General features: G+C 35.4%; 9 protein-coding genes and 1 long non-coding RNA gene across 10 annotated transcripts; 6 read left to right on the plus strand and 4 right to left on the minus strand.

The window, feature by feature from the left end:
- The first annotated feature begins 13,477 nt into the window (after positions 1–13,477).
- LOC123655597 (histidine-rich glycoprotein-like) lies at positions 13,478–14,197 on the plus strand. Its single transcript, XM_045591362.1, has one exon. It carries the CDS (start codon positions 13,478–13,480, stop codon positions 14,195–14,197), a length of 720 nt encoding a protein of 239 aa, XP_045447318.1.
- A 2,645-nt stretch (positions 14,198–16,842) lies between these two features.
- On the plus strand, positions 16,843–17,571 carry LOC123655529 (histidine-rich glycoprotein-like). The gene has a single exon (XM_045591303.1). The coding sequence runs from the start codon at positions 16,843–16,845 to the stop codon at positions 17,569–17,571; it is 729 nt and encodes a 242-aa protein (XP_045447259.1).
- Positions 17,572–23,434: 5,863 nt separating this feature from the next.
- Positions 23,435–24,160, plus strand: LOC123655521 (histidine-rich glycoprotein-like). The gene has a single exon (XM_045591294.1). It carries the CDS (start codon positions 23,435–23,437, stop codon positions 24,158–24,160), a length of 726 nt encoding a protein of 241 aa, XP_045447250.1.
- Positions 24,161–28,416: 4,256 nt separating this feature from the next.
- Positions 28,417–29,193, minus strand: LOC123655528 (histidine-rich glycoprotein-like). The gene has a single exon (XM_045591302.1). It carries the CDS (start codon positions 29,191–29,193, stop codon positions 28,417–28,419), a length of 777 nt encoding a protein of 258 aa, XP_045447258.1.
- A 7,393-nt stretch (positions 29,194–36,586) lies between these two features.
- LOC123655495 (histidine-rich glycoprotein-like) lies at positions 36,587–37,327 on the minus strand. Its single transcript, XM_045591273.1, has one exon. The coding sequence runs from the start codon at positions 37,325–37,327 to the stop codon at positions 36,587–36,589; it is 741 nt and encodes a 246-aa protein (XP_045447229.1).
- An 8,472-nt stretch (positions 37,328–45,799) lies between these two features.
- Positions 45,800–95,773, minus strand: LOC123655653 (E3 ubiquitin-protein ligase HECTD1). The gene is given in 46 exon segments (XM_045591413.1): positions 45,800–46,832; positions 47,139–47,283; positions 48,111–48,352; positions 49,168–49,381; positions 49,492–49,607; positions 49,696–49,820; positions 49,935–50,136; positions 50,371–50,494; positions 50,641–50,781; positions 51,145–51,343; positions 52,378–52,487; positions 52,644–52,670; positions 52,893–53,085; positions 53,743–53,938; positions 64,658–64,783; positions 64,911–65,046; positions 65,786–65,895; positions 66,549–66,650; positions 68,622–68,762; positions 69,497–69,666; positions 70,037–70,172; positions 70,396–70,570; positions 70,699–70,928; positions 72,918–73,115; positions 74,797–75,096; positions 75,182–75,398; positions 77,854–78,082; positions 79,083–79,223; positions 80,230–80,356; positions 83,135–83,247; positions 83,682–83,812; positions 83,930–84,062; positions 84,330–84,542; positions 84,786–84,960; positions 86,453–86,518; positions 86,674–86,857; positions 87,223–87,358; positions 87,473–87,637; positions 88,074–88,321; positions 89,366–89,499; positions 89,946–90,076; positions 90,673–90,848; positions 92,351–92,490; positions 95,237–95,355; positions 95,435–95,550; positions 95,634–95,773. Coding segments are annotated over 46 exon segments (7,230 nt in total). The 3' UTR covers positions 45,800–46,694.
- A 1,894-nt stretch (positions 95,774–97,667) lies between these two features.
- LOC123655656 lies at positions 97,668–98,820 on the plus strand. Its single transcript, XR_006743441.1, has 2 exons — positions 97,668–97,828; positions 98,633–98,820. It is a non-coding gene; the product is annotated as an uncharacterized LOC123655656 (long non-coding RNA).
- Positions 98,821–100,348: 1,528 nt separating this feature from the next.
- LOC123655654 lies at positions 100,349–101,601 on the minus strand. Its single transcript, XM_045591414.1, has one exon. The coding sequence runs from the start codon at positions 101,504–101,506 to the stop codon at positions 100,415–100,417; it is 1,092 nt and encodes a 363-aa protein (XP_045447370.1). The 5' UTR covers positions 101,507–101,601; the 3' UTR covers positions 100,349–100,414.
- Positions 101,602–112,807: 11,206 nt separating this feature from the next.
- On the plus strand, positions 112,808–114,515 carry LOC123655692 (transcription initiation factor TFIID subunit 7-like). The gene has a single exon (XM_045591448.1). The coding sequence runs from the start codon at positions 113,155–113,157 to the stop codon at positions 114,298–114,300; it is 1,146 nt and encodes a 381-aa protein (XP_045447404.1). The 5' UTR covers positions 112,808–113,154; the 3' UTR covers positions 114,301–114,515.
- Positions 114,516–119,146: 4,631 nt separating this feature from the next.
- LOC123656010 (cytoplasmic dynein 2 light intermediate chain 1) lies at positions 119,147–122,502 on the plus strand. The gene is made up of 4 exons (XM_045591733.1): positions 119,147–119,248; positions 119,341–119,692; positions 120,472–120,722; positions 122,312–122,502. The coding sequence occupies exons 1-4, from the start codon at positions 119,147–119,149 to the stop codon at positions 122,492–122,494; spliced, it is 888 nt and encodes a 295-aa protein (XP_045447689.1). The 3' UTR covers positions 122,495–122,502.
- Positions 122,503–133,784: the final 11,282 nt, after the last annotated feature.

The raw sequence follows: 133,784 nt of genomic DNA on the forward strand, positions 1-133,784 counted from the left end.
AAAATTTCTGATGTAACATACATAAAAAAAAAATAGAGTCGAATTGAGAACCTCCTCCTTTTTTGGAAGTCGGTTAAAAAGAAAACGCTTACTTCGCGCAGTCGCAATCTTCGACTTACACAGTTATCATTCGTTCTCACGTTTATACAGTTTGTATTGCTATTATATTAATATTACATTTATCGATATTTTTGTGCATATACATAATATTATAGTAAATTATATAAAAAGTATATTCAGCGCCCGAAGTATCTCCAAAGAAGAGAGTGTTTGTTAAATAGGGAGGAAATTATACCAACCTTAAGGTGGAATAAGTATTTCATGGAATTTTTAGCGCAAAAGTTTTTTTTCCCTATATATTTTGTATAATGAATTTAGTTTCTCACTACCTATCATTATTCAGCTTAATCATATTTTTGCTGTAATTGTCTAGACGAGATCGATTTAAAACGATAAGACTGTATATTGTACTTCCTTTGTATTTATTTATGTCCTCTCATTATAAGTTTCCTTGTGGTGTATATTTAAGCATAAAAATAAACTTGAAATTAAGCGCATTAATTAAAATAATTGTGTTTGCTTGCAGATACGACTTCAATTACCTCGACCAGTAATAGTGTTGGTACAGGATAATCAATAGTAATGTAAATTCGCATTTATTAAAGATAACCCAAAAATTACTAGACAGATCTAAAATCACATCTAAAATCGGTCCACCCAGGCAAAAGTTCTGAGGTTACATACATAAAAAACACAGTCGAATTGAAAACCTCCTCCTTTTTTGAAGTTAGTTAAAAGCGTATATTTCAGTTCATTTTAGTTTTATAATTTTATCCTAAAATATACAACAGTTTTTTTTTTTACCTGCGGTTAAGTGCACTGTGAATGGAAATATAAATACAAATACTCTTTATTATACACTATCAGAGAAAAAAAAATTTACAGCGAAAGAAAGAAAATATAGACATGTACAAAAGACGATCTTATCGCTAAAAGAGCGATCTTTTCCAGACAATCTCTAGCATGAAAAGAACGCGACAAAAGAATTATTATATTTCACTTTTCATTATAATATATAATGAAAAGTGAAATATATATGGAAAGTACCAGCCAGATAGCTCGAGGCTATTTTAATAAAAATTACTCTTTTAAGTTTCCTTCTTACAAGGCCGAAAGCTCTAAATATATTCTAAGTTCAAACCAGCTCACAAAATAAATTAGAATTTTTCTAACAGACGCAGGTAAGGTCCCCCAATTGTAACAACGTACACGCTAGTGTGTTAAAATAGTTTAGATTTACTTACTATGTACTACATTTTCATGCTTCATTCATTCATAAGAGACAAATTTTGTCTAAAGTATTAATCAGATTAGAAGATTTTTAATTTACAGATTAACAAGAATAAATGTGAATTTAAACAATTATTGTAAACAACAAAAGAATTTAAACAAATTATAAGAATAATAGAACTATTTATATAAAATATTTGTAATAGGTATATTGTAAAAGCTACTTCTGTTATATTCAAATATACAAATGGCTTTAAGAACAAACTAGAACATCATTTGAAAGAGCTTGAATTCCATGCAAATAAGAGTCATCAATCGAAGAGGCTTTCTATCAAAGACAAGGGACAAAGGGCCGTTCTGGATTTAAAGATTTTCGGAAGATATATTATTATGTCGAAATTTGGAAATAACATCTTCTATCTGAATAATAGTAATTAAATTACGAATTGAAATCTTAAAACAGTGATTATGGATATTTTAAATTCCCATGATATTCATATTTGTCATTAATTCCAGCAAACGATTTAACAATTGCAATATGAGGTCACATCAATTATTTGAATTTTATTTTTGAATTTTATTGTAAATTTGTATTAAACACCCAAATTATATTACTCAATACAAGAATATATAAATGATAAGGAAGTATAGGTCTCGTAGCTCAGGAATTTAAGGTTTGACATATGACTGAGTTATATTGATCTTTTTTAACGTGATGAAGCAAGTGCTCGCGATGTCTATTTGAAAAAAAAGTATTTTAATTTAAATTTAGAAAAAAAGGCGAAGTTAGGTATTTGTTATATTTTATTTTTCCGTCTCTTTTATTTTATCACTTTTAATTTTATGTACTAGACTTTTGATTAAACTGAAAAATCAACCGAATTATATAAACAAAGGTTTGAAGAAATAAGCTTTTAAATTTTATTATTTTATTATTAATGGTCTGACATTTAACTCAGTTATTTATTTAGATAACTTAAATTTATTTTTCTTTTAACAATATAATATAAAAGCAATTTTAAGAGCTATGAAAGTAAATAACACACTGAACCGAACAGAAAAGGGGTCGGTTAGATAATCTTCAATGTCTTCAAAAGTACCTGACCTAGCTTTATAAAATAAAAATGAAATTAAACAATATTCTGATACGCTTAAATGAAGATTTAAAAAATAAATGCGAGCTTTCTATTTGTAATAAATGTAGAATAAATAAAAATGCGTAGTAGAACTATCACTAGTAGATAGCTGATGTAATAAGGAGACTGATGACTTAATTTACTTTGATTTTAGAAATTTATTTATTTTATAGCTCTGCGAACCGAACAATAACTTTTTTGTTAAATTCCACGCGGATGAAGTGGCGGGCACAGCTAGTATAAGTATTATAACGATTCGTTTCGTGAATGCTCAATTTGTACGCCCTGGAAATTTTCAAAAGAGCCACAGAACTCCTGTGAATCAAGCTGAGTTTTCATTTCGAAAAAACATATATGTTCACGTTTACTTTAAAAAAAAAATAATTAAAAAGGTTGTGATTGTAGCAAATCACACTAAAGAATTATCCATTAAAAAAAATAACTAGTAGCTTGAGAATATTAACGATCATACCAACTCTTCCATTATCATATACTTGAAATCATAACCGTCAGAAAACGGAGAGCGATTTAGAAAACAAGAAAATCTCGACGGAAACTTATGTCGTATAGAATAAAAACTTTTATAAATGGAGGATAAACTAACCGATGCAGTTATTTATACACGTCATGTCTGGCAACACTTTTGACCTGAAACTTGGGCAATATTTTTTGTTTGACAAATGGCTACGGAAACGGGAGTTTGCCAAAGTTCAACCTCCATTACGTAATACGGAGTGGGTATTGCTTGATTGTTCCCGCAGTGATATATTTTGGGGTGTTTAACTAACTCAATTATGGTATTTTAATTATGACTTATTTGGTAAACTTTTACATGGCATTATTAAATTTAACATAATTATGTTTTTTAGTAAATGGAAAAAAAATAATAAAATCTTATAACTATGACAAATATTCCCAATAATCCTATGCTATGACTCCATTCAAATTTACGAATAATGGTAATTTACAAGAATTATAGTTTGCATCAGTAATTTTGTATTATAAATACAATTATAATCATATTTTAATTGTATTATTCTTAGGTGTAGCTATAGCTTCCTTATACGTCCAAACTGATTTTTACCGCGATATTGTAAGAAAAAAAAATAACTAAAATACTCGTCAATTTATCTAATACTATTAAACGAGCAATTCTTGTATATATATATATATATATATATATATATATATAATCTGAATCTCGGAAACGGTTCCAGCGTTCCAAAATCATAAGTGTACCTTCGTACACTTATGATTTTTTATTTAAATATAAGTTCATATTTTTTATTATTATTTTAAATATTATTCATATTTTATAAATATTTAATTCTTATTTAAATATGATTTCCAATAAACACGATTTACTAAAAATACCGAGCTAAGCTTGATCATCCAGGAACTTATTGCACTTGGTGTGCACGCACATCGTAAAAATTTACACTCATCATTTTTCTCTAACGCGCCAGTATAACATCAATAAAACTTAATAAAATCTTATATATAAGTGTTCTGGGTGATTGTGATTAATGTTTGTTTTTTATTTTTCAGAGACCTGACACAGTATTACATACAAGTGTTTATACCTCATCATCATCACTTCATTATATAAATACCAATAATCTGTCTGAATATAAATATTAATACAGTTCAATGAGAGCAGAATTTATTAAAGTAACAAAAACCGTACAAAGTGAAATAAACTAATTTTTTCTGTTCGAAAGTATCAATATGTTATTAGAATCTTTATTTTACAAGACTTCTCTTTTATTTTTCAAACACACAACGGAAAGAAATATAAATTAGTTCTTCTTCGTACTAAATGTCTACAGATTCTGTCTCTGAGGCTAGTATAAAAAATTGAGACTATTAAGAAAATTTTTAATCAACTGATAGTAATTTTTGCCAGCGTGGTGACTATGGGCCAAACACATGAGTTCACTCCATTTTTGGCGCGTACTTGTGGAGGCCTATGTCCAGCAGTGGACTATATTGGGCTGAAGTGATGATGATGACGAATTTTTGCCAATTCTTTATACCCTTATTTTTATAAAGATGTATTTTAATTAAACTTAAAATTACAACTACTATTTTATTAGACCTTGTTTTTCTGCACACTGATAAACGCCTGACATCATGCTTATTGCAGCTTTTTGATCTATGATGTGTTTTTTCGTGGTTTGATGGGTACTTTCTTAAAAATCAAAATTGCACTAGAATTGTAAATAGTATAGTGAAGACTGTCTGTCAAGCAAGAAAATTCACCCCATTCTTTCATTCGTTTCCTCATAAGAGCTTCTTCAATGGATGTCCATGTATGACAAATGATATTTTTGTAGAGCATTCTTAATATTTGTAAATTAATAAATATTTTATGGTACCTTAATAATAGAGATATAAATGTAATACTATTATCCACAATCAGACTATCAGGTGTATAATACAACCAAGCAATAATTACTATAATATTACTTAACTATTTAATCGTTATTAAAATCGAAGTTTCAAAACCAGTTTGAATATGCAAAATAGTATAATTACCTTAATTAATAATAAAATTAATAACATTAGTCTATACACATAACAATTTTGTTTTAATTCCATGCATTTACGGTAGCTGGACTCCATATTCCCACACTATTATCGTATCAATTTATGTGCTAATTTAATTAAGTAATGGGATTATTATTACAAGACTTATTCTAACAGTATTTTGATACCGTAAACAAAAAATGCCATTCAATTATTATTACTTAAAAATATACTTAATGTGAAGAGCCTACAGAACGTTAATTTGTCCGCCCTCTTACAAGACTGTCTCATTTGCAATTCTCAACCTATGGACAGATATTGATTTTGAAAATCCTTTTTTTTGTAAGTAATAATACTTACCAAAAAAATCTTAAAGTTCTAAGAGTTTCAGTTTCAATGTGTCATAATTAGGACGAGTATTTACTTTAATTTAGTTTTTCATCTTTTCTCCAAAGCGGTTTAGAGAGCGAGTATGTCAATGCAAAATGCGTCCTAAAAAGACCCCGTTCTCAACCCAAGAAATCGGCCCCAATCCCTGATGGATTGGGTCACTTGTAATTATCGCTACTAATATCAGTAGGCTCAATACGGACAGGGATTGTATTTTACGCGCATTTGCATTTTTAACATTACGAGCACTTTTAATTACTTAAATTGTAATTAATATTTTATATGAAATCCTTTGTTTTAGGAGTTTACTCCTTAACAATCGTTTTCATATAAAGCCTTCATATAATATAACTATTATTACTATCGTAAGTAATAGTAGTTTAGTTAGTTATCGGAACCAATAGGGTTCCAATTGATGGCGTAAAGACGATATTAGATAGATAGATGACGTTATTTGGTTCGTTTATTTACAATGTAATATGGTATTAATCTTTTTCATAGACTAGTAAGCCTTTTTTGTACTAGTAGTAAACACTAGTCGTGTCGTAACTTAGTCGGAGCTTATACACACTCTTTGTTTTTCTATTTTCACGTTTTTTGATTGACTTGTAATAATTTAATAAATAAATGACATCAATAAGTCTTTATCGTACGGTGGTCGGCCAAGAAAGTGGTGTACCAGTTTTGATTTAGTTTCGTGGTCATTAAAAATTACAACAAGGTTCGTTATTAAAAGATATTACTGAAAGAGACATATAATAATGACGGAAACCTAATTGATAAAAGTATTCATACGTCATTATTATACATAACATTTTAAACTCTATTAGGTAAAAATAATATCGTTATCAATAATAAGATAAAGACGGCAATAGAAGTTGTCACGTCGATCTGCAAGCGAAACTAATCCTTATCACCTATGAATCTGCAAACGGCATTCGACCTTATTATGGTGGTACACCACTTTTACAACAGTAATATGCATTGTAAAAATATAAAATAAAAAATATTAACTGAAAAGTACTTAATTAAACTTTTAAATATATTATTAGAAAAGATGCAAAGATTAATAATAAAAATTTAAACCACGTGCACATTAAAAGTAAATAACAACTAAATAATAATCACAAAAAAAATAAATAAAAATTATAATTAATAAAAAAAAAGCAAATAATTGTGTTTGCAGACAAACGAAAAAAAACCGACTTCAATTACATCGACAAGTAATACAACGTAAATCGACGAAAAAATAGTCAAGTAACTACGCGTTATCAAAGATTACTCAAAAAGTAGTTATCAGATCTTGATATACATGATGACCACATGATATATGAATATCAGCTTTTCATTAAATTAAAAATTATCAAAATCGAAACACCCAGTAAAAAGTTATTGTGGATTTTCGAGAGTTTCCCTCGATTTCTCTAGGATCCCATCATCAGATCCTGGTTTCCTTATCATGGTACTAAACTAGAGATATCCCCTTTCTAACAAAAAAAGAATTATCCAAATCGGTATATCCAGTCGAAAGTTATGCGGTATAATACAACGTAGGTCGACGAAAAAAGCGTCAAGTAAAAACGCATTATTAGATATAACTCGAAAAGTAGTTGTTAGATCTCAGATAAATTTAAATGGGACCAATTGGCACACACCACCTTTCGATTAAAACAAAATTTGTCGAAATCGGTCCACCCGGTCAAAAGTTCTGATGTAACATACATAAAAAAAAAAAAAAAAAAAAAATATAGTCGAATTGAGAACCTCCTCCTTTTTTGGAAGTCGGTTAAAAACATATCGATTCTCGAAAATTTTAATTTACATTAAATAAGTCGTGACACAATAATCGTAGTATTAATTTGTAAAAATCAAATTCACAGAATAGACACAGTAACAAAAATATTCAATGGCAAGTAACAACAGTAGTATTCATGTTTATTCATAGTAGTGATCATGTTTCAACTGATTATAGATACAATAAAAAAGTATGTATTTCGAAAGTACAAAAAGCTATAATAAAAATATATTACAATATATTTTGTTTCTATTTCACATGTTACATAATTCATATTGTTAAATATCTTTCCCATGAAAGATCAAACTTTTTCTTAGTTGAATTCATTCGAATCAATTACATGTAACTTCCGAATCAGCGAACTGGCAAATGCATGGTTCATGATCCACTCGGTCTTTCGAGCGCTGTTTGAAGGAAACCCACTTCAAAATTTCAGATAAATTATTCAGCATTAATAGACAGACATATATCCGAATAACGTCGGATAAGCACATCAGTTTGCAACGGAGGTAGATTTTAACATGTTATATTTAAGTAGGGTAGTGTACTAAAACTGAGGCTAAAAAATTATATCGTATTTTGTTTATAATAATTTACGCTTATACATATATTTATTTTTATAATTTAAACAATTTTAACGTATAAATTAAATAAACTGTACGCAGTCGCTACTAAATGACGAGTACCTTATTTATTTTCAACTTATTTTGGGATGCAAAATAAAACTGTGATTTTTTTTTTAAATAAGGCACGTCTAAAGATCCAACGGGGAAATTGGAGAGATAATTTAACCTTCGAGCTTCTCGGTGCCGAGAATGAGATGATAACAAGATATTTAGTATTCCAGACACGAGAGATCGATCCACCTGCTTTTCATATCACGACTATTGTCGACCCAAAGGATTCGAGTGCGCCTCCAGCCGGAATGACAATTCCTGTCTATGGAAATCAATTGAGGAGGGCAGCAAAGCATCTCTGCATTTCTCTTCAAATTTTATTAATCGTTTCCGCCGCGTTCAACCGTCTATCGTTTCGAAATTCCTTGCATTGATCGTTAGATTGCTCTGAATATACAGCCTCTAAGTACAAAAGGGACAACTGATATCCAATCCGTATTAATATTAATCTCTGTAGTTGTTCTATTAATAAAATTGCGGATAAAATAATATCAATAAACCATCACATTAAGGTTTTGACCTTATGGTCTTGGTCAAGGTGTATTTATTCTCATAAGAATTAACACAATTCACTTATATGAAAAAGACACTAGAAATAATACATTTTTAAATAGGTATGCGTATTACATAATTTCTAGCCGAGCGTGTCAGTAACTCACTAATACACAATAGTTCAACACATTATACGATATCGTTACAAAAAGTAAAAAGGCGGGGGGTAGAAAAGTGCTAGGTATATTGATGGTAAAACCAGTCACTATGCAGAAAAAAGGAACAAATCGATAAGCGACGAAATACAAATACACATGTTTTCTATTAGTATATCTATTATAATATTTCTAGTATTGAAAAGGTATATTTTTAATATCATAATACCAACTAAGAAAGAAGTTGAAAGAAAATTTAAACAATCAAGTACAGTCCAAAAATTCATAATCCTAGATAGTGCAAAGGTAAAAGCTTCTTCGCAAGTATTCTGGTAATAGTCATCTATACTTTTTTGTAATTGATTACTTAAAATAAAATGTCAAGTAAATGGCTCCTTTTTGTTTAGAAATTTGATATAGTGATGAGCAGATAGATTTTGTGTAAAAACATTATTAACAGGATGTTGACATCAAATTCCTTTTACCACTAACCGACAAAAGACCCTATATTAGCACCCTTCGTTCGTGGTAAAATCAATTTAATACAATCTAACTTCAAATGTAATAACTTCATAAGCTATAAGCGCTTAGTTTACATAGCTTGTATAAAAGCTGAGTTAACCAATACCAAAAACCAATAGTCCAAAAATAACATCGCTTATTTGATTGATTTGATTGAACTTTAAAAATATTAAGCGACTTTAATTTACAATTGCAAGATGATGAGTTGAATTAAATAAAAATAAAAAAACATCAAAGCTGCTTTTGTGGGAAAACTTCTTATATTCAAGCGAAATCTACGAAGAGGTGAATACAACCACTTTCCAACATTATCAGCATTATCGGTAAAACAGAAAGATTTACTTACTGCCAACACCTGGACGTTCTTCATGCTAATTGTACAGACAGATTCCGGTATATTTTAAATATGAATATACCAAGCTGGGTTTTTTTTCTTCACTTTTTTTAAATAAACGTTATAATTTGCTTTCCTTGTTGATTTTACATTTATGGTAACGTAATATAAAAAAACTTCGATAAAAGAATCGACATTTATAGTTGTGGTCGTCATGAACATTTATCAGATATCATTTTTCATTCATAACTGCCAAATCCTAATCTTTTTAATACAATAAAAAATTGTATCATTGATATCTAAATTTATTGTTTAATTTTGATTTACAAAACAAAGTTCTTGTTGAAAAACCCTATAATTAATTAAAAAAAATCAAACCGTTCATAAATAATAGCTTCACAGCTTATTTAGGTATATTTGAATCCATTAAAGAATAAACTTATTCACATATGGCACTTAATCATTCATATGTATGTTTATTCGTGTATATACACATATCGGATTTTGACACGATTAATATCATTTAGAGAATTTATATCTATAATTTACTAGCTGACACGGCCACGCGTTGCTGTGGCTAAAGTTTTTGTTATATTACATTATAGTAAACAATCTAAGAGGAACAATAAGAGAACATCAGTCATTGAATTATACGGTATTTCGTTCACTACAAAATAAATTTAATTAATTTTATAGCGTCAACAACACGTGGTAATTATGCTGTTAAAATGTAGCTTATATGACACGTTCGTAGATTTACCATAGCAGCGCCATCTATTGATTACTTACTCAACCCAGTCGAAAGGTATCGACATCTGTTAGAATCATTTGGAGTTAACAGATAGTTGTGACTGTCAAATAATAACAGACAAATAATTAGCAATAAATTAAAATTGGGACTATAATTTGAGATTTAAACTATCCTATCTCTCAAGTTGGATCGAACTGCACATGGTGTGCGAATTTTATTATAATCGGTTAAGTGGTTTAGGAGTCCATTGAGGACAAACATTGTGACACGAGATTTATATATTAAGATTATGTTCGATACAAAATAAAAACTAGCGGGAGAGATAGGAGAGGTAAATATAAAACTTTACTTGATAAGATCTTCAATTAAAAATCTTAAAAATAATAGGGTCACCAAAATTAATTTGTATGCACACGGACGATCACTAAAGGACAACTACGTACGCAGCGCGACAATACATATGGTGACCATACAATCGCTTATAGTGTGCCTCGACTTATTAACAACTACCTTCAGATTTGTATCAAAAATATTTCAAATAGAAATATTAAAACTAAATTAACACAACATTACTTAAATATTTTGGATTAAAAAGTAGATACTTTAATTGTATAAACATTATAAATATTATTTTTGTTAACCTTTTAAGTATTATAAAGAAAACCGGCCAAGTGCGAGTCGGACTCACACACTGAGGGTTCCGTAAAAACAAAATTATTAAAAATATTTTTATTATATGATGCAACTAAAAATTTATGACTTTTCGCAATTTTTCAAGGATTTCTCCAAGGGACAGTAGACCCGAGTGTTTGAATTAATTTATTTTAATTTCAGCTTGATACCTCCATGCGTTCCTGAGATAAAGGGTCTTGACAGACAGACAGGCAACAAAGTGATTCTATAAGGGTTCTGTTTCTTTCCTTTTGAGGCACGAAACCCGAAAAAGTAGTCGTACCGTCTGTTACGGTTAATAAATAAGTTATATGTATAATTAGATTACGATAGCACAAGTTGAAGTTCCTAATTGGTTTTTGTTGCTATTATTTTGTTACTTTATGTATTGTAAATTGTATAAACGATAATAAATAAATATAAAGTAACGGAAACAGGTTTTAAGAAATGAAAGATGACGTTGACGATAATAGTTTACTTTTTTTGGTATCGCAGAAGAACCCGTTTATGGGTGATATCCAGGACGCCCGGGTAGGCAGTCCTAGACCGTATGTCGGCTTCAGCACTTGGGGGCGCAGTACCGACCAAAACCCTGTGGGAGCCTTCAGCCACTTTAATTGGAGGGTCGCGGATCTGCAGGCAACAGGATCCCTCCAGCGACCGGCTGGCCTCGGCGAAAAGGCCGGACTTCTCCTCCATGGGGACTATCCGGCTCAGCTCTGAATAATCCCGACGACGCCGTGTCTAGCAGAACCGGGTTCCCATCCCGGCCCGACACGAGCACAGGGGCGTTACTGGAGGCGCATTAAGTAGCGCTTCCTTCGCACCCCCGTTCGTCGCCTGCGGACGGAGGCCTCGTCGGTGGTCTCCTCTCTCATCCGCTCGTCGTTCTCCTTCTGGGACCATCGCCGTCCAGGACTCGTCGTCGCCGAGCATCATGGTGATGACGCTAGGCAGTGACAAGTCCCCTCCGAGGAACGTAATAGTTTACTTATAACTAATAATATGAATAAAGCAACCTTTTAAAAATTAAAAAAGATGACAAAATATAAATTAACAGGTTGACACAGTGTAAATTACTTTCGTCGGCAGTATTTTAATAATAAAAAAGCTAAATATGTTAACCTAAAAATCCAACTATTAATAATAATTGGATAACCATCCAACTGCTGGCTTTGAAATACACAGGCCGAAGACAGGCAGCAGCGTCTTTGGTGCGACAAAGCCAGCCCTGCGGTCACCAACCTGGGCAGGCGCCAGCGTGGTGACTATGGCCAACACACATAAGTTCACGCCATATTCGATGCGAACTTGTGAAGGCCTATGTCCAGCAGTGGACTGTGATAGGCTGAAGTGATGATGAGTGTAGAGTTACACAAATAAAATTACTCTACACAAAAATTAAGTAAGTTGAGTTCAATTTTGGTGATTATTTAATAAATAAAAGCAATAAAGTTTTCAATTATTTGGGACATCTTGAAAACGGGAATGTAATTAAAGAAAGAGACGTAAAACCCGCTGTCCCGAAAATATTAAGCAGAATATTAGGGTTGAAGCAGAAACGAATAAAAAAATTTGATGTGGATACCATATGACTACCTTATAGAGCTATAAAAAGGAAGTATCTGTATGACTATATACGTCAACACATATAAATATACTGTCAATATTATTTTACGTGGCCTGTGAATCAATGAAAAATACAAATTGTGCTTACAGTCAGACCGCGGTGCAGTGTCCGATTCAATTAGGACAGATCGTGTGCGCTCTAGCGGAAACAGTGGCGCAAGATTTCTATAAAAAGAATTTATCTTAAATAAAAAATAGAAAACAACGAGGGCGACGCCTTCACAACTTCACCTTGACATGATGTGGCCTTGACTTGGGTGAAAACGCTTCGTATCATCCCTTTAGGCTACGATATTAATAATAGTGATATTACAATTTGTCTATGTTTTGTTACTTTATATAAACATCTTTCTTGTTTTCTTGTCATAATAGAATTGAATGATAATGTGAATACACATAAAAATGTTCTAATCAATTTAATTAATGCTCAGTTACTTTAAGACAACTGTCCTTAGATGTCTTGTGTTATAAAATAATATCCTAGGTTTCGATAGTGAAGTCTGACTAGACTAGTCTTAGAGATATAGCTTAAACTAACATAAGTACTCATTTTTAGACTATACATATGCTATAATATCTTACATAAAGGTAAATCATTTCGAAAAAATTGTATCTATTGAAATGTAGCTGTTTATTATTCTAAGTGATAAAAGTTAAATTACGGGAAAAAGAGATGAACTTACACGAGATTGTGAGATTTACGTAAACTATTTGTTTGTGACATATTAAATTTTTATATTTATATTCTTAATTGAATTTGTATTAAATACAATTATTATTAAACCGAGAACATCGTCCAGCAATATTCCTTTTGACTATAAAATTTGCATTGATTTTATTTGTAATAAATTGAAAGCTTATTTAATATAACCAAACAGTAGAATGTAGAAATGTAACCTAATTGAGATGAATATTAAAAACGGTAACAAACAATGAATATCATTTATAAATAATTTAGGTCACTTGCTTTTTTGTGGCCGTCGTTATTGAGTTACCCTGACATTAAATTCTACACAGTGTGGTATTGGCAATACTATATAAACTCTGAGAAATAAACAACATGCATCATTTGGTAACAGCTTACCGAATCCAGGACAACAGGAACATGAGAGGAACTACCTTGTTTGGTTTCTTGGTTGTGGCTGCAACCGCTTGTGCTAGAGATGTTCGTCATAAGCGAGAAGCAGATCTCGAGGAAGCAGCGTCACATCTTTGGGAAAAGGGTGAAGGTGTTGAACACCATGGTAATCATCACGCTGAAAATGGAGGATTTGCTGAAAAAGGTTACAAAGGCCATCACAGTTATGACTCTGGCAAGAAAGGATACTCCCATCATGAGGGAAATAAAGGTGAGTTCGGAGAAAGCGGAGGACATAAAAAGCACCATCACCATGACGATGGCTACTTTGATGAACACCAGCACGGAGAAAAGGGTGAAAAGGGCAACAGTTTTGAGGAAAAAGGACATTATCATAAAGGACGTTCTACAAAAGGTCATCATGGAATACATAAATTAGACGAGTTTAAGAAGGACAAACATTTCCATGACAAGCATGGCGAATCAGGTTTTGAAGAAAATTACGGTGGAGATCATCACGAAGGTGGTTACAAAAAGGGTGGTGATTTCCATAAAGGACACAAAGAAGGCGGTTTTTACGAAAATGAACATGGAGAAAAGGGACATCATGAAAAGGGCGGTCATCATCACGAAACAAAAGGTCATCATGACGAAGGTGGTAACGACGAATACTGGGGACAGCACGCAGAACACGGTAACAAAGGAGCCCACGAAGAACACAAAGATTGGGGCTGGAAGGGACATTAATATATCAAATGATAGTCAGTTTTCGAAACGAAATCGATAAAATTATGCATTTTGTTATTGTTGATTATTTTGTCGTATGTAAATAAAGAGTTTGATAATTTATTACAATTGTAACAATGTTTTTCTGTTACAAATGTAACTCTATGTTAGTCAATTTTAGCGCAAAGACTGAACGACGAAAACACTATAATTTTATAGCTCAGTAAATTAAAATTAAATAGAGGAAGATATACACTGAAAACCTTAATTTAACCTAAGTACAATAACAAGTGGCTGTATATTTTATTATCGTTAAGCCTGAATTATTGAAACATACAAAATAAACTCATGAATATTAACTAATAGGGCTATTTTAAAATGTATACGCCTACTAAGGAATTCTTTCACAATGTATATTAGTTTTGGTCATTAGGGGAGCTAAATATTTGATTAAAAAGATACATGAAATTCAGTTATTTTTAGCGTATACTTCTGATAAAAGAGCTTATTTTTGGGCTTGTTATTCATAACAAATGAACACATTTAATTAATTTGAGATAGATATAGATTATTTTATGATAGATATATCGTAAAAAATTGAATATTGTATAATATTATATGTTAACAAGCATTAATTCCGCCGATATACTGTCACGCAGTTTGGCAGATTATAAAATTTTACAGTATTTGGTCAAATAATTTATTATTATTTTCTCTCTTTATATATATTTGACTGCTTTCTGCTCCGGGGTTGTGGATTCGATTCCCACCTTGAATCTGGGGATAATATAATCGGCTGTTACCTATAACACAAGCATTAAGTTGCTTACTTTCTGTACTAGTACCTATTTAAATGTGAAATCAAAATAAATTTTGAAAATGTTAATTATAAAGTCGAGAAATAATTATTAAGTAAGCGAGTACTTATCCTATTACTCAAAATTAATTTTATGAAATATAATCTCATTGTAGTAATTATGTTTATTAAGATCTACGTACTTTATATCGTGTATCACCAACTTGTATATTGTACATGTACATAAACTTCTGATGTATCCGAAAATTTCATCAGCATACTCCAAAAATCGAAGTTATACTATATCTTCGGATTCGGTTTAAGAAATTAATTACTTGAATCAAACTAAAGTGATATCGTCTTCCAAAAGTTCTTTAAGAAGACCACTTATATTTTACTCAAAGAATTATATTATTCTTTTGTTTATGAATACAGAACACACGGTTTTAAAGACGTCAGTTATCATGCATGCTCTGCAGATTTTTTTTTTTCAGTGTCATTACTTACTCCTTCAAAAAATTGTGCGTTTTAAACGTGATGAAAAATTCAAGAGTAGTTCCTGCAGTAGAAAAACAATAGTAAAGTAAGTGTGACTCAAGTATGCTAGCGAAATACTGAAAAAAAAACAATGTCTCGAAAAAACAAAAAAGAAAAACATGGAAATATACTTACTTTACTTACTTTTATACGTGATTACATCTTTATGTTTTTCTAAAACTACGTTTTGGAAAAAAACTTCAATATTACAAATATATTGATCAACTACGCTATGTTCCATACATATTTATTTTAAGAACTTAATTTTTGATAACGCAGTGAGCAATTTATTACTAAGGAGTGTCAAAAATTTATAACTTAAATACCAATTATATTAAATTCAAATTATAACAAATTTTATTAATAAAATTTTCTAAAAATTAACCAGTATTACAAGGGTATAGAAACTATTATAACTTGTATTCCTCGTAGCAAATATACACCTATATTATTATTTTTTTAATTTCTTTATTAAGAAAACCAACAGCTTTACAAACAATGTACCTTACAGCTATGTATATGCCACGGGTGTATAGTATTGCCAATAACAGGTTTCCCTTAAATTAACAATAACACTGTAACAATCAAACTTACAATGCTAAAATGAAATAACAAAATAATAAACTTAGAAATTCAGGATGCTATCAACTTAAGCCTCTCTATACGAATAAATAAAATTAATAAAAAAAATTGAATTTGAGTATCCGCTTGTAATATCAAAATAAACCGTTTTTCACTAAATGCGTATAGATAGTCTGTCTGTCTGTTAGTTCCGGTCAATCTCTGAAACGGCTGGACCGATCCTGACGAGACTTTCACTGGCAAACATCCGATGTACGGATAAAGGGGTTTACATAAGGAGGCTAGGCTACTTTTATTTTGGATTTAAATAGTATATATAAAAATATATACTAGAACAATGAACCTAAAACTAAAAACCATATATATATAACTAGAATATATTTTTAAAAGGAGTCCCTTTAGGCGAGGTTCCGAAGATACTGGCAGCGTTTGCGTTATTAATAAAATGTATTTAAAACAACAAATCCTGCAACAATTTCGAATTTTAAATTAATATAGCTATTTTAATAGCTAAATAATAACTTTGGTACTTTACTTACTAACACTGAAATGTCTTCAGTCTTCTAACCGTCATTAATATTAACTATTATGAACATTCAGCTCGGTGCCTGAAACTAGAAATCTTTAGTATCGTTGATTATTATAACAACCTTGACACTACCGGGCAACAATAAATTTCTTAACCGTTGCTTTTAACTAGTATAAAATATCTTCGGAACCACAGCAGATATCATTCAACATCTAACCAACAATGAGAAGTCTTCTGGTGTTGTGTGGGCTTGTGGCTCTTGTAGCTGCGGTCTCCGCTCGGGAGATCCGAGAAAAGAGAGCGGCGGATCTCGAAGCCGCAGCATCAGGGCACAAATGGGACAAAGGTGGTGGTCACGAACATCACGGACATCATCATCATGAGCATGGCGAGCATGGACACAAGGGACATAAGGGACACCACGAACATCATCACGGAAAGAAAGGTCACCACCACCATGAAGGACATAAAGGACACCACGGTGAACATGGTGGACATAAGAAACACCACCATCACGACGATGGCTACCATCACCACCATGAACATGGAGAAAAGGGTGAACATGGTCACGGACACGAGGAACACGGTCACTTCCACAAGGGCCATGACACCAAGGGTCATCACGGCGTCGAAAAACATGACGAATTCAAAAAGCATAAGCACTTCCATGACCACCACGGAGAAAAGGGCCACCATTCTCACCACGGCGGTCATCATCATGAGGGTGGTTACAAGAAAGGTGGTCACTTCCACAAAGGACATAAGCACGGTGGCCACCACGAACACCACCACGGCAAGAAAGGTCACCATGAAAAGGGAGGACACCATCACCATCATAAGGGACACCACGGAGAAGGCGGACACCATGAGCACTGGGACCACCATCATGACCACGGCAAGAAAGGTGGTCACGAAGAACACAAGCACTGGGGACACAAGTCTGGTCATTAAAATGAACAAACTCCTTCCATACAAGTTGTTGATTGTTGACTTATTACATATGTATTTTGTTATGTTTTTTCTAGATAAAATAAAAATAGTTTATACTTAAACTTTAAAACGAGGTTTATTTATTTTCTCTGTATAAATAACTAAAAGCGGGTTAAACATTGTACTGACGAAATATGAAAAAAAAACTTATTCGATTGTAAAAATTACTCTTGGTATTGTTTTGTTGACAGTGTAACATATTTCCGGTTGTAAGATTTCTCAAGATAAGTCTGATAAGTGTTTGCTCACAAACGAAAAAAAAACGACTTCATTTGACATCGACAAGTATCTAATACAACGTAAGCAGTCGAAAAAATTATCAATTAAATACGCATTATTATAAATAACTCAAATAATACTTGTCAGATCTCGATCAAGCCTAAATAGCCTAAATGACAATTACAAGATCTCCTTTAAAAAAATATTCATCAAAATCGGTACACCAGTAAAAAGTTATGAGGCACAATAAATACAGTCGATTTGAGAACCTCTTCCTTATTTGATGTCTTTTAAAAATAGTACTTTTTAAAAAAGCTACGAACGCAATTGTAATAGTCAAAGATTATAATGAAACTTGAAAAATTCGCATTTAAGACTAAACGATAATGAGGCTCTAGAAAACTAAAAATTGTTTTTAATTTTGAAGTAATTATTTAATTTTTAACTGGAAAGTTTCGTATGTCTTGTATACTTAAAATGTACAATGTCAACACTTATTGTGTACTTATTATCGAAGTTTCTTATATTACTATAGTTGCAAAGAAGCATCGATCCGCTTGATGATAAGCAGCTACCGTTGCATATGAATCCTGCGAGACCAGGAGCATGCTGGATACCTTAAGCGCTTTGACTACCTTACACGAACACAACACTACGTAAGTGCATTATTATCTTCTGTTATTGTTTATTGGTATTATGTGTCATAATACATATTACGATTAATGTTATATAGTTTTTAAGTCATGTTCTAAGACCTATTTGGATATACCGGTAGTCTCGCCCTGTGGCACACCGCTGTGCCGAGTAAATAAATTCAAATACCTGGGCCACTAGGTTACCGATAATTTAAAGTATGACTGTGATATTGAAAGGAAACGTAGGTCGCTGTCTGTCCGATGCAACATGTTAGCTCGGAAAATGCAAGGTCTACGAAACCAGTCAAATTAACGCTTTTTAAAGCATACTGTCAGTCATTTTACGGTTCCGGTATAACAACGCATTCATGGTTCTGATGGGGCTGCCACAGCGGTGCAGTGCCTCAGGCATGTTTGCGGCGGAGGCGCATAGGGATAACTTTTATGCCGTTATGAGCAAACGATACGCCTCCATGTTAACACGCCTCCGTGGCTCCTCCAGCGGAATGCTGAATGTGTCTGTTGACCCGTGGGATTTGCCAATGATGTATCGATGGGTGCAGATTCATAGAAAACCAAATTGTGTTACAGTTTCGTACTAACATTAGTTTCTAAGTTTTCATATGTTATAACATTTCGATGGATGTAAATCTGAAATAAATAAATATTATTATTATAATATTCTAAAGGTATTCTAAATTGTCTACATATTCTGCTAAGCAGGATCTTAAAAGAAAAGTGGCATTTGTTTCCGCGAAAAATGTTCTTATTTTTTGTTATTGGAGACAATAAAAGCAATATTTTCTTTTACTTTCAAGATGCCTTCTAATGATTTCTTTGAAGCCGCAATATGAAAATAGTAACCTTTGTGAGACAGAATATCGGATTTCGTAGTATTTCTGACGTCTTCTTGTATCTTCATTTCAATAAAGTTATAAATGACTCACAATAAAGGTAGCCGACCGATGGCGGGATAACCATCCAACTGCTGGCTTTGAAATATACAGGCCGAAGACGGGCAGCAGCGTCTTCGGTGCGACAAAGCCAGCCCTGCGGTCACCAACCCGCCTGCCCAGTGTGGTGACTATGGGCAAAACACATGAGTTCACGTTATTTTTGGCGTAAACTTGTGGAGGCCTATGTCCAGTAGTGGACTGTAAAGGCTGTAATGATGTAATAAAGGTCAATACTGATGCTCTGTTACTTTAAAGTGATATTCAATGACTTTCTGAATAGTGCAAAAGTAACAATATGCAATTATGTGTTAAAAATGCTTTATAATAGTACAGTATAGTTATAATAATACTGTTATTTTTCTTTAAATTATTACACAACAATATTTATTGCTCTGAACTACTATCAAAATTTAATATCAATCCCCCGCAAATTTACTAGAAAATCAATTATGTTTTTACATCCTTACATCCTTTTCAAAAATCAGTTTTGAGCACAAACTCGCCTCGTTTTGCAGCTAAGTAAGATATACTATTACTACAGCAAATAGATCGACAGATATATTTGGCACAATATTTCAACATTTCAGGAGCCAAGTCCTAATAGTAAGTAATTTTACTATCGATTTACCATCTGCTAGTCGCTGTTCTTTTTAGAGATGTGCTTGGTGTAAGTTTTGTAGCATTTGTTGAAACGCAATTTGGATAACTGACTTATTGTTTACCTATCTACTGAATTGTGTTAAATTATATGTATGTGGTGTTGTATTGAGTTGTGCGCTTAGATTAAACATAATATATGTTTCGTTTTGTAATTAATGTTTTAGTGTAATTAATGAATCAGTAAATAAATAAATAAGACATATTTTCTTAGTTATCTCCTAAATAATTATTTTATCCTACATACAAGACATTTATTTTTCTTCATGTAAGTTTACAGCTTTCAAGATTATTAGTATAATTTGTTGATAATATGGTCCAACATAAGTCATTAACAGTAACTAATCACTCATACCTACCATGACTTTATACCGAACGAGTATAACTATGACTTTGCGTAAAGGACCCATTAATTACAACTAAGGCAGAAATGAAGTTATGAATGTTGACTGTAATAAGATATCATTACTTTAGCAGTTAACTCTAACGCATAAGACATCTCATCAGTCTTACTTTATATACATTTATATTAGTTGTAAATATTACTTTAAATAAAATCAAATCACTGTAATATTATATTCATTACTTTTAACAAAGACAATATTAAAATCAAGACAGTTATAGCTAAATCATTTGGTACTGATAAATAATAATTACAATAATTTTCATTTTCTTACCTAACTAGTATATTTTTTTACATATCTGCAATTGTTCAATAAATAGACATTATTAGCACCTTTAATTAACCGTCTAGTTTAATCACAAGTTTGTATTCTATCAACAATAGGTAGTTGAATCAAGAAGTTGCGACTAAACTGTTGGCGCAGTTTGAGGTGGCCCTGCTTCCTGTTCTGCAGGTTGCTGGTTTGATTCCCGCCTAAGTCTGAGTGTAATATTTGTATTATATAGGTATTTCTATGTATATTTATCAAAAAAATAGTTGTCGGCTGCTACCTATAACATAAGCATTATACCTTAGGAACAGAGGACCGTGTATGAATGTTAGAATGTAAAAAAAGAAGATACGAGCAATCATTGGTAGAACTTTCTTACAAATCTAGCGAAGCTGTAACTGATACAGTATTTTTTTATTACTAGCTACCCGGACAGACTTCGTTCTGTCAAAAGTTAATAGACTTTTATTTATATAGATTTTTTTTTATATATTTTTTCAGTATTAAAACCTTCCGCGGGCCTTAAGGATAGCAAATGCAAATTATGCGCTTAGCAACATTCATTTTTACCACGCTTTTATTAGCTTGGGTTGTATGCATGTAATATCTAGTATATATTTTTATGTATATATGTATGTATATATAGTATATTTGAGCATAATTTTCACCAACTTCCAGAAGTTTGATTAATTTGAAACTTTGCACACGTATCAAGGACCGATGACAATGCAATAATTTAGTAACAGTTTCCCAATATCCTTATTAGGACCGCCAAAATTAACAAATTAATAATAATGACGCCGCGTTGGCGCAACAGTCACAACCATGGATTGTACCTGTTGCGCGTTGGCGGTTGGCAGTTGCGAGCTCGATCCCCGCACATGACAAACATTTGTATTGGCCATACAGGTGTTTGCCGTGGTCTGGGTCCTTGTGGGTCTCCCCATTGTGCCTCGGAAAGCACGTTAAGCCGCCGGTCCTGGTTGTTATCATGTACACCTGATAGCGATCGTTACTCATAGTAGGGAATATATCCGCCAACCCGTGTTATAGCAACGTGGTGGATTAAGCTCTGATCCTTATCCTACATGGGGATAGAGGCCTATGCCCAGTATTGGGATATAACAGGCTGAAGCATGATTAATAAATTAAAAAGTAAAAAAAAGTAGAAAATACTTTTTAATTACATTAAGAAAAAATTATTTTCTACTTTATATAATTTATTATTTATATAGACTAGCTGCCCGGACAGACTTCGTTCTGTCAAAAGTTAATATTACAATTATTTTATCTTATTTTTTGTTATAAAAACCTTCCGTGGACCTGAAAATTTAAAATTTAAACTTTATGTTACTTTTTATAATATAGCGACTGTAGTAATACATAGTACATATTGTAGTTTCAAGTGTCTATTCATTGTAGCTCTAGAGATATAGCTCTGTGTCAGACGTGCCGACGTTGGCAATCATAGAAGATAGTCCTGTTAGGTGATTTCTGATTAGGGAACCATAAAAAGATAAATCTAAATAAAATTTAAATAAATCATCCAATAAAAATTAAAAAAAAAGACAATTGATAAATTCGTATAAACACTGTACTTAGTATGATAGTATTGTCTTGTAATTGGATTAAGAGAGCCGAGCGCATACGACACGTGAATCAAAACCGTGATCATAGGATTAAAAACTTAGGAAGTGACGCTACATTTTCATTTTATTTTCAGATGAAAATTCGGTGCTACTCAGATCAAATGCTAATTTCATGAGCCAAATTTATCATTATAATTTATTTTGCTCATTACTATGAAAAGAAACTTCTTGAGTAAACTTGCAAGTGTTGCCATTACGTTCGGTTGATTGTTTCGAAATTTGAATTGATTGTTCTGTATTGAGGTGTTTTTAGGTACAATTATATCTATATATCTATAAGTCGTCATATTATCATAAACGCTTGATAATGATCATTAATCAGAATAGGTAATTATTCTAGTTTACAGGGGTTGCCCTCAAAGGTAGCGCAGGTCAGATAGTAATCTCTCAGTGTATAAATCAGTAACCTATCACGTCGAGACTGGAATATTAAGTGGACCTAGTGAACAACCGGAAAATGCTTGTTGGAATTTTATTCCATACATACTTTTGTATGTTATATGTACAAAATTTTTATTCATGTACGTCAAGTATTTGTTCTATGAAAGAAAACACTCGAGGACTTATAAATAGCCATACAAGTTTATTTTAGTAGAAATTTTATTTCATGAGTATTTAATATAAACATTTTTAAGTAACGTAATCAGTAATGGTAATTTATATTCTTGCGCTATCGAATAAAAGCCTATTCTATTACTTTTCTAACAAAATATCCTTTATATGTTTCTTTTTTTACTCTTCATCCATTTAATTACTATTACAAATATTTGTTGATAATTTAAGTTACTGAAATAGTACAAAATATCGAAACGTAACAACCACTAGACAATAAAAATATAGTCAAATATACTTAATAACCATTACAATAATTCCAATTAAACATCTAACCTTGAAGGTTAGATGCAAGTTGTCGCCCGCCATTGCAAACATTGCCTAATTTTGATGCTGAGAAAACTATTGGTAGTATTTATAAAACCTTGATGTCGATAAAAATTTTCATAGACAACCAGACTGTAGCAAAGGAAACTACAACAATGAAGGTTGTTCTTTTACTGGGCTGCTTTGTGGCACTTGTTTTGCTTACAAGTGCTCGAACCCTAGGCGAGAACAGCGAAGCTGATCTTGAATCTGCCGCCTCTCATCATCATGAAAAAGGCGGTGGTAAAGAACACCACGCCCATCATCACCACGATCATGGTGAAAAGGGCCACAAGGGCTATAAAGGACACCATCATCATGAACACGGCAAAAAAGGCCATCATCACCATGAAGGACATAAAGGTCACCACGAAGAACATGGAGGACATAAAAAACACAACCACCATGACGACGGCCACCATCACGAACACCATCACGGTGAGAAGGGTGAAAAAGGACACGGATTTGAAGAGAAGGGGCATTATCACAAAGGACATTCTACTAAAGGACATCATGGTATACACAAAATAGATGAGTTTAAGAAAGATAAACATTTCCATGACAAACACGGAGAGTCCGGATACCATGAAGGTCATGGTGGGCACCATCATGAACATGGTCATAAAAAAGGTGGTCACTTTCACAAGGGTCATAAGCATCATGGCCATCATGAGCACCACCACGGTAAAAAAGGCCACCATGAGAAAGGCGGCCACCATCATGAACACAAAGGTCACCACGATGAAGGCGGCCACCACGAGCATCATCACCATCATAGCGGCCATGGCAAGAAAGGAGGTCACGAAGATCACAAGCACTGGGGTTACAAAAAAGGACATTAATCTTCCGATATTGAACTGTTACAAATTTTTGTTATTGACATTTTTATACGCTGTTGTATCAATCTATATTTCTAAGGAAGCACTTGTAAATAAAAACAAACACATAATAGATCTAATAACTTGTCAAATAAAGTAATATTAGAGAAGTTATCTTTTATTAAAGAAAACAAATTATTTAAACAAAATACGTTTATATATTGTGAAAAGCAATCATTTTTTAAACTTTTTGACAATTCTATTTTAAAAAGTATCTCTTAAACCTATTACATCAAATTAATAAACACCAATAATCTTATTTTGATAACAGATACTAGTAAAAAATGTAGTACTCTTGTTGTCTACTTAAATTAAATTAACAAGTAAAAACATATTTAACATGAAGTAATGCTCTTCTTAAATCCTAAGCTTTAATAATTATTTATTCAAGATATAGCTACTAATTGGAGAAAAGTGGGTCTGCACACGTAGTTTTGCTCTATAAGGGAGCAAAATACGTCCATCAAAGTGTACAGGTATTTCATAAAGTAAGAAAAAATTATTAAATATTAATGCGATTAACGTAAATAATTATTCTTCCATTCCTTTGTCCCACTGTAGACGTGTATTGGCATTGGAAGGTTCTAACTGTCTACCAGCTCTTTGTTTTGGTGGTGGTGCTTCGTAAACATTCTATGCTCCCATATAATCCACAATTAACTTAATAAGTAAACGAAGAAAGCACGTTGTTTGTACCGGCAGGCAATTCAGGACTAAATTTGCCCATAGGTCCTTTTGTTATCTAGGTGACTATCTTTATAACAGAAATAACGCTTTGCTAGACATATACCCGCTTACAAAGCAACAAAGTAGTAAATTGAAGGTTACAAAATTGTTGTTGGATCTTAATTATAATCAAACTGAGGAATTATATTCAATGATAAACTAAACGATCCACAATTATGATGTTCAGTTGCGCTGTTGGTTGACATGGGATGGGAACAAATATTCACCCACCCACACACGCCGCACACGCGCACGCAAACACACATACACACACACAGACACACAAACTCACACAGACACACAAACTCACAGAGATAGAGAAACTCACATACATGCGTATATACACACACGCACACATACTAAAATACAATGCAATCAAATGGGTTATAAGATTAGAAGTATTACTATTTCTTTTTTGAGAAGCCTTGCATAAATACTTCATAATCATCATAAGCCTTTTTGTCACGGTGCGATCAATATGCTAAGTGGTCCGGGGTGGTGCGAGACTGATGACCTGTAATACAGGTATTTTATAACTAGCATAGGCATCAGACTCGCATCAACATTGATGAGGTTCAATTTTGGGTAAACGATAGCTATTTTTGACGAACGTATTAAAATTACTTTAATGAACGTATCTAAAATTACTTTAATTATTAATGTAAATGAATAAAGAACTTGTACAATAAAAATGTAAGCCTGTGATTTGCTATAACTGTAAAATTGTTTTTTTTTTCTGTGTAATGTACGTTGTATGTTGTAATGTATGTTGTTTTCTGTGTAGTGCTTTGTAAAGTGTTAAATAAATAAATGAATAAATAAAAATTAAAAAATTAACAATTATTACATATGTATGTCTTGATGACATCTACATACTTTAAGCTAATTCGTACTTAGACAAATAATACTTATACAAAGGTCGTCCTTAAATATTATTTAGTCACCAACCGTAGCTCCAAACTCCGACATAATGCGGTGTCAAGCGCCTGGAGTCGTTCTGTATTGAAATATTTACTGAGATTTTAAGTACTTCAAAATTTATATTTCATAATGAACCAAATAACTTGAAACAGAGTATTAAATACTTAAGGCACTTTTAGCTTTAATACACTTCAACAAGGTATTGCTTTAAATCTTGTCAGTATCATTATTACAATAATCAATTATGAAGATAACATATGAAATTCTCATTAGAAATAATGCTTTATTGAAAATAACAATAATTTTCTTGGTTTTTTTTTTAATTAATCTTATTACGTAGGAATAGGTTTGTAAATGACGTACGAATACCCTATTATATTCACCTAAAACTATGTAACACGACTTAGACATAGTAAACGAAAAGGTAATTAGTAAATATATCCTTCAGCTTTATATTACATTAGCTTCAAAAGACGAAGGATTTAATGTGACGCCGAATGAACCCATAAATCTAGTGCGAGGTGTGACATCGCTAAGCCTCATACTCGCACATTAATTAGTGCAAAACGTTTATCAACAGATTTAATCTAACCAATACGTGAACGTTCGGGAAAAACCTGTCGCCGACCGATTAGAGACGTTAATTACGCATTCGATAATTCTTTTTGAACCGACAGTAATCAAGAAGGCAGTTAAAGTTTTTGTTTATTTTTTTCATTTATTAATTATTTTTTATTTCTTAGGCCGATCTACAGTTTTTCTAACTAATCAAGAATACGCATACGAACAACTACGTAGTCAATCACAGATTCATACTGTAGTAATTAATTTATCAGTTGAGCTCACAATAGCAACAAAATGAACTCACATAGATTAACTTGAATAATATTAAACCAATGTAAATAGTGCTATAATTTGTCAACAAATTATTTTATGCTTATCTATCTACACTTCTACAGTGACTCAAGCTATTTCTAAAATTCTTTATATTTGTTATTCTACCTTTAGAATTATTTCTTGATAGAAACCAATGAAAATTTCCACCTATATCGAAAATATAATTAAATAAAATACGAGAGTAAGACGATTGGGAATGATGCACTTGTAGTAACAACACTACAGTCGTTGAAATCAAGTATATTTTTGTAAGAACTATGTAATTATACACGTAGCGTAGATTTCTCAAGAATACATTCTTGGTTTTTAACATCCCATTAGATTGAAAAACAATAATCTATACCAATATTATAAAAAATGGTGTTTATTGGTTTGTTTGTATATAATAAATTCTGGCACAAAGATGAAATTGATTTAAAAAGTTTGATAACATATAATTATATAAACATACACAACAATACATATTGAACAGGGTCTAAACTAATCACGTAATAGATTGCTATATTTCCAACCAGCTTCCATAATTTTTCTTCTATTTTAAAACAAAACTAAATATACTATATTAAATTTCATAAAACTATTTTACATCATATATATGTATAGATAAATATAAGCGAAAATATAAATACAAGATATTAAGTATTTACTTTAAGAATGAAAAGTAACCTATTTTATCGTGTTGCAAAACTGGTTAAGAGCTTTTAATTAGTATTTGCTTTTCAGAAATAATTTATGACACAACTAACTATTTCAGTAATTACGTATCAAATTGCAATAAACGAATACAATATAACAATTGAAATAAAACATTTAGACGTCGAAATCAATTAAATTAATGTCAGGGACTTTTTTTTTATCATGAACAAATTTTTGACCGCAACTTTGTACGCGCTAAATTTTAAATGAGGTCAATCCAAAGTATGTGTACAATAATAATTTATTATACACCAGGTTAAAATTAGTCTAACTTACTGCATCTAAATTCGTGCCTTATTTTGACGTAATAATTTCATTTTGTTTACTTTTATCGTCTCTCAAAGATACCCGTTTTAAGTTTATTACAAAACTATTTTAAACCTAAAAAGAAACAATTTTTAGTAATAAAATATTACAGACATACAATGTACAGTCGCGGGATCGATTCCCGCTCGGAATGAATATTTGTGTTTATACAAATATTTATTTACGGTCTGGTCGTTAGTCTTTGTGGGTCTCTCTACCGTCCCTCGGAGAGCACGTTAAGCTGTCGGTACCGGTTGTTGTCATGTACATCTGATAGCGTTCCTCATAGAAGGGAATATATCCGCCAACCCGCATTGAAGCAGTGTGGTGAATTAAGCTCTGATCCTTCTCCTACGTGGGGAAAGAGGACTATGCCCAGAAGTGGGATATTACAGGCTAAAGGTATACAATGTACATAATATAATTGATAAGGACATTACGAATAAAAAACTTTTTTTAATTTAAATTCTTTTTGGTATGTTTATTAAATATTTAATATTAAAGTAAAAATCATTCCGAACACATTTTCAAGAACACGATTTAAAAAACATTTAATGTTTTTTTTATCTACCTATTAATAATAAATAAATAGATGACCAGACAATGGATATGTAAAGCCATGTCATTAGCCATGTCATTTGAAGAAGATTAAACTCTAAAATACTAATACCTATTTAGTGACCTTTTTTATAGCCGAATTTTTTATGATGTTCATGTCCTTCCTTTTTAGCGTGATCGTGGTGGTGGTGATGATGCTCATCGTGACCAGCGGCTTCTTTATGACCTTTGTGCTCATGATGATGTCCTCCCTTTTCATGATGGCCCTTTTCACCATGCTCATGCTCGTGATGCCCACCATGATGATGACCCTTCTTGAAATGACCACCCTTCTTGTGACCATGTTCCTCATGAAAACCTCCGTGCTTCTCTTCATGACCGGAATCTCCTTCCTCGTCGAAGAAATGTTTATCCTTCTTGAATTCATCGAGTTTGTGTATTTCATGGTGTCCTTTTGTCGAGTGACCTTTATTATAATGTCCTTTTTCTTCGTATTTGTGCCCCTTTTCTCCCTTTTCACCTTTGTGGTGCTCATCGTAATGACCATCTGCATGATGATGCTCTTTTTTGTGACCACCATGATCGTCATATTCACCTTTATGATGTTCTTTATCATGATGACCCTTCTTTCCTTCTTCATGATGATGATGGCCCTTATAACCTTTATGACCTTTCTCTCCATGTTCGTCGTGATGATGAGCATGATGCTCTTTTCCGCCACCCTTTTTGAATTCCTGATCTTTACTATGCTCTTTTTTATGATCAGAAGCCGCGTCTTCTTGATCAACTAATTTTTCCTTGCCCCGTAATGACTCATTTTTTTTAGATGGAATCCGACGTGCGTATGCTACGGCTAATATTGTAATTAAACATAACACTAACAATAGCCTCATGCTTCGATCTTATTCGGAGGGCCTTTTACTGTTTCACTTATAATTTAAAATTGGCGATATTATTGATGGCGCAGCAGTTTTATATAAGAAATTGTGCAACCTTTGTCAAATGGCGCGTCGCGAACAATCTTAGCCGTTTATTGTTGCGAGAAATGCTGGCCAATTCCTTATGTTGAGACCATACACAACGAAATAATGCTTAAGAGTAGTTTATATTGAAAAATATATTGACAAAACGATATTTCTGTTTGTACTAGAGAGTATACTAGAAAGTGATTGAAAAAACGGAAACTACCTAAATGTTATCTTATTTACGTACTCTAAACATTTTAAATGTATACTACAGGCACCTAATTATGTTTACCTCCTCAAAAATAAACTTCCTAGTCTTTGAACGTAACATGGAAAATTTATTTTTCTACTTCTTTAATACTAATATTTAAATAGTACACCATAGTTTTCTATTTCTCTTAGTGTGATTCGATTAAAAACTTTCTTCGCCATTCAAAAATTTGTACTACTCAAAGTATCAATAAAATTTATCGTTTTACATTACTATTAACAATATTAATATAAAATTAATTATATTAAACTTCTATCGATACATGTACGTACTTTTTTATATACTAGCGACCCGCTCCGGCTTCGCACGGTTGCGTTGCTGATACTAAATATAAAATAAATATTTGCAATGTAAGCGCAAAAAATGTGTTTATTTACGATATCACATTAGGAACCTCTAAAACTATCAGTGTTTCTCTACTATGTTATACGTGTATTTTACATATAAACCTCCCTCTGGAATTACTCTATTTACCAAAGAAAACCGCATCAAAATCCGTTGGGTAGTTTCAAAGATCTCAGCATACAGATAGCGGGAAGCGCCTTGTTTTATACTATGTAATAATAAGAACTGACGGAACGGTATGAAAACAAGAAATAGTTAATAAATTATAAAGTTATTCACCAAAAATGGTATATATTTGAATCCACTGTAGTTACAACACAGATATTACATTTTTAATGAGGTCACCCTAAGCCCTAAATTCAGATATTCCACATAAGAAAAGTTTACAAACTGATGCAACTAGGCAGTAAGCGAAGATTTGAAGTGTGTTAATACCAATTTCTTTCAAGTCTTCGCCATTTTTTTAATGACGTGTACATTGACGAAGTAAATAATGCTATTTCACACAGTTGAAACAATTTATTTGAAATAAGTAAATTTATTATATAAGTGTTAATACATAATAACCGAAAACCTACTTATTCACTAGCAGCTGACTCTAGGTATATAATTGTTTGTATTTTATTATTATTATTATTATTATTATTATTTTTCTCTCTAATTCCCTCAATTTTCTTGTTGACCTTTTGGGTCTTTGTTGGCAATTACTATAAATTGGTAAAACAAGTTTACATATACCTTCATCTACGAGGCTTGTCTCCATTTGGACAAGTTGAGCACATGATCCTGTATTCTTAACTTTGGGGGGGGGACCTCGTAACTTATAGTACAGGTATTTTATACCTTTTTTGAGCACCAGTCCTTCGCTAATCGTGTTGTCAAATTTGTGTAAAAAAACTTTGTGTAAAAATTACTTATAACTTATTTTCCTCATAATGTAATCTTCATCTAAATAAATAAATATTATTATTATTATTATTATAACTCACTTTATTGCAACTAAAGATAGCATACATAGCAAACCTTAATATTAGATACATGTAGTGCAATGGGCGATCTTATCACTAAATAGCGATCTCTTCCAGATAACCCAACAGAAAGGAGCTAGCAGTGTAACGGGCTTGCGCAATGGTAATAAAGTTTAATCAAAATACATATACAAATTCATACATACATATTAATACTATAATACAATAAATAAATAAATTACATATATATATATATATATATATATATATATCTATAATCTATAATATATATAAACGCGAAAGGTCATTCATCACGAAATCTCCGAAACTATAATACCTACAAACTTGAAATTTGGCAGGTAGGCTCCTTATAAAAAGTTTTTACGAAACTCAATCCCTAAGGGGGTAAAATAGGGGTTGGAAGTTTGTATGAGAGTCCCATGTTTTTGACGTAAGAGACTTGAAATTTAAAATGTATGCTCTATAGATGGTAACAAGGTGCCCAAATAATGTTTCTTAGAAATCAACCCCCTTTTGGGGTTAAAACGGGGGATGTTACGTTGACCCACTCATCACGAAATCTTCGAAACTATAACAGTTATAAACTTAAAATTTATCAGGTAGGTTTCTTATAAGGCGTAAGCATCCACTAAGAACGGACTTTTACGGAACTTGACCCCTAAGGGGATAAAACGGGGGTTGGAAGTTTGTATGAAAGTCCTATGTTTTTGAAGTAAGAGACTTGAAATTTAAAATGTATGCTCTGTAGATGATGAGAAGGTGTCCAAATAATGTATCTTAGAAATCAACTCTCTTTTTGAGTTAAAACGGGAGATGGTAGGTTGACTCACTTATCACGAAATCTCCGAAACTATAACAGCTACAAGCTTGAAATTTGGCAGGTAGGTTCCTTATTGGGCGGAGACATTTTTTAAGAACTGATTTTATGAAATTCGACCCTTAAGGGGGCAAAACGGGGGTTGGAAGTTTGTGTGAAAGTCCCATGTTTTTGAAGTAAGAGACTTGAGATTTAAAATGTATACCTTATAGATGATGAGAAGGTGTCCAAATAATGTATCTTAGAAATCAACTCTCTTTTTGAGTTAAAACGGGAGATGGTAGGTTGACTCACTTATCACGAAACCTCCAAAACTATAAGAGCTATAAACTTGAAATTTGGCAGGTACGTTCCTTATAGAACGTAGACATCCGTTAATCTAAAGGGATAAAACGGGGGTCGGAAGTTTGTATGAAAGTCTTATGTTTTTGAAGTAAGAGACTTGAAATTTAAAATATATGCTCTATAGATGGTGAGGAGGTGTCCAAATAATGCATCGTAATCTATAAATATAAAAGAGAAAGGTCACTAACTCACTCATCACGAGAACTCAAAAACCGCTGGATGGTCTATCCATCCAGGTTGGACAAAGATAAAATTTGGCACGGAGGTAGATTATAGTTAGCAGACGTCCGCTAAGAACGGATTTTACGATATTCCACCGCTAAGGGGTTTAAATGGGGTTGATAGTTTGTATGAAACATATATAACCTGAAAATAAAACTAAAAATGTGGTGTATAGAGAGGTTTTATAAAAATAACTATTAAATTATACTAAATTGTGCCTTTTAAAAAGTTACTCAGTTTGATAAGCATTTCAAGTGACTGAAATAAAAAAATAATTTGCGTTAAACAACTTAATGGTAATGCATATCTTCATAACCACGCGGACGTAATCGCGGGCAACAGTTAGTGTATTATAAAACAAAGTCCCCAAAAGTGTATATGACCGATTTGCTCAAAATCTACTGAACGGATTTTCATGCGGTTTCACCATTCGAAAGAGGGCTAATAGGAAGGTTTACGGAACCGCTAAGCCGATTTTGATGAGAGTTTAACTATAATCTTGCCGGGAAAACTTTGTGACACACTAATTTCAACGCGGGCGAAGCCGCGGGCACAGCTAGTATATATATATACACACATACATAAGCAAATGAATAAACGTACGCAATAGAGAGATGGGTACAAACAGTGAAAATAAGCATGCTTAGTCATGTTATTTAAGCAAGGGTAGAAATGCTTTACACGGTTTTCAAAGACAAGGATAGAAGGAGATTAGATACCGATGGTAGTGTATTCCACAATCCAACAGCTTTTAATGTAAAAGATTTAGAATACGAACTCGAGTTATGAATTAGCACACTCAATTTGTTGTCGTTTTGAGAGCGAAGGTATAGGTGAAGAGAAGGGTTGCCAAGGAATGAAAAACGTTCTTTATGGTATAGCGGTGAAGTAGGATAGAAAAGAGTTGCGTAGACGAGAGACAGAATATGTAAGTTACGTCGATCGTGTTTTTTTTTTTAATTTAAATTTTAACATCCATAGGCTCTTGAGTGCCCATGCTTTTATTTATTTAAATTTTAATTTTCAAGCGTTGAGGCGTATTATTTTCAACATTGCATTCGAATTACGAACTAAAGCTTATTTTCTCTATTTCGATGGTGAGTCCAAAACTGACCGTGAGAGATATACATATATAATTACATAATAATAATAATTAGAATAATTATTAGAATTAAATTAAATAATAATAACTAGAATAATCATTTACGACTATGGTTTTTTTTTTAGATTTTTTTTTTTCTACATGCTCCATTAATTTTATAACGCACTACATGCTTTATAATTTACATTGTGTGACTTACATTGTTAATTTACCGCATTGTCGACGGCCACTCTCATTTTTCTAAAACAGCGCCCGCCGCCAGTTTCGCGAGCACATCCTCAATAACATTCGCATCCCTATTATGGATCGCCATTTTGAGGCTGTGCTCGAGAATTTGCCTACGGTTAGCCTCCACCGCCCTTCTGACGAAGTGGCCAATTGCGTCGTCCTTGTCGTCGGTGTAATAGACACAGGTGTTAGTGTGTCTAGTCACCGCGACCACCGCATGCGAGACACTATCATGGATTCGAAGCCTCTCCGCCCTCGTCTGGACAACAATGACGTTTTCACTCGTCTGTCCCTGCGCCTCATGAATGGTCAGGATTCTCGACCCCTCCCCAGCTCCGTATCCCCGACCTATCAACGCCTTCTTCTCCTCTTGCGTGAAAGTCAGGTACAGGGTCCGGTCCTGTTCTGCTGGTATTCGTGAGTCGGTGAATCCTTCCATGCGCAACGAGTGGATGATCAGGCTCGAGCTGTAGATCCTGTCGTACACCTCACTGATGGCGAAAGCAACGTCTTTTGGGTTTCGATGCGTGCAGGACAGCTCGCATGAGATACCTACTGACAGGTAAGGTCTGCTGTACCGCATCTCGAACAGGTTTTCCCTGTCGATGTACGGCAGCTGGTTTACGTCTCCGATGAGGACCACCTCTTCTGCTGCCGATAACCGGGCAGCCATGACTATGGCTCCGAAATGGTTCATAAGGGCTTCGTCCACCGTTAATCGGCTTATCTTAACGCCCTCACGAAAATCGTCGATCGTGTTAATACATACTACTTTTGGGAGAGCTTTAAAATGTGTGTTATCGCCTAGCTGTGCTCCGCGGTTTCAGACGCGTTAATTTGAGGGGAAATAGCCTATATCTTTCCTCGGTAGACAGGCTCTCCTACACAAAAATAATTTTTCAATTCGAGCCGGTAGTTCCTGAGATTAGAGCGCTTAAACAGACCAACCAACAATCTAAGTAACAAACTATTCAGCTTTATAATATTAATACAGATAATGTGGCTACACTGATTGCCTAAGTTTAATCCTAAATTATTAATTAATCAACCATATTTTATTCGTTTTATACAGTCGGATACTATTTATAACAAACTATTGTACTGAATAATAGTTTAAAAATGCTAATTTATTTCCTTCATACTGTTGAAATTAATATAAATATTTTGTTATTAAATAATTTTTACTTGTGTTTAATAATTAAAAGACATTTACAAAAACGGAAACATTCATTAAAGTTTGTAAATACACTTTGATCAGTTTCAGCGTGACATCGGTACATATGAATACCACAAAGTCGTGTCACGTATACCTCGAAAACGATGAGAAACGTAGAATATTAAAACTACGTTTAGAGCTTATACGTATACGTAACAATTCGACCCCTACTCAATAGGATAATACGTACCTTCCTATCTATATATATTAATTAAAATACATATATGAAAACATCATACATATTATTTATTTTATTTACGCCGAGACTTTTTTTTTCCATTTGCCCTAAAATGTGATTAGGAGAAAAAAAAAGCACCAAACATTATATTCGTCTTTTGTTGCAAATGCATCAATTTTTCGTCTTCTTAGTTTTTAAATGAATAGATTTTACATTATAATTGCTATTCCGTTAAATTAAAATTGTTCGGTAAAAACGTAAATGTTAAACAGTGTTAGGAAACAGACTTAAAAAGAAAGTAAATTAATATTTCATTTAGAGTAGCACATTTTTATCAAAATATTTATAAAAAATACATATTTTAACAAAAACCATTAACAATATCTATAAAAGAGCTGTATTTAATCCAGTCTGGTTAAGGTCTGTGTCGTGATAAAATTAATCTAACTAACCGCAATAATGTTAGAAAATATCATATCTACGTTTCGTTGCAAATGTCCAGCAGCAGAACAATAACTTTCTCTTATAGTTTTAGTTTCTTGTTCACTTAAAAAACTTTGACTTTTACGTTTTCTTAATACAGAACTTTAACCATCAAATGAACCTGTGTGAAATGCGAGTTCAAAAATTATGAAAGAAATGCGTTGCAATATATTTAAAAACAACACTGCAATATTTTTAAAAATGAGTAATATTCATTTTTTTTTTAAATATAATTTAAAAAGTTTTTATAACAAAATTACCTATCAAACAAAATAAATATGTTTAATAAAATCCATTTTAATAAAATATTGTTAAACTTATTTATTCTTAAACGTAAGACAAAAGTAGTTACAAATTTGAAATTAAAGGCGGAAAAGTTCAATTGCTTACTTAACTTTATCAAAGTGGATGGAGTGAAGTGAAACTTTACTTATTTGTTACATCTGTTGTTTAATACTAAACAGAAAATTAGATTTGTATAAATGCCTACTTGGTAAATATTTCTCCATTTCATGGTTAATGTTTTTAAATACTGTACGTCAATAGACGCATGTTTACCGAATTGCCTATATCTATTTTTGAATTAAGATAGATTTTGTTGTTAAAGATTTGCCGAATGGATATTCCTAAATAATACCCTTTTTTTAATATACTTAACAAGAAATAATAATTTCTTAATAAATCTACTATTGAGACGAATTATTAATTTTAAATCTTAATATTTTTTATAGGTAACGTATGATTGCCATTGCTAACAAGTAGGCCGTTCACGGGCACTGTTCTACTTTCTCAATATTTTGGTTTACAGCCTCCGTCGGGAAATGCTGCAAGTGAACTACGGTCAATAGTTTTATGTAACTTAGTGTCGAAACAGAACGAGCTGTGAAATTATTTAGTTTAGACATCTTATTGCAAAAAATATTAAGTTCTTACAGTTCTATCGAAATTAAATTGGTTGGGATTGCAAACGAAACAGAAAGTACAAGAAAACATTTATTAATAACAAAACATCACAGTCAACAACATAAATTGCAATAAAACTAACAGGTAAGCTTAACTAGATAAATCTATCTAATGGCTTTATTGATTTTTTTACAAGTAGGGTTAATTTGTTCATTTAGATGATTATTTGTGTCCCTTCTTGTAACCCCAGTGCTTGTGATCTTCATGGCCTCCCTTCTTACCATGATCATGGTGATGATGATGATGCTCATGGTGACCACCTTCATCGTGATGATCCTTGTGCTCATGATGATGTCCTCCTTTTTCATGATGACCCTTCTTGCCGTGCTCATGATGATGGTGTCCACCGTGCTTGTGTCCCTTGTGGAAACCGCCGCCCTTCTTGTGACCATGCTCTCCATGATGACCTCCATGGTGTTCATGATGACCACCTTCATGATGGTGATCGTGGAAGTGTTTCTCTTTTTTGAATTCATCATGCTTGTGTACCCCATGATGTCCCTTAGTTGAGTGTCCCTTTTTATAATGGCCTTCTTCATGATGACCGTGTCCCTTGTGGCCCTTCTCACCGTGGTGGTGTTCGTGGTGATGTCCATCATCATGGTGATGGTGTTTCTTATGTCCGCCATGTTCATCATGATGGCCTTTGTGGCCTTCATGGTGATGATGCCCCTTTTTGCCATGTTCATGGTGATGATGGCCCTTGTAGCCTTTGTGGCCTTTTTCGCCATGGTCATGATGATGATGCTCATGATGCTCATGACCACCACCCTTATCCCATTTTTTACCGTGATGACTGGCAGCTTCCTCTAAATCTGCCTCTCGCTTTTCACGGGATACCTCTCGACAGCTGACATAGGCCAGCGCCGCTAAAAGGACGCAACATAAAATAAGGCTTCTCATGTTTCCACTATACCGGTAGAACGGAAGCAGGTAACTGATAATTTGACCGAAATCAAATAGCGTTTTATACTAAAATAATTCTTTTAGTTAATACTTGTGTAATGGAAGTATCAAGGTTGCAGCTTTATCAGTGTACCGGTGGTTGCGTCGCCACTGCAGCTCTCTCGTGATTACTATAGTAGTTGGTAAAAACTATAATTTCTTTCTAGTGAATGTAACAATTAGAGCTGAGATGTTCCAGTGAATACGTAATTAAAACTGTAAGTTTTGGGATCAAATCCAACTAAGCACCAGTAAATATTTAAGGCACGATTTGTGTTACTAATTTCATATTCGTTGGTATAGATAAATGTCAACTTTTTAGGTATTTTCAGGGATATTTTCGTTATATTTTGGTATACGGAATTACTTTAAAGTACATGTACATTTACATAGATTTTGAACTTCATAATATTTTTTTTTTAATGTATAACTTATTAACATTTGAACTTTTTGAAACTAGATAAATATGAAATCCTTATTATTTTTAATATAGAATATTATTTGTTCTAGAAAGCGTTTGTTTAATGAAATCGTATATTTAACCGCTCTTTATTTAACCTCTACTTATATTTAATGTAAACAATGTATTCCTAAATTATATTATAACGCATCCATATTGAATTAGTAATATATCTTTTATGTAAGAAGAATTATAATATATGTTTACTTAATCATATGTTCTGGCTTATTCGTTAATACCAAGTAAACTACTGAAATTTTACAGGTCGGGCTATATTTTAGCCGCAGCACTCACCATGAATGGTTTCCTGACATAGAACTTTTAAATTAAATCAATATACGTGTATATCTATTTATATAAATTTCGCGTCACGATATATGTTCCAGATACACTCTGACTCTACCAGTGGCGTAGCTATCATAGGGCCAGGTGGTGCAGTGCACCAGGGCCCCGGAGCTCAGGGGGCCCTCTAACCTCAGCTTTGAAAAAAAAAAAATAATAAAATAAAATAAATTAAAAAAAAAAGGCCAATACAAGTTCAAACAACGCGGAAAGAGGGGAGGAGGGCCCGATTCTTTCCCTATGCACCAGGGCCCTTGTCCCCCTAGCTACGCCACTGGACTCTACTGAACCAATTTTTTTTAAATTTTGTAAGCATCTGTAATTTGGTCCTACTCGGGAGATGGGTGGTTTTTATTCCGATTGGACCCGGTAGGTGGCGCTGCTATCGGTACGTAAACAATCAAATTAACAATCAAATTCGGTAGCTGTTTTCCGGGCAGAACAACGTCTGCCAGCTCCGCTATTCAGGTATAAATCTTAATGAATCTTAACTCAAAATATAAAATTTTATATTTAATATAGATATAGAATAAAAATAAAAAAGTGAAATTTATTTATAAATGTTGATTTTATGGCAAATAATAATACAGGCAATATTTATTTTTTATGCGTTTATGTCGTGGTCGCAAACACGTGTATAGGAGTCAATGCAATTGCATTCTTGTTTTGTCACACTGAATTGGCAGCGGACGTGATACTAATGCAAATCTGAAATACAGCTTTTATAGAAGAAATCTATACAAATAAATAAAATTGGAATGTGGATATATATATATATATATATATAATATATATATCTATCTATCTATAATATATATAAACGCGAAAGGTCATTCATCACGAAATCTCCGAAACTATAACACCTACAAACTTGAAATTTGGCAGGTAGGCTCCTTATAGGAAGTAGACATCCGCTAAGAACGGATTTTACGAAACTCAACCCCTAAGGGGGTAAAATGGGGGTTGGAAGTTTGTATGAGAGTCCCATGTTTTTGACGTAAGAGACTTGAAATTTAAAATGTAAGCTCTATAGATAGATGGTGAAAAGGTGTCCAAATAATGTATCTTTAGAAATCAACCCCTTTTTGGGTTAAAACTGGGGATAGTAGGTCGTCTCACTGATCACGAAATCTCTGAAACTATAACAGTTACAATCTTGAAATTTGGCAGAAAGGCTCCTTATAGGGCGTAGACATCCGCTAAGAACGAATTTTACAAAATTTGACCCTTAAGGGGGTAAAAAGGGGGTTGGAAGTTTGTATGAAAGTCCCATGTTTTTGAAGTAAGAGACTTGAAATTTAAAATGTATACCTTATAGATGATGAGAAGGTGTTCAAATAATGAATCTTTAGAAATAAACTCCTTTTTGGGGTTAAAACGGGGGATGGTAGGTTTACTCACTCAACACGAAATCTCCGAAACTATAACACCTACAAACTTGAAATTTGGCAGATAGGCTTCTTATAAGGCGTAGACATTCGCTAAGAACCGGTTTTACAAAACTCGACCCCTAAGGGGGTAAAACGGGGTTTGGAAGTTTGTATGAAAGTCCTATGTTTTTGAAGTAAGAGACTTGAAATTTAAAATGTATGCTCTATAGATGGTGAGAAGGTGTTCAAATAATGTATCTTTAGAAATCGACTCCCTTTTGGGGTTAAAACGGGGGATGGTAGATTGACTTACTCATCACGAAATCTCCGAAACTATAATAGCTACAAATTTGAAAATTGGCAAGTAGGTTCCTTATAGGGCATATACATTTGCTAAGAACGAATTTTATGAAACTCGACCCCTAAGGTGATAAAACGGGGGTTGGAAATTTGTATGAAAGTCCTATGTTTTTGAAGTAAGAGACTTGAAATTTAAAATGTATGCTCTATAGATGTTGAGAAGGTGTTCAAATAATGTATCTTTAGAAATCAACTCCCTTTTGGGGTTAAAATGGGGTATGGTAGGTTGACTCACTCATCACGAAATCTCTGAAACTATAACAGCTACAAACTTGAAATTTTGCAGATAGGTTCCTTATAGGGCGTAAACATCCGCTGAGAACGGATTTTACGAAACTCGATCCATAAGGGGATAAAACGGGGGTTGGAAGTTTATATGAAAGTCATATGTTATTAAGGTAAGAGACTTGAAATTTAAAATGTATGCTCTATAGATGGCGAGGAAGTGTCCAAATAATGCATCGTAATCTATATATATAAAAAAGCAAGGTCACTGACTCACTCATCACAAGAACTCAAAAACCGCTGGATGGTCCATCCATCCAGGATGGACAAAGATTAAATTTGAAATTAGATTATAGTTAGTAGACGTCCGCTAAGAACGGATTTTGCGATATTCCATCGCTAAGAGGGTTTAATTGGGGTTGATAGTTTGTATGAAACATATACAGTAGCAACAAATTCGCCTGATAGGTTATTCATACTGCAGCCTGAAAATAAAACTAAAAATGTGGTGTATAGAGAGATTTTATAAAAATAACTATTAAATTATACTAAATTGTGCCTTTGAAAAAGTTACTCAGAGTCATAAGCATTTCAAGTGACTGAAATAAAAAAATAATTTGCGTTAAGCAACTTAATAGTAATGCATATCTTCATAACCACGCGGACGTAGTCGCGGGCAACAGTTAGTGTATTATAAAACAAAGTTCCCAAAAGCGTATGTGACCGATTCCCTCAAAATCTACTTAACGGATTTTCATGCGGTTTCACAAATGAAGAGAGGGCTTCAAGAGGAAGGTTTACGGAACGGCAAAGCCGATTTTGATGAGAGTTTCACTGGAAGTTTGCCGGGAAAACTTTGTTACAAACTGATTTCAACGCGGGCGAAGCCGCGGGCACAGCTAGTAATATATATAAACGCGAAAGGTCATTCATCACGGAATCTCCGAAACTATAACACCTACAAACTTGAAATTTGGCAGGTAGGCTCCTTATAGAAAGTAGACATCCGCTAAGAACGGATTTTACGAAACTCAACCCCTAAGGGGATAAAACGGGGGTTGGAAGTTTGTATGAAAGTCCCATGTTTTTGAAGTAAGAGATTTGAAATTTAAAATGTATGCTCTATAGATGGTGAGGAGGCGTTCAAATAATGTATCGTTAGAAATCAACCCCCTTTTGGGGTTAAAACGGGGGATGGTAGGTTGACTTACTCATCACGAAATCTCCGAAACTATAACACCTACAAACTTAAAATTTGGCAGGTAGGTTCCTTATAGGACGTAGACATCCGCTAAGAACGGATGTTACGAAATTCGACCCCTAAGGGGATAAAACGGGGGTTGGAAGTTTGTATGAAAGTCCTATGTTTTTGAAGTAAGACACTTGAAATTTAAAATGTATGCTCTATAGATGATGAGAAGGTATCTAAATTATGTGCCTTTAGAAATCAACCCCTTCTTGGGGTCAAAACGGGGGATGGTAGTTTGACTAGCTCATCACGAAGTCTTCGAAACTGTAACAGATACAAACTTGAAATTTGACAGGTAGATTTTTTATAGGGTGTAGACATCTGTAAAGAACGGATTTTACGAAACTCCACCCCTAAGGGGGTAAAACGGGGGTTGGTAGTTTGTATGAAAGTCCTATGTTTTTGAAGTAAGATACTTGAAATTTAAAATGTATGCTCTACAGATGGTGAGAAGGTGTCTAAATAATGTATCTTTAGAAATCAACTCCCTTTTGGGGTTAAAACGGGGGATGGTAGGTTGACTCACTCATCATGAAATCTCCGCAACTAAAACAGCCACAAACTTGAAATCTGGCAGGTAGGTTCCTTATAGGGCGTAGACATCCGTTAATACCGAGTTTTATGAAACTCGGCCCCTAAGGGGGTAAAACGGGAGTTGGAAGTTTGTATGAAAGTGCTATGTTTTTGAAGTAAGAGACTTTAAATTTAAAATGCATGCTCTATAAATGGTGAGAAGGTGTCCAAATAATCTATCTTTAGAAATCCACTCCCTTTTGGGGTTAAAACGGGTGATGGTAGGTTGACTCACTCATTACGGAATCTCCGAAACTATAACAGCCACAAACTTAAAGTTTGCAGGTAGGTTCCTTATAGGGCGTAGACATCTACTAAGAACTGATTTTATGAAAGTCGACCCCTAAGGGGTTAAAAGTGGGGTTGAAAGTTTGTATGAAAGTCCTATGTTTTTGAAGTAAGAGACTTGAAATTTAAAAGGTATGCTTTATATATGGTGAGGAGGTGTCTAAATAATGTATCTTTAGAAATAACGTTCCTTTTGGGGTTAAAATGGGGAATGGTAAGTTAACGCACTCATCACGAAATCTACGAAACTATAACACCTACAAACTTGAAATTTGGCAGGTACGTTTCTTATAGGGCGTATACATTTGCTAAGAACGAATTTTATGAAACTCGACCTCTAAGGGGATAAAACGGGAGTTGGAAGTTTGTATGAAAGTCCTATGTTTTTGAAGTAAATAACTTGAAATATAAAATGTATATACGTATATATAGATAGTGAGGTGTCCAAATAATGCATCGTAATCTATATATATAAAAAAGCAAGGTCACTGACTCACTCATCACAAGAACTCAAAAACCGCTGGATGGTCCATCCATCCAGGATGGACAAAGATTAAATTTGAAATTAGATTATAGTTAGTAGACGCCCGCTAAGAACGGATTTTGCGATATTCCACCGCTAAGGGGCTTTGATTGGGGTTGATAGTTTGTATGAAACATATACAGCAGCTATAAGTTCGCCTGATAGGTTATTTAAAAAAATAATTTGCGTTAAAAATCTTAATAGTACATATCTTCATAACTATGCGAACGTAGTCGCGGGTAACAGTTGTAGTAACAGGTATTATAAAACAAAGTCGCCAAAAGTGTATGTGATCGATTCCCTCAAAATCTACTGAACGGATTTTTATGCGGTTTCACCAATGGAGAGAGGGCTTCAAGAGGAAGGTTTACGGAACGGCTAAGCCGATTTTGATGATAGTTTCACTGGAGGTTTACCGGGAAAACTTTGTGACACACTGATTTCAACGCGAGCGAAGCCGCGGGCACAGCTAGTACTTATATATATATATATATATATATATATATATATATATATATATATATATATATATAGATTTTGACAATTCTTTTTTTTGGAAAGGAGATATCCTAGGTGTGGTACCATAATAAGAAAACCAGGATCTGATGATGGGATCCCAGAGAAATCGAGGGAAACCCTCGAAAATCCGCATAACTTTTTACTGGATGTACCAACTTTGATGATTTTTAATTTAACATTTAAATTTCATCGAGATCTGATTACAACTTTTGGAGTAATCTTTGATAATGCGTATTTACTTGACTATTTTTTTGTCTACCTACGTTATATTACTTGTTGATATAATTGAAGTTTGTTTTTCTTTTTTCGTTTGCCTGCAAACACAATTATGTTAAAAAAGTTCTGTTATTTGTTCTGTTCAATTATTTTCTTAAAGTTCATTCAGGGCAATTTTATATAAATTAATTTCTTAAAGAACTTTAAATTCCCAAGATTATTTTTTATAATTACTAGGTAGGTAGTTACTAGTCTACTATTATTGAGCATGGGCAGCTAACAGTCAGAGACAAAAAGGACCGCAAAGCAGAGAGGCGCTCATACACCTACATAATTCCATTTCAGACGAACCGTTGGCGCAACGGTTAACGCACTGGCTGTTGCGCCAGCGGTCGCGGGTCGATTCCCGCTCACGACAGCCATATATATCAACCATATAGATGTTAGTCGTGGTCTGGGCGTTGTTTTTGTGTATTGTATGTGTTTCCGGACCCCCAGCACAGGAGAAAATCCTACTGGGGATCCGTTGCGTGTGAAGCGTTTATTATTATTATTATTAATTTCATGAACACAATAAACTTGTCAAAAGTACATAGGTACCACCTACCTACGATAAATCTGATTTTCTGTAGGTACGGATAATTGTATAACATGTGTTGCAACGTGTTGAGAGCAAGTATGACAGGTAAAAAGGATATATTTTCAACTAGCTGCTACCTCGACTACGTTCGCATAGAAGTTTGATGTTTTACTATTTTAAACTATCCGATAAGAATTATAAAGAAGAATATCTTTAATAATAAAAATATCAGAGTATAGCCTAGCCTATGCCTTATATATTATATATATAGATATGGTTCCTTATTTTTGATTTTTATTATTTTAGTTATGATGATGATATTGTCACTTTTTTTTTAATATTATAAATGTTGAATTCAGTGGCGTAGCCACATAAAGGCAAAGCAGGGCAGTGCCCCGGGCCCCTTCATTTTCTTCTTTTCAAAACAGTAAAGATATATATACAAAAAAATAAAATTGGAGTGTATTTTTGTAATATTAAAATAACCGCTCTTAACTAAATTCATATGTCTGTATACACGGTACATATACCCAAATAACATTTTATGGTTGCCCGGTGCGATCCGGCGTTGGAGGTCAGGCCTGCCTGGCTTGGAGGGGGAACGCTCCTGGACATGTGCCCATTCTGCAGATGCTAGACTGGTCCGGTTGAGCGTCCCTTAAGTGGGGTGGCCCGCTGGAGGTCGGGAGATCTTTGGCTGGCTTGAGACCCCACGCGTCGTCGGGAGGGGTGGTCTTGTAGGTGCCGCCCCTCTATGTTCCGGGGCCCGGATGTCCTCATTCGGGCCAACCGCCGGGGCGGGGATGGTGCACGCTAGCGCGACCTCATCTCGCCCCACTTAGGCGGAGGTCTGCTCCCACGTAGGTGGTTTTTAGGCAGTAAGTCTGTCACACCGGTCCGGTGCCCCCGAGCCGGAGGGTGACCATGAGGATTTTCCCCACAATATTAGTTACAAATATTGTGAACAAGTGGCATGCGGTGGTTTCGGCACACACGATTGACTGTCTCGTGTTTGTCCTGATCATTTCATGGTCATACTGTTGCGTTTTTGTCTTATATAATTATGACTATTGATTTTAAATGTTTAAGAGTACCAAGGGTTTTTTCCTTGGACTTTTTTCTCTCGGCCTACACTAGGGACATTATCTTATTTATTGTAATGCCGAGGATATAATAGGAATGTAATGTCTACAGAGACATTACAAATTTTGACTAACTTTTTTGACTATTTTGACTATATTAAGCATGCTTATAACACTGGGTATATTACCTAAGTTTTGTAATGTACCTAATGTTAAGATGTAAATTTTTATTTTATTGTTTGATAGTTTGCTACCTTAACTTTCTTTTATTGACTTTTTTTTGTAAATGATATTATTTTTTAACTTCCGTTAAGTGTATGTATCAACCTTATGCCGAAATAAATGTGTTCACTTCATTTTATTTCATTTCATAATATGTCATATATTTTTAATATTAAGGATAACAAAAAAAAATTGCATACCTACTTACTTTGCTATTAATAACTTTAAATCTATTGTAATTTTTCTAAGAGTTGCCGAGTTATAAATGAAAGACTGTGTAATTTTCCCTTACTTTATTAATTCAATTCTCAACAAAATAATGATTACATTTTACAATATTTGTTAATTACTCTAAGCCCTATTAAATTCAAATTAAATATATTTATTCCATATATTTTATTTCATAAATCACAATACCAACTTTAAGTTGACAAAAAAATATTTAATTAAAGGAACGACATACAGCTAATCATTTCACACAATTAACAAGTGTTACACACCATCGAAATAATATTCACCAATTAATTTTTCAGTCCAAAAATTGCGACGTTTTATATATAAGAGCTCATATAATAGTTTCACATTTTTTTTAATAATATTGAGTGTTGGTATTGAAAATTGAATTTTTATGTAATAAACAAAACACAAGAATACAACCGTTTCTTTATATAAAATGGACAAAACAGTTATTGTTACAACTAAATGAACAAGTTGTGATCAATTAAGAAGTCATAAAGTAAATTTCTGTTTATAAATTTTATATAACTCCAAATATATAAAAGCATGTCCTTTAAATATACCGTGATGTTATTTTTGCTTTCCTAATGATATCAAATTAAATAAATTTTAGAGTAAAATCAAGAACTATTTAAACTTATAGCCTAAACACTTTTTATATTTTTATTTTACAGAAATTATTTAAGTAGTATAAAAATCATTCAAAAAATTGTGAATATACTTTTGTAATTAAACGATGGCGAGATCACATCTGGTTGCTTGATTATGGAAAGCCTCTATCATATTTTCACAACTTTCAGCAAAGTACACGAGAGAAAAAGACATGTTTAAGTTAAACACGCACTGAACACGCATTACCTTATATATAATATAGAATCTATAAAATAAACGACAAATCATCAATAATAATCATTCATAAATTGTTAATAGTTACAATTAATTACCTATTATGTATGAAATAAGCATTGCAACGTGCACAATATCAGTGAATTTCAATTAGTGCCGATATGGTTACAAAAGCGGCATTTCGTGTATTATATTTATTAATTTATGAAAATAGAGTCGAATCATAACAGAATTTAATTGAGATGAAAACCTCTCTCGTTGGTTGCAGCAAGCAATCTTTCGCGTAATACCTCCTTACACGAATATTCCGGCAGTTTTAAATAATGAACGCACGTATTCACCGAAGGATAGGAGCCATCTCCTGCGTCGACCTACAAAAAATATAGGAATTAAATCGTTTCGATACAAAAATAATAATAATTTATTAAGTGGGAAAATTGTCTACTTTTTTTATCTGAAATTGAGTGCGTCAATAACATTTATTTATTTACGATTACAGTTACTGTAATAATTATAGGGATATTCGATGTCGTCTATTTCATATTAACATTTTACAGCAGAAAAGTGTTTGTCAACACTTTTAATGTGTCAATATTTTTAGGTTACAGCTTAGGAAAATTTATATTAAAATAAATAAATAAAAAGTATAAAATCAAAGTGTCAAAAGAGGTGCGTACCTTCCTGACGACGGTGAGGCGCGGGTGCAGGTTGGCGAGCCCGCCGGGCGGCAGGCTGCTGCAGCCCGTGGCGAACTGCAGGAAGGCCTTGCGCTCGCGCCACGACATCTCCACCAGCACGTCCACCAGCCGCAGGAACCCGGGGCTGCGGGCGCCGCGATACATATACCACCGCTCTCAAAACGACAAACGTACTATTTCGCTTCAGCCTGTAATATCCCACTACTGGGCATAGGTCTCTTTCCCCACGTAAGAGAAGGATCAGAGCTTGATCCACCACGCTGCTCCAATGCGGGTTGGCGGATATATTCCTTACTATGAGTAACGATCGCTATCAGGTATACATGATAACAACCGGGACTAACGGCTTAATGTGCTCTCCGAGGCACGGTGGGGAGACCTACAACGACTGCACAAATACCCAGACCACGGCAAACACCTGTATGACCAATACAAATGTTTGTCATGTGCGGTGATCGAACCCGTAACCGCAAGCGCAACAGGTACAATCCATGGCTGTGACCGTTGCGCCAACGCGGCGCCACATACTATTTATATTATATTTATTATTATATATTTGATGGAAAACTACAGCCACGTCGAAAATACTAAAAGTATGGATCCATCGCCGTCACATTGAATGAAGTGCTGTGAAATAGGTAAGGTAACATAACATAACAATACACTTTATTGTACACCAGAACAGAAATAATACATATCAGACTGATTTTAACAGAGTATCATCATAAGGTATAAAGAGCGGCCTCATCGCTGAAAACCGATCTCTTTCAGGCAACCTACGGGCAGAGGAGATGGTAGGTGTTGTGTCGGGTAGGTGTCCAAATTGAGACATAAATGTGTGAATATATTTACTTAAACACATACATACATATAAGGTAATTATTTAGATGCAGCGGGTATAAAATGATTTATCACGTCGACTATAAGTAATATAATAAGACGCGGCGGTACCTGTCGCGCGTGTAGCCCAGCTTGGGCTCGGTGTACTGCAGCAGGTGGTCGCGCGTCCAGGCGGGCCCGCGCTCGCCGCACAGCAGCAGGCGCAGCTCGGGCGGCGAGAAGGCGCGCAGGCGGCGCGGCGGGAACACGGCCGCGAAGCCGCGCCGGAACGCGCGCGTCTGCCGCGCCACGCCGCCCGCCACCATCCAGCGCGCGCCGGCCTCGGCGTACGCGCGCGCGTTGCCCGGCCCCACCTGCGGAACGCAACGGTTCTAGAGCCATGCACTGACATTGAGATGTAGCATTTTTTTATAATCCCAGACGAAGTTTAAAAAGATGGCTCGAATTCCTCACATTTTTTCCCAACCGCATTCATCTCAGGGATGTCTAGCCTAAATATATTCAATTCTTTGACTTTTTCATGATCTTTGAATAATCATTCGACTGGAAAATTTTACGATGGTCAGAATTTAAAGTAAAAAAAAGTATGAAACATGAGAAAATTGTAATAGTAGGAGTCAAAAATTAAAATCAAAACAAAGACAAATTTATTCAAATAGGCGTCAAAAACTCTTTCAAATCGTCATTTTGCAAATTCAATTTTAAAGTGATTATTATTTTTAAAAGTAAAGCAAGTAAGTAGTAGTAACAATATTTATTTTAGTTATTTATTTTATTATACTTGCCTAATTTTATTATACTTGTCTGCCGTGGCGGCGGCTCCTAAGCACTGGCGGTTGCGGGTTCATTTGCCGCTCGAAATAGATATTTGTGTTTATAAAAATATTTATTTCCAGTCTGGTTGTCTGTCCTTGACAACGGATTACCATTGGAGCTCCCCACCATGCCTCAGATAGCAAGTTAAGCTGTCTGTTCCGGTTGTTATCATATACCTACACATGATAGGGATCGTCACTTGTAGTTGGGAATATTGCTCGCCAACCCGCAGTGGAACCGCTTGGTGAAAAAGCTCAAGCTATAAGCTCTAATACTTCTACTACATGGGAAAAGAGGCCTATGCCCAGCATAGGGATGTTAAAGACTGAATCGTATCGTAACGGCAACTTGCCTCAATGTGCTCCCCGCCATCGCAAAGCGGATGTAACGCGAGCTCGGGTGCAGTGTTGGACGCCACGTGCGTCATGGTGAGAGACAGCTGGTCGAACGTGGCGCCTTCCACCGTCAGCTCAGCGATGCGTCTCTCTCGTTCACTCTCCGTGAGTGAAGCGTCGCGTAGTAAGGAATCGTACTGGTCAGCTGCTTCTAATACGCTCGCAAGGAACCTTAAAATTAATAAGACTAAATAATTCTCTCCGACAAGATAGCGTACTGTTTAATAGAAATAGATACTAAAACCGACAATCAATCATCATATCATCAAAAATAAACTTACTTATGTCTAATAGGATCAATGTCTTTCAAGTCATCATTTGTCAATTCCTCGCCACACATTATACGTAAGAAAGGCTCGGATAAAGGAAGATCGACTAAACGCCCGTCTTGTAACACCTACAAATAATAATAATAATAATATAGTAACTCTTCTTCTCTTTGATTCTGATTCTATTTTGATTAAAATTTACGTTTAATATTTTACCTTAGCTAAAAATACCCCTAGGAACCAGAAATATTTGCAAACTTTATCACAGATAGGAGACTCCTGCGGCAACGGTGCCGGAAACAGTCCACCCGCTCGCATCACATAGTAACCGGCAGGTTTTTCTATAAATGAAAAAAAAAAAACGATCTCATTATAACAGCAGCACTGTATGCGTGTTCTAGTAAATATGCAATTCGACAATGACGCAATCGTCATAACTAAGAGCAGGTACGCACCGTCGGGTAGCGTGAGAGGCAGCGGCGCCGAGTCGGGCGCGTCAGTGGCGGGCGCGTCGCACAGCCACATGCACAGGTCGGCGCGCTGCAGCTCGGCCGCCACGAGCGCGTAGAACTCGAGCGTGGGCCCCAGCCCCGTGCCCTCCTCGTCCGCGAACTCCACCTCCAGCACGGACTTGCGACCCGCGTGCACTTGCATCACCTGGCGCCACCACACACGAGTATAATTTTTTTATAACTTTCCTATAATATTCTCCGCCCCCGACCGTCGACCGAGATACGTAGGCCGTCGACGGAGGCTAGGTGAGAATCGCAAACTTGCATGAAGTATTTATTTCAGCTTCATCAATAAGATAATTCACATTGGAGCAATATGGACGATTACATTAGGGTTTAGTCCAGCAGTCGGATGTTAAGGGTTGTCAGCGTTACTCACCTGCATAGCGGAGCGTAGCAGATTGGGACTTCGGGGTATGCGCACTCGCTCGTGCCTCAGACGACCCATACGAAATTCGGTCGCCTCTAAATCGGCACGTCTCGGTGACACCGTATTACCCGTTCTGTAATTATATTAAAAATAGTTGTTGATATTTGTATATATACTATGATTTAAATTAGTTGTGTAAACCTAAGTTGACAGCAATGACAACTATTTTCTTAACGCAAACTACAGTTACACATTACTTATATAAAAAAGATAAATGACCTCTGCCTGTCCAACGCGCGGTCCCTTTGCGCTTGTAGCCACACGATCGTGCGCGAGGTCCCGAAGGCGGTGCACGCGAAGAACATCTGCCGCGTCTCGAGCGGAAACAGGAATGGACACCAATCGATCAATTGCTGGCACCTGTAGGAGAAAACGTAATATATCATTTTACAGTTTATGATAAATACTTCAGAAAAAGACTATTATACTATAATAATCTACTATCAGTATTGACAGTCTATGTGTACTAACTGCACTTTACTATAACACTACTAACTGTACAGAATTAACTGTAGTATAATAAGTCTCCACTAACTTAATAATTGTTCTTATCTATCATACTATACAATTTAAAAAAAAAAGGCAAACAAAGCAATGAACGAAACCGAAAGGAATAAATGAGCCTGGCAAGGCTCAGTGGACACACACTAGTGGTCCGGTCAAGAAGCAGTGGTGTAGAGCTAAAGAGTTTATAAGAAGGCATAGACGGTAGCGGTAGCCGACCAGGGCGGAGTAGCGGCCGCGGCCAGCGTGAGCGGGTCCTGCAGCTGGTGGTGCAGCTTGTTGGTGAGCTTGGTGGACAGGAAGGCGTGCGCGGGCAGGCCGGGCGCCGCCGCGCGCAGGCGCCGCAGCACGCGCACGCAGCACGACAGCGTGGCGCCCTCCGCGCCGCCCGCGCCCGCCACGCCCACCGAGCTGCGCTCTACGACGACAACGATCACGTCACTTTTTATTTTAAAAAACTAATCAAGTATCAATCAGAAGCAGAATACCAGTTATTTGTCTACTTTATGTAATACAAAATGTCACCGTGGCTGGTGGGCCGTACGGAGGTGAGTCTGTTAACTTATGTCTATTTTTTGCTGTGTTCTGTGTATTCGCAATGTGTGTTGTGATACAAACAGATTACGTGTTTCATTTTGTGTGCTTCTTGTTTACAATCGTATTGTATGTACTGAGGCATTATTATTATTATTCTTATAATTTATAATTCTAATAAATGTTCAAGAACATCCAGATTAATAAAATATCATGTAAATTTTCAGTCTGATACCCTGACCGTACAAAAGTCAATTTTTGGATACATATTTCATGGTTGATTTTGATAAAAATAAAAACTGCAACTTTACGTTTTCACAAATTAATTTTCTTATCAGGAAATCGAGGAATCAAATGAAGCGCTATATTATAATTATTAATATACAATAAAATAATTGTGTTTGCTCGCAAACGAAAAAAAATCGACTTCAATTACATCGACGAGTAATACAACGTAGATCGACGAAAAAATTGTCAGTAGTTTCCCTCGATTTCTCTATGATTCCATCATCAGATCCTAGTTTCCTTATCATGGTACTAAACTAGGGATATCTCCTTTCCAACAAAAAAAAAATATATCAAAATCGGTACATCCAGTAGAAAGTTAAGCGGTATAATACAACGTAGGTCGACGAAAAAAGCGTCAAGTAAAAACGCATTATTAGATATAACTCGAAAAGTAGTTGTTAGATCTCAAATAAATTTAAATGGGACCAATTGACACACACCACCTTTCGATTGAAACAAAATTTGTCGAAATCGGTCTACTCGGTCAAAAGTTCTGATGTAACATACATTAAAAAAAATACAGTCGAATTGAGAACCTCCTCCTTTTTTGGAAGTCGGTTAAAAAAATTACTTTGACATACGTGAAGACAACAAAAGACATGTAGTTAATTAAAAATGAATTAAACAAACCTGGATCTCCAGGTTCATCATCTTCACTATCACTTGAACACGCGAAAGCTTCTGTACCTTCGACTTCTTTGTATGAGAGCCTGTAACATATCAAATACTATAAAATAAATCTTACAAGAAATGAAAAATCACCGACTATTATTAGTTTCAGGAGAAATGTTGCGTCAAATCCGAGTTATCCTAAGGTACAAGTAAAATATACTGGCTTAGTCGTATTATCGCCTCAGTCAGATAATACGAGTATAATTAAAAAGAAAGAAAGTTACATCTTTACTTGCATTAGAATTTTTCCACTTATCAAAATTCTTTTATTGATCGTAAAAATCCAAAGTCAATTTAAAATTAAAAGGAGTATTAAAACAGTTAAATAGAAACGATTGGTAGTATTAGTAATTCGTGTAAGCCGCGATACGTGACAGCGATTCGTCGACGGCGCCACGACTCACGTGTAGGTGGTGTCGCGGTGCACGTCGTGCGCGGGCAGGCGCGCGTTGAGCGCCAGCACGGCGCGGTACAGCGTCCAGGCCGGCCGCTCCAGCGCCAGCGTGGCGCCGGCCGCGCTCAGCGCCAGGCGCAGCGCGGGCGCCGCGCAGCCGCGCCGCTCGCCCGCGCCGCTCGTCGTCGCCTCCGCGCCGCCCGCCGCCGCCTCCGCGCCGCCCGCCGCGCCCTCCTCCGAGTCGGACTCGTCGTTCAGGGGTATGTTTAGATCTGTGCTCGATATTCAAAATCAAAATCAAACACAACTTCATCCAAATAGGCCCCGAGAGCACTCTCGAATCCTCATTTTACAAATTAAAATTTCAAAATAAAGATATCACCGATTGGTAATGTGGATTCTGCAGAGATGAATCGGCAAGAAACTCCGCAGTTACTCTTTTGAAAATAATATATAAACTGTGTTGTAGTAAAAAATTAGTAATATCATATGCATGAAATACAGCGTCACTAAGTCCACACGTCACACAGATACAGAAGACTTCGTTCCGTTTATTGGATACGTATTATTATTTATCTTCACACAGTTACGATTGAATTCTATTAGATATGAAGCAATGAGATTAAGAGCTTTACCATTAACACCGTAAATATTCACATCTACACTATATGCTAATATTACAAAGTGGAATATTATATATGTTTGTTTCTACGCAGTCTGCTTAGATTTTTTCGTAGGTATACCAATAAAAAAAATCGGATCACCTACTAATTGAGGAAGACGCTAGCTATAAAACATTATCCTAACTGAGGATAAAAAGAGTAGAATCAAATAGTATTTGACGATTAGCAATATATTAATGAGCAAATGGAGCTATAAACGGCTAAAAGACGTATGTTTAGTAATCGATCGCTTCGCTGACAACTCACCGACGGTCTGGTTGAGGTTGGCGCGGCCGGGGCGCGGGTCGAAGGCGGGAATGAGCGCGGAGAACTGCCGCTTGAGCACGAAGTCGTCCTCCCAGGGCTTGCGCGAGCGCGCTCCTCCCGCGCCTCCCACGCCGCCCGCGCCGCGCACCGCCTCCAGCGCCTCTTCTTCCATCAGAGACAGCAGGTTGCGCGAAACCTGAGGTACACACCATCCCTGTATATGAAGCCGTATTGGATGCATCGTTACTTTATAATCGTGGCCAATTGCCGACAAATATTTGAAGAAACTAGCCTAAAAAACAAAGGACACACTTTCATTTTTAACCGTCTTCAAAAAAAAGGAGGAGGTTACTCAATTTGACCATATCATTTCAGCCTATCACAGTCTACTGCTGGACATAGGCCTCCACAAGTTTGCGCCAAAAATGGCGTGAACTCATGTGTATTGCCCATAGTCACCACGCTGGGTGACCGCAGGGCTGGCTTTGTCGCACCGAAGACGCTGCTGCCCGTCTTCGGCCTGTGTATTTCAAAACCAGCAGTTTTTAAGTTCAAAGATGATAGTGGAACTGCGTTAACTGCAATTCGACCTAATACCTACCTATATATATATATATATATATATATATATATATATATATATATATATATATATATATATACATCCTGCTAATAATTAGGCGTCCCACATGGGCCGAAATGCATCTAAACTGGCGTCCACCTCCTTTAGACGTCCGCATATCGGACGCCACTTTTTTAATCGATGTCCCATTAGTCCTTTTGGCTCTAGCTACCTGTACAACAAAAATCGCCGGAAGCCAAAAAATCGTTGAGACATTTGCATTTGTATAACTAAAACTTCCGCGAAATTCCGTACCAACGGTGCAGCGCTAGTCTAGCGCGTATATCGACAGAGCGTATACTCTGCTAAAACTCTTCCGATACAACCGATTATTTGACGTCCTATTGCGACGTTGCCAAACTGACTGTATTTGAAGGTTTTGAAATATTCAATTAAGTCAAAACAAATCATTTAAAAACAGTTGCTACGCACGTGTCGCTGCTTATTTGACGCTCGGTTGCAAAATACTGCTTAAGTAGTAAAATAAAATAAAAGTACACTTAAAAGGAAAAAGTGAGGCTTTAACGAATTTACGAATTGAATTTACATATTAAACGGAAAAGTGACACTATTTTGTCATAAAAATAAAAATATTTCTATAAGTTAACTAGCTGACCCGGCAAACGTTGTCTTGCCGCTAAACGCTATTTTAAAATAGGGGTTGGTGGTAGAAGGGTGAAAACATAGGGTTGTATGTATTTTTCAACGCCAAATCATAATAAAATAAAAAATAAAATAATTTATCTAAAAATTAAAAATTAAATTTAGGGGTGGACTACCCTTAACATTTAGGGGGATGAAAAATAGATGTTGTTCGATTCTCATACCTACCCAATATGCACAAAAAATTTCATGAGAATCGGTCAAGCCGTTTCGGAGGAGTTTAACTACAAACACCGCGACACGAGAATTTTATATATTAGATATACATTATCTATACTTTTTTGCATGAATATGGAAGCCAGGCTGGGTAGCAGTCTTTGAATCTGAAAAAACAAAGGTTCTGTTACATTTAATACATTTTTGCAATGATTTTTTATTTGGTTATTGAGCGCCCCTACTGAAAATTTGTGTTTTTTGTTTAGTGACGGTTTGGTCATGGACGTCGAATATGTAGTGGTTCGAATAGTAGGTATACAGATTTACGACGTCCGTATATAAGGTAAGGGCTACGCAATACGTAACACATATACGGACGTTAGTTTGACGCATACTGTTATTAAGGATACGAAGTTTTTTTGCAGCTGTTCTGGCTTTTGACCCAATCCAGGCTACACGCAATGCCGTCAAAAAACTTTGGGACACTTTTAGAAAATGAAAGTTTTAGAATTGCTCTCGGTCTCCGGTTGGGAGCTCCACTGTGCTTTGAACACAGATCTCCGTGCGGAAAAGAGGTCGATTCTTTCGGACTACACGGCCTTTCCTGTAACAAGAGTTCGGGTAGGTTTTTCCGCCACGGTTCCCTAAACGATACCATAAAAAAGCTCTTGCCACCATCGATGTTCCTGCTCTTATCGAGCCTACTGGAATTAGTCGCAATGATGGAAAGAGACCTGATGGATTGACGTTGGTTCCCTGGGAAAGGGGACGGGCGCTTTTGTGGGACGCAACCTGCGTTGACACACTTGCTCCTTCTCATGTCAGGGAAACAGCCTTAAAAGCGGGAGCCACAGCGGAAAAAGCTGAAACGATTAAACGGCACAAGTATTAATTTCAAATTACATCTTTGTGCCATTTGCAGTCGAAACACTTGGACCTTGGAGTAGCAGTGCTAAATTTTTTTTTAAATGAGATAACTCTTCGCCTTATTGCCTCCACTGGTGACAAGAGGGCTAGTGCATTTTTTTGCCCAGAGAATCGGCATAGCGATTCAACGAGAAAATGCTGTCAGCATTCTTGACACGATTCCACGCGGACATGATTTATACCAAAACTATCTGTAAATATTTAGTTCTTAAGTTGTGAATTGTAAATATGTATAATGTTTAATAAACTATTGTTATCCACTTAAAAAAAATTAGAAACCTACTTAAAAGATATACTTTATATTTTATAAGTAAATGACGACGTTTAAATTTGCTAGACGACGACTTAGGTAAATCATTCTAGTGAAATAGAGTTAAGTAGTTAGACTATTTAGTCTGTATAAAAATATTTTAGCCTTGAGACATTTTTATATTGAAAATGATAATAATATGTTGTTTGTAAAAGCAGGCAGCACAACTATTTGTGGCTATAAAACTTAATTAACCTATAAGATTCGTCAGCGAAGAAGAAAAAATAATATCCTCGTATTCTTGGATGCCCAGTTACCCATGTTCTAAAATTACTTGAAATCCGTTTAGCTGTTTTGGCGTGATGAAGACACAACGACACATACAAACATATAAAAAAAATGTTCGATTCAGTAACCTGTATTCATAGACCGTATCACTTTTTTTAAATATCTTCAATGTACAGAAAGTATCCGTGGCAGGATAAGGGAACATTATTTATTATTATTCTTTGACGGTTCGCAGGAAAGTGGACATAACCTGCGAACCGGTAAAGAATACTTATAACAAATGGACATAACGATAAATAATTATTTATTATATTATTATTCTGATGATGTGCTACGTCGTCAATAATTAAAATGTTAAAAGCCTAAATAAAATATATGTTGCAACTCATTAAGAGAGCTATTATAAGATGAAAAATTGGAGGTGTTCCTATGACCGTTACATGTAAAAACTTCAACGAGCGTAATAGAATTATTTCTTAAGTTAACGATAGATGATCACACCTACTAGAAAACTGGCAACGTCGCATTTCAGCTTACTTCTCACTCATTTCATCATTACTTATATAGGACGCTAAATAATCGGTGCATTAAGTGAGGCTATATGGATATATGGAGGAAGCAATAACATAAGTATCATGAAAGGAGTTCATAAATGGTTGGGCACAACTGTAAGCAGAATATTCTCAAAAAAGAAATTTAAAGAAATTGATATAACCCACGGAATTTAAAATGAAAAAAATAAGCAACATTCGCAGAAAAAACATATAAAATGTAAGCATAACTGAGGGACGTCGTAATAACGCAGTTTGTGCTTGACGCCAAAAATGTATCTGGATGTATATATATATATATATATATATATATATATATATTTATTTATTTATTTATTTATATATATATATATATATATATTTATTTATTTATATATATATATATATTTTTTTATTTATGTTCGGGGATAACTTCGTCGTTTATGAACCGATATTGATAATTCTTTTTTTGTTGGAAAGCAGATATCCCTAGTGTACAATTTGAAAATCATTATATTATTTAGTTATAATTATTAGAATAGTTCTATAAGGTAAAACTAGATGGCGCTGCCCTGTGTTTAAACATGCTAACGTTTCGTTTTCTGAATTACATATAGTTTAAGAATATTTTTAATAAATTGCTATGCGTTTTCCGGGTATACGGTAGTTTTACTGGCCCTGGCTCTATCGACTGAGAAACAAAGGTCCTTCGAGCCGGATCGCTTTTTGAAAAGTATATTGGTACACCTAAATATTAGTTCTAATCGAGTAAAAAAAAATAGTTCAGTGTTAGTTGACGAATTAAAAAGATCGCCGTGATTGTGCAAAGTTTACAAATTAAGAAGTCGGTGCAGCAGTGGCGCCACCTGGTGGAGAAATTTGGAACTAACTGGAGGAGGCAAATTTACGATCTGGTGAAGTGGTAAAGTGCAACAAACTGTGAGTACGCTATAATTTGAATCTTACTAACAGTGATAAAATAACTTAGAAAATATATTATTAAAAGTGGACTTGTAAAATTTTAAAGTGTTAGTTAGGACTTAGAATAATTCGCGAAAAAACGACAAGACGAGGAATCTATGCCCGATTTTATTTTGACCGTGCTAAGTCCAAAACACTTAGAATAATTCGGCTTAAACTAGACTTAGAAAATTTTTGAATAAGTTGGACTTGTAAAAGTTTTTAATACATATATAAATTCAAACGAAAATGGAAGCCGACTTTAGACTAATGGACGATTTTATAAACCAAATGGAAAGAGGAAGAAACAATTTTAAAAAATCACCTAAAGATAGAATAACTGAAACATATATCAGTGCGAGATTGGAAAGCTTGGAAGGCACAATGCTTAAGTTCAATCAGAAGCACGAAGAGATTATATGTGCATACAAAAAGGAGAAATTAGACGAAAGTTATTATGTCAAAAATGATATATTTAATACTGGTTATGAAATTTACTTAACTTACAAGAGTGAGCTTAAGACAGTGTTAAACTCCATGGAGAAATCGTCGTCTATAAGCCGGGAACCTTCTACATCTCACGGAAATAAAGACTCTATCGTTCGATTACCGAAAATATCTATTCCAGTGTTTGGGGGTAGCTATGCAGAATGGACTTCATTTAAGGATCTCTTTACGTCGTTAGTACATAACAATGCTGCTTTAGATGACGTTCAGAGGTTACATTACTTAAAAACACAAGTAAAAGGAGAAGCAGAACAATTAATAAAGCACATTCCAGTTACACGTGACAATTACCAGAAATGTTGGGAGCTATTAAAAAATAGATATAGTAATAAGCGGTTTATGTCAAATTGTATTTTAAAGCGTTTGTTTGCTCAACGTACTATGTCTTTTGAATCGCCTAATGCTCTCAAGGATTTACTTGATACCACAACGGATTGTATACATGAATTGTCTAATTTAGGTATTCAGGTAGAGTCTTGGGACGTTATTATCATTTATATTGTTAGTATGAAATTGGACGATGAAACGAGGAAGCAGTGGGAATTGTATGTTAATAGCTTATCAGTAGAGTTACCTAAATTTAATAATTTTAAACAATTTTTAGAAGAACGCTTCCGTGCGTTAGAATTTGTAGAGTCTTCAAAAAATAAATTTAAGCCAGTAAAACAAACTACTTATCAGCCTAAATCTTTGCACGTCGCTTCCAAAACAATTTGTCCTCATTGCGCTGAAAATCATAAACTGTTTTCCTGTAATAAGTTTGCCAAGCAGGATCTTGATAGCCGTCAGTCTATAGTTAAGACATTAGGTCTTTGCTATAATTGTTTGGGAACCAATCATACAGGTAAGATGTGTCGTGTACCAATAACGTGTTGTATATGCAGAAGGAAGCATCACACGCTTCTTCACGGTAGAGCCAGTTCGAAGACTGATGACTCAGAAGAGCCAAAACCGGAATCGTCTTTAAAGACGAATGAAGCCACTAATAATAATATTGTTAGTCATTTTGTGACAGATCGAATACAGAGCCAAACCTTATTAGCAACAGCTTTGATAAAAGCTGAGTCCAACAACGGTTCGTCTCAGATATTGAGAGCGTTGTTAGACCAGGGATCGCAAGCGTCTTTTATTTCGGAAGCAGCTGTTCAATACTTATGTTTAAATAAAACAGCATCAAAGATTTGCATTTCAGGTTTAGGTGGCGGTCAGAGTGACTTAACCTCAAAATATGTGGTTATGGTAAACATGCAGTCCCTTCATGACCCCACGTTTACATTACAGGTAAAAGCTCATGTATTACGGAAGGTAACTTCAGTGTTGCCGGAGAGAAAATTTCACTTACCTAATTGGGAAGACATAGGTCGAATTAGGTTGGCAGATCCTCAATACAATTCACCTAATAGGATTGATATTTTATTAGGGGCCGAGGTATATTGTAAGATCCTGAAAAATGGGGTACTGAAACACCCTACTGGTTCTATGATTGCGCAGGATACTTACCTTGGATGGGTATTGTCAGGATTAGTAAATGAAGGCAACATTAGTGACCCCAAATGTCATAATGTTATTATAAATATGCATATTCAACTCGACGATCACGATCTCTTTAAACGTTTTTGGGAAATAGAATCAGAACCTAACTTGGAACGCGGAAAAGTCTTGACACCTGAGGAGCAAGAATGCGAAAACCATTTTGCCGCTACTAAAAGTAGAGACGAAAATGGTCGCTATGTAGTCGAATTGCCTTTCCGACCCAAGATGAATGTCGAAAATATTTATGGAGATACAAAAACAATTGCAGTAAAGAGATTGTTTAGTCTGGAAAAGAGATTGTCAAAAAATTTAGAAGTAAAGAAGAATTATGCAGAAGTATTAAAGGAATACATTACTCTTGGTCATATGGAAGAAATAATAGAAAAGGTAGAAGAAACGGGGGAAAAAGTATGGTTACCGCATCATGCAGTTTTGAGACCGGATAAAAGTACGACCAAAACTAGAGTTGTATTTAACGCTTCAGATCGAAGTGCCAATGGCGTGTCTTTAAATGACACTTTAATGGTCGGGCCGACTTTGCAGCCGGAATTGCGACATATCATAATGCGATGGCGAATGCATCCTATCTGTCTTACTGCTGATATCATAAAAATGTACAGACAGGTAAAGATAGCTAGAAAACATGTTGACTATCAGAGAATAGTTTGGCGTGAAGAGACTGACTCAGAAATTAAGGATTACAGATTGTTGAGGGTAACCTTTGGTACATCTTGCGCACCATACTTAGCAGTAAAGGCCATGCATCAACTTAGCATTGATGAAGGTCATAATTTTCCCTTAGCTGCAAATAGAGTCAGAACAGACTTCTACATGGATGATCTCATGACAGGTTGTCAAACTGAAATAGAAGCGATTAAAGTATACAAAGAAATGAATGAATTAATGAAGAAGGGAGGATTCAATTTACAGAAATGGTCTAGTAACAGAAAGTTGTGGCAAGAAGATAACGGAAAGGATATGGAGATCAGAGAAGACGATACTATAAAAATTTTGGGTCTTACTTGGAATCGTTTTACAGATGAATTTGAATACACAGTTATGTTATCTTCTGAAATTGCAGTTGAAACTAAACGAGAAATTATATCGGAAATCAGTCGTTTATATGATCCTCTTGGGTGGCTTGCTCCATGTATTGTTACCGCGAAGATATTTATTCAAAAAATGTGGTTAACGGGATTTGATTGGGACGACCGATTACCGATTGCACTCGTAAATGAATGGGAACTCTATCGACAAGAATTAAGTAAGTTGGTAAATTTTCATTTACCTAGATGGGTTCAGACGTCGGATGATGACGCTATTGTGGAGCTGCATGGCTTTAGCGACGCCTCTAGTGTAGCTTATGCTGCAGTAGTGTATATCAGATGTATTAAGTTAGACGGTAGTGTCGAATCCCGCCTCGTCACAGCAAAAACTAAGGTTGCTCCTATCAAACAAATCTCGATACCAAGGCTCGAGTTGTGTGGAGCTGTTTTAGTCACAAAGCTGCTGGTTGAAGTGGCAAAAGCCTTAAACATCCATAAAGCTAGATTACATGCTTGGACAGATTCGACAATTGTTTTGGCTTGGCTAAGCGATCATCCCAGTCGATGGAAAACTTTCGTTGCTAATCGGACTTCGGAAATCCTTATGCATCTAGATTCGTCACAGTGGTCCTATGTAAGTACTAAGGATAATCCCGCTGATTATGCGTCGAGGGGTATCAAACCAGCTGCATTGTTGGATAATCAAGTGTGGAAGTGCGGTCCAAGCTGGTTGTTTGATAATGTTATTAAATATGAAAAACCTGCTTCCATATACACTAAAACTGAACTAGAATTAAGACCTACTAAAGTACATGCAGCTGCGATGACAGACCCAGGTACGGACTTGTCTACTCGATTCTCATCATTAACAAAATATATACGCGTAATCGCTTTCTGTCGAAGATTTCTTCAACTCAAATCTCCCAAAACGAGTGTAAAGAATTCGCCTTACCTGACAGCGAAAGAAATCCAGGACGCACTTGACTGTTGCATTCGACATCACCAATCCGAGGCATTCGCGGTAGAAATGGCAAGTCTTACTAAAACTAAAAATATAAGTAAAAAGAGCAGACTGTCAATGCTCAATCCATTTCTGGACAATTTTGGAATTATGAGAGTCGGGGGTCGCATGGAGAAGTCGAACTTATCATATAAAAGTAAGCATCCCATTATAATAGATGGCGCATCTCATTTAGCAAGGCTTATAGTAGCTGATGCCCATAATAAAACGATGCATGGTGGACAACAATTAACTTGTAATTATATAAGAAGTAGCTATTGGGTGACCAAATTAAAAAATATAGTCAAAAGTCACATTCATCATTGTGTCCCATGCATTAGACATGCAGCTACTTTTCGGACTCCTTTGATGGGTCAAATGCCCTCCTGTCGAGTCACCCCTAGCAAACCGTTTTCAAATGCAGGTGTTGATTATGCAGGCCCTATAAACATACGTGTTTCCATGGGTAGAGGCCAAAGGTCTTACAAAGGCTATATTTGCCTTTTCATTTGTATGTCCACACGAGCCGTTCATATCGAAGCTGTTTCAGATCTAACCACTGAAGGCTTTTTAGCTGCGTTTAAACGTTTTATAGCACGCAGGGGTCGATGTAACCATTTATGGAGTGACAACGGAACAAATTTTGTAGGGGCTTCGCGAGAACTGAAAAAACTATTTGCAAATGAAAAATCTACCCTGGCCTCTGAGATTGCATCGGCACTGGCAACTAATAACACCGAATGGCATTTTATTCCTCCACATGCTCCAAACTTTGGTGGATTATGGGAGGCAGGAATAAAAAGTGTAAAGTATCATCTGCGTAGAGTAATAGGTGACTCTACTCTTACATATGAAGAACTGTCAACGGTACTGGCTCAAATTGAGGCGTGTCTCAATTCGAGGCCACTGTCAAATGGTAGTTCTGACCCTGATGATTGTGTTCCTTTGACGCCAGGTCACTTTTTAGTGGGCGAACCCTTAGTATTAGCACCTGATCATAATTTAGAACCTAGCTTGGTAAGTAATTTAAGACGTTGGCAACTAACACAGCGCATGGTTCAGATTTTTTGGAAGCGATGGTCGCAAGAGTATTTAACTCAGTTTTTTCAAAGATATAAATGGAAAACGAAAACCCCTGAATTAAAAAAAGGTGACATGGTTTTAGTCAAGGATGAGAATTTACCCCCAGCTAAGTGGCTTTACGGTATAGTTGTAGATGTTCATCCGGGTAGCGATGACATCACTCGTGTAGTTACTCTTCGTTACAAAAATTCAACGATTCAACGTCCAACCTCTAAGCTATGTCTCTTGCCTATTGATGTGAATGAAACCTAAATTGTTATTTTAAAATAGGTTTAAGATTACTGGTGGTCATATTAACGTAAATTTAAGAGTTATTGTTCAGTATTCAATTTAAGTGTTAAGTTTGTTAATGTTACTAATAAGGATTTTACTTTTATTTCTTATCTTAAACTTGTAAAACTCGTTGTTAAGAATGTTAATTATTTAGAAATTATTTAACAGTGTTTTTTTTTTTTATCTTACTAGTTTTTATCCTATGAGGGGTATTGTATTATTTTCTTTAATTTTACCTACAGTCCACATTTGCAATACATTTTAGCAATAAGTATTAATGGCAAGTGTTTCATAGAAAACCATTTACTATAAGTTTTTTTTATTCTTCATAGAGGTGTATAAATGTAATGTAATAATAAATGTGTGTTACGAAGGACTAGTTAGTCCTTGGCGGGCGGTATGTACAATTTGAAAATCATTGTATTATTTAGTTATAATTGTTAGAATAGTTCTATAAGGTAAAACTAGATGGCGCTGCCCTGTGTTTAAACATGCTAACGTTTCGTTTTCTGAATTACATATAATTTAAGAATATTTTTAATAAATTGCTATGCGTTTTCCGGGTATACGGTAGTTTTACTGGCCCTGGCTCTATCGACTGAGAAACACCTAGTGTGGTACCATGATAAGGAAACCAAGATCTGATGATGGAATCCCAGAGAAATCGAGGGAAGCTCAAATATCCGCAATAACTTTTTACTGGGTGTACCGATTTTGATAATTTTTAATTTAACCGAAAGACAATGTTTATCATGTGGTCACATTTAAATTTCATCGAGATGTGATCACAACTTTTGGAGTAATTTTTGATAACGCGTATTTACTTGACTAAATTTTCATCTTATGATAAGCGGTTACCGTTGGCCATAGAAGCCTGCAAAAACAGAAGTATCCATCCCAGGAGCTCTGGTTACTTTACTCACCACAGGAACACAACATTACTTGATAGCAGTATTATTGAGCTGTGGTTTGGTGTTTGGTTGAGGTACTTCTACATTTCGATCAGGATATTTCCTTCTGTGCTCTACTCAGTAAACATAAATTTTAAATAACAATTCAGCTACACTAAGTACTCACCACCTCCTGATAAGTAGGCTCGTTTTCTTTATCGCTATCGAGTGCATCATCTCCCTCGTCGTCATCTTCTAGCTCCGTTAATAACGCAGGCGCTCGACAAGACTCTAAGAAATCTTCTAATGACACCTAAGAACAAAATTATCCAGCCCACTTTAGCATTTTATTGAATTGAAAAAAAAATCTATTAAAATATTTCTATTTTATTAAGTATAAAAATAACAGTAATTGGCACGTACAAAATTATGATTCATACCTGTTCACTTTCACTCGAAGTAGAAGTCAGGGAAAGAGTTAATGCGTTTTGTGCATTTGGCGCCAAAGACGGATAACTTTGAGCTGCGGACAGTAGCCCGCCGGGGAAGTTACTGGACAGCGCCAGGCGCACCAAGCTGGAAATTACACTATATGATAACCGGATAGGGCCCATATTATCTTTTGACGAACCTTATGGTTTGAAGAGCGCTTCTTGTTCTGTTGAGTAATAGTCTGAAAATGTCCGACTACAGATTATCGTCAGTTGTAACTTAGATTAGGGGTATTTAAATTAGTTTCCCCCTGTTTTATGCTTCAAGCTATCTTGGGCATGGGGTTATCTGTCCTACTCGAAGACGACAACTTCAATAATGGCATAAGAATATTATAAGATACTTTTTTCATTTTAAACAAAAACTGTTACCGTGATATATATTTTTTGTTTTACTACAAGTGATATACATCCACGGGCTTATGAACCCATGTCCTTTTTTATACTAAAAACATGAACCGTACCGTGATATATTAAAAATATATTTATCTCGTATATATTCTCGCAAGAAACGTTACGCGGTAAATGGTCACTCTTAAGGCAGGTCGCGTCTCTGCTCAGCGTTTTTATTTTACTTCCCGTATTTATTTCATACCACCGGCCTTTAATAGTTTGTTAAGGAGTAAACTCAAAGAGTTTTTTCCAACCACCACGTACAGGACTTTAACTCAGTATTGAGATACAGTAAAGTACAGATCTGGTTTTTAGTGGAATCCTCAATAAGATGAAAGGGAATACTGAATTAAGGAGCAATGAATTTTCAAAAATGAAGTCTTCGAATTCAGGTGACGTATTTTAGCATTAGAGTGTCGCCACAAGCTTACCTCGGGAACAGTCCGGCGGAGTGGTTGGAACGCGTCGAACGCTGCGCCGAGCCACGGCCCGCGCCCGCGCCGCGACCCACGCCCAAAGACTCCAACAGCCGTGCCGCGCCCTGCGAACACGCATTTCTCTCAGGGTCATCCATTTTCACGTTATGTTTATAGCACCTCAACCCCCTTTGGTGATATACATATCATGAGAGCTATTAGTATACGTGAGCTATTGGTACAAAGTATATTGAAAATTTCAGAATATCATCTTGAAATACAGATAAAATTTTGAAGAATTAAGCGTCATGAGAAAAATCTCCAGACGGACATTAAGGTTCCATTGTGTTAGTTGGTTGTTTGTTTGGTTTAGAAATCGCACAGTGAATAAAACGGCTACTTCATAAATTGACCAAGATTATTTATTAATATTTGGCGGACGAGCCCATGACAACGCCCCTCCTCACATGATTAATGTACGACCCAAACTAATTACAAAATACTATATACACTTCTTACGCTTTTTATACGAGAAAAATTATTTTAGTATTTCGTTCCGATAACCATTGATTTTGCAATGGTCTCATCTTCAACATCGAAAAATGCAACGTCATTACATTTTCTCGTAACCGTCATATAGCGGAGTACAATTACTGCTTTAACAAGGAACCAATAAAGAGGGTAACTGAGGTGAGGGGCCTGGTAGTGTATCCTGTGGAGTGTAATTTTTACATATTTCAAAAGGATATAAGCATATTGCCAGTCTCATGTAATTTACCTGTTGTGTTAAATCAGGTTCGCTGGCGCTCATCGTACCGGAACCCTGTCCATCTTTTTTGTGCTCAACAAACTGACCCTCGCCGCTCTCATTTTCTTCACACTGGTAAAAAAGTTAAGATTTTATAATCAGTTTTAAAAGTCTTTCGACACGACGTTTACAAGCAGATCGAGCAGGTATTACAAAATCGCTATTGCAATACAACTCTATATTCTATTTTTTTTTTTTTTGGAACAGTGTTGTTTAGTAAACAAATACTTCCGACCACATTAGAGTAGTATTGTAAGTTTAGTAAAGTGACACAAAGAGCAAATTAATGAACAATATTAATAAGCCATAGACGAAAATAAAATTCATTTTATGTTCAAACATTTAACGCTACCATATTGCTAAAATTATTTCAAAACCTGATAATATATTGATATTTTTGCTATGAATTAGTAGAGGTACAGAATTACGAAAAAAAAAAAAATATCGAGTATCTTTATAAAAGACAACAAATTTAATTTCGTTTATTTAAATGATCGGTAAAAAAGGACGGTCACAAATAAAATTTACAATACAATAGGGCCGTCTGTGTCTAGAAAAAAAGTCGACCCATAGTATTATTGTCACATTATTTGTATTTACTCTGAATAAAAAACCCTTCCGTCGGCGACGTACTCTCTCTAACATCTTAACAAAAGGACTAATAACATTATTTTTCACGAAGCTCTCATTGGGTAATCCTAAGTCACATCCTAAAGTCTCACAAAATTTTCCTCTGAACTACAGTAAACTTTTATGCCAGGCCTATGTTATACTTTTATATTAAATTGGATAGCGTTAAAAATGTTCAGGGTGAAATTGATATTCAGAAATATTTATAATATAAAATAAAACCTTTACAATGAACACTACCATAAAAGATTGACATTTGCAGCGTTTTTTGCGCTCAACATAAAAAATAAAAATAAAAAAAATAAAAATTAAAAAATAATAATATATAAAACTTAATAATAAATCGCTTGACGGTAACAATATTTTATAACTTATTAACAAATTATAATTCGTGAAAATTTAAAATATAGGTAAAGAACACGGTCTATTTTATCGCTCATGCTGTTCATTCACTTATACTCATTCACCTCTAAAAATATTATGACCACATCCCTATTTGCCTTTTAAAAAAAGATATTGAAATGTCATATTCAAACATATTAATTTTCTGTGCTCTCGAAATTCGTTTAGATCACAGCAAAATAATACTGTTTTCAAGCAGTATTGTGTTCCTGTTGGTGAGTAAGGTGACCAGAGCTCCTGGGGGGATTGGGGATTGGGTCGGCAACGCGCTTGCGATGCTTCTGGTGTTGCAGGCGTCTATAAGCTACGGTAATCGCTTACCATCAGGTGAGCCGTACGCTTGTTTGCCGACCTAGTGACATAAAAAAAAAAAAAAAAAAAATCGTATTTTAATTGTTTTTATGTGTTTAAAATGATAAGTTGATATTTCTTCTTAGTGAAATAAACAGTAAATGGAGTTTTACAAATGTCTATAAGTAATGTTTAGTGAAAGTAATATAATGCGAAAAAACGTGAATTACGTATTGACAAAAGTTTATTTACTAAATAAGACAGTTCCAAAAAAAAATAGACTTTACAAATTGCTGTTTTCTATTTAAGAAATAAAATTATCGAATGTTATATTTTACCAACTTAATTACCTTAATTACTCAGAATATGGTAAAAAATACAGCTCAGCATAAAAAATAAATAAAAGCAAATTAAAAAAACATGCAGTATCATGTGTTTCTACAGACGGTTAGTATTTTTACGCAGCGTGTGTATGTGTGATCTTTCTTAGCACAATATGTATAAATACTACACCACACAACATACTACAAGGCACAAGACTAGTCACTACCCGTACGTGAAGTCAGGTTGGCGGTGTTTAGTAACTCGCACATAATGCGCGAGACCAGTCGCTACCTAAATGAGCAGGCGGGTGGCGGGTGGCGGGTGGCGGGTGGCGTGGTGGCGTGGTGGCGTTGTGGCGTACCATACGTATAGTGCGTATAGTAGACTCAGCGCTACCTGTATGTGCAGGCGGTTGGCGTTGTTGCGCAGCGTGTGCAGCAGGCCGGGCGGCAGCGACGGCAGCGACAGCAGCTCGCTGGACAGCAGCGCGTTGGCGCTGTTGCGCATCGCGTCGCCGTCGCAGCAGCGCGCCTCGGCCTGTTTGCACACCACACCGCTACTTACAATTTATGCCCCTCTGGCGCCACTGCCGACAGGCTCGAATAGTGTTATTCGTTTATTATTTTGTCCCGCAAACAGTCCTCAGTAGATATTCAGATCACTTGATCTTAAGTGATCACTGCCATTCCTAAGCACTTGTGCATACGAAACAGCTACAGTAGAAAAATATGAATATCCTTTTGAAATGAGTCAAGTCAAATTATATGCGACTTGAACACAATTATTTTCAGCTAGCTTTACTGCTATTATTTTTTAAATTTGTCATTTTGTATGGTCGTCGAGGCGCCATTGGTGAATTTACACTCACACGGTAGGAATGGTGAGGTAGTTTAATCATGACAGATTTTAATAACAATGTTTTATGTTTATGTCTAAAAACACTGTTAATAATAAATCTTCCAGAAGTCTTGTAACAAATTCATTATTTACTAAAAACTATTTACATTAGGTAAAAATTTTAGAGCAGTTATGAAATAAATAAAACAAAAAGTTCAAGTTGTTAAAAAAGTAATAATTAATTATGCGTCTACAGAATTATGGCTAGTTTAATAAAATTAAATAGATATTACTAAAATTTTGTATAAATAAAATGTATAAAATTTTTACCTTATTTAAAGGATTATAGAAACAACCCAAATAACACAAGGACAACAAATCCAAATTAATAACACTACAAACATCTAAAAATAAAATATATTAATTTAAATTACCTCTTGAGAGGCAGAGTCCGGCAGCGGTTCTTTGGCTGGATAAGGTTTGGTTATGTCTGTTATACTCGTGGGTCCCATTTCCATGTTTGTGAAGGAGGTATTTCCCAAATCAGTCATACAATTATTGCCCTCAGCACCCAATGTGAGTGACTCAACAATAGTAGCTAAATCTGGAATCATACCATAATAAATTTAAAGTAAAAATTGATAGACACAACACAGACAAAACAGCTTAAAGATTTAAGAGAATTTTATTTTTTGTCCTTTTTAAAAAATATTTTTCATTGCTTTGTAAATAAATCTACAATCATACATTAAAGTTACATAAAAATTTTGTATATATGTATAATAAACCAAAGTTTATCCTTAATTTTTTAACTTGATTAACGCATGATGTACTAGATTTGATCTGAAGATTTTTTTTTCGTGAGAAAGTCAGTGTGTATATATATATAGATAGATAACTATTTACGCGGACACTGACTTAATGGATAGCAACCATACATATGAGATTTACATGGTAATGGCAACTCAAAGTACCCGTATTAATGTGGTGCGTGGACGTGTTGATGGCGGACAGGTCAGTCGCGTGTGTTCGCGGACGCGTCATGTTGCCGCCCACCTCTTCTGAGATGTTGTCCGCTGACGATGCCTGCTCCGTCGACGCTACTGACACCTGATCGAAAAATAGGTTTTTAATTTTAACTCCATCCGTATGCAAATTCCGTTTATTTTATTAAAGTGAAACTGTATACAATTGAAGTTAAAATTACAAGAAAATGGGATATGATTCAGTAGGCATCTGAAGGTAAAGCAGCACTGTCAATTAAGTTTTAAGCTTCAATTTCATTTTAATATTCTTATTTCAATGCTCTTTAGACAATAATATGAGCAATAACCTGTTGGTCGGTGGCAGTGGCGTCCGGCAGACTGGGCGTGGAGTGGCTCTTGCGCGAGCTACGAGCCTCACCCGCGCCGCCCGCCCCGCCCGCACTCGAGCCGCCGCTCACCACCTTCAAGTCGAACTTGCCCTCGGCGCCCATGCGGTACGAGTTTCGTCCGCCGTGATCCCACCTAAAATTTCTTACGATTAAATACGAGACATTTTTATTTTTACCTCTTTACTTTTTTCGATGTGAGCTAAGTTATGCAAGCCGTGAGAGTAACAAATATATCCGCTCCCGTGCGAGCTACTCGCTCACCTGACGTCCACCCATCCGTTGTGCAGGTCGGAGGTGACGGTGCCGAGCGCGGGCTGCGCTCCGTCCTGGTCGCGCCACTTCCAGTCGGGGCCGCGCATGACGCGCGCGCCCGCGCCCAGGCCGCGCGCGCCGCGCGACCAGCGCCGCGCGCGCGCGCCGCCCGCGCCCGCGCTGGCCGCCGCGCCCGGCGCGCCCAGCTGCCGCGGGGGCGCCTCCACCACGCTCACCACCTGAACAGTTCCACTCCTTAGGGCCCGTCTGTCAATCGCTGATCGCTTCGTGATCGTGAGGCTTTTCGGATAAATATCACGAAACATCACAAACAGGTGCAACAACTTGCTATTTTCAGAAAAAATAACAAACAATAAACAACCGTTAATTAATGATAAACATTTATGCCAGTAACATCTGGTGTTCCCCATGGCTCTCATCTCGTCCCGCTTCTTTTTAATTTATATATAAATGACGTAGGTTCTATCCTCAAATATTCTGACTTACTGATATATGCTGACGATATGAAAATATATAAGAAAATTAAAACACCTCTTGATTGTCAATTATTACAAATCGATCTGAACGAATTAAGTATTTATTGTACAAACAATCACCTGACTTGAATCCCAAAAAGTGTAGCATTATCTCATTTTCTAGAATATGATTATTTTTTAAACAATGTTATGCTTAACAGGGTATCTGAAGTGAGAGACCTGGGCGTCTTCTTGACTGCAAACTATCCTTTAATTCTCACATCGAGCATATAACTACAAAGGCGTACCGAATGCTTGGTTTTGTATTTCGATGTAGTAGAGATTTTAGGTATAGATCTACTCTATTATTATAGTACAACTCATATGTTAGATCCATATTACAGTATGCATCGACAATCTGCAACCCTCAATACAAAACTTATATTGAAACTATAGAAAAAATTCAAAGAAAATTTGAAAGGCACTTTAATTTAAAAGCTTTAAGTCGCAATGATGTTACCGCACCGTTACCCCTCCCATCGTTGTTTGATCGGCGCTTAGAGAGAGACCAAGTCTTTTTGTATAAGATATTGAAATCTCATATTGATTCGGCGTTTTTTTTTTACAAAATATTAATTTGAGGTGCCCTCGGACGAGTTCGCGTTCAAAAAGGTCCCTGTAACTGTAACCAGGACCAAATATGCTGGAAACATCTTTGTTCTCAGGTCCTGTAAAAACTATGACGACATATTTTACTCCATTGACATTTATAATTGTACCCTAACCTCATTTAAGCAGCATGTTAGGGACGTAAAAAAATGTATTTCTTTGATTAAAAAAAATATAATGTATTTCTTGATATAATAATGCATCTCTTTGATTTATTACAGTAATTTTTGTATTAATCTTAATTTTAATTCTAATCTTTGACTTATTTTTAAATTATAATCCTTTCATTTGACATAATTGACACGTTCTACTCTTTTTATGACTTTTTTTTATATATCACATACATATTTATATCTAAGTGATTTTTTTTGTCTCCTTTGATAGTTAATTTAATTTATATTATGTTAATTGATTTAAAATTACGACTTTTCAAATGACATGTCTGTATATTATTGTTAGTGGAAACTTTAGTGATTAAATGTGTTTTTGTAAGAAAATTAATTGTATGTGATTTTTATATTGTATGTTTCCCAAATAAATAAAATAAATAAATAAACATACACCTCGTAACCTTTGCCTGTCTAGAAATTTGGAAAACGACGCTTAATTTATTAAAATTAATTTTTATTAAGCCTGTATTTAATGATAATGTTCTGGAAAATTTAATTTACTTTGCAAAAAAAAATACAATTGATTTTTGGGTACGGGGGTAGTCTAAAACGTCACCACATATCAAAAGGGGGGTAGGGTAGGGGGTTAAAAGTTGCTGAAAAACATCACGAGATTTGTGGACGACGCCTTTAGCTTATGACGCGGAACATTGCGAAATATATAGTCGTTAGACCTTAATTTATTTAATTTTTTAATTTTTTACTATTTTTAAGTGACTTCAAAACAAGGAGTATCTTTCCTTTGTCGTTGTATTGAGGTACACCTAATATATAGACACGATGTCGCATGCACTGTTGAGTGCCTGGGCCTTAGTAAAATACGTCGTAATGTTAAAATGTTAAATTAGTAAGCAATATGGCTCGACGGCACGCGTGCGATATTGTTTAGTGCGTGTGCGACGCGGGCGCGCACCTTGCCGTATATCTCGAGGCCGGACAGCGACAGGTAGTGGCTCTGCCCGCTGGCGTTCTTGCCGTTCTGCTGCACGCGCAGGTAGCGGTAGGGCGCGTCGGCGCGCACGCGCCACGTGGCCGTGCTGCCGGGCTCCTGCAGCGCCTGCTCGTCGCTGTGCGCCACCAGCGTGCTCCAGCTCACGCCGTCCGTCGACATCTGCGGGCGGTCAGGAGTCATCTATGTTGGTATACTGTCAATATTACCTACATCGTGTGAAGTGCACCGAGTTTTGTTGCTAATTTAACCGAGAAAATCACTTCATACCAAAAAACTATACAGTTAAAGTATATTCCATTTTAACTACATAGATTTAAAATATTAAACAAAACAGGTGATTTAATTATTTCAACTAGATATTTACAACTTTCTAGAATAAATGATAAATTAAAAAAAAAAACAAAAAACCCGCCTGCGTGAAGAACAACTATTGGAAAATCAACTGAAAAAGCTGGAACAAGATAAAAATTCAATATGCACACAAAGTCAGCGAAATAAATAGAAACAATATCAAACATTTTGTGCTGTACATTTAAAATATATTAATACGGTAGTCCTTCGAAACTATGTGCAACGTCGTACATAACATGCAGTCGGAGACATGCACAAAGAGAGAATGATTTGACTTATCCTTCAATTTCATGCCTCCGACTGCATATTATCTACGACGTTGCATAAAGTTTCGAAGGACTACCGTATTAATATATTTTAAATGTACAGCACAAAATGTTTGATATTGTTTCTATTTATTTCGCTGACTTTGTGTGCATATTGAATTTTTATCTTGTTCCAGCTTTTTCAGTTGATTTTCTAATAGTTGTTCTTCACGCAGGCCGGTTTTTTTGTTTTTTTTTTAATTATTATTTTATTTATGTCTTTTTAGTCAGACAAATTACGTAATCGGTTCAATTCATTAAAACAGTTTACATCATGTGGTTGATTAAGTAATTTTTTAGGGCCAAGAGAACTGATAGCAAGCCCGGAGAAAGATCTCACTCTGCTCAAAGCAACGTAAGCCTGACCTTTAGCAAATAGGTGACTGCTTAAGTCAACAACTATTAGTTTTAATATAATGTAATTATTTTTTAAATTATTTGTTTGTATTTGGTATTATGTATTTGTTATTGATTTTATTAATGTAATTGTAAATTGGTGTGACATTTATTAATTTTTATTTGTAATTTTAATTGCATGTTTTTTTTAAGCATTGTATTTTATTAGAAAGGCTACACCCCGAAGTTGATCGTCGCCTAGGAGGCGAGTTTGACATGGCATAGACGTGGGAAAGAACAAAATCCGCATTTTTTAAACTTTAATATTGTATTTCTTTATTAGTATTACGGTAATAATAATCATGATATATCTTTTTAAAATTCTTGTATTGTGTCCTTCAATTTGATACCCATATTGTACTATTCGAGAAAAAAATTTTTTTTTCATTAACTACAATGGCTTCGCGCAGCCGCCATGTTTGATTTTTTTTAATGTCACCTATCTAAGAACACTTGGGCAGCTAAGACGAACCTAACGATACCTCAATTATGTAAATCCGTTCAGTGGTTCTGGAAATATGAGGTAGTAAAGAATATTACATACAAATATACATACATACAAGATACACGCGAAAAACATAACCCTTCCTTGGCAGTCGGGTAATAAGGAACTAAATAGGAGAGAACACCTAAATAGTACCTTATTTATATCTTCGTTTCCATCTACGATACGTTTACTTTGAAATGTATTTGACGAATATGCATGTTGTATACACATTGGAAAACAAATTTTGAAGCTTTATATTTTGTCTTTAAACGTAGAAAATTTTCAAATAGTATTCACTTACTTGGAACAACCAATTCCTGAGCGCAGAGCGCCCGTATCCACGCGAGTGTCGTAAAGTGTACGCAGTTGGAACAATATGCAGTCCAAGATCGACGGCTATGAAGGCTCGCCTATCATCGTTAGTGTGTACGTTAAGGGGTTCCGGCGACCGAGACAGGGCATCTTCGGCGCGACCGTACGGCAGCTGGCGACCATCAGACGACCACACGCTTACAAGACCGTGTGCACCAGGATTAACCCATTCGCTTGTACCGCCGTTACTCCCGATGAAGTAGAGAACGCCATTTTCATCAAAATCGTGCTAAAAATACATATATTAAGATATAAAAGTTGTAAAATTGTTATTGTTACACTTTTATAAACGAAAAATACAAGATAATGCTTACGTCATACGTAAAGTTTAGAGGTGCTTCAGATTTAATCTTCTGAACAAAATGGAAGGTCGATCGCTCCATGTCGTACCACTGCCGCGCAACAGATTTAGCGAGAAACCTCTCAAGCTGTCGCACCGTGGTCAGAGCTTCGACCTTCAGATTTCGACCAGCATTATTATTTGTAACGGATTCTTCTGTATTTTCATCTGCAGCCCTCTCAACGCGAAGCCTAATATAAGACATTAATATGTTATTAAAACATGCCTTTAACATTTGAGAAATGTTTGTTTTTGTATCGTCTATAGGTTTAAAAATAAAATACAAATAACTTCAAAATGAAACCTTCAGAAGAAATATTTACTTATATACTGATCAAAATTTGTGTCCCATTAGCGACACTACAGGATTTTGCAATAACAAAAGTAATGTACTTTTTCGGGACTAAGTCGCCCTCGTCCGTCGCTGTATACCCCGTTGCGAAACCCTACACGTGTTCCCCGGGTGGTGCTAATCTGGTGACAAACTGGTGTTAGGCTCCGGCCGACGGCTCGCGACCACCCACTGAACAAAGTCGTACCGTCAAGCGTTTCGGTACGTTGATCGGTGTAGCGCCCACCACCAAAAGTGGCTATTCCCATACTAGCACACTGACCACGCTGGTAGAGAGATTCGCAACCTCGCTTCAACGCTCAATCTCACCCAGCTGGTCCGGGAAGCAACTAGGGTATACGTATACCCGATTTTGAGTCGCATATTGCCAACTGTTTGGACCCTCTGCTAACAACAGATCCTGACCGCTATTCGGTATCGGTCTCATCGCCTTTAGGCAGCTCCGACGTGAAGTCTGTATCCGTCCATTCACCGCCCTTTCCCTGCCCTAAAGGCACCCGGCGAATATGGTGATACAATACAGCAGACTGGGATAAGATGCGTTCTTTCTTTGCATCGTACCCGTAGCGACAGATTTGCTTATCCTCTGATGAACCCCATTTTGTGCGAATGCTATGGCTGATGTGCTGCATCAGGGAATGGAGTATTACATTCCATTCACTGACGCATCAGCCTCCGTGGCAGCTCGACCCTGGTTTAATTCTAACTGTTCTCGTGCTGAAGCGGAAAAGAACATGCCTACCTGTTCTGGGTCGACGCTCGTATCCACAAGACAACAGACGTGGGTCAGAGGAAGAAAGCCTATAAACAGAGCCGCCAAGTCCTGCACGAAGGCTCTGCGGAAGGCTCGTTTTGACCACATTGGCAGAATTGGGACTAGACTTGCGTCATACCCACCTGGTAGTAAAGCCTTTTGGTCCCTGGCTAAGTCGGTTGAATCGAACTTCTGTCGCCCCTCACTACCTCCACTGCTAAATCCCGATAAATCACTAGCCCACACCGCTGAGGAGAAGGCAAACCTGTTTGCAAATCTCTTTGCAGAATCCTCACGTTTAGATTCAGGCAGCGCCACACCTCCAACTTCTTCGATTCGATGCGAGACGTCTATGTCTGAAGTCCGAATTCGTCAAAAAGAGGTCCTTAAAACCTTGCGCAATCTAGACGTGAATAAAACTAGTGGTCCTAACGGAATATATCTGAGTTGTCTCCAATCCAGACACGTCTGTTTCGTCTCTCTCTAGCGACAGGACATGTGCCGAAAGCCTGGAAGCAAGCTAACGTGCAGCCTGTGTCCAAAAAAGGCAGTCGAGCTGACCCTGTCAATTATAGACCCATCTCCATAACGTCCATACTCTATAAGAGTATGGAACTTATACTGAATGACCGGCTCCTGGCATACCTTTAGGAGAACAATCTTAGCGACTGACAGTTCGGTTTTCACCGCAATCGGTCCACGAGTGATCTTCTCGCGTATGCCACACACATTTGGAGTAAGGCTATCGAGAAACACGGGGAGGCCATAGCGGTCTGGCTCGATATCTCGAAGGCATTTGACAGGGTCTGGCATGACGGCCTTATTAGCAAACTTCCTTCATACGGCCTACCCGCTTCTGTGTTTGGATATCTGACTTCTTGAGGGATCGATCGATCCGCGTAGTCATAGACGGTTGCGAGTCCCATCGTTTGGCCATCAATGCCGGGGTCCCTCAGGGGTCTGTACTCTCGGCAACGCTATTCTTGCTGCACATCAACGACCTGCTCAAACCCAGCAGATAACAGCGCCGTTGTCGAGCGTTACATGTCCGACGCACGAGCGAGTGGGTCTGAGATCCAGTCGCTGGGGGAAGCCATGATTCAAGCGTCTGTACTTGTCCCTTAAAGCTGTCTCTGATTGGGGTGACGCAAACCTGGTCGAATTCAACGCCTCTAAGACCCAGGCGTGTCTCTTTTCGGCAAAACGGAGTCCTTTCCATCTGAGTCCCTCTTTCCAAGGTGTGCCTGGTGTGAGTAGGTTATTTCTAGGTAAGCGTGCTCCATCTTAGATCGCATTTTCACTTATCATCAGGTGAAATAGCGGTCAAAAGCAAGCCTATCTAGGTATAATAAAAAAACTTTTAAGGAAAAAATCGTAATTGTAATGTTTCTTTGTAGTGTATAATAAAGAGCATTTATTATTATCGTATACAAATTTTAAACAAAAACTCAGTCACTAAGCTGTTTTAGTTATTTATCGAAACCGAGTTATTTTGCTATTTAGTGTAATTCTGGAGTTACAGTGGAGATGACGTCGGTACCGTATCCTCTTGGTGAGGTGGTGCAGCGCGGCGGGCTGGTGCGGCGGCGCGTCCGGCGCGGGCGCCAGCACCGGCAGCCGCTCCACGCTCTCCAGCACCGCCACCAGCCGCGCCGCCAGCGCCGCCCCCGCGCTCGCCTCCACGCCGCCCTCCGCCCCGCCCTCACCCGCGCCCGCGAACGCCCACGACCTCACGATACGCTCGCGTTCGCGTAGTTGACCGGGTTTGTCTGGATTTAGAAAATACCATAATCGGTAACATTCTTAACCTATGTAAAAAAGATCAGAAAAAAATCGGCAACAGCAACACAGTTAAAGCTACTTTTTCATAACATATAAACTTTTTGACGTTTTGTTGAGCATATGATAAATTTTAATAACAACTTTAAGATACGACCATCTTTAAATTTTAAAAATGAATTTTAAATAAACAAAAATCGTGTGCCATCGCCTTCTCGACTCAAGTCGAGCGTTTTAAAAAATTTATTAGTACATATAAATTTAATAGTACATTGTAGTATTTTTTTTTAATAAAATGTAAATACATCCACGGGCTTTTGACACCCATTTCCTTTTTATTCTTAAAATATGCTATATATTAAAGTAGGCGTTTTCCAACAACATCATTACTTAACTTGCATAATAGTAGTATTACAGTTGTAAATACAACAAACATTATATCGCTGGCCCCGGGCAATAAAGCGGTATACGCCGGTTACACCCTTTTTAATGTTATTTAATTTTTGGCTTCTCTGAGTATCAATCTATCACTCTTATTTTTTTCAGTTTTTTTTATTAATATTTCGTTAGAATAAATGACAATAACCGTTTTATTGCATGGATAATTCTCTTACGACTAAGCTATGTATTATTGCATTATTCTTAAGAAAAATAACACAAAAAACCGGTGAACATCTTTACAGTAATTGTTAATGATCTTGCAATTAAAATAGTATCATCTATGAATTGTATTATACATTTTTTTAATTATTTCATTAAAAAAATATACGATTTGTTTTTAAAAAAATATTTTTAAAAGCTTAAATTGGTAAAAAAAATAGCTTTCATTTGACATATTGAACGTCTGTTTTGGATCACTGTACACTGCACTATAAACAAATTAGCTTCTTTTATTTCTCCTGTAAAATTTGATTTTTGATATTACCGCTTTATTGCCCGGGGACAGCGATATATTGCTCAAGCGGTTCTACAATTGCAAGACAAACTAACCGTTCGGTTGAGGTGACAAAACTTGGAGTAGAGCCGGCGCAAGACCAGAGGATTGCAGCTCATAAGCAGACAAAAGTTCTTCTTGGCACAGGAGCTCTGTCAGCTGATCCAACGACTCTCGGAGTTCACGCTGCCAGTCACCTATTTACATTGAATACAAAATAACATTTCATATTAAGAATATTTTGTAGAAAAATATACTCTCTTTATAGCATCCACACATGAAAGCAGAACCTGAAGAAGTGTGAGAAATCATTTTAAACTTCGTATGGCATAACCACAAATATTAAATCGCTACTACTATCATGCTGTGTGGCTACGACACCAAAGAATATAGCCCCCCCCTCTCTTCCCGTAGGTGTCGTAAGAGGCGACTAAGGGATAACAAGGTTCGACAACAACCTTGGAACTAATAAGCCGACCGATGGCGGGATAACCATCTAACCGGTGGCTTTGAAACACACAGGCCGAAGACGGGTAGCAGCGTCTTCGGTGCGACAAAGCCAGTCCTGCGGTCACCAACCCGCCTGCCCAGCGTGGTGACAATGGGCAACACACATGAGTTCACGCATTTTTGGCGCGAACTTGTGGAGGGCTATGTCGAGCAGTGGACTGCAATAGGCTGGAATGATGATGATACTGATGATGATGATGATGATGATGATGATGATGATGATGATGATGATGATGATGATGATGATGATGATGATGATGATGATGATGATGATGATGGTGGTGATGATGATGATGATGATGGTGATGATGGTGATGGTGATGATGATGATGATGATGATGATGATGATGATGATGATGATGATGATGATGATGATGATGATGACTACTATCATCTTAGTTTGATTCTTCAAAGTAATGGAAAATTAATATAATTTATTCTCGAAATTTCCTACCTTGAACTTGTGTATGTAATAAGGGTGAGTCTACATAAAATTAAAATATATGCATATATATATTTCTCATGTTGCATTTAAAAAATAACTCTTCCCCATATGGCGAAAGAAGCCTTCGCCTAGCAGCATGATACTTCAGGCTAAATTAGTCAAACATATTGTAAGTATGGTAAGGTGTTGCGGTAACGAGATCAGTCGTATGTAAGGTTCGAGGCGCAACGTACAGTGGTGCTCGTCGCCGGGTCGCTCGGCGAGGCGCGTGAGGCGCGCCAGCAGCGCGCGCAGGCGGGCCACGGGCGCGCGCGGCTGGCGGCCCGCGGCGCCGGCCAGGTGGCGCGCGAACAGCGCCCGCGCGCGCTCGCCCACCTGCACGGGCACGGACACTGCTGAGCTGACCTTGCTACACGTTACGTTTTACGGTAACGCGATGCTTTTCAATCTAACAGCTTACGTATTGTAATTTATCTATAAATGACCTTCTGGCAAATTTACGAAAACTAGAAAACGTACGTTTGTGATTCTAAATGCTCTTTTACGAGGCAACAATGTGCGGCATTGTGGCATACTACATATTGTGGCAGACGCCATCTTGTGGCATGCTACAAATTGCGGCAATTGAGGCATGTAGCAGCGAATTTTTACACCGAGGCAACAGTTTTTAAGCGTTGTGCTGTAAAATGTTAGTCTGCCTACTTGATTGATTGAGATAAGGTAGAATTCTACAGCCACCGCAGAATATAGCTGATCCAGAAAATAAATCTATACATGAAAAAAATTCGTGTCACGATGTATGTTAGCGATAAACTCCCGTAACTACTGAACTAATTTTTATCAAATTTTGTAAGCATCTGTAATTTGTTACTAAAACTATTCAAAAACGGATCTTGTTCACGAGACTTCATTTCGACATTCCCAGTTAAGGTCGAAATATCGAGCTCCGCAAAATGAAAATAAAAACATAGTAAATATCCCGTTTTTAAATAGTTTTAGTAACAGAAGTAACCATGTTAATCTAAAATCTGTAATTTTGTCCAACTTGATAGATATGGTAGTTTTTATCTCAATTATATATATATATATATATATATATATATATATATATACAGGGTTACTTGTAAAACACCAGTATCCTTGCAGGACAAGATAGCTAACATCATAAGTAACAACATTTGTTCTACGACTTTTGATAATTTATTAGATTTTATTTTCATACAAAAAAAAAATATTAATTTAATTTTCCGTTTGAATGTTATAAACTCTACGCGCATCCCAAATATTAGGTAAACAGTTACTACTTGCGGGTGTCAATGTGAGGGTGGGGGGGAAGGGCCGGAGCGGCGCTAGCGCCCTTGAACTTGAACTATTTCGCTAGCCGAAGCAGTCGGCGCGGCGACTTTGATGCGCCCGCGTCATATGATTTTGTGTGCCACTCGAATTTATTTTACTCGTATCGATCGATGTATTTATCTGTACTAAAGTAATTTTATAACCATGGCGTACCGCTATTCTAATATCGAATACACGGAAATGGTGAGGATGCTGGCTAGGTGTGATGACAATGTATCGGAAGCCTGTCGGCAATATGTAGCTAGGTATCTGAACTTACCTACACCGAGCCGTGAGACAATGTTACCGGTCGATGGATTGGATATTACACCAATGGACTTTTATTTATGGGGACACATTAAAACAATGGTGTGGTCGCGAAATTACGAGCGGTGACATGCTCATTAACAAAATAATTTGTGCGTTCAATCAAATTAAAACAAATTCGGAAGTGTTAGCACGTGTTAGTGAACAACTGATTTTTAGGTGTGGTCTGTGTGTTGGTTGTGATGGTGACTATTTTGAACGCTATCTACGCGATGTAGAGGTAATAGGAATTTAGTTTGTAAATATTATTTTATTGTCAATTATTTTTTATATTTTAATTATTGTAAACACGCTAATTCCACTTTTTAAATACGCCTGCATTACACAATGAAAAGTGAATTATACCTAGCTACCAATATTGAATATTAAATTGGATTAATTAAACTTAGTAAACGTTAAAGAATAATAATTAGCTACGTTAATAATTTTCACATATTTTGGATTTTCAGAATTCAGATAGCTAATCTACATACACATCCGTGTTGCTCTTTGTACATACACATTTACCTAAGTCACTGCGACATACATACTGTGATACTGCCTCCAAACCCACCAAGCAATTAATATTATTAACTAGAATTATTTTATTAACTAGAATTATCGGGCAGAGTAAGTGTTATTTATTATTATTATTAGCAGTGCAAGCGCGCGCGAGCGTCGCGTCGTCCTTTCGACAATGAATGAATCAATGAAACATAGACTTACAAATTTCAGGACAGTACAATAAAAACTTAAAAAATCATTTTAAATTAATGTATTGAGTTATGTCAAAAGTCGTAGAACAAATGTTGTTGTACATAATATAAGCTATCTTGTCCTGCGAGGTTGCTGGTGTTTTACAAGTAACCCTGTATATATCATACACGGTCGAATTGAGTAACCTCCATTATTTGAAGTCGATTAAAAATAATAATAAATATAATACAAATATAATAATACTAGCGACCCGCCCCGGCTTCACATGGTTGCAAAAACTATCAATGTTCCTCTATATTACGCATGTATTATACATATAAACCTTCCTCTTCAATCACTCTATCTATCAAAAAAACCGCATCAAAATCCGTTGCGTAGTTTTAAAGATTTAAGCATACATAGGAACATAGGGATATAGGGACAGAGAAAGCGACTTTGTTTTATACTATGTAGTGATAAACATATTTCATTACACCACTCCATGCCCCATTTATCATTTTGTAAATTTAAAATAAATAAGTACAACCAAGACTGCCTAGAAACTGATTTAACGCATCAAAAATGTCGCACGGAATCCATTGTGTTTAGATACAAGCTGCGACAGTCTGACACATGACGCAAGGTGTTGCCATGCCGCAAGGTTCTTGTCGCAATGTGCGACATTGTTTATGCGACAAAGCCGCAAGCACAATGACGCATTGTGGCACATTGTTGCCTCGGCGTAAAACAGGCTTAATAGAGATTTTTTAATGTAAATTTCAATATAAAGAATCAAAGAGTAAAATAAAATAATACCTGAGCCTTCTGTGCTTCAGTTTTTGCTGAGAGACGACTACGATTTTGATTTGAATTTCCATTACTCGGTGCCGTCGGTCTACGATCCGCCCAGCCACTGGCTAGCTCTGGTCCTAAGAAAAAATAAACGTTACAAAAAAAAACGCAAGCAATTTATTGCATTTTAATCATCATTCATCATCACCATTTCAGCTTACCACAGTCCACTGCTGGACATAGGCCTCCACAAGTTCACGCCAAAAATGGCGTAAACTCATGTGTTTTTGTCCATAGTCACCACGCTAGACAGTCGGGTTGGTGACTGCAGTGCTGGCTTTGTCGCACCTAAGATGCTGCTGCCCCACTTCGGCCTGTGTATTTCAAAGCCTGCAGTTGGATAGTGATCCCGCTATCGGTCGGCTTTTAAGTTCAAAGGTGGTAGTGAAACTGTGTTATCCCTTAGTCGCTTCTTACGACATCCACGGGAAGAGAGGGTGTGGCTATATTCTTTACTACCGTAGCCACAAGCGAACGTATTTTAATACGTAACTTATACGATGTAAATTACCTAAAAATGTCTCGGCGGTGAATGAATGCTTAGTGCCTCGATTAGATTCAAAAATGAATCCTGGCAAATCTTCTCGCAAGATAGTTGTTTGCTGTTGCCCATCAGTATTGTGTATATGAAGCTCTTTTTCTCTGAAAAAGTAAAGTATTACACATAATATCAGCCGCACATATAAATTTGTATTGAATGGTCTTTAATAAATTTTTGTAAGCGGACATAAGATATAAGACAATTTTTGGTGTACTCACTTTTTACACACTAGTACCCAGTTACCAAGAATCAGTTTGGTTGGGCCCGGTTTCGATAAAATACTTTGAGGTACAGAATTCTTTACCGATGCTCGTGCTCTTTGCAGTTTGTCGATGAATTCACCACGATTTTCTAAAAAAAAAATTAATTTAGGTCTAGTAGCCAACAAACTTACTATATCAAATAAATATTTATAAAAATAGTGCGATTTTGGGTTTCATGTTTGTTTATGATCTGTAAATGGCCCACTACATGAATAGGATTAAGAAAAAAGAACACTGCTGCTACGCTAAATGTCTCTAAAATATACTGGTCTCGGAGTTTCTTACACACAGTTTTCCTAAGTAAAATAATAAAAAATAGTCGTTATTTATAGAGGAAAGAGGCGGCGGTGCTCACCCGTGTTGTCGGTCTGGTGCTCGGGGCTGCCGCTGGAGTACATGGTGGCCAGCTTGCCGTCCAGCAGGAAGCGGAACCAGCCGTTGGAGCCCGTGCTGAGCTCGAGCGCGGCCGCGTCGCTCCAGGCGTACAGCGCGTCGCGGCCGCGGCACAGCGACCAGTCGCCCCAGCAGTACGCGCAGCCGCTGCTCAGGCTCGTGGCGTCCTCGCCGCCTGCCGCCGTGGAGTCGTTTACGATCAACCGATCAATTATATAACGGTTAATGACGAGTCAAAAGCCACTCACTCTTGTAGGTTTTTTTTTTTTTAAATGTACAAAAATGTCGATTTCAAGCGTGCAACCCAGCTTCGTCGTTAATAATATTAGTATTCTTACTGATTAATAATGAGCCTTAAGTTGATTCATGATTATTAATGTAGAGATAGGAGAATCATTACATGGAGTGTTTAAATTACCTGCAGTTATGACGGTCTCCCCGTCGGCTGAAAGTTGTTCTGCCGGAGTGGCGGCTAGGGCTTCCACTTTACTAAAAACGCCGAGTCGCGCAAATTGCTCCAAATAAATATCGGCAGCTTTTACCATAAGCTCCTCTGCGATTCCGAGGACTGTTAAGTGTCCATCATCATCATCCTGTCAAATTAATATATATTATATTTTCAATTTAAACCTGCATTATAACATTTCAAATGCGTTATGTGAAATGAGATAACTTTAGCATGCAATTTAATTTAAAGTGTGTCTGTAAAAGATTTGGATACGATAAAGAAAAAGCTAGACAAAAGAGACTATAGATCGTCAATATAAAATTCCATGTCCTATATATATAATGTATGTGTGTCAATTAAAACGTACCTTGATAAAAAAATTAAATCGAAATAAAGTATGGTTATACAGATATAAAATTGTTCAAATCTGTACTACATATACTGAAATAAAAATATGAGCTAACCCTCATATAATTATGAGCATTGACGTATATTATTTGTGTAAAATGCATTATTTCAGAGAATCTTATATTGACAGGAACAATGAACAGAATAGTTAAATGCAGGTAAATTTCGATGGTGTGATTTTATACAAGATAATTATGCTTTCGAATTTATATATGATAAGTTAACATATAATGTCTGTATTGAAATACTTACATTGAGATAATTATATTATTAGTTGAAATGAACACACGGCAAACACATTCAAATTAGTAATAAAATATCTTAAACATAGTTTGCTCGAAGGATTATTATTATTATTATTATTTGTAATATTTGACATCACATGAATTATTTCAAAATACGAGTGTGCTTTAGACCATACGACTGAAGTAAAACTTCTTTAGTTGCCCCTACAGTATCAAACGAAACGCAACTCTTTCTCTTTCTATCTTCACTAACTTCTATCTCCTTCTCAACTTCCGTTCGCCTCGCCCGATCACATTTTCCTAACGCTCTCGTCACGCATTCAGCAGATTACTCCTTAAGTCAAGCATGCATAAAGAATTTTTAGTTCAATATTATTTTAAAAAGCATTTTTTAAGTTGGTCTTACAAATATTACATTTTAACTGAGGTAGGGCACGGCAGGAATTTCCTGCTCAAAATATGGAGCAGCCCGACTGGGGTAATACCTCGACCTTGCAGAAGACCACAGCTAAATAATACTGTTTTTAAGCAGTATTGTGTTCCTGTTGGTAAGTAAGGTGATCAGAGCTCAGGGAGGGGATTGGGTCGGCAACGCGCTTGCTATGCTTATGACGTCTATAAGCTACGGTAATCGCTTACCATCAGATGAGCCGTACGCTTATTTACCGACCTAGTTATTACAAAAAAAAAAAAAAAAAAAAAAAAAACCATACTAGAGGTGTCACATGAACTCATCCGAACAAACTATATCTACTTTATTATTATTCATCACAACAATTAGATTAGACGTAAATTATTGCAGAACGTGAACACAATACGTAGCAAAGAAAACGGTTCTAAAATGCGGATACTGCACAATCTCAGGTAGCACGCGAACTAGACTCATAACTCAAGAATAGTCGCATCCAGCGAATTAGAGCCCTTTGGGGGTATCCGATCGGGGTGCGGGACGGTGGCACGAACATCACACCATCGGAACGTTACCGGCGGCGGGCGGATATAGCGGCTGCGGAGCACGCGCGCCGGCGCCCGCGGCGCCTCGGCCGCGCCCTGCGCACACCGCGCCTTCAGACCTCTCGCACCACACCCACTACCGGGGCCCGGCCGCGTACGTGCGAACGTGTCGAATGCGTGCGTGTGTTCGTCGTTCACTGATAGTGCGCTCGCACGTCCGCACGCGCGCGGCGGCGGCGACGGCGGCTCACCTGCGCGTCCAGCACCTGCGCCACGAGGCGCGCCAGCAGCGCGGCGGCGCGCGGCGAGGACAGCGCGCGCAGGCGCGGCGCGGGCGCGTAGTGCACCATCTTGCGCACCAGCGACAGGCACGCGCGCCGCACGCCCGCGCCGCCCGCGCCCACGTAGCGCGCGCAGAACACCGGCACCAGCCGCCTGCCGGACGACGACACGTCTTACGCCGATCGCTCAAATCCTCGACCGCGCTTTCCACACAACTTCGTCACAAAACTGAGACTCATAGAACACTGGACCGACTTCTATCATTCGTCAGTCGGTCGTGGATTTTATATCCATCACCTTATTATCTTTATCGTTATAGTCGAAGCGGTCGATCTCGAGCTCGTTGTAGAATCTTAATTGTTTTTCCAAAAATGTTATGATAACGAAATGTAGATACAAGTTTTAATTTTAAAAAATACAGACGAATTCTTTCAAATGGAGTAAACTAACTACTACTCTACTACTCGTCTGCCTTACCACAATATACATTTTTTAAGATATAGGTGTTATTTACTCACTCCAAATATATAGCCGCCATCTCTTTGTCGCCCGAGTCTGGAAAATCTTCATCGTTACTCGATACTGGTGAATCTTGATTACTGACGACCAGCCACTCCCCGGGACATTGTAAAATAGCAGCTACTTCCCTATGACCTATAAAAAACAACATATAAAACCTTAAACATAATTACGAAAAAAAAAAAATTTGACATTAACAAAACAAAAAAAAATCGTATTTAATTTTCATTTTATTTTTTAACTTCTTACCTTGATCGTGTCTCTCTCTAGCTTTATCCAATGGTGTTTTTCCATCCTCATCACGGAGATCAGCGTTTGCACCATAGCGAAGCAAAACTTTAGCAATTGCTGGTCTTCCAAAACATGCTGCATAATGCAACGACGAACTACGCTGACCACGATTAACATCAGCACCTAAACAAACAATATACCTTTTTAATGAGCGTTATTTTAAAGAAATAAAGATTCAATTAAATTGATTGATTCAGTCTGTAATATTACGGATATCCGTCCCAGTCTTCATATAAATCCTACTATGAGTAATAGTGTTGTATGATGACAACCGGGACCGACAGTTTTACGCTTTACGTTTTCAGAGTTACAGAGGGAAGAATCACAAGAACAATCAGATCGGCTACAAATATTTGTACAAATACAAATTGCCATCCCATGCAGGACTTGAACCCGCTATCGCCGGTATGTGAGCGCCTATACAGTACACGCACCACTACACCAAAGCAATGTCAATTAAATAAGCATTCGATAAATTAAATCAATATTCGATAATCCAATCATAGTAACCACACATCAACAAATAGCTTAGATAATAAAAACAATATTCGATTAAAACCTTTTTCACAGAGGAACTCGACCATCTCGCGCGTGCCGAAAGCCGCGGCCCAGTTGAGCAGCGTCTGCCCGACGTCGTCCGTGAAGTTGACGTCGACGGCGCCGCTGGTTACGGCCGACACGAGCGCGTCCGTGTCCTTGCCTCGGATGCAGTCGATCAGTTGGCGATGAGACTTATCACGACCTGGAGCCGACGACGATGAGCCCTCGCCGCTCGAACTGGACGCTGCGCCGTTCCGGTTAGTTCCGCTGATGGCAGTGGAACATATTATTACATTTTAAAAATATTTTCATTTGTAATATAATCAAACGTTATTTTTGAAATCTTTGCATTTGAGTGCAAAGAAAATATATATATGATATATAACTGATACACATACAATGTTAAACACTTACATAGATACGTATACACTTGTGAGTGTAAGACACACTCAAACATACATACACAAACTAAATCACAATTATTACAAATTTACATTACATATACAGCATCTTATATGCTTTTTGGTTTGGTTATTTGGTATTTAATCAACTTCAAAAAAAGTGGAGGTTTCTCAATTCGACCGTATATTTTTTAGGGTTCCGTATCCCAAAAGGCAAAATGGAATCCTTATAGGATTACTTTGTTGTCCGTCTGTTTGTCATTTTTCTTCAAGAACGCATTCGTATCAAACACTCAAATCTACTGTCCCTTGGAGCTGTGCAAAAGTCAAACCTCTAAGTCAACAAAAATAGAAAGGTCCCGTGAACTCAGAATATTGAAATTTGGTACAAAGCAATGTCTTATACACAAATAAAGGAAAAATCGCAAAAAGCATAAACTTTTAGTTACATCATATAATAAAAATATTTTAATAGTTTTGTTTGTACGGAACCCTCGGCGGGTCCAACTCGCACCTAGCTAGTTTTTTATACGTGTTCGCGGATAAATTCGTCGTTTATGGACCGATTTTGATGATTCTTTTTGTGTTGGAAAGAAGATATCTCTGCACATTGGATTTAGAGTTACGTCACTATATTTCGAGCTATTCTCAGCAAGCCCTATGATTTGATACCCATATTGTAGGAGTGCATTAAAAATAACTCCACTAACGTTTTAGAATTACGTCACATAACTAAACAGCATTGTTATTCAAACTAAACGTGTATACAAAATTACAGCTCAATCATAAACCCTAAAACAAACATACATACTTACATACCTATACTTATATACCTACTTTGAAACCTTTCAGTTTACACAAATTCAGTTTTTTTTTTTTTTTAATAACGAAAAAAATATATAATAATTACGTTTGTATAGCATGTCGTCCTTCACACAATAGGACGAGTAGCAAGTCAACCAGTCGCATGCACTCAAGACACCAACGCTCATCTGCTTGCACCGCTGCCTCGATTGCCGAACAGAGGTCTAATCGTACTAGATCCTAAAATACAATACATATAATAAAAATGTAATGGATCGCTGTACATGGAAGATATATGAGAAAAAAATATTATTGAGACCTTTATCAACGCAAATAACAATGATTGTTAGAATTTCTGTCCATCTGTCTGTGCATTTATGAACGCTAATCACAGAAACGGCTTATCCGATTTAGATGTGGTTTTTTAATATATTGTGGTAAGCTTAACTTAACATTTAGTGTTTGTTTCATGTCAATCGGTTGATGAATAAAAAAGTTATGCTAATTTAAAGAATCACTAAAACATGTAATACCCAGAATGCGAACGAAGTCGCAGGTACAGCTAGCATAAAACAAATATATACAATTTAGATATATACGTACAAATCAATAACTCAACACATCAATTAACAATAGGAAGTAGTAATAAAAAAATTAACACATAATATTAACAAAATAAAACTTACGTGTGTAATCTGAGCTGAGCCTCTACAGAGAGTAGACAATAAACTAACAGTGGTAGACACTGATGGCATGAGGCATTTTTCATCTGAGCTTTCTGTAGATCCTAGTCTACGAACTAACTCCTCAATAAGACCTGAAAACAAAAACTCAATATTATAAAGTGATACACAAAATAAAAATGTTATTTCTCGTAAACAAATACTAAAATAACAAATGCCATCTTCATTCCTTGAATTCGGAAGGGGCTAATTTATTTAGGTATGATTTCGTTTGTTGTTTTTTAGCTTCAAAGCTATCATCAAACACTTGAATTGAAACTTTATATCACCCAATAGAAATTTAAGACTTTACATTAATCTAATATATAAAATTCTCGTGTCGCGGTGTTTGTAGTTAAACTCCTCCAAAACGGCTTGACCGATTCTCGTGAAATTTTGTGTGCATATTGGGTAGGTCTGAGAATCAAACAACATCTATTTTTCATCCCCCTAAATGTTACTACCCTCAGGTAGTGCACCCCTAAATTTGTTTTTTGAATTTTTTGATAAATTATTTATTTTTTATTATGATTTGGCGTTGAAAAATACATACAACCCTGAATTTTCACCCTTCTACCACCAACCCCTATTTTTAAATAGCGTTTAGCGGCAAGACAACGTTTGGCGAGTCAGCTAGTACTTATATATTTTTAATAAACTAAAAATCAAGAATAATAAATAAATAACGAACCGTGTTCGGCTAATGGTGCGGGGTCGGTGTGTGCTCGGGCGAAACGATCAGCGAGCGACGCGAAGCAGCGAAGCGCCGCATCCGCGACGCGCACGTCATTGTGGCGCAGCAGAGCCGATAACGACGACACTGCGTCCCCGACCCGAGCGTCGCCCGGTTCCATTTTACCGCATACTCTACAACAAAATATTCAATAAACACATCGTTAAAACACAACTTACTAAAATAAATAACATTTTTATAATATGTATAACAAATACATTACTAGAAAAAAGAACAAAGGTCTCGCAATACATTATCAAAGTAATCAATTAATATTTGAGAAAGTTCTTTTAAAATATTACTTATATAAAAAGTCTACTTTTTTATATTATTGCAGAAAACTGAAAGTTTTAATTAATAATTGTGTTTGTACGCAAACGAAAAAAAACCAACTTGGTAGCCTTAGCTAAAACTGTGCTATAAGACTAAAACTTTTACATTTGATCTGAAAACTTATGTATAAGAATTTTATGTATAATAGGAATTTCTTTTAAAACTATATTTAAAAAACCTTACACAAAATTAAAACTTGTATCCTTCACTATAAAAATAATATTTTAACCTGTTGTGCCTTAAAATTTTACTAGTAACAGAAATTATGCCTAATTTTTGTTCTCACAAGAATTTAGCAGTGAGTGTCATATTCATGACCTCCAGTTTATTATATATCAAATTTCAATGCATTTCAGTAACCTTGCATGAATAAAAAATAATCCACTAAGTAGTACGAAGTGAAATGTGTAAAATAATGATTAGAACGAAGACATTTTATACCGTCTGTTAAGAAATGTTTTATTTTTTCCAATAAGTAGTAGCATTTTAATTCTTCAAATGGAAAATTACATTTGTCGCGGCATCTATTTCGCGACATACAAACTAGATAAAACTGACGTATCCTAACATCGCGATATCAAAGTTCCGACCTGACCGATTAAACAATAATTATATACAAGAACCCGACAACAACCGTCGGAACCGTCCAGACTTAACACCCGTCTGGTTGTAGGATCCTCCCTTTTCTATGGTGTATGAGGAACTATACACCCTGTTCCTCAAACCCCCAAACATTTTTATATATAGAGATATAATCCTAGCAATACTAAAAATATTTGTTTTAAAAATTCTCCTCATAGAAAACACTGAAAAAAACTTGCAGTGTGGTAGATGAAGATGCTCCTCTCAATTCTCGAAAAGATTAAGCCTATATTTCGCCTCAGAATGCGTTCATGTTTCACATACCAGTAACAATACATTATATAGCCCAAAATTATAGATATTTTAATATATTTAATACATTTGTACTTAAAACATTTTATAAGATAAATTCTATCAAAACTGAAATGAACTAAAATGCAAGTGTGGACTAACACTACTCATTGCATTTTGCTTTGGTAGATTCAACCACCACAAAGAACTCACATCACTGTAAACAAAGAACTTTAGTTCACAAATTTAAATCTTACAAAATCGTAAGTCTTACAAAATAGTAGTTTAAAATACTTAATCTATGAATCTCAGGAGGAGCAATAAACAAAAACATATCCAAAATCAGATACATAGGCAGATATTAAAGATTAAAATGTAAAAGAAAACTGTTAGGGATGTCCGATGATCTATAAATATAAAAATATCTTACCGAGATACAACTGCCATCGCAGAGTGAAGGGTGTCCTTGTGTACAGATGTGCCATGGTGGGTGATGAAGTGCAAAACAGATGGTAAGCCACCTCCCTCCCACACAGCCCCAGCTTCACGGGTACATACTAACTCTAACACCTAAAAATATTATAAATATTAACTCCTCTCCATTTTTTTTTTTTTTTTTTTTTAATTAGTCAGCAAACAAACTTACGATTCACTTGATGGTAATAGATGCCTGTAACACAGGAGCTTCGAAAACGCGATATTGACCCTATCCCTGACCCTATCCCTGACCCTCTCCAGGAGCTCTGGCTACCTTACTCAACACAGGAACACGACATTGCTTGAGAGCTGTATTATTTAGTTGTGATCTCGATACTTATAAATTACAGTATAATAACAGCAAAAGTTCTATAAACACATGTTAGTGCAAACATTTCACACCTTCTCAAAGACCTCTTCTTAGCTTTATCATATCTTTTTTTCATAATCTATGTATTTACGTAAAGCAAAAACTTTGTTGTATCCCTTATTACGAAACTTGCACAGATGGAGGAGAATGTTCGCACACTTATAGTTTTTATAGAAAAGGATTGCAAAATGCTAATATTTTTTTTTAATTATGCATAAAAAATACATTAAATCAATAAAAAAAGATTACTCACACTACCATGTATTTGACACTCACGCGTATAAATATACTCTTTTGCTTATTATTATAGAAGTACAGTCTGACAACAGAACCATAATAATATTCAAACTAAATTATTTATGACCGATTTTCGGCCTCAGGCGGTCAATAAGTAAGATGCGCTTCGGCATAGGCCTCTTTCCCCCATGTAGGAGAAGGATCAGAGCTTAATCCACCACACTGCTCCAATGTGGGTTGGCGGATATATTCCCTACTACGAGTAACGATTGCTATCAGGTGTACATGATAACAACCCGGATCGACGGCTTAACATGCTCTCCGAGGCGCGGTGGGATGACCCACAAGAACTGCACAAACACCCAGACCACGGCAAACACCTCTATGGCCAATACAAATGTTTGTCATGTGCGGAGATCGAACCCGCAACTGCCAGTGCAACAGGCACAATCCATGGCTGTGACCGTTGCGCCAACTCGGCGTCTATATAACTAGTTAACATAATTGTGTATTTATGCAAAAAAAAAACTGACTTCAATTTATATCAAACAGTAAAACAATGAAGACAATGAAGGTAGTCGCAAAATAGTCAATTAAATACGCATTATTAGCGATAACTCGAAAAGTACTCATCAATTTTTGGTCAAATTTAAATGAGACTATATAACAAGTGCCAGGTTTCAGTTAAAAAAAAAAAGAATCATCAAAATCAGAAAAGCCAATAAAAAGTTAGTTAAACTTAAACCATTTTCCTTTTTTGAAGTTGGTTAAAAAGAATTTGAAATAATAAAAAATGCAAGTTAAGGGGATCTCAGAAAAATTCGGCCGTTTTCATGTGCTATAAGGTATATGTTAAAGTTACATTAAAAATATCAAATAAATATATGTTGTAACTCGGATTCAGTTCATTTATGTGACTAAGATAATTGTATAAAACTCTCTAAATAAAGAGAAATAATTGTTTACCTGGACCTCCTTTCGCGTTCAAAAATCGTATAGGATTTCTAACTCTTTCTGGATATTTTACTACTTACAATAGTAAATATTTTTTTTTTTTTTTTTGTTAATTAAAAATCCTGTACTTAATAATTCTACAGGAGACTTTTTTATTAAGTGCAGTATTTTATTAGAAAATCGTTAAAATATAATTTCTGGTTAGGGGGTATGAGTTGCCAGGCAACGGGCGGCCCGCGGCAGACGACCAGAGGCCTTTGTACGGTGAACTTGTGTCGCTCGCCATCGCTTGCTGCTCTTGCTTACACGCAAATCTATTTACTTTTTTAATCCAAGATAGGCATAAAAATGTAACAGACAGACAGACTTACTTTTGAATTTTTATTTACTTTAAATAAAAAAATAATTTAAATTATTAATTTTGAGCTGTGTATGAATGTAAAGTTTGTCATTAAGTGCTGCTTAGTTTAAACTGATGGTCTAAGATCTGAACCTAAAGTCGATCTTCACTGAGCCGATAATAGAATAAAACATAAATGTAGTATATCTATACAAATAAAATTGGAGTGTCTGTTTGTAATATTAAAATAACCACTTTTTACTAAATGCATATGGATGTATACACGATACATATACAAAAATAGCATTTCTACAATTTTTGTCTGTCTGTCTGTCTGTCTGTCTGTTTGTTTGTTTGTTCTGGCTAATCTCTGAACCGATTCTGACGAGACTTTCACTGGCAGATAGCTGATATAGCAAGGAGTAACTTAGGCTACTTTTATTTTAGAAATTTATTTATCTTATAACTGCGAACTGAACAATCGCTTTTTTGTTAAATTTCACGCGGACGAAGTTGCGGGCACAGCTAGTAATTAATTAATTTTAGAGCCTAAATGATCGACACGACAAGAAGAAGAATTAAATAATAATTATGGATGATCACAACTTGTACGCAAGCTCTTGGTCTTAGAAACGGATCAATCGCATGTCCTAGTAGTACAAGCTAGAGCCGGTAGATGGCAGAGTTTAATAACCTTTACGTAACACTGATCAGGTGAAGTGCGGGTAGGTGGGGTGTGGAAAAGTCTAAATGCTCAAGGTCATTAAGAAAGGGGAGCCTCTTAAAATTTATAAATTACACATGATTAGACAATCATAGTGACTCACAAATTTGTAAGCTATTTGACATTATTTTAATTATATTACTCATATCAACAACATACACATATTTGTGATATTATTGATAAATTAATCAGGGTTTTTATCACGGTTACTTACTTTAATACATTGTTCAGCTAAATCTTTGCTAGTCCTATTGTTAGGATCAACTGTAAGTAATCTACTGCATATCGCTTTTACAGCACCTTCAATTGCAACTATCCTCCTTGTACATTCCGCTAAAAACAATAAAATAAATATTTCACAACACATAATCATAAATGTGGCAACACAAAAAAAAAATAGTTGGCTACAAACCTGATACATCCAGATAGTAAGTAATAGCTCTTGCTGTCACCTCTAACACATTGTCAGGAGCACATTCGTCAAGAAATATTTTACACAAAGCTGGCAAAAAAGTCCTTGGAGGACAACTGTAAAAATTCATATTTCATTATTTGACACCATTCCCGGAAACCCAATTAAAATATTTTCATGTATCGAAAATATTTCTCACCTCTCAAAGCATCTGTCCACATTATCTGACATGAGCAGTAGCATACAAAGTTGCTCAAGGGCAATGAGCTGCATATCACGCTCATCGCCCTGTCCAGTGAGCAGCCATTCTAGTAATGTTTCAGGGTCCACTTCAGCCATCTACATATAAAACAATAATTTAAGATATTTTGCATTTGCATTAATATAAAGCATAAAACAAATGAGCAAAATATTTTTCTTTACCTTGAGGCTTTAGTGATTTACGCAGTCCTAAAAGAAAACGTAATATAATGTTAGCACAATTTTGACCATTGCTATTTGTGTACATGAAATAACTTTATTATTATTCTTTTTATCAAATTATTTAATTAAATTTCACAATCAAAATTCATTGTTACATATACAGTTACTGTCCTACTAAACAATATGTATTATTTTGAGGAAAAAACACAGACAAGTGAAAACAATCACAATTGTTATGTAGGTTACTGCTCCCATATATATTGAGTATTATGCCTTTCTCTTTTAAAGTTTCCGTTCAAGTACCACCAAATTTCGGAAATCAAACATGTATCTAAATTTAATAAATTCAATAAAAATCCTAATTAAAAATATATTGGTAAAATAAGTACAAAGTAATATTTTAAACAAATTAATAAGCTTGACAATGTCTCCCACTTACACTCAATGAGCCATGACGGTAAATGGTTATTTTTTACTTGCACTGTATATCTTTAATATTAAAGAAATATATAGCAGTTTAAAATCACTCTATATTATTGTTTTAACGCCATCTAAAGACAGTTATATCAATTTTTACTTTCGTACTACCTAGCTCAATTTCACACAATATTTTATCATTTTATGTCGCACAACCAATCCACAGATACACAGAGAACAAAAATAATTGTTGCAACTTTTTTTTTTTTTTTTTTTTTAATTTATTGAGAGCTGGATTCGAGTCCTTCGCTCTAAGCTGTACAAATTTTTACTATTTTATTATGTATATATGTAATTATAAACAAAAACTTCTACACTTCAGTTTTTTTTTTCCTTATTATATCTTCTCTATTGTCGAACATATAAACTTGAATAATGGTTTAAAAAATCTTGGGTTGGCTAATATTTCTTCTGGGCGGCGGGGAGTATTTATTTTATTTTCTGAGCAAATTTTATCTATATCCGAAGCCAGGATTAATCTATGCAACTTCAATGACTCGCATTTAAAAATAATGTGGTTTATATCGGCGTATGGCTCACTGCATTTAGTACATTTAGGATCTTGAATAATTTTTAATTTGAAAAGATGAGAGGGAATTAGACAATGTCCAAATCTCATTCTATTAATTATGGAGATAAATTTTCTTGATTCACAGCTGACGATGTTATACCAGGGCTTAGTATTGAAGTCTTTTTGAATTTTAGCGTACCATTGTCCTTTATTCTGTTTTGTTATGGTCCAATAATCTCTCCAAAGTATATTAATTCCGTCTTTAATGATTGGAAAGTAATCTGAGAAAGGTGTTTTAACAACATCTCTATGGTCCTCATCATATCCACTTTTTGCAGCTTGATCAGCTTTTTCATTACCAGATATTCCTCTGTGGGAGGGTACCCAGGCTAGCTCAACGTAAACATTTCTCGCATTTAAATTGTACAGTAAATTTCTAATCTTAAATACTAAATAATTTGTTTTAAATGTTAATTTACAACTGTCTATAGCTAATAAAGCGCTTTTGCTATCGCTAATAATAATAACATTTCTAACATTACTACTGGAATTTACATATAATAATGCCATATAAATTGCGTAACATTCTGCAGTAAAAATTGAACAATTGTTGTTTAGTAAAATACATTTTGTACAGCCTAAATTACTGTCGAAATAAGCTGCTTTAACTTCTTGGGTGCTTTTGGATCCATCCGTATAAATTTTATAAAAATCTTTTTTATGATCTAATATTCTAAGCAGTTCTGTTTTACTATTGATATCGAGAATAATTGTAAATTTTTTTTCCCAAATGCTTTCAAATTTATATCCATAAATAGGCCATAGAGAGCTAGAATAGACAGATTTTGAGATATTTATCGTTAAATGTAAAATAGCTGACATTTGCGGAAGCATTGCAGAATTTATTGATTGAGCGTTAATAATATTTGTAGAAGACATTATACAACTCGATAATTCTTCTACTAACGTTAACTTCCTAACAGGTAAAGAAGAGTTTATTGCAAGCATTTTTAGACAAAATTTCTGAGCTAACATCAAGCGTCTTAATATTAGAGGAGGAATACCTGTTTCAATTTCCATTGAGTTAATTGGTGTAGATTTCATAGCTCCCGTAATTATTCTTAATGCCCTATTTTGAATAATATCTAGTTTCTTTAGCAGAGATGGTCTAGCATTTATATAGGCAATACAACTATAGTCAAAGTGGCTTCTTACTATGCTTTTATATAAAATACTTAGAATCTTTGCATCAGCACCCCAAAAAACTCCTGCTAAATATCTTAATATATTGATTCTTTTATAAGCTCTTTTACATATACAATCAATATGGCTATTAAACTTAAGTTTATTATCTATAATTACACCAAGGAATTTTTGTTCCTTTACAATAGGGATGTTTTCATTGTTATATGTAACTTGAACATTACAATTTGATTTTCCGAATAACATAACAGAACTTTTGGTAGAATTAATATTTAATTTAAGTTTATTATGGTAAAAAGTTTGCAATTGACTAAGACCTTGGTTTATACTACATTTAGCTATATTTATATTTTGATTAATAGAATACACGACTAAATCATCTGCATATTGTAGGATATTTACATTATTTTCTCTTACATTATTTTGGATCTGAGACGTGTAGAGATTGTATAAAATTGGTGATAAGATAGCACCTTGCATTAATCCTTTATGTGCATACTTAGGCCCATGTATAATATTATTAAATTTAACATATACTGTGCGATTATAAAAAAAGTTGAATATCCATTTTAATAACTTTCCAGGTATTTTTAATTCACTCAAAACTCTGATCAATTGAAACAGGTTCACATTATCATATGCACCCTCAACATCCAGAAATACACATATTGCATTAGAGTGAGCAAAGATAGAATTTTTGATGTCAGCAATGAATGAAACGAAGCCTTCAACTGCACTTTTACCTTTTCTGAAACCTAGTTGATAATCAGGTAATAAAGAATTTGTTTCTACAAAATAATCCAACCTTACTTTAATCATGTGTTCAAATATTTTCCCTACGCAAGAAGTGAGAGAGATAGGACGATAAGAGTTATGATCTTGAATTGGTTTATTATTTTTTAAAATTGGAAGAATACATTGTGTTTTCCACGATTCAGGAACAATTTGAAAAGACCATAAAAGATTGTATATATTTAGAAGAACTAATTGTGCTACTTTATGTAACTTTTTAATCATTAAATATGGAAAATCATCCAAACCAGGTGTCGAATCTTTCCTTGACTGTAAAGCACTATTAAATTCATCCCAACTAAACTGTTTTAGAAGAAATTCATTATTTTTATCTTCTTTTGTTTTATCAAATAAATTATCTAAACAAGTATCATTTTCAACTCCAGTCTTTGTATATTTATCAAAAAAGTCTGGTATAAAACTATCATTTCTACTGTTAGAACCTATTTTTATGCGATTAAATCTTTTTATAAAATTCCATATATTGCTAATGGGAGTGTATCTATTAAATGAAGTGCATAAATTTTTCCAACTTTTCCTTTTTTCTTCTTTAATAATCCTCTTTTTCGTAGCTTCCATTTTTTTATAGTTAAGATAATTTTCCATATTTAAATTCCGTCGGTAATTACATAAAGCTGATTTACAATCATTTACAGCCTTTGCACAAATGTCGTTCCACCAAGGGGAAGGGGCTTTATTATCTCTCTTTTTTGTGTAATATTTCAATTTGGGAACACATTCCTCTTTTAAATTATTTAGGATATTACAAAATTTGTTGTAAGATCCTACAGGATCTTCATTGGTTATCTTAAAATTAATGAAATGACTTTCTGAGAGAAAATAGTATTTTTCCCAATTAGCCTTATTATACATATATTTATTTACATTTTTATTAAAGTCATAAGTATTTGGAGATGCAATTATATTAGTAAATGTAGGGTAATGATAGCTACCTAATGGATCCTCACCCACATACCAGTCGCATATGGGTGCTAACTCTGGACTAACTAAAGTAACATCAATGGCAGATATGTTGTCATTTGGCCTACGTACAGTAGTGGCACTACCAGTATTAAGAATACACAAATTTAGATCATCTATTAAATCATATAGATTTTTACCTCTAGTTTTAGTTAAAGTGCATCCAAATGCTACATGATGCGCATTGAAATCACCTGATATTATGTATGGTTTAGGGAGACTGGTTATAATATTTTTTAATTTAGAAATATTAATTTTATTTTTAGGTGGACAATATACACATAGAATAGTTAGAGGACCGACTTTTGTATCAACAGAAATGGCAATCGTTTGAACATCTTGGAAATTTGGAGTTGAAAGTTGGACATATTTTATAGAACTTTTAATTAAAAAGGCTACACCGCCATGTTCATTTTCAGCATTTTTAAAAATAAAATCATATCCAGGCATGTAAAAGTGTGAATGGGAACTTTTTAACCATGTTTCATTTAATAAACATATATCTATTTCATTATCAAATAAAAGTGTTTGTAACAAAGGTTTTTTATTATTAATACTTTGTATATTATGTTGTACTAGTTTTAAACTATCCATTATTCAGATAAGTTTTTAATAAAAATTTCCTTAATATGAGATGTGGTCTTAATTGATTCCGAATTTCCTAATGCTACTAATGTTTTTATTATCGAGTTCATGACTTTTGTATTATTTACAATATCTGAGATATTAAAGTTATCTGTTTTTGTTGGTACATGAGGTAATTCTATATTTTTATTACTGTCAACTTTTCCTGTGTATTTCTGTATGCTACTCTTAGGAAGAGCTGGAAAGTTTACAAAATCTTTATTTATAGTAGCCATTGCATAAGATTGCCTATGTTTTAATATTCTAGCTGCTTTTATTGGACAATCTTTTGAAATAGCTAGATGATTTCCAGAGCAATTAGTACACTTTAACGTTTCAGAACTACAATCTTTATATGAATGATTTTCAGAGCATTTAGAACAAACTTGTTCACTACGACATATTTTAGCTGAGTGATTGAACTTTAAGCATTTAAAACATTGTAATAACGGAGGGATATAAGTATGTACTTTATATCTCCATCCGTCTAATAAAATATATTCAGGTAGAGAAGTACCTGAAAATGTTATTGATATGGTTGATAATGGGATTAAATTACCTTTTTCGCGTTTCATGAATCTACGTATTCCAACAACGTCTCTATCACAGCAAATTTTTTCAAATAATTCCTTGTTTCCTATTTCTTTCGGAATATATCTAATAAGCCCTACCCTTTCCACAGAGGATGCAGGTATGTATGCTCTTAAATTATGCTCTAATAAGCATCGGGATTTCAAAAAATCGTTCGCTAAAGCTGCCTGTTTGAAAGATATTTTAATTTTATTTGAATTAATCCTTGCTCTCTCATGAACCCCCTTGATATTTTTGAAATATTTGGAGAGGTTTAAAGGATTCATATTGCCAAGTTTAATTTCTCTATCTAAATGTTCTAAATAAACCACAAAGTCGCCATTTGAGCTGTTGTCTGGATATTGTCTTGTATATCCATTTTTAGTGTATGTCTTATACTTATCTATTGTTGGAGTTGTAATTCTTCTTTTTTTTCCTGATATTGACTTCACTGATCGCTCCTCCTCATCTCCATCGCTTTCTCCTTGCATTTTTATTTATTTTTTAATATTAAATACTATTAAAATTAATTTTAATTATAGGACGATTTTAAAAAAGGCGCGTTTCTCTTCCCGCCAAAAAAGAGAATCCTGTTGCAACTTGCAAGTCCAGTGTTGCCGTTAGGACAATCTAGTTTGTGGCTACATCAAAGAAAAAAGTTGCCAGTTTTGTAAATAAATCACTTACGAAATTCCGCTAGAAGTGGCTAATGTGTGCGTTTTCCAATTACAGAGCATAATGTGACTTAGTGGAGCACAATGCTAAATTGTGCTGATGCTTAATTGGAACTTGAATTAGTTTTGAAATACACCTAAAAAAACTACGACGATTACTTTATTATTACTTTACTTTGAATTACTAACTATAATATACTAGCTGTGCCCCGCGGTTTCACACGCCTTAATTGAAAAAAATGCGTATTGCGTATGCGTAAACATTAACAATATTGCGCTCCATTTGACATTTTGACATAAGTAGTATTGACGTTATGCAAAACAAACTAAGCACTACAGCAATAGCAATACGGTCTATTTTCATTCGATCGAACCTAAATTACGGTAAAGATAAACATTCATTCGGGAATCCTCCTGCCATAATGCGGACATTATTGGTGCTGCCTAAAATTAACTATGTATTTTAGTTTGGTAGTATTGGTACCGTATGGTGGTATGTATTAGCCGGTAGACTTTTTATAGTAATAAAAATATGTATGTAGTAAAAATCTAAAAAGCAGTCAGAAGTAGCTAGATTTATTTTGGTGGCTAAAATGGATTGTTTTTTGGCTAAAACCGTTGAAAATCCGCTAGATCTAGCCACAAAATGGCTAAAACGGCAACACTGTGCAAGTCTCTAACTAGTGACAAGTTGACAACTACTATAAGCCATTACTAAGCTTTTTAGTTTTTACCCAAGAAGCTGATATAAAATTTTTACCTCAATAAAAGCCCATTGCCCACGATAAAAATAATAAATGATTTTCTAAAAACACATAATTAACTTAAAAATTCTAGTCTCTATAATTATATACTTTATTGCACTCAAAAGAGTGCAGTGAGTTAAGTATACAATAAAAGTATACATATAAAATAAAATAATAGTAAGATTTATGGCATATGTGGACTTATTTCTGAAAGAGAGTTCTTCCAGTCAACCTATGGTCATGAGTAAGTGTTTCATATAGCGAGGCAAACAGTGCAAGAAGAAGAAGTATTAAGAAGAAAAACACCAAAAAAATTAAAATAAAGATAATAACATTTATATATATTTAAAAATGTAACATACTGCATAGATACATAACAAACACATATAAAGATACGTACCAAAATACAAATACATTTATACATATAAATAAACATATACATGCTCACTATAATATATAAGTAAATACATACAAATTATATACAGATGATTACACATTAGCTAGTGAAAGCAAGTATTTCTTTAATTTATACCTACTTAAGGGAAACAAGGGAAGGACTAGTTTGAAATGACTCTTGGGAGTTTGTTTCATATGCCATGCATGGCGAGTATCGAATATGAATTTAACTTAAATTTTGTATTACATTTTGGTATATCTAGCATAACTGTAATGCCAGGGCGCCTAGAACGAGTAAAAGAGGACAGTAGTAGGTAAAATCGGGATCGATCTATCGTAATAGAGTATTTGGATCATGAAGAATATTAAAGAGAGTGGAGAGGGTGTGCATATCACGCCGGAGCCGAATAGGGAGCCATTTTAACTGAGCACGAAAGTGAGTGATGTGATCAAAATTTCGCAGGTCAAAAATGAATCTTATGGCAAGATTTTAGAGTCGAACTTTCGAAGTACTAACAGCAGAAGAAGGGTTTGCACAAGCATAATTTTGGTTTGGAAAGGAAGAAAATATTGAAGACGTGGAGAAGTATTGAGAGAGTGAAATGTGTAGTGTATTCTTATGCTGACTTCATTGACATAAGCTGCCCAAGACAAATTCTTGTCAATAATGAGCCCCAATTTCCTAACTTTATCACAATAAGGAATTGGGACCCCAGAAAACGAGATTTTAGGAACCAATTTTCTTTCAAGTCTACTTTTCAATGGACTACTTCCAATAATGATAGCTTGTGATTTAGCAGGAATGACTACCAGCGCAAAAAACCTAGCCCAGGCGTGAAGTGCAGCAAAGTCGTTATTTAAATTTTCGACAGGCTCATGCAACTCAGTCAACCCGAAGTGTCCCTATTCGTAAGTTATCTGCATACAAATGGAAGGGAGAAGTGATAACACGAGAAACATAATTAATGAACACAGAAAGTAGCAATGGAGATAAGGATTATGGCAGTAAGTTTGAGTTTATCCATTGTACACCACACATCCTTCGCCACATTCAGCAGTGCTCCAACAGTGCTGTGGCAGGAACGAAAACCGCATTGATAAGGATATATAAAGTTATAAGAGAAGAAATACGTATAAATTTGACTATGAACAACGGATTCTAAGACTTTGGTTAGGGAAGAACTGATATAGGTTGAAATTGAGGATGGATAGTAGAATTAGAGGTTTTAGGTAAGGGTATTATGACAAGAGCTTTCTTCCATAGTAATGGAAAGACATTGCAGAAAAATTTATTGTGTGAGTAATTACAGGTGCAATGTCCTCCAACACCGGAAGAATCATGTCGAGGCTACCGTTACGTTAAAGTAATTACTTTAATCGATATATAACGGACATGCTTCTTAATAGCTTCTTGCGATACCGATTCAAATGAAAAGCTAGGCTGGTCAGACGAGAGTAGATAAAAAAGCAAGCGTTGCAGGTCTACTATTAGATTCCACAGTTACAGGTGGAGGAATAAAGCATATATTTAGAGAATTTAGATTCACGTTTGGGTGGTTGCGAGGAACGAGGTGTTCAGTTCCTCGTTTGCCATCGCAAAGGGAGGATACTCCGACCAGAAGGGACCTGTGTCTGGTGGCTACTGGCCCGATGGTTGTTGTCGGGTTCTTGTATATGTACTCAATCACTCTGATAACTTTGATAGCACGATGTAGGATACGTCAGGTTTCTCTAGTTTTTTATATGTCAACATGGTGTTGAATTCCTCATCAACCATTGCAAAGGGAGGATCCTCCGACCAGATTTTGTGTCTGGTGGACTAACTCCCCGATGGTTGTTGTTGGGGTCTTATATATGTACTCAATCACTCTGATAACTTTGATAGCGCGATGTAGGATACGTCAGTTTTCTCTAGTCTTTTATATGTCGCGAGATAGATGTCGCTATACACGGAACTTTGACAGGGTACTGTGGATTTGCTCAACCCCTAACGACCTTAGGAATCTCCAAACTTGGGATTGGCAGAGACTCTGAATTGACGAGTGGATGTAACGGCGCTTAGCATCCCTACAATTCTATTGCAGATGTTACATAGCTTTTTATATAATTATGTTTGTTTTCTTGGGTTGCATTTTGTTTTTTATAATTTATCGATATTAATTAATACTTCCGTTAATATTGATTTTATTGCAACATCAATTTTCGGAATGAAATGATTTATTTAAAACTAGCTGTGCCCGCGACTTCGATCGCGTGGAATTTAACAAAAAAGTTATTGTTAAGTTTGCAGAATTGTTATAAAATAAATACATCTCTAAAATAAAAGTAGCCTAAGTTACTCTTTATTACATCAGCTCTACCAATGAAAGTCCCGTTAAAATCGGTGCAGCCGTTTTAGAGATTTGCCGGAACAAACAGAAGCCTGCCAAACGCCACGCCACCCAACCGAATCCTCCTATCAGCCTTCTTCTCGAAGTTGTTGCGGCCTAGTTAGATGGTATTGCCTAGGACCTAGGTAAACATACTACTCCTGAACCACTTTTCGGTATGACTTATTTGTTAAACATAACTTTCGTTTTGTCAAAGTTCATACCGAGACGGGCTCGTCGGGAGGACGAATCGTCAAAATTAGCATTTTTTATTGCTTTAGAGTCAAGTTTAAGAATTAGCAACACTTACTTTTGTCGATTGTTTTGTAGCGAGTAGTTTTTATCGCAGTGGAATTATCTTTAATAAAATCCTTTTTTTAGATAAGCATAGTTTTCTTTATTTTAACTTGCATTTTTAATTGTTACGACCTGCTACAATTTTTTTATTTCTCTCCGACATCTATCAAAAAAATATTCTTCTAAATTTTATCGCAAGACAGCGTTCTCTATGATACCCTCCTCACGAAGATCTTGGGGTGTAACGTCGGGTCTGAATGACGTCTATCATCTTCAGCAGTTTCATTAACCTTGCCTGGGTTAAAGCCTTTGTTAAAAGATCTGCTTCCAAATTATCTGTGTCCTTGTAACGGATCGTTATCAGTTTCTTTTGGACACAGTCTCTTATAAAATGTTCCCTTGTTGCTTATATGCTTTGACCTTTATCCAGTTATTAAATTGTTGGCTAACTTCTGTGCAGCTAAATTATCATTATAGATTGGTACAGCTTGTTTAGCCACTTCGATATCTTCTAAAGGCTGTTTTAAGTGTAGCACTTCCTTTGCGGCTTCCGTCATTGCCATATATTCAGCCTCAGCAGTTGACAGTGCTACAACTTGTTGCTTTTTAACCGACTTCCAAAAAAGGAGGAGGTTCTCAATTCGACTGTATTTTTTTTTAATGTATGTTACATCAGAACTTTAGACCGGGAGGACCGATTTCGACAAATTTTGTTTTAATCGAAAGGTGGTGTGTGCCGATTGGTCCCATTTAAATTTATTTGAGATCTAACAACTACTTTTCGAGTTATATCTAATAATGCGTTTTTACTTGACGCTTTTTTCGTCAACCTACGTTGTATTATACCGCATAACTTTTTACTGGGTGTACCGATTTTAATAATTTTTAATTTAATAGAAAGCTGATGTTTATCATGTGGTCGCATTCAAATTCCATCGAGATCTGATAACAAATTTTTGAGTAACCTTTGATAACGCATATATATTACGTATATTGTATTACTTGGCGATGTAACTGAAGTCAGTTTTTTTTTTTTCGTTTGCGAGCAAATACAATTATTGTAGATAATGATGTGTTGTACAAAGTATTACTACATTATATATTTCTATTATCATTAGTTTTTGCAGCGCACGCAATGTAAGGAATTTTTTAGGTTATTTTTTTATCCCTTGGGTTACATTATTGGAGTTTTAGTAAGGATCCCTAATATTTTTGAAAATATAGTATAACCTATATCGCTCAAGGATAGTGTAGCTTCTCAACGATGAAATAATTTTTTGAATCGGTCCAGTAGTTTCGAAGCCTATTCATAGCTAACAAACAAACTATCAAATCTTTACTCTTTATAATCGTTTATTTTACATGAATATGTTTGATTTGTAGTATATAATAAATTAAGTCTATTTTTATAATAACATGTTACCTTTGTATCACTTTAAAAACCTTATTTCCCTAACCGAATACTTGAATTTATCGATAATGCATATCGACAGTTGTTACAACCACGGCTGTAAGCAACTTGTTAGTGTAGTTGCGGCGTGTCATTATACTGTAATGACACAGAATGTATCTATGTGTGTGTGAAAAATGTAAGTGTGATTTTAATTTAGTATGTGTGAGTTTCGTAGTGACAGACGATTATTTTTGTGTGGGAATTAGATAAAGTGTGCATGTGTGTAATTTCCCCCCGCAAAAAATGACAGACAATTTTGTATCGGTAACAAACGCAATGGCTACTCCCCTCCGTGTTGCTCTATGAGCATAACTTAATAGATCACCTCCATACTTGAATATGTAACCCGTATATGAACGACGGTCAATGGTACATGCTGCCCAATCAGCATCAGCCATTCCTACTAATGCGCTTCCTGTTTTTTTATATCTGATGCTAACATTCTTTGTGCCTTTTGAATAACGCAAAACCCTTTGTGCAGCTTGCCAATGCGTTTTTCCAAACAAGTATTATATTGGCTCAAATAACTTACTGTAAACATAATATCTGGTCGCGTAGCTATAGCCAGATACATCAAAGAACCAAACAGTACCTGGTATAGTATGTTCTCTATTTCTTCTTCTTTTTGTGCTTTTTCAAATTTTAAACCTATTTCCATCGGCGTTGAAACCGGCTTACATTCGCCCATGTTAAATTTTTCTATTAATTTTTCAATATAATTTATCTGTGATAACCTCATTTCTCCCCCTACATGGGTGAATTGTATGCCAAGACAATGGTGTAGCGAACCCATATCTCTTAATTAAAAAGCTTTTTGTAATTTCATTTTTACCTCTTTTAACAGTTTGTCTGAATTATGCCAGTATTAAATCATCCACATAAAAGGTTGCAAATAGCTTTTTACCTCCTTTTTCTAAAATATATAAGGAAGGATCTGCTGTAGAGTTCTTAAATTCGATATCCATCAATTTAGTAACTTCAAGAAACATTGTCGTCCTGCTTGTTTCAACCCATAAATAGCATTATTTAGTTGAAATATCCCATTATTTTTATATCTATTTATGTCTAATAGCATTTCTTTTGCTTTTCTTATTAATTCTTTATCTTTTCCGTTTGTCATTATAATTTTTAAGTATTTATACAATTTTTTTGGCATCTTCATGTAAATTTGTTCGTCTATATCGCCGTTTAAAAATGCTGTATACACATCTAGTTAGGATAATTTCATGTATCGTCTTTCGTCTATGTATTTCTCCTAGTGCATTATACTTATATTTCAATATCATTTTATTATCTATCAAATATTTGCTTTCGTTTTTATCTACAATTGTCCAAGTATTTTTTTTAAGATGAGATTCAATCTCGTTTATTATTGCATCTTCCCATTCACCACTGTTCTCATCTATTTCACAAAAGAATGATTGCTCAGCATCCATCTTATAATCTTGATGCGTTGCTGGTGGTTTTCTGTCTTTTTGTACTGTTAGTCATTGCTTCGACTTCATTATCTGTACACATATCATTATCTATTTCGTTTATTTCTATAGTTGCATTTAGTAATAATTCATCATTGTTCAATTCATGTTTTGACTCATTTCCTTCCTTTTCTATTAACTCATCATCGTTTTCTTTATTTTGTTTTTCTGGATAAAATATAACTTCTATTTCCTTTTTATCAATTTCTTTTTGTTTTTGTTCTTCCTTCGTCTCGTTCTCATATAACATTTTATTTAGCACTTCAACGTCTGATTATCACCTTGTATGTTTTCGGGTTATATATCCGGTACGCCTTATAGTTTTCGAAATATCCGATAAAAATTCCAGTTGTTGCTCTGGCTGCAAATTTTCCATTTTTATTTCCTTTATTTAGTACAAATGCTTTAGCCCCAAATTTGTAAAAATGTCTCACAGATGTACTTAGAGCAATTTAAATTTTGGTATATGTTACGCACAAAGATCGAAAACGCTCATTGAGCGGAAAAATAGCTCACAACGCGATGTGGTCACAGTAAAACATCCACATAGCGAAATTCGTGTTATGGCTCTAATGAAAACGCGCACGACGCGTTGTGGCAATCAAAGAAAGACCAAATAGCAAAATTCGTGTCGTGACTTACATGCTATTCGATCTCAACGCGTTGTGGCAATGAAGAAAAGCCATGACGCGTATGGAATACTATTTGATTGCCTAGGCTGGAAACGTTTTGGTAGATGTCCTTAAGAAATATTTTTCATTTTATAAAATCACGGCATAACGTGTTTCTCATTATCAAATATATTAAGTATATAATTATATAAATTAAAATGAAACGATATTTATTATTTATTGAGATTACTTTATATTTAAAAAAATCAATGTATTAAGTAATAAATCACTGAACACAAAATATTCATATCATTTGTAAATTACTCATAATTCACATAAAATGATAAGGGTTTTAATTTTTTCATGACAATTAAAATTCTTCCAAGAAATAAAAATATTTAACACAAATGTTTATTGATCACCAATAAACAACAACACCAACACCATATTAGAAATAACTACAATTGTGAAAAATAAGTATTTGATTGCTATTTATTTTTACATGAACTATTACTGTGGCATTTTGAGTTGCATTTTATATTCTTGGAGCGACACTTGCACTTTTTATCAATACAGTATCTTTTGCAGTGACACATTATAAACCCTTGCTTACTTCCAGACGATAAGATAGATGCCGAGCGAAGTGTTAACGATGAAGTTGAGGGCACATCACAAATGTTAATAAAGTTGGTTTCAGAAAGTGTAAATTCACGTGCATAAAGTCTATCGAGTGTACCTTCCTTGTTTCCTAACTAGTAGAGACCTGATGGATTAATGCTCATAACAACACATATAACATTCCTGGGTGCTGCACGTCCTCTATCAACTTCAGGAACTCTAACTAAAACGTTAGTACCAATTTCAACACAGGGAAATTTCAAATTAGACAATGAAACCAGTTTGCCTGTTCCTGTAGACCTAATTTAGCACATTCTCTTTCAACGTTTATGCTATTCTTTCTGAAACAGAGCTTACAAGTTACATTTGCTCTCTTTACTTTTTCTGTAGTCATAATAAAACTGCGATCAGTGCTTGTTTCCACAAACTCACGTAATTTATCGTAAAACAATTCTTTTTTATTCGTCATAATTAGCGCTGACATTAAAATTCACTCTCATAAACAGGAAGAAATGAATAAAACTGAGGTTTCAATGCGTCTTTGCACCCGAGTCGACACCGAAAAGTTACAACCTGTCCGTCGTGATATGGTTAACACAATGAATGCTCAGAACGCGTCATGGCTTTTCTTCATTGCCACAACGCGTTGAGATCGAATAGCATGCAAGCCACGACACGAATTTCGCTATTTGGTCTTTCTTTGATTGCCACAACCCGTCGTTCGCGTTTTCATTAGAGCCATAACACGAATTTCGCTATGTGGATGTTTTACTGTGACCACATCGCGTTGTGAGCTATTTTTCTGCTCAATGAACGTTTTCGATCTTTGAGCGTAACATATACTTTAAAAGATATAGGAGTTTGAAATTATTGATAAATGAATATTTTTCAACGACTTTTTTATATTTTTAATTAAATAATTTAAGGTGAGCAATTTAAAAGGACAACGTAGTTGAATTGAGCTATTGAAAATCTATCGATTAGTATTTTTTTATTACAAATATCATGATTTTGCAGGTTGGGGTGGGGTAGGCCGGAAAGTCTCCTTTTGATACCTTTGACTTTTAAGTAATTATCAAATTTATTGTTTATATACTCTGTCCCATTCTCACTGTAAATATACTATTTTATTTTTCGTAAATCGTTCAGCCTTGTTTTTAAATTCTATAAATTTTGATAGGGCTTCATCTTTAGTTTTCATTGTGTATACTCTTGTATATCTCGAATGCCCATACATCAGTATGTACAATTTCCAATTTCTCATTTGTCCGTTGCTCATTTTTACGTGTATTAAACGGCAGTTTTGTTGCCTTACCCTTAGCACAGACTACACAATCTCTTATTGTGTCAGTTTTATTAAATTCTAAGCCTTCCATACTTTTCTTATCAAGAGCTATTCTCATCTGCCTCGAATGATCGTCTGTGAATGTGATGAAGTATTTTGAACCTCCCTTAGATGGATGTCTCATGGGGCCAGATACATCAGTATGTACAATTTTCAATTTCTCATTTGTCCGTTGCTCATTTTTACGTGTATTAAACGGCAGTTTTGTTGTCTTACCCATAGCACAGACCACACAATCTCTTATTGTGTCAGTTTTATTAAATTCTAAGCCTTCCATACTTTTCTTATCGAGAGCTATTCTCATTTGCCCTTCATTAAGGTGTGCTAGTTTTCTATGCCATAGTTGCATTTTATTTGTTGCACAATAGTTGGATTTCTCTTCTAAATTTTCTTTAACGTAGTATAAACCATCTTCATTTCTTTCTGCTTTTAACAGTATTTGACCATTTCGCATTACGGTTGCAGGCTGCTGCTTAAATAAAACTATTGCATCTTTATCTGTCATTTTTCCTACTGACATTAGATTTTGTAGTCAGTGACGGTACACATATGTGTGGCTACGGCACTAAAGAATTTAGCCACCCCCTCTCTTCCCGTGGGTGTCGTAAGAGGCGACTAAGGGATAACAAGGTTCCACAACCACCTTGGAACTTAAGAAGCCGACCGATGGCGGGATAACCATCCAACTGCTGGCTTTAAAATACACAGGCCGAAGACGGGCAGCAGCGTCTTCGGTACGACAAAGCCAGTACTGCGGTCACCAACCCGCCTGCCCAGCGTGGTGACTATGGGCAAAACACATGAGTTCACGTTATTTTTGGCGTAAACTTGTGGAGGCCTATGTCCAGCAGTGGACTGTATAGGCTGTAATGATGATGGTAATGATGACGGTACATACAACGCTTCGATCAGTTGTAGACCAGGGAATTTCCTTTATGTTTAGTTTCACTGAACCTCGACATCCAATTTGTGCTGTACAGTTCTCTGAAGCTAACCTTAGAGTTTTATAGTCATCTTTTTCTACATTATACAATCTTTCCAATTCATGAGTCAAGTTTGACGTGCGTCCACTATCAAGACACCATTTTCTGACTTTTTCTTTATTATGATTAGCATTTAGACATGTTTCTAAGCAATAATTCGCTTTGTTTTTAGTTTTGCTCATTTTCGACCAGCATTCATTTGCTTTATACCCCTTTTTATGACATTTGTAGCATTCAATAATATATTTCTTATTATTTCTTTGTTGCTCGCTGTACAGTACTTCTTGTTCTGAGTTCTCATTAGTTGTATTAACCATACTTTTTCGCTCCAACTATGCTGTCATCGTCTTTAATTTTTCTTAAAATTAACTCTTTTAACAGAGTTGCTCTTCTAGCGGGACCTTTACTATAATGAATATTTTCAAGCGTATACCAGACTTCTTTACTGGTTTGACAATTTTTTTACTTGTTTTAGTTCGCTTGGAGATATTATAAAAAATAACTCAGCTAATGCTAACCCATCTTTTTCTATATATTTACTTAGTTCGTCGCATTCGCTTGTTGGCTTCTCAATTTTATTAGTAACATAGTTCCAAAGACCAAGTTTCAACAACAAAGCTTTTGCATGAATTCCCCATGTATCGTAATTTTCTCTTTTTAGTGGCTCTATATGCACATGATATGCACATGATTATTCGTATCCAAGCGCTGCCCATAACCTTTTATAGAGAGTAATTTTTATCGCAGTGGAATTATCTTTAATAAAATCCTTTTTTTTAGATAAGCATAGTTTCATTTATTTCAACTTGCATTTTCAATTGTTACAACCTGACACAATTTTTTATTTCTCTCCAACATCTATCAAAAAAATATTCTTCTTATCGCAAGCTACATTTATAGGATGAAGTAGACCATACTTGATCCTAGATGGCAATGCGCAAGACAGTGTTCTCTATGACAGTTGTCACTTGTCAATAAAAATTGTCATTTTCTTTTTGAAAATTTAAATAGAGCAAATAAATATATGGTAATATGTATCGTATAAAATAAATCGTGTAATTCATTATTTCCTAATCCTAAAACAGTACGGTTCACGGTTTTTTATTGTAATCGGTATAGATATTTTCAGTTCGTCTCATTTACTGTAAAACAATAAATCTTTTTTATTTAAAATGAGTCGAGAAAAAAGAGAATCTGAGTATCCAACACAATTAGAATCTCAATTTATAATTAGGCTGCCTCAAGAGCCTGCAAAAGTGTTAAGTGAATTAATAAAGTCTGGTGAAAATTTTAAAAACAGACTAAGAATTCAAATAAATGATGATTCGAGACACGGTGAATTAAGACTTGATCACTGGTTATTACATGCGAAAATCGTAGATTTACCAACAATTGTGGAGTCATGGAAAACCATTGATAGAAAAAGTTTATATAAATCAGCAGATATTTGTCAGATGATGATTTGTAAAGAAGAACTAGACGAAACGACAGAAGAAGAAACGCCTATAAAAAATAAAAAGAGGGATCCATTAAAAGTTGATAAAAAATATCTGTGGCCCCATGGAATCACTCCGCCTACGAAAAATGTGAGAAGACGACGTTTTCGCAAAACACTAAGAAAAAAATGTGCCGAGTCACCTGAAATTGAGAAAGAGGTAAAAAGACTATTGAGGGCGGATAATGATGCTCTCAGTTTTACATGGGAAGTAATTAAAGAGGAAGATGAGCAAGTAAATAAACATCAACCAACCGACTTAATAACCCTTAAAGAAAAGAATTTTAAGATAGACTCGCAGAAAGGTGCTAATGATTCAAAGGAAACATCAAAAGTGGAGGATATATTTGGAGATGCTCTGAGTGATAGTGATATTGATGATGATAATGTGAATGTTGGCCTAAAGGATAGACAACCTCCCTGTGAGAGCTCTTTGACTGAAGCAAATTCTCCTCATGGTTTAGTACCAATAAAAGGAGGAGATTTGTCCCAAGAGCTTAAGGCTGATATATTTTTACCTCATAAGAAAAAGGCAACTACACACCAAGGTAACTGCATAAACATACCTAGTTCTTCCTACACATCAGATGATAACAAACAGCAACAATCAACATCAAGTAGTAATGATAATTTAACATTACTACAAGAACTTACTACAGACTTAGAAGAATTAAAACAAAGGAGACAAAGAACACAACTTGAAATATCCAAATTAGAAAACTTGACATTAAGACAAAGATTTCAAGATATCTTAAAAACGATAAACAGGGAAATTATAATGAAGGAAATGGAGTATCATAAATTGAAGACACAAACAAAATAACTATTTTGTTATAAGTGCTTTCTGTTATATGAATAATACATTAATTACCTAAATATATATTAACTAAATGTATAATGTTAAATAAGATAAACATTTTTAATTAAATCTAGGTTAGTTTGCACAATGTCACTATATGATGATCTCATGACAAGTTTACTATTGTATATTTAACCGTAATATTAGAATTACTGAATATTTAAGTTTTTCCTAGGATATTGCTATAATTTTTCTTAATATTATTACAATTTTTTAACTTTAAAGTTGAAAAATTGTTTACTTATTAAAAATATATTTGTTAAAAATATGTGGTGTAACATAAATTATAAAAAAAGCCTAATTATTCTTACTGTATACAATAATTGAATTTGATGAGACCCTAAGAACACACCAAAAGTGCTGTGGTTGTACAGTGGTTGAGAAAATAAAAAAAGAGGGATCCATTAAAAGTTGATAAAAAATAAGAAAGATCAATATAATAAGATCCAAACACTTGTTTAACACGTTGAATGCCATGGCGTGGCAGGGGCACTAGTTCGGGCCTCACTTATTTAGTCCATGAAGCTAGCTTAAAAGTGCTTATTTACAAAATTTTAATGGTAAGTTTTTATTGTACTACCATGCCCATGCTGTTGGTTATGGCAGTAAAGAATATAGTCAGCCCTGTCTTCTCGTGGGTGCCGTAAGAGGCGACTAAGGAATAACAGTTCCACTACCACCTTGGAACTTAAAACGCCGACTGATGGTGGGATAATCATCCAACTACTGGCTTTAAAATACACAGGCCGAAGACAGGCTGCAGCATCTTCGGTGCGACAAAGCAACCCTGCGGTCACCAACCCGCCTGCATGGTGACTATGGGCAACATACATCAGTTCACGCCATTTTTGGCGCGAACTTATGGAAGCATATGTAATGATGATGATGACCCATTCTTAAAGAACTTATTTTTTCTTTCACTATCTGACATTTTTTTGCTAAGTCATATTTGTATTTGTATGTGGTATCCGCCGCCGCAACTGGTTGTTTACCTCATGGCCTAACAGAAGCCCTATAAAATCAATGTGGCATTTAATGTGTTAAATAATAGTTATTATTTATATACTTAAATGGCTGTTAAATGTCTCCAAATATTGTATTACTAATTCGCTTTCAGCCTGTAACACCCCACTGTTGGGCATAGGTTTCTTTCTTCATGTAGGAGAAGGATTGGATTTTAATCCACCAATCTGCTCTACTGAGGATTGGTGGGTATTACTACTTAATATTCCTAAAATTATTCGTATTTCGTTTTACTGTGATTTTTCAATAAATCAATTATTTATTTATGAGTTCTTTTTTTTAGTAAACCTAAATCAAACTTTTCCATATCAAAAATGTTTCTTTATTGCGACGCTAAAAATTTTAGAAATAAAAGTACATTTCGACTTAAAGAGACGATTTCTATTAACTTCTGTACTCCACATTAGGGCATTGAAACCTGACAGTTTTTCTCAGAATACAGTCTGTATTCTGAGCAGTTTTTACAAAACAAACTACTAGATCGTTCAATAAGTCCCGAGACTAACCTGGAAATGGCGCATATATTAAAAACTCTTTTGATTTTTAAAAAGTACTGGCTATCAATACAAGAATATGTGTCAAATTTTTAAAAATGGAACAATAAAATTATTGATTTTGAAACATTTAAGTGACGCTACGGTTGTAATTTCGATACAATGGAAAAAAACGAGTTTAGCGTGTTGATAAAACATTATTTTTAATGGGTAAAAATACCGTTGAAGCACAGCAATGGCTTATAAAATGTTATGCAGGATCAGCTCCCTCTAAAGCAACCATTTGTCGGTGATATGCCGACTTCAAACGCGGTCGCATGGACACCAATGATAGGGAATGCTCAGGTCGTCCAAATGAAGCAGTGACTCAACAAAATATTAACCAAGTCCTCAAAATCGTATTGGAAGATCGGAAGGTAAAAGTGCGAGAGATAGCCGAGATAGTGAAGATTTCAGCTGGTAGTGTTTTCACTATTTTACATAAAAATTTGGCCATGAAAAAGCTTTTTTCTAAGTGGGTGCCGCGTTTGCTTACAACTAATCAAAAGGAACAACGTATCAATGATTCAGAGCGATGTTTGGCGCTGATGAATCATAATAAAAAGGATTTTTTACGTCGGTATGTGTCGGTATGGTCGGTTTTCGTGCTCAGCCCAACGAATAATTAAATATAATAAAGTTCTAAACCGATTTGAGTAAAAACAAGAGTACGGTAAGCAGCTTATTAGCTGAATGTCTGTATTATTTTAACCGTATTCATTCGATATATACCGATAACAGCAGCGTTTGTTCACTTTGTGTATCGGTTCGTATTAGTATTTTTATGCTGTTTTTGTTACTTATTGTTGATCAACGACCACTAAAATAATTTCGCTTCGCTACTGTCTTATTACAGCCCACCGCTTCACATAGGCTTTCCTAAGTGCGTTCCAAATCTTCCAGTTGTCTGCAATTATCATTAGTTCCTCATCAACTATCTCAATAAGATAATAAGGCGATGTGTCTGCTCTAACGGTTACCGGTAGTGCGTCACGTGTCACCGGCACTCGGACACTTCAACTTGCGGATTCTACGGGCTATGTTGGTTACTTCTGCTCTCTTGCGGGTAATCTCACTTCTGATCCTATCTTTAAGAGAGACTCCAAGCATAGCCCGTTCTATAGTACGTTGAGTGACTTTGAACTTGTGGACTAGTCATCAACATCCACGTCTTAAAACCGTCACCACAGATCAGAGATGATGGATCCTAATGAGTGACTATGACAACAAGAGGGCCGAAGCTAGGTTGGCTTCGGCCCTCTTTTACGGACAGCAGTAGTAACGTTTGGGCAGTGTATACTAGAAATTACCAGGAAACGAGAGGCTGCCAATCAACCATACACCTGACTACGAACAATGGACGCACTCTTCGTCTGGATTACTTTACTGTACTCGTTGTAGAGGTAAGTCATATTAACTAAAACATATGACTTTGCTCAACCTCGAGCTCGATGTGTTTATTTGAAATCTGAAGATAGATCGAGGACACAATGATTTTAAACTCCTGTCATGGTAAAGCATGGCTTTCCCAAGGATTCGTCTTCGGCTTTCTTCAATATTATTTTGGGAGACTTCTACCGTGGCAACCACCAGCGCTCTTTAGGATGAGCCGCTTCCGCCTCTCCTTGACAGAAAGTTCCACGCAAATTTAGATACAAGACCGCGACAGACTGGACCGAAGGAATTGCAGGGGGCAGAGGCTAGTTAATATGTCGTTAAATCGAAGGAGCTTTTTTATGACCTCCTTTCTTAAAAAGGAGCCTTAATTGAGATTGGCATGGCAGATCCTAACACTGACGTAGATATATAACATAGTAACCACAATTGGCTAACAGGCTTATCACCGGAAGAAATCATCGCTGCTGCCAGGCACTCTGAATATATGTATTAGAATCAAGTGATTTCGCTGGTGAAATCTACCCTCCGAGCAACGCTATTACAAACATAATTTAGTTATGAGTAGTTTCAACAGGAACTGCAATATTAATTCAATTAACCGGCAATAACTAGAAAAATGAACGAGGTGATTAACTACACGGTGAAGATGGTGACACGGTGAGGATGTAAATGTACGAAAAATTTCACCGAAATTAATCGATTATTTATTAACACATCCCTAATATTATGTAAGTTGCTTATACATTTTCCCTTAATTTATGGAGTGCCAAATTAAATAGCCCGAGCGTTGAATCATAAAATACGCCACTTGCAAGATTTGATGGTTTTACTGTTATACGGTACCGGTATCGATAGATGGTCCATACAATCGAACTAGGTCGCCGATAGGAGGAGTTATTAGTTGGGCTGGGTGGTACATGGTTGGCGAACCGAGACTTCAAAAATTCCGCAATAAGTACTTAAAGACAAAAAAAGACTTCGGGCAATTTGTCCTGCTTCTGTGTATTTAAAAGTCAGTAGTTCGATGGTTATCCCACCTTCCGTAGATCCAAGTTGATAGTGAAACTTTGTTATCCTTTAAGAGAAGACCTCTTAGGACACCCACGGGACGGCCTTAGCCATAACACCATAATATTATGTACCAAATACGAGTACGGACCGGCCCTTGCGCTATTACGCTTCAGCCTGTAATATCCCAGTACTGGGCATAGGCCTCTTTCCCCATGTAGGAGAAGGATCAGAGCTTAATCCACCACGCTGCTCCAATGCGGGTTGGCGGATATATTTCCTACTACAAATAACGATCGCTATCAGGTGTACCTACATGATAACAACCGGGACCGACGGCTTACGGTGCTCTCCGAGGCACGGTGGGGAGACCCACAAGGACTGCACAAACACCCAGACCATGGCAAACACCTGCATGGCCAATACAAATGTTTGTAATGTGCGGGGATCAAATCCGTAACCACCAGCGCAATAGGCACAATCCATGGCTGTGACCGTTGCGCCAACGCGGCGTCGTCCTTGCGCTATAAATACTATATATATTATTTTTTATATATAATATAAAATATGCGGTCCTTGGCTAAAAAAGTGTGACGACCGCTGTACTAGACTTACGATTTGTAATGTAGGTATTCGAAAAATTAAGCTGTATGATATAGTATCTTTGCCTTTGCCATCGAAGAGAGAACCAAAAACCAAACAAAAATATTGATTTTTTCCATAGAGTAACTTAATTGTTGCCTAGCTACAAAAGACAATAATATTGTAAACTCGAAAGAAATTTTTAATCAAGCAAAGTATAATAATAAAAACTGTCGTTAAAATTTGATTTTCCGTATTTTTATAAAATGTCAATTATAGATATAGCTGCACAAATTGTTAAAAACGAATCATCTGAATCATCTGACGATAACGCACGTACAATCATCTTGGCCGGTAGTAAATCGGTGGTTAGTTTAATTTATGCAAATAAAATATTAAAACTAATTTTTCCTTTAACCACATAAAACTCTCTACATTAAAAAAATTTGAATTGTTTTAGGGGAAATCCCATTTATTATATAGCTTTCTTGAAAAAAGTGATACTCCCAGAGAAACATTAGTACTGGAGTACTCATTTGGTAGAAAATCCTCTCAAAAGCAAAGTATAGATAAAATTATATGTCACGTATGGGAATACGGCGGAAGATTGGAAATGCTAAAAAGTGTATTAACATCTATACCTTTAAGTAAAAAATTCTATTATTGTGTTATGGTCGATTTAAGCAAAATTAAAACAATTTGGGATACGTTGGAAACCAGCCTACAAGCTGTTAAAGAAAATTATACAGACACATCAAATTTTCCCGAAATTATTATAATTGGAGGAAAATATGATATTTTTAAAAACTATGGTAAGTTGTTTTTAGCAATGTTATTTTTTGTATTGAACATGAATAATTTAATAATATATGTTATATAAAAAATAAATGTTATATAATAAATTAATTGCCAATCGTTGTACGCGAGCAGTCTATGGGTGAGTTATACCCGTCGGGCCGCCAGAGTCCTGCGTGTTCAATATAACAACATCTTTAGGATGCTACTGCGGCTGCCTCCACATTGCTCCGCGTCGCTTATGTTTGCCGAAGCCCATACGGATGGATACGATGCACTAATTCGTAAAAAGGTTGGGTCATTATTAAGACGGTTGAGAGACAGCAGCAATGGCATCCTCAGGATGATTGCTTCACGCACGGATTGTCCGATCCAACATAGGTTGATGTGCGTAGTAATAGGAAAAGGGTGACTTCTTGTTCTTTTATGTACTTGACATTGTATTGTGTTTTAAATAATTTCTGAATGTATTAAAAATTATTATTATTTTTCTTTTTTTTTTTTTTTTTGTTTGTTAATTAATTATTTAATTTAATAGGTTGACTTTGCTTATTATTGACATTAATAAATTATTGACATGAATTCTATTTAATCGATTACTAAATATTGTATATTTGTGTGTATTTTGATATAATTATCCTATGTTTTATTATTTTCCTATGTTTAATTTTGGTTTTTTCTCTGTTTCTTAATTATGTTTGTATTCTGCTGTTTAATTGTATGGACTTTGTCTGAAATAAAATTATTATTATTATTATTATTATTATTATTAATAAGTGCATGGTCTTAATTACAGATAGCGAAATAAAGAAATTTATATGTACAACAATCAGAAGTGTTGCATTGATTTTTAATACGTATTTGTTATTTTATTCATACAAAGAATCTCATCTGTTAAGAAAGGCCAAAGAAATGTTTTATACGATTGGATTTGGTACTGGTGTACCTCTCAAAGAAAAGAATACAAACTATGCAAAACCTTTGATAATACCTAAAGGATCAGATTCCTGGGACAGTATCGGTGTATCAGCTTCTACTTTAGAACAAGTAAGTTTTGAATTAATAAGAGCCTGGCTGTAAAAATACCTTTTTTGTTGCACGCCGACTTGAGTAGCTCTATTTCGGATACATAGTCATTATTCATACTTGTACAAATCTGCTTCCTATGATAATTTGTTTGTTATATAAATATGAACACGGGCATGACTGTGGTTGTTTGTCTAATGTTTTTTTCTGCAATCTCAATATATTATGTATCTTAACTCAAAATAATTCTTGTTTGTTCCAATAAATATAAAAAAGGACCAATAATCGACCACTGTGGAACGCTCAATTACGGTTTAAAAAGACTACTTCGTGTGTAAAAAATTTAAATAACAAGCTATTTTTTAAAACTATTAAGTATGTTTACTATTAAGTTTGCTGTGTGGCTACGGCACTAAAGAATTTAGCCACCCCCTCTCTTCCCGTGGGTGTCGTAAGAGGCGACTAAGGGATAACAAGGTTCCACAACCACCTTGGAACTTATGAAGCCGACCGATGGCGGGATAACCATCCAACTGCTGGCTTTGAAATACACAGGCCGAAGACGGGCAGCAGCGTCTTCGGTGCGACAAAGCCAGTACTGCGGTCACCAACCCGCCTGCCCAGCGTGGTGACTATGGGCAAAACACACGAGTTCACGTTATTTTTGGCGTAAACTTGTAGAGGCCTATGTCCAGCAGTGGACTGTATAGGCTGTAATGAAGTATGTTAATAGATGTTAATTATACGTTACTTATTATGCAATTATATAACGACCTGGCGAACTTCGTACCGCCTTATTTTTCTTTCTTGGTTATAATAATTATATATATCGAAATAAAATATAGCCTATCTTTCAAGTTGGATCACACTGTACACGATGTGCAAACATTAAAATCGGTTAAGTCCTTTAGGAGTCCATCGCGGGCAAACAACGTGACGCGTAATTTACCTACCTATAGGTATAGGTAATTTTTGAGAGTGAAAAGAATATGCCTACGAGTACAATGTCAAACATTTTGAAATAAAAAATGAGTATTCAATAAATATATTTACCACTGGGCGTGCTTGCGACTTCCTCCGCTTAGAATAGTTACTTTACATGTTCAACGTGATTCTTTAAATTGGCATAACTTTTTTATTTATGAACCGATTGACATGAAACAAACACTAAATGTTAAGCTAAGCTAACCAAAATATATTAGTAAAAACCACATCTAAATCGGATAAGCCGTTTCTGAGATTAGCATGCACAAACGCACAGACAAACAGACAAAAATTCTGGCAATCATTGTTTTAGGTGCTATTTGCATTGCTAAAGTACCCAATTTTTTTTCATATATCTTAATGTACAGACAGCTACCATTTACATTTTTATTATATGTATGATATGATTGATGGTGATTAAAATTACTTGTCTTATTTTTTTATTAATGACTTACAATTATCTCCATTGTAAGTTTCAAGGATCCCAAAATTAGCTAGTTTCATAAAGCTGCGTTCATTGAAAAAAAATAATTTTGTGTATTAAATATTTTAACACAAATATAAGGTACCAATATGTCTTACAAAAGTTTTACTATAGGAATTATTGATACATTGCATTTTTTTAGGTGAAATTACGCCATCAGTCTCGTATTGCTCCTGAGAATGAAATAAAACTGGAAGTGAAACCTTTACAACGCACCCACCCTGAACCTATTTTGGACTCATTAGTTGCCCTTAAGTACGAAGAATTGAGAAGTATGGAAACTTATGACCCTTCAATCGATGAGCACTTAATTTTATTACAATAATAACACTACTTTTACAATGTTTCATTTAAATACGTATCTACCTTAAGAAACCAAAAAGGGGTTTTTTATTAAGTACCACACAATAATTATTTATTTTATTTATTGCGCCTGCTTGTAGGTACACATGCGCATGCGTTTGCGTGCGTGTGCGTTCGTGCACGTGCATGTGTATGCGTACGTGCAATTTACGTGCGTGGATGTAGTTCGCCTTCAGATTTCTGAAAATGAATTCCAGAAGGCTGGCAAAAGTGTTAAAAGAACTTGGGCTGTTATTAAAAAAGTCACCAATATATCTAACGAAAAAAAGTCACTTCATGTCATTTGTTATAATTATACAATCCTATCGAGTCAGCAAGTAAACAAGGTTAATAATTTCTTCGCTAGCATAGGTAAAACATAGGCATCGGCCGCTCTAGAGCATAACATCCATCTATACATTTACCTTATATCGCTTCACAGTTGGCATAACCTCGATGTTGGTTAATGAGACGTATGACGCAAAAGCCTGAACCATTATCGGTGGTCTTAAAAGCCATTGTGCAGTGGGATGGGATTGTATAGCGACACCTATTCTTAAAAACGCCGTGGACATTATCTCTCCTTCAATAACTAGAGTCTATGATCTCTGCTTGTCTCAAGAAATATTCCCCAAAGTTTTAAACCTGCCATTGTTCACCCAATATTTAAGAAAAGTTGTAGTGATTATGTTACCAATTATAGACTCATTTCTATTTTAAGCGATATTAGATTTTTGAAAAAAACTATATCAGATTTTTTGAAATCTTATTAAATATATATATACAGGGTGTCCCAAAAAGTAGTGATAAGCGGAATTCCAGAGATAGGTCACCCCTTGGGGTATCCGAATCACCCCTATGTATGTTCAGCGATTTTGCATAGTTTTCGAGTTATGAATTTTTTTATATGTTTTTGAGAATTTTCCACCTGAACAACTTTAAAAATTTCTAAAAAAAAAAATTGAAAACTTTTTAGAATTTTTGTTTTTATATCTAAATAGTCATGAGCTGTAGCTTCCTGCTTAAAAGATTCAGCTTCTTAACTTTGATGGAAATTGTGAAAATCTAAGTGTGAAGTGAAAATTTTACGTTTTGAGAACTATGACTTCAATTTTCAACTTAGAATTAAAAATCTAAACAGGCGATTTTATGGTTTCTAATTAGGCTTAAAAACTTCTCCAGAGTCTCAGCTTTCATAATCATAAATAAAAAGTTGTACTTAATGGGGCTACTTTTGCTAAAATTTGCCTTCAAAGACATCAAGGTGGAAAATTCTTAAAATTACCAATTTGAATAAAAACATTTTTTTTGCTCAATTAATTATTCCTTTAAGGTTAAATAGTTTTGTCGGCGCTCTAGCTGGGTCATACGTATAGGATTCGTGCGGAGGAAAATGATAAATCCGTAGATTGAGTGATATGGTTCCAAAACGATGGTGCTCCATGCCACTTTGCAAGAATAGTCAGACAACATTTAACAGAAAGATTTAGAGACAGATGGATCGGCCGTGGAGAGCCCATTGCATGGCCGCCGCGGTCCCCAGACTTGAATCCAATCGATTTCTTTGTCTGGGGATATTATAAAGAAATAGTTTACGCTAAAAACATTAGCAACGTAGCGGAGTTAAGACGAAAATTGAGGCAGGCAGAAGAAACAATTAAAAACACTCGTGTCTTATTTAGAGAAATTTAGCTTGCTTGCTTGTAACCAATCGGCTTTAGAGACTGGCAGGTCTATAAAAGATGTGCTTAAGACTTTGGTGGACGATACAATTATAAATGTTGACAGGAAAAAGAAGACTTGGTATATTCTTGGACCTTGCTAAGGCATTTGGTAAAGTTTCTCTTACCCTTCTCCACAACAAAGTAAAAAAATACCATGGGAATTATTCTAAGCCTTTTCGAAAGCTATCTATTTGAGAGAACACACAAAGTTAAAATAAACAAGAACATCAAAAATTAAGCGAATCTTACGTATTAAGAGTACTACAGTACATTGGCTCCCACTCTTTTCTTAATATACGTTAACGACCTCTGCAATCTTAAAATACTAAGCTGCAAAATTTTATCATATGTAGATGACATTGCTTTTCTCGTCCATGGTAAAAATTGGACTGAGACACGTAGGCATAGCGAAATAGCTCTCACTGTCGTGATTAGTTGGTTTTTAACAGCTTAACTTTTAAATTGGAGAAGACTCAAATACAATCAAAATACGAATCAGATACAGTTTCCAAATTATGAAAACATTTTTTGTGGCCTTGTGCGATTCTTAAAAACTTACTGCGGTATGGGTTGATGCCACCAAATCAATCCAGCCTCAACTGGAAAGGGTGCAAAAATGTATCCTAAAGGTTATGACTTCGGGATCTATTCGTTTTCCTACAGCAGAATACGAAATTGTCATGTATTAACAATTCGATCGTTAAGTTTTATTTTCTTTTCTTAATTTTTTTTTTATTTTCCTTTGTTCTGTTCTTCGTAAACACAAATTCATACCATTCAATAAACAAATTTTGTCAGGAAAGCGAAGATGTGTTACCCAACATAATTATGTAACAAAGCTTGTTCAATTTGTCAGTATTATTATTTGAGTTCCATATTGTGCGGTAAAATAAATAAGTAATTAAATATTAACTTATCTTCTAAGTTATTATTTTAATTAATATATAAAAATTATACAGACACTTCCAGTTGACTGAGTTGCATGAGGCTGTTGAAAATTTAAATAGTGACCTTGTCGCAGTTCAGGACTGGGCTAGGTCTTTTGGTCTGGTGGTCAATCCTGCTAAATCACAAGCTATCATTATTGGAAGTAGTCGATTGAGAAGCAGACTTGACTGGGAATTGGTTCCTAAAATCTCGTACTCTGGGGTCCCAATTCCTTACTGTGATAAAGTTAGGAATTTAGGGCTTATTATGGATTGCAATTTGTCATGGTCAGCTCATGTCAGAGAGGTCAGCAGAAGAATACACTACACATTTCACTCTCTCAAGCGTCTCCAATATTTTCTTCCTTTCCAAACCAAAATTATGCTTACGCAAACCCTTCTACTGCCTATCCTTGATTATGCTGATGTATGCTATCTGGATGTGACTGAGGAGCTACTTACAAAGTTAGAGCGTCTCCAAAATCTTGCCATAAGATTCATTTTTGGCCTGCGAAAATTTGATCGCATCTCTCAATTTCGTGCTAAAATAAAATGGCTCCCCATTCGTCTTCGGCGTGATATGCACATCCTTTCCACTCTCTTTAATATCCTTCACGATCCAAATGCTCCATCGTATCTTCGATCCCGATTTCACCTACTGCCCTCTCCTACTCGTTCCAGGCGCCCTGGCATTACAGCTAAGCTAGACATACCGAAATGTAATACAAAATTTAAGTTAAATTCTTAGTCGGTACGCGCCTCCACACTATGGAACAAACTCCCAAGAGTCATTCAAACTAGTCCTTCCCTTGTTTCCTTTAAATATAAATTAAAGAAACACTTGCTTTCACTAGCTAATGTGTAATCATCTGTATATTATAGAATATGTATGTATTTACTTATATATTATACATATACATACTCATATGTATATGTATAAGTATATTTGTATTTTGGTATGTATCTTTATATGTATTTGTTACTATGTAGTATGTTACATTTTTGTATATATATATATATATATATATATATATATATATATATAAATTTTATTCTTTTATTTTATTTATTTTTTCTTTGGTGTTTTTTTTTTTAATATTTATTATATATTTTTTATTTTCTTCTGAATGAATACTTCTTGCACTGTTTGCCTCGCTATATGAAACACTTACTCATGACCATGGGTTGACTGGAAGAAATCTCTTTCAGAGATAATTCCACCTTTGCCATAAACCTTTCTATTATTGTATGTTTTATATCAATTTTTTGAGTGCAATAAAGTATATATTATTAATTGTTATTTAAATTAAATTACCATCAGACGGAAAATGTTGGTCACTGTAACCTATTTACTTACTCCTCTGGCTCAGCGATCTGAAGTGGATCTTGGCCTCCGACACCAAAAGTCTCCAGCGGTCCGGTCCAGAGCTATCTCGTGCCAGTCCGCTGTCACCAGCTCGCGCAGGTTTCTCTGTACCTCGTCCTCCCAGCGGTACTTGAGGCGCACCACGGGCTTACAGCTGTCAGGTTTCCCCAAGTACGCTTTCTTTGCTGTGCGACCGTCTCCTATCCTTACTACGTGGCCGAGATAGCGAAGTCGCGCTGCTTTGGTTTCTCCGATGATATTGGATTCAGCCACTAGGTCTCTTGGTTCTTTCTCATCCGCCATCTTCCGTCAGCTTCTTGGGTCGGCCCTAAAATCTTTCGGAGTATTTTCCGCTCTGCCACAAGAAGCTTGTTCTCTTCTTTAAGAGTCAGTACCCAAGTCTCGCATCAGTACATAAGGATTGGTCTGATCACAGTTTTGTATATCCTAATCATAGTTTTTCTGCCAAGTAACTTAGATACTAACACCTTATGCAGGGAGGCAGTACATCGTAGGGCGTTTTGAATACGAGTATCAATCTCGAGCTCTCTCGTATTAGTGCCACTGTAACCTAGCTAGGCATTTTTAGAGTACTTTTTAACTAACTTCTAAAACAGGAATAGATTCTCAGTTCGACTGTTTTTTTTTTTTAATGTAATATAAAATCAAAAAAAAACCTCAGAACTTTAGACTGAGTGGAACGATTTCGATAATTTTTGTTTTAATCGAAAGATCGTGTGTCATGTGGTCCCATTTAAATTTAATTACGATCTAACAAGTAATTTTTGAGTTATATCTAATAATTCTAATTTACTTGACTATTTTTTTGTCAACTTACGTTGTATTATATCGCATAGCTTTTTACTGGGTGTACCGATTGATTTTATTTTAATCGACAGCGGATACTTGTCTTGTAATCCCATTTAAATTTGATTGAGATCTGATTACTACTTTTTGAGCAATGTTTGATAACGCGTATTTACTGGACAATTTTTTGTCTCGCTATGTTGTGTAACTTTAAAATATAATTGATGTCGGTTTTTTTATTTTATTTACGAGTAAACACAATTATAAGTGAATCAAATAAAACCTACACATATACAAACACACACAAAAACATGCGTACTCATTTACTCACACACAACACACTTATTTGAAATCCACATCATCCATCCCTTTTTTATTATTATTGTTTTCTTTAAGTTATTTTATTATTTTTTGATAGTATTGTGTTTTTTTATATTTGTTATTATATTACGTTTAGTCCTCTTTGTGATACGACTCTTTGTCACTGGGAGACAATTTTATACTAATGTTGTTATTACCGTTACAAATTGTTTTTCACCTCATCCTGTCGCACTCCACTGCTGGACATAGGCCTCCTCAAGTTCGCGCCAATAATGGCGTAAACTGAACTCATGTGTTTTGCCCTCAATTGTTTTTGCTATGTAGCAAATATTTGAAATAAATGAAGATTTTTTAATATCATATCAAAAATCGACCATTCGAATCGAAAATTCACTTAAACCGAATATAAAAATCATCATATCAAAATTTTCGATCTAACGGGTACATCGTTCCATTGCTTAATTGACTTGAGCACCGACACGGTCAGTCGAAGATGCAGGGTCGATCCCCGCTGGAACGGTCGATTTTTGATATGATATTAAAAAATGTTTAGAATTCCTAATTTGTGGGTAGCACAAAAATAAAATCGTACAAATTTAAATAAAGATTATTATTATTTATATATTATGTTCTTAGTGTTAAAAGCATTATGCTTACCTGTGATTGACTACCTACCTGTCTTCTATTAAGGGGATGAAAGACGTGCGAGTAAGTTCGCGAACTTGTGGCTCAACGACCTTTTTCGCTAGTGTGTCACCCTAAGCACGCGTACTTTAAACCGCCGAATAAGTTCGTTGGCGTACATGTCACTGCTGTACAGGTGTAAATAACTTTGGTAGATGAATTTTGTTGCTTTTTTTTTTATTTTTACTCTTTTCGCTTTATTTTTTATGTTAATTCTTTTTTTATTTTATAAAATTTTACTTTTCTTATTTTAAATCAAATATTTAAATTTTTAGTTACATTTTTACTTAATTTTGACTTTTTTTTTCTTTTTACTTTTTTAATGTATTTGTGCTCTCATTGTGTTTTTTGTATGTCTGTAAGCAGTATATGTGTCTCAAATAAATGTCTTTCTTTCTTTCTTTCTTTCTTTCAATACTCCCAGTAAAAAGTTATGAGGCTTTTCGAGAGTTTCCTTCGATTGCTCTAGGATCCCATCATCAGATTCTGGTTTCCTTATCATGGTATCAAACTAGGGATATCTCCTTTCCAACAATACAAGAATTATCAAAATCAGTTCATTATCGACGGAGTTATTCCCGAACATACATACATACATATATATATGTTTCGTTTATATATATATATATATAATATATCTATCTATAATATATATAAACGTGAAAGGTCATTCATCACGAAATCTCCGAAACTATAACACCTACAAACTTGAAATTTGGCAGGTAGGCTCCTTATAAGACGTAGGCATCCGCTAAGAACGGATTTTACAAAACTCGACCCCTAAGGGGATAAAACGAGTGTTGGAAGTTTGTATGAAGTCCTGTGTTTTTGAAGTAAGAGACTTGAAATTTAAAATGTACGCTCTTTAGATGGTGAAAAGGTGTCCAAATAATGTATCTTTAGAAATCAACTCATTTTTGGGGTTAAAACGGGGGATGGTAGGTTGACTCCCTCACCACGAAATCTCCGAAACTATAACAGCTACAAACTTGAAATTTGGCAGGTAGGTTCCTTATAGGGCGTTAACATCCGCTAAGAGCTAATTTTACGAAACTCGACCCTTAAGGGGATAAAACGGGGGTTGGAAGCTTGTATGAAAGTCCTATGTTTTTGAAGTAAGAGACTTGAAATTTAAAATGTATGCTCTATAGATTGTAGAAAAGTGACCAAATAATCTATCTTTAGAAATCAACTCCCTTTTGGGGTTAAAACGGGGGATGGTAGGTTTACTCACTCACCACGAAATCTCCGAAACTATAACACCCAAAAACTTGAAATTTCGCAGATAGACTCCTTATAGGGCGTAAACATTCGCTAAGAACGGGTTTTGCGAAATTCGACCCCTAGAGGGGTAAAACGGGGGTTGGAAGTTTGTATGAAAGTCCTATGTTTTTGAAGTAAATGACTTGAAATTTAAAATGTATGCTCCATAGATGGTGAGGAGGTATCCAAACAATGTATCTTTAGAAATCAACTCCTTTTTGGGGTTAACACGGGGGATGGTAGATTGACTCATTCATCACGAAATCTCCGAAACTATAACAGCTACAAATTTGGCATTTGATAGGTAGGTTTCTTATAGGACTTAAACATCCGCTAAGAACAAATTTTACGAAACTCGACCCCTAAGGGGGTGAAATGGGGGTTGCAAGTTTGTATGAACGTACTATGATTTTGAAGTAAGAGACTCGAAATTTAAAATGTGTGCTCCATAGATGGTGAGAAGGTCTCTAAACAATGTATCTTTAGAAATCAACTCCCTTTCGGGGTTAAAACGGGGGATGGTACATTGACTCATTCATCACGAAATCCCCGAAACTATAACAGCTACAAATTTGATATTTGATAGGTAGGTTCCTTAGAGCGTAAACATCCGCTAAGAATAAATTTTACGAAACTCGACCCCTAAGGGGATAAAACGGGGGTTGGAAATTTGTATGAAAGTCCTATGTTTTTGAAGTAAGAGACTTGAAATTTAAAATGTGTGTATCTTCTATAGATGGTAAGAAGATGTCCAAATAATGCGTCGAAATATATACAGGGTTATTTGTAAAACACCAGCATCCTTGCAGGACAAGATAGCTAACATCATAAGTAACAACATTTGTTCTACGACTTTTGATAATTTATTAGATTTTATTTTCATACAAAAAAAAATATTAATTTAATTTTCCGTTTGAATGTTATAAACTCTACGCGCATCCCAAATATTAGGTAAACAGTTACTACTTGCGGGTGTGAATGCGAGGGGGGAAGGAAGGGCCGGAGCGGCGCTAGCGCCCTTGAACTTGAACTATTTCGCTAGCCGAAGCAGTCGGCGCGGCGACTTTGATGCGCCCGCGTCATATGATTTTGTGTGCCACTCGAATTTATTTTACTCGTATCGATCGATGTATTTATCTGTACTAAAGTAATTTTATAACCATGGCGTACCGCTATTCTAATATCGAATACACGGAAATGGTGAGGATGCTGGCTAGGTGTGATGACAATGTATCGGAAGCCTGTCGGCAATATGCAGCTAGGTATCTGAACTTACCTACACCGAGCCGTAAGACAATGTTACCGGTCGATGGATTGGATATTACACCAATGGACTTTTATTTATGGGGACACATTAAAACAATGGTGTGATCGCGAAATTACGAGCGGTGACATGCTCATTGACAAAATAATTTGTGCGTTCAATCAAATTAAAACTAATTCGGAAGTGTTAGTACGTGTTAGTGAACAGCTGATTTTTAGGTGTGGTCTGTGTGTTGGTTGTGATGGTGACTATTTTGAACGCTATCTACGCGATGTAGAGGTAATAGGAATTTATTTTGTAAATATTATTTTATTGACAATTATTTTTTATATTTGAATTATTGTAAACACGCTAATTCCACTTTTTAAATACGCCTGCATTACACAATGAAAAGTGAATTATACCTAGCTACCAATATTGAATATTAAATTGGTTTAATTAAACTTAGTAAACGTTAAAGAATAATAATTAGCTACGTTAATAATTTTCACATATTTTGGATTTTCAGAATTCAGATAGCTAATCTACATACACATCCGTGTTGCTCTTTGTACATACACATTTACCTAGTCACTGCGACATACATACTGTGATACTGCCTACAAACCCACCAAGCAATTTATATTATTAACTAGAATTATTTTATTAACTAGAATTATCGGGCAGAGTAAGTGTTATTTATTATTATTATTAGCAGTGCAAGCGCGCGCGAGCGTCGCGTCGTCCTTTCGACAATGAATGAATCAATGAAACATAGACTTACAAATGTCAGGACAGTACAATAAAAACTTAAAAAATCATTTTAAATTAATGTATTGAGTTATGTCAAAAGTCGTAGAACAAATGTTGTTGTACATAATATAAGCTATCTTGTCCTGCGAGGATGCTGGTGTTTTACAAGTAACCCTGTATATAAAAGAGAAAGGTCAATGACTCACTCATCACGAAAACTCAAAAACCGTTGGATGGTCCATCCATCCAAAATGGCCAAAGATGAAATTTAGCAGGGAGGTAGATTATACTTAGTAGACGACCGCTAAGAACGGATTTTGCGATATTCCACCGCTAAGAGGGCTTAATTGGGGTTGATAGTTTGTATGAAACATATACAGCAGCTATAAGTTCGCCTGATAGGTTATTTATACTGCAGCCTGAAAATAAATCTAAAAATGTGATGTATAGAGAGGTTTTATAAAAATAACTATTAAATTATACTAAATTGTGCCTTTTAAAAAGTTACTCAGTGTGATAAGCATTTCAAGTGACTGAAATAAAAATAATAACTTGTGTTAAACATCTTGAATGCATATCTTCATAGCCACGCGGACGTAGTCGCGGGCAACAGTTAGCGTATTAAAAAACAAATTCCCCAAAAGTGTATGTGATCGATTCCATTAAAATCTACTGAACGGATTTTCATGCGGTTTCACCAATGGAGAGATGATAATAGCTTCAAAAGGAAGGTTTACGGAACGGCTAAGCCGATTTTGCCGGGAAAACTTTGTGACACACTGATTTCAACGCGGGCGAAGCCGCGGGCACAGCTAGTATATATATATAAAAGCGAAAGGTCACTCACTCATCACGAAATCTCCGAAACTATAACACCTACAAACTTGAAATTTGGCAAGTAGGCTCCTTATAGGACTTAGACATCCGCTAAGAACGGATTTTACGAAACTCGACCCCTAAGGGGGTAAAACGGGGGTTGGAAGTTTGTATGAAAGTCCTATGTTTTTGAAGTAAGAGACTTGAAATTTAAAATGTATGCTCTATAGATGATGAAAAGGTGTCCAAATAATGTATCTTTACAAATCAACTCCCTTCTGGGGTTAAAACGGGGGATGGTAGGTTGACTCACCCATCACAAAATCTCCGAAATTATAACACCTACAAACTTGAAATTTGGCAGGAAGTCTCCTTATAGAGCGTAGACATTCGCTAAGAACGGATTTCACGAAATTCGACCCATAAGGGGGTAAAACAGGGGTTGGAAGTTTGTGTGAAAGTCCCATGTTTTTGAAGTATGAGACTTGAAATTTAAAATATATGCCTTATAGATGATGAGAAGGTGTCCAAATAATGTATCTTTACAAATCAACTCCCTTCTGGGGTTAAAACGGGGGATGGTAGGTTGACTCACCCATCACAAAATCTCCGAAATTATAACACCTACAAACTTGAAATTTGGCAGGGAGTCTCCTTATAGAGCGTAGACATTCGCTAAGAACGGATTTCACGAAATTCGACCCCTAAGGGGGTAAAACAGGGGTTGGGAGTTTGTGTGAAAGTCCCATGTTTTTGAAGTATGAGACTTGAAATTTAAAATATATGCCTTATAGATGATGAGAAGGTGTCCAAATAATATATCTTTAGAAATCAACTCCCTTTTGGGGTTAAAATGGGGATGGTAGATTGACTCACTCATCACGAAATCTCCGGAACTATAACAGCTACAAACTTGAAATTTAGCAAGTAGGTTCCTTATAGGGCGTAGACATCCGCTAAGAACGGATTTTACAAAACTCGACCCCTAAGGGGATAAAACGGGGGTTGGAAGTTTGTATGAAAGTCCTATGTTTTTGAAGTAAGAGACTTGAAATTTAAAATGTATGCTCTATAGATGGTAGAAAGGTAACCAAATAGTGTATCTTTAGAAATCAACTCTCTTTTGGAGTTAAAACGGGAGATGGTAGGTTGACTCACTCATCACGAAACCTCCGAAACTATAACACCTACAAACTTAGAATTTGGCAGATAGGCTCCTTATAAGGCTTAAACATTCGCTAAGAACGGATTTTACGAAATTCGACCCCTAAGGGAGTAAAACGGGGATTGGAAGTTTGTATGAAAGTCCTGTGTTTTTGAAGTAAGAGACTTGAAATTTAAAATTTATGCTCTATAGATGGTGAGAAGGT

The sequence above is a fragment of the Melitaea cinxia genome, chromosome 8, assembly GCF_905220565.1.
Source record: "Melitaea cinxia chromosome 8, ilMelCinx1.1, whole genome shotgun sequence".
NCBI lineage: Eukaryota > Metazoa > Arthropoda > Insecta > Lepidoptera > Nymphalidae > Melitaea > Melitaea cinxia.

Bases quoted from the DNA above. Each gene is read 5' to 3' on its own strand.
- LOC123655528 (XM_045591302.1), bottom strand. From the start codon at position 29,193: ATGAGGCTATTGTTAGTGTTATGTTTAATTACAATATTAGCCGTAGCA.
- LOC123655521 (XM_045591294.1), top strand. From the start codon at position 23,435: ATGAAGGTTGTTCTTTTACTGGGCTGCTTTGTGGCACTTGTTTTGCTT.
- LOC123656010 (XM_045591733.1), top strand. From the start codon at position 119,147: ATGTCAATTATAGATATAGCTGCACAAATTGTTAAAAACGAATCATCT. The intron at 119,693-120,471 runs GTAAGTTGTTTT...TCTTAATTACAG, and splicing joins TGATATTTTTAAAAACTATG to ATAGCGAAATAAAGAAATTT. The intron at 120,723-122,311 runs GTAAGTTTTGAA...GCATTTTTTTAG, and splicing joins CAGCTTCTACTTTAGAACAA to GTGAAATTACGCCATCAGTC.
- LOC123655495 (XM_045591273.1), bottom strand. From the start codon at position 37,327: ATGAGAAGCCTTATTTTATGTTGCGTCCTTTTAGCGGCGCTGGCCTAT.
- LOC123655529 (XM_045591303.1), top strand. From the start codon at position 16,843: ATGAGAAGTCTTCTGGTGTTGTGTGGGCTTGTGGCTCTTGTAGCTGCG.
- LOC123655692 (XM_045591448.1), top strand. From the start codon at position 113,155: ATGAGTCGAGAAAAAAGAGAATCTGAGTATCCAACACAATTAGAATCT.
- LOC123655597 (XM_045591362.1), top strand. From the start codon at position 13,478: ATGAGAGGAACTACCTTGTTTGGTTTCTTGGTTGTGGCTGCAACCGCT.
- LOC123655654 (XM_045591414.1), bottom strand. From the start codon at position 101,506: ATGCAAGGAGAAAGCGATGGAGATGAGGAGGAGCGATCAGTGAAGTCA.